The sequence below is a fragment of the Salmo salar genome, chromosome ssa07 (assembly GCF_905237065.1).
Source record: "Salmo salar chromosome ssa07, Ssal_v3.1, whole genome shotgun sequence".
Classification (NCBI taxonomy): domain Eukaryota; kingdom Metazoa; phylum Chordata; class Actinopteri; order Salmoniformes; family Salmonidae; genus Salmo; species Salmo salar.
In genome coordinates this window covers 27,258,828-27,380,723 of record NC_059448.1, presented here as the reverse complement: position 1 = coordinate 27,380,723, position 121,896 = coordinate 27,258,828, and the positions used below count along the sequence as shown (strand labels likewise).

The 121,896-nt window shown below is 42.6% G+C and overlaps 5 protein-coding genes across 10 annotated transcripts; all 5 read left to right on the top strand.

The window, feature by feature from the left end:
- Positions 1-415: 415 nt before the first annotated feature.
- Positions 416-14,227, top strand: plcg (1-acyl-sn-glycerol-3-phosphate acyltransferase eta). The gene is given in 13 exon segments (NM_001141753.1): positions 416-963; positions 1,256-1,619; positions 2,245-2,357; positions 2,847-2,907; positions 3,210-3,268; positions 5,180-5,214; positions 5,339-5,393; positions 5,578-5,660; positions 6,110-6,235; positions 9,528-9,681; positions 11,848-11,940; positions 12,651-12,786; positions 13,477-14,227. Coding segments are annotated over 13 exon segments (1,587 nt in total). The 5' UTR covers positions 416-873; the 3' UTR covers positions 13,695-14,227.
- A 108-nt stretch (positions 14,228-14,335) lies between these two features.
- LOC106608971 (H/ACA ribonucleoprotein complex subunit 3) lies at positions 14,336-28,530 on the top strand. Of its 2 annotated transcripts, none has more exons than XM_014207248.2 (2): positions 14,336-14,714; positions 27,867-28,530. In XM_014207248.2, exons 1-2 carry the CDS (start codon positions 14,610-14,612, stop codon positions 28,005-28,007), a joined length of 246 nt encoding a protein of 81 aa, XP_014062723.2. In that variant the 5' UTR covers positions 14,336-14,609; the 3' UTR covers positions 28,008-28,530. The 2 variants fall into 2 exon arrangements, with proteins under 2 accessions (XP_014062723.2, XP_014062724.1); XM_014207249.2 differs by lacking the exon at positions 14,336-14,714 and adding an exon at positions 26,028-26,270.
- A 2,700-nt stretch (positions 28,531-31,230) lies between these two features.
- On the top strand, positions 31,231-42,782 carry LOC106608972 (TOX high mobility group box family member 4-B). 3 transcript variants are annotated; one of them, XM_014207252.2, is made up of 9 exons: positions 31,231-31,349; positions 36,163-36,231; positions 36,560-36,856; positions 39,436-39,696; positions 39,895-40,215; positions 40,391-40,471; positions 40,636-41,280; positions 41,499-41,653; positions 42,283-42,782. In XM_014207252.2, the coding sequence occupies exons 1-9, from the start codon at positions 31,344-31,346 to the stop codon at positions 42,335-42,337; spliced, it is 1,890 nt and encodes a 629-aa protein (XP_014062727.1). In that variant the 5' UTR covers positions 31,231-31,343; the 3' UTR covers positions 42,338-42,782. The 3 variants fall into 3 exon arrangements, with proteins under 3 accessions (XP_014062727.1, XP_014062726.1, XP_014062725.1); XM_014207251.2 differs by lacking the exon at positions 31,231-31,349 and adding an exon at positions 31,367-32,797 and having other exon boundaries at positions 41,505-41,653; XM_014207250.2 differs by lacking the exon at positions 31,231-31,349 and adding an exon at positions 31,368-32,797.
- Positions 42,783-48,266: 5,484 nt separating this feature from the next.
- Positions 48,267-68,493, top strand: LOC106608973 (FACT complex subunit SPT16). Of its 2 annotated transcripts, none has more exons than XM_014207254.2 (24): positions 48,267-48,731; positions 52,766-52,858; positions 55,822-55,992; positions 56,293-56,445; positions 56,616-56,762; positions 57,098-57,249; positions 57,538-57,710; positions 57,898-57,988; positions 58,151-58,224; positions 58,421-58,533; positions 59,148-59,213; positions 59,418-59,516; positions 59,621-59,736; positions 61,736-61,889; positions 62,062-62,189; positions 62,359-62,621; positions 62,841-62,959; positions 63,154-63,392; positions 64,593-64,668; positions 64,922-65,091; positions 65,439-65,568; positions 66,895-67,018; positions 67,163-67,237; positions 67,549-68,493. In XM_014207254.2, exons 1-24 carry the CDS (start codon positions 48,666-48,668, stop codon positions 67,659-67,661), a joined length of 3,105 nt encoding a protein of 1,034 aa, XP_014062729.1. In that variant the 5' UTR covers positions 48,267-48,665; the 3' UTR covers positions 67,662-68,493. The 2 variants fall into 2 exon arrangements, with proteins under 2 accessions (XP_014062729.1, XP_014062728.1); XM_014207253.2 differs by having other exon boundaries at positions 48,269-48,731; positions 66,895-67,024.
- Positions 68,494-80,084: 11,591 nt separating this feature from the next.
- On the top strand, positions 80,085-119,146 carry LOC106608974 (E3 ubiquitin/ISG15 ligase TRIM25). 2 transcript variants are annotated; one of them, XM_014207255.2, is made up of 9 exons: positions 80,085-80,163; positions 82,664-83,043; positions 89,316-89,510; positions 90,659-90,877; positions 93,717-93,812; positions 95,023-95,256; positions 95,732-95,754; positions 100,591-100,736; positions 115,207-119,146. In XM_014207255.2, exons 2-9 carry the CDS (start codon positions 82,786-82,788, stop codon positions 115,386-115,388), a joined length of 1,353 nt encoding a protein of 450 aa, XP_014062730.2. In that variant the 5' UTR covers positions 80,085-80,163; positions 82,664-82,785; the 3' UTR covers positions 115,389-119,146. The 2 variants fall into 2 exon arrangements, with proteins under 2 accessions (XP_014062730.2, XP_014062732.2); XM_014207257.2 differs by having other exon boundaries at positions 80,152-80,266.
- Positions 119,147-121,896: the final 2,750 nt, after the last annotated feature.

The window sequence follows — 121,896 nt, the reverse complement described above, 5'->3', positions numbered from 1 at the left end:
CGTGACCAGCAGAGATAGTACCATGGTACACCAGTTTTGATTGGTGTACAGTTTAGTACTCGGTGGCGTTTGCCTGTCTATCTAGCGAATATGAAAGTACGTATTTTGAAAACCTTTCGGAGAATTGACATTGCCAACAAATGGAAACGTTTTCAGAATAAATAGCTCCTCCCTCGACAGATCGTTCATCTCGAAAACTAAAGCAGATAGCTTGCTACCGCCCACCACCTAACATGATTAGATTGTGATTGAAGGAGTGGGACGGGTTTCGAGTTATTTATATATTATTTTCTCCTACCCTCCTTTCCCACAATGGAATATTTTATTTTCAAGAGGAAGGAGAAGAAAAAGTGGGCGGGAATATAACTTTTCAGGATGTAGTCCGCCCTAAAACCCCACCGAAGAAGATCACCAATGCGAGTTGTTGTTCTTAGTTTTTACGCCATATGCATTGACACGAGCGCACATTTCGTATAAAGTCCCTTGTATTCGAGTACAATAAATCAACGTATTGGCATTTTTTTATTCAGATTCACATCTTCGATTTCACTTGGATCGGTTTCACTTTTGAACTTGTTTCTTTGTTTCTTTTTATCCAACCAACTGTCGCACTCCTCTTATCCCTCGGACTGGTTTTGGCTCTCTGCATCTTGATAACGTTATATTTTGAGAGGTACTTTAATAACTTTTATATCACAACTTTTTACGCAACGCCAAATAGTTGCAGCGGAATTAAACTGTCGACGCACCGGGATATTCATCGCCATTCAGTGAATACCTCGCGCATCAAACCTCAAAGGGTTAGTTTGAAATCTGGTTGGGTCTGACCTACTTTTCACAGATATTGAGTCTGTCAAGGCTTGCCTAGTCGCCATGGAGAGGCGGGACAGTCGCCAAGCAACATCCGATTACCCTCACCCATTTATACATAAACTGAATCTGACCAGGGCACAGAGAATACGGGTGAGTTGTCTTATTATGCTTGAGGAAATGTGGTAAGAGTTTAAGTTGGTAAGAGGACACATTTGAATGGTTTGTGTGTCTGCATACATGTGCCTATTGTTGATTATCAACTGTGCACGCATCTATATTCTGGATTCATTGTAGCATGTAGCAGCTTGTCTAGGAACTACGTGATACAATATGATACATTGTAGCCTGTGACAGAATGTGTGCGTAATGAATATTATACATTGCAGGCTACTCTATTTAACTTACTATTCTCCATATATTAACATGTCCCTTCAATCCACAGGGCATGGTGTTGGGCACCATCCTCTTCCCCATACGTGTCTTACTGGTCACCCTCTGCTTCCTGATGATGTGGCCTATTGCCCGGCTGCGTTTGGCCGGCTTGTCAGAGGAGGAACGCTCCAGGCCAATAGTGGCGGGGTGGCGTTGGTGGCTGCTACATTCCATCATCCGGTTCCTGAGCCGGGCAGCGTTTTTCTTCCTGGGGTTCTGGGTCCGGGTTAAAGGTCGTAGAGCGGGGTGTAAGGAGGCTCCCGTGCTGGCGGTGGCGCCTCACAGTAGCTTCCTGGACATGTTGGTGCTGCCGGAAACCCAGCTAGCTACAGTGGTGTCCCGTTCGGAAAACCAAAAAATCCCTGTTATAGGGGGTGAGTGTGGGGGTAACTGGGAGTGGGACACATGCGCACACACACACACACACACACACACACACACACACACACACACACACACACACACACAGTTGGCTAAGGTGGTGTCCAGATTGGAGAACCAGAGCCTGCCTGTAATAGGGGGTGAGTGTTATGCGGGATACTTGGAGTGACTGGGTCAAAGTTGCCCATAAAAGACACAGATCTAGTATCTGATTACTGTCCTCAAATGGTAACCTTAATCACTGGGGATAAAATACCACACTGGGGGCAACATCATTCTACTCTGTTGGGGTGAGATGGAGAATGAGGGGGGGGTGGAGGTTGGGAAAGGAGGGAGAGATGGGGGAGGGATTGGAGAATAGGGACTATTGAGAAATGTTGACAAACTCCTAAAACAAACTAATGCCTCATCACTTCTCTTGTTTGTGTTCTCCCGCTATCTTTTCCTGTCCTTTCTGTTTTCTTTCTCTCTTACCTTTTCCATTCGTATTCCCTTTCCTATCTCTTCAGTAGCACAGGCCTTCAGTGGCTTTTGTGTCCTAATTAATATAATAATCATGTTATTATGTTTGTCACATTATAACAGCCTTGTGTATGGTTTCTATTTTTCTCCCTTTAGCCCTCCTGGGGTTTAATCAGTCAGTGATGGTAAATAGGAAGAATCCAGAGTCCAGGAAACAAGCTATTGCGCAAATCATAGAGAGGCTCACCTCCAACGGCTACTGGCCACAGGTAAGCAGTGTTCAAAGGTCATATTAGGCCAATGGAGGTAACAGGTGCAACGGAGTAGTCTTGTCCGAGACATGTAAACCCAATTGTTCAAGGATTTCCTATGGTTGAGACATTGGGTTACCACATAGGCGACGTGGGCTCACATCCAACCAGTTACACACATGTAACCTCACTGCATGAGTCTTGTGTCATGTAGCGCGACGACTCTGAGTTAACAGGCACGTTAGAATGATGTAACTATAGGACAATTAACATTACTGATGAATGGACGACTGTTATAGAACTGGTTTAACGCCTTCTTTCTCTCTATATACATCAATCACTGTCTCAATCTTTATCCCTCCCTCCCATCTTTTTCTCTCCCTCTTTCTCCTCCTAATGAACCTTACTGATGGACTGGTTTTTCTAACTCCCTTGCTTTCTCACTTCACATCTCTGTCATTGTCTCTATTCATCAATCACGGTCGTTCTATCCCCTCCCTCTCTCAGATGCTGATGTTCCCAGAAGGCACCACTACGAACGGCACCATTCTCATCAAGTTTAAACGTGGTGAGAACCAGACCTTGGTTCAAATACTATTTGAAATCTTTCAAATGCTTTTAGCCTTTGCTTTAGCCTGCCTAGTGTGCCAGATTGGCGGTGTTTGCAATTTTGCTTCTATTCTAATAGTTAAAATAATTTCTAATAGTATATGAACCTAGTATTGGTGAGCACACAAAGAATATCTTGGCTTAAATCAACAAACTGTCACTTATGCTGAACCTAAAGAAATGGATGGCATGTTGTGTTACGTAGGGAGGGGAGAAAGAAAGGTATGAGCTGACTGGTTTACTGTTCTCTCTCCCTTCGAGGTGCCTTCCTGGCTGGAGTCCCAGTCCAACCAGTTCTGCTGCACTACCCCAACAAACTGGTGAGTAGAGAGGGGGATTAAATAGAAAGTGAGTGGTGGAAGGAACCGCTGCCTCCGGGAGCATATATGGTCTGGGATGACAGCACTACCACTAGACCAGCTCCAAGACAGCGTAGGTGACTTGCTGACGAATTGGAATTGGGCCTGAGAACACCCTTCCTATTAAGGACTACAGTGTGTTCTGGTTGTGGGAAAATACCATGTTGTTTGCTTTCTAATCATAGATACAGTGCCCTCCACTAATATTGGCACCCTTGGTAAATATGAGGAAAACTGGCTGTGGGGAAGAAGAAAAACATCTTTTATGTTCACAAAAATCAAACCTTTAATTAAAGTAAAAATCTATTATCATAAAACACATATGTTTTTTCTTAAATATATGTGTGCCACAATTATTGGCACCCCTTCATTCAATACTTTGTGCAACCTCCCTTTGCCAAGATAACAGCTCTGAGTCTTCTCCTATAATGCGTAATGATTTTGGGGAACACATGGCAAAGGATCTGAGACAATTCCTCCATATAGAATCTCTCCAGATCCTTCAGATTCTCCAAGGTCCACGCTTGTGGACTCTCCTCTTCAGCTCATCCCACAGGTTTTCCATGGGGTTTAGGTCAGGGGACTGGGATTGCCATGGCAAAACCTTGATTCTGTGGTCATTGAACCATGTTTGTGTTGATTTTGAGGTGTGCTTTGGATCACTGTCCTGCTGGAAGATCCAACCACGGCCCAGTTTAAGCTTCCTAGCAGAGGAAGTCATGTTTTGATTTAATATCTGCTGGTACTTGATGGAGTCTATGATACCATGTATCCTAACAAGTTGTCCAGGGCCTTTGGAAGAAAAACAGCCCCACAACAGCAAAGATCCACCACCATACTTCACAGTGGGGGATGATGTACTTTTCTGCATGGCCATCTTTCTGTCTACACCAAACACACCTCTGGTGTTTGTTTCCAAAAAGCTCTATTTTGGTCTCATCTGACCATAGAACCCAGTCCCAGTGAACGTTCCAGTAACGTTTGGCAAAATGTAGGTGTTTGTTGGCAAAGGCTTTTTTTATGGCAACCCTCCCAAACAACTTGTGGTGATCGTAGTTTTGGAGACTTTCTGACCCAAATCCCAACTAACGTCTGCAATTCTCCAACTGTGATCCTTGGAGATTTTTGGGCCACTCGAACCATCCTCCTCACTGTGCGTGGGGTCCATATAGACACACGTCCTCTTTCAGGCCGATTGTTAACATCTCCAGTTGCTTTAAATTATTGCCCTGATAGTAGAAATGGGCATTTTCAACCGTTGAGCTTTTTTCTTATAGCCATTTCCTGGTGTGTGCAGCTCAACAACTCTTTGTCACACATCATTACTGTATTCTCGGGTCTTTCCCATAGTAATGGATGACTATGGGAACTTGGCCTGTGTGTCACCTCATATTTATACCCCAGTGAAACAGGATGGCTTACCAGTTAAGTGTTCCTAATCACTCAGGTGAACTTAAAAACGTAAAATATGAATGGGTATATACTTCTGTTACATTTTACTCATAAGAATGTCTAGGGGTGCCAATAATTGTCACACATTTTGGAGAAAAATATTTGTAATTTATTTCACATTTAATTTTTTTCAATAATTTTACTTCAATTAAAGTTTTGGTTGTTGTGAATATTTTGAATGAAAGACCAAGAGGATAAATAGCAAAGACATTTTGCTCAAATTTACCAAGGGTGCCAATATTAGTGGAGGGCACTGTTGTTAATCTTTGTGCATGTTGGAACTCCAATGGCGCAACAGCATGTCTGTACAGGGTGTGTTTTGAACTGAGTGACCTGTAGGCTATGCAGTGTTCCGAACAGAATCAGATGACGTACTGTCTGCACATGTGAGTTTAAAAGAAAACGTGCTAATTTTTCTAGGATACTGTGCGCTGGACCCACAAGGGCACAACCTGGTAAGGCATCATCTAAATGACATTTTATCAAAAAAATATAATAATCATTGAACTTCATTATCTATAATATTGGAAATAAGCTTTTTCTAAATGTTATTTCACTGATGGGTGTTGTTCCCTCCAGGATTGAGACACTGTGGCACACCTGCTCTCAGCTCTACACTAACGTTACTGTTGAGGTATGATAGTGTTCTGTTTTCAGATTGGCTGTCAGTGTAAATGTCCTCTTCTCTTATTGGCGATATTACCTGTCAGTATTAATATCCTCTTCTGATTGCCTGTATTACCTGTCACTATAAATGTAATGTTCTCTTATTGGCTACAGTACCTGTGTTAATATCCTCTACTCTGATTTGGTTACAGTTTCTGCCAGTATACACCCCCTCTCAGGAAGAGAAGGATGACCCTAACCTGTATGCAGACAACGTCCAGAAACTCATGGCCAAGTAAGTTTACACAGAATTTCTGCCTGTAATGTATGTGTATCTCATCTTTGGGCTGAGTCTTCTTGAGGTGTGTGTTTGTTGTTGCTGTATGTGTGTTATTCTAACAGTACTGAGTTTACGTCTTTGAGCTTGTCAGGGCTCTGGTAATCCCAGCTATGAACGAATACCTGTACTTGCGTTTTAAATTGTAGGCTTTTTGAGAAGAGAAGAATGAGTATGGTTTAAATGCCAGGATCATTTACGCTTTTCATCTAGTAGAATTGCGCATTAGATGATGCATTCTCAGTAGGATCAGCCTAGTATGCTGATATTTGTTGCTTACTGCGTTCATTTTGACAAAATATGTAGTACGATTAGTAAACAATATGCAGTTTAAGTAGTAGGCACTGCTTATGTGAACGAGAGGTGTGTGTGTGTGGCCTAACAGTATCATCTCCTATGTGTTTCAGGACTCTGGGTATCCCAGCTACAGACCATGTGATGGAGGGGCGTGTTCCTACCAGAATGCTAGGGGGGCTCTCCCTCCCCCTAGAACCCCCAGCCAGAGAAACCCTCTCACTGCTGCACAAAGACGGGTAAGAGAGGTGTGTGTGTGTGTGTCACAGGAGGGTGGTGATGGGAGGACGGCTCATAATAATGGCTGGAATGGAGTAAATTAATTGGTATCAATCTATGTTTGATTTTGTTTTTATACCGTTAAGTACACTCGGTTCCAGCCATTACTATGAGCCAGTCCTCCCCAATTAAAGTGCCACCAGTCACCTATGGTTTGTGTGCCTGTGTGGAGTCATACATATGTGTTCTATCAATTGTTTGTGTGTGTGCTGAGTCGTATAACAATAACCAACTAAAGGCGCATACCTGTCTATAAAAGGTCCCACAGATGACAGTGCATGTCAGAGCAAAAACCAAGCCATGAGGTCAATGCAATTGTCCATAGAGCTCCGAGACAGGATTGTGTCGAAGCACAGATCTGGGGAAGTGTACCAAAACATTTCTGCAGCATTGAAGGTCCCCAAGAACACAGTGGCCTGGAAGAAGTTTGGAGCCACCAAGACTCTTCCTGAGCTGGCTGCCCGGCCAAACTGAGCAATCGGGGGGAGAAGGGCTTTGGTCAGGGAGGTCACTTTGACAGAGCTCCAGAGTTCCTCTGTGGAGATGGGAGAACCTTCCAGAAGTACAACCATCTCTGCAGCACTCCACCAATCAGGCCAGACAGCCAGAGTGGCCAGGGAGAAGCCACTCCTCTGTAAAAGGCACATGACAGTCTGCTTGGAGTTTGCCAAAAGGCACCTAAGACCATGAGAAACAAGATTCTCTGGTCTGATGAAACCAAGATTGAACTCTTTGGCCTAAATGCCAAGTATTACGTCTAGAGGAAACCTGGCACCATTTCTACGGTGAAGCGTGGTGGCAGCATCATGCTGTGGGGATTTTTCTCAGTGGCAGGGACTGGGAGACTAGTCAGGATCGAGGGAAAGATGAACAGAGCAAAGTACAGAGATGGTTCACCTTCTACCAGGACAACAACTCTAAGCACACAGCCAAAACAACGCAGGAGTGGCTTCGGGACAAGTCTCTAAACATCCTTTGGTCGGCCGGACTTGAACCAGATCGAACATATCTGGAGAGACCTGAAAAATAGCTGTGCAGCAACGCACCCCATCCAACCTGACAGAGCTTGAGAAGATCTGCAGAGAAGAATGGGAGAATCTCCCCCAATACAGGTGTGCCAAGCTTGAAGCGTCATACCCAAGAAGACTTGAGGCTGTGATCGCTGACAAAGGTGCTTCAACAAAGTACTGAGTGAAGAGTCTGAATACTTATGTAAATGTGATATTTCAGATTTTTTCTAAAAACCTGTTTTTGCTTTCATTACGGGGTGCTGTGTGTAGATTGATGAGAACAACAATTTAATCAATTTTACAGTAAGACTGTAACATAACAAAAGGTGGGAAAAGTCCAGTTGTCTGAATACTTTTTCAGAAAGCACGGTATACAGTTGAAGTCGGAAGTTTACATACACTTAGGTTGGAGTCATTAAAACTCGTTCTTCAACCACTCCACAAATTTCTTGTTAACAAACTATAATTTTGGCTAGTCGGTTAGGAAATCTACTTTGTGCATGACACGTCATTTTTCCAACAATTGTTTACAGACAGATTATTTCACTTATAATTCACTGTATCACAATTTCAGTGGGTCAGAAGTTTTCATACACTAATTTGACTGTGCCTTTAAACAGCTTGGAAAATTCCAGGAAAATGATGTCATGGCTTTAGAAGCTTCTGATAGGCTAATGGACATCATTGAGTCAATTGAAGGTGTACCTGTGGATGTTTTTCAAGGCCTACCTTCAAACTCAGTGCTTCTTTGCTTCACATCATGGGAAAATCAAAAGGAATCAGCCAAGATCTCAGGAAAAAAAATGGTAGACCTCCACAAGTCTGGTTCATCCTTGAAAGCAGTTTCCAAACGCCTGAAGGTACCACGTTCATCTGTATAAACAATAGGACGCAAGTATAAACACCATGGGACCACGCAGCCGTCATACCACTCAGGAAGGAGACGCGTTCTGTCTCCTAGAGATGAACGTACTTTGGTGCGAAAAGTGCAAGTCAATCCCAGAACAACAGCAAAGGACGTTGTGGAAACGGGTACTAAAGTATCTATATCCACAGTAAAACGAGTTATATATTGACAACCTGAAAGGCCGCTCAGCAAGGAAGAAGCCACTGCTCCAAAACCACCATAAAAGAGCCAGACTACGGTTTGCAACTGCACATGGGGACAAAGATCGCACTTTTTGGAGAAATGTCCTCTGGTCTGATGAAACAAAAATAGAACTGTTTGGCCATAATGACCATCATTCTATTTGGAGGAAAAAGGGGGAGGCTTGCAAGCCGAAGAATACCATCCCAACCGTGAAGCACAGGGTTGGCAGCATCATGTTGTGGGTGTGCTTTGCTGCACTTCACAAAATAGATGGCATCATGAGGAATGAAAATTGTGTGGATATATTGGAGCTACATCTCAAGACGGGAAGTTAAAGCTTGGTCGCAAATGGGTCTTCCAAATGGACAATGACACCAAACATACTTCCAAAGTTGTGGCAAAATGGCTTTGGGACAACAAAGTCAAGCTATTGGAGTGGCCATCATAAAACCCTGACCTCAATCCTGCAGAAAATGTGTGGACAGTATTGAAAAGGCGTGTGGGAGCGAGGAGGCCTACAAACCTGACTCAGTTACACCAGCTCTGTCAGGAGGAATGGGCCAAAATTCACCCAACTTATTGTGGGAAGCTTGTGGAAGGCTACCCGAAATGTTTGACCCAAGTTAAACAATTGAAAGGCAATGCTACCAAATACTAATTGAGTGTATGTAAACTTCAGACCCACTGGGAATGTGATGAAATAAATAAAAACTGAAATAAATCATTCTCTCTACTATTATTCTGACATTTCACATTCTTCAAATAAAGTGGTGATCCTAACTGACCTAAAACAGGGAATTTTTACTAGGATTAAATGTCAGGAATTGTGAAAAACTGAGTTTCAATGTATTTGGCTAAGGTGAATGTAAACTTCCGACTTCAACTGTAGGTTGATGAGAACAACAATTTTATCAATTTTACATTAAGACTGTAACGTAACAAAATGTGGAAAAAGTCCAGTTGTCTGAATACTTTTTCAGAATGCACTATGTGTAGGCTATTTATCTATGGCTTTGTGTTTGATCGTAACTGTGCAGGTGCTCTCATTCTTGTGTGCAGTGCTTCTTAAATTGTCATCTAGAAACCTCCCTTTCTCATTTCTCTCCCCTTCAATCTGTTTCTCTCCTTCCATCTCTCCCTCTCCATCCTCAGTCTCAGAGAGCCAGAGGTTGAGGTGGCACTAACTCAGATGATTGACAGGTGTCAGTCAGAACAGGGTTGGAGGGCTGTTGCGGATGAGCTGGTCCCTCTTATGGGACTGACTGACAGACAGACTGCTGCTAAGATTTGTGGTCTCTACTCAAAGGTAAAGTACTCTGAGGTAAAATTGTCCACCAGCGTCAAGCGTGTGTGTGTGCAGTACACTTTGATTATTTCTTGGTGTTGTGTGTACTTTGTTTCTGTGTTGTTTGTGTAACAGTGACAACGTTTGCATGCGCACAATTTTCCGGCTAGTAACTCATATTCCGCTTAAGGTCTTATTCAGGATAAGCTGTTTACATGTACCTTTTTGATATCCCGTTCACGAGTATCCATGGAATCTGTGAATATACAGAATATTCCTAATTGACTTTCATATTGGTTAAATGTAATAGTACAGTGCATTGGGAAAGTATCAAACTTTATTTGTCACAATACACAATAACAAGGCTATTGTACAGGGGGCACCGATAACGAGTCAGTGTGTGGGGGTACAGGTTAGTTGAGGTAGTCTGTACATGCAGGTGGGGGTGAAGTGACTATGCATAGATAATAAACAGTGAGTAGCAGCAGTGTTAAAAATGAAGTGGGGGTGTCAACGTAAATTGTCCGGTGGCGATTTATTAATTGTTCAACAGTCTTATGGCTTGGGGGTAGAAGCTGTTGAGGAGCCTTTTGGTCCCGCTTGCCGTGCAGTAGCAGAGAAAACAGTCTATAACTTGGGTGACTGGAGTCTCTGACAATTTTATGGGCTTTCCTCTGACACCGCCTATTATATAGGTCCTGGATTGCAGGAAGCTTGGCCCGTTCGCACTACCCTCTAGCGCCTTACGGTCAGATGCCGAGCAGTTGCCGTACCAGGCGGTGATGCAACCGGTCAGGATGCTCTCAATGGTGCAGCTGTAGAACCTTTTGAGGATCACGGGACCCATGCCAAACCTTTTCAGTCTCCTGAGGGGGAAGAGGTTTTGTCGTGCCCTCTTCACGACTGTCTTGGTGTGTTTGGACTATGATAGTTCGTTGGTGATGTGGACTCCAAGGAACTTGAAACTCTCAACCCGCTCCACTACAGCCCCGTCGATGTTAATGGGGGCCTGTTCGGCCCGCCTTTTCCTGTAGTCCACGATCAGATCCTTAGTCTTGCTCACATTGAGGGAGAGGTTGTTGTCCTGCTCCTGGCATCAACACGGGTGCATGCTCAGTCCCCTCCTGTACTCCCTGTTCACTCATGACTGCACGGCCAGAACACCATCATCAAGTTTGCCGATGACACAACAGTGGTAGGCCTGATCACCGACAACGATGAGATGGCCTATAGGGAGGAGGTCAGAGAACATGCAGTGGCATGTTCTCTGACCTCCTCCCTATAGGCCATCTGATCAGGCCTACCACTGTTGTGTCATCGGCAAACTTGATGATGGTGTTCTGGCCGTGCAGTCATGAGTGAACAGGGAGTACAGGAGGGGACTGAGCATGCACCCGTGTTGAGGATCAGCGTGGCGGATGTATTTTTACCTACCCTTACCACATGTGGACGGCCCGTCAGGAAGTCCACGATCCAGTTGCAGAGGAAGGTGTTTAGTCCCAGGGTTCTTAGCTTAGTGATGAGCTTTTAGGGCACTGTGGTTTTGAACGCTGAGCTGTGGTCAATGAATAGCATTCTCACATAGGTGTTCCTTTTGTCCAGGTTTGAAAGGGCAGTGTGGAGTGCAATAGAGATTGCATCATCTGTGGATCTGTTGGAGCAGTATGCAAATTGGAGTGGGTCTAGCGTTTCTGGAATAATGGTGTTGATGTGAGCCTTTCAAAGCACTTCATAGCTACAGATGTGAGTGCTACGGGTTGGTAGCATTTAGGCAGGTTACCTTCGTGTTCTTGAGTACATGGACTATGCTGGTCAGTTTGAAACATGTTGGTGTTACAGACTGTCAGGGACAGGTTGAAAATGTCATTGAAGACAGTTGGTCAGCGCATGCTCGGAGTACACGTCCTGGTAATCCGTCTGGCCCTGCTGCCTTGTGAATGTTGACCTGTTTAAAGGTCTTACTCACATCGACTATGGAGAGCGTGCCACACTATTCCGTCTAAGATCAGCATATTCCAGGCATCTTATCCTGGTTTCACATAACCGGGATATAAGCTTTTTCGGGTTATTGTAAACGGGATTTGATATTTTATATGCGTCAACTCAAAAACAAAGTTCTTGAATATCCCAAGTAATAACGGGATATTGGTGTGCATGTAAACGTGGTCAGTGTGCGTTGCGTTGCAGGATGACAAGGTGGATCTCAGACAGATCTATCTAAGTGTGGCTGCTGTCTCCAGCTTTATGGACTTCAAGTCTCTCCTTCACATCGCCTTCACTGTAAGTACATCTCCCAGTGTTTGTGTGTGTACGTGTAGAATAGATTCATAACCCCTGTGTTAATGTTTAGAGTACATGTTAAATATGGTCTGAAGTTATGCATTTCAACCTATAAAGTGTGTGTACGTAGCCTGGGTCCCGGATCTGTTTGTGCGCGTGTCAACTCCAACATGTTTGGCAAGTGAGCAGGAACAGACTGGCACCCAGGTTAAGAACAGAGAAACAAACCCAGGCGGTATAAAGAGGGCGCTTTAACCTATAAACTGGTCATATACAGTATATTTTACATGTGTTTATGTACTGTATTTGTACAGTGCATTCGGAAAGTATTCAGACCCCTTCACTTTTTCCGCATTTTGTTACGTTACAGCCTTATTCTAAAATGGATTAGATTTACATTTACATTTTAGTCATTTAGCAGACGCTCTTATCCAGAGCGACTTACAGTAGTGAATGCATACATTTCATACATTTTTTTTCTCCGTACTGGTCCCCCGTGGGAAACGAACCCACAACCCTGGCGTTGCAAACGCCATGCTCTACCAACTGAGCCACACGGGACTGAATACTTTTCGAATGCACTGTGTATGCATGTACTGTATTTTCTAAATGGAATATTTTACAAACTGTATATTAACTTCATATACTTACATAAACAGTATATTTTTTTAACCCAATATAAACTATCTGCTGTGTGTGTGTGTCTGCAGCTGTATGACAGAGAGGGTCGTGGCAGTCTGACTGCAGTGGATGTGTCTGACCTGATGGGGGCGATAGTGGGGAGTCCTCAATACCACACAGAGGAGCTGTACTCAGAACTGTCCTGGAGAGGCGCGCCCACTGAACGCAAGACACCAATCTATATTAACATAATTTACATTTAAATGAATGAACAACTTCATTAATCAAATAAACATCTTTATTTTTTGGGGGACCCATCCACCACGACCCTTCTTTCGGAGGACCAAAAAAACTTTTTGTTACATGTATATTCTACACATTATTTACGTGGTACTTTTTTTTTTACACCGTAATTACATAACTATATTTTTGCTATTTGATTACATCTGGATAGATGGTACTTAAACACATCCGGTATACATTATATGAAGTGTTTTCAGTCAGAACTATTATAGATCATGGGTTTTTTAATCCTCCCCTCAGCTACTTTCAGCCCATTCCAACTTACCTTGATTATTCGTGGTGTATTATTAAACTTTTTTTTGCCTTTTGTGGCTGTTGAGCAGAAACCAAGTCTGTGATCATGTGACACAAGCTGTTTCAAAGAAGAGCGATCGTCCGACTGCCCCTAACTACTGGCTCTTTCTCAATTAATCTTTCCTCGATTCCCCCGCATCCTCTCTCCTTGCCTCCTTCTCAAAACCCATTAGAGAAGTTCTGACGGAAGTGACCGTGGACCTTCTCCAATACAGTTGAGGCGCCAAGGAGATGGGTAGCGGGGACTGAAGGAAAGACAAGTTGAGAGAGCCACATCCTTGTCAACAACCCTAACGCTACATTGTTGTATCTCTACAGAGGAGCTGTTCAGAGTGCTGACCACCCATCCCACCTATCAGAAGCTGATCAGCGAGTACCTCACATCTGAGGGGGCAGAGTCTACAACGCCATCGACTCCTCTGATCAATGGGAAGGTTGGAAACAATAATGAAGGATTGCCTAACGACAACAGATCGGCTTTGCTTTATAAAACCGCTGATAACAGCTCGGCTCTACCCCACAAGAAGGATGACTAAGTGAAGGAACTCTGAAGCATAGTAATTGAATTCCTGACTGGGCAATCTAATTGCTGTGGTCTGAAGGGCTATGTCCCTTCTAGAAATTATATTTATGTACTCTGAAGGTTAGTCTGTTGCTGGCTACGTCTCCAATGACACCCAATTGACTTTGATGGTGAATTCCCTTCTAGGAATTATATTTCTATGGGGCTTACACCGTTTTGAGAAATGGAGAAAACCTGTACAAAGCAGCTCTACAGTATCTACAGTAAGCCCCATAGATGTCAAAGGGAATATATGTCATGACTAGTTTGTGTGAGTCTCAGATTAGTTATATATTGTTTACAATGTACATAGCTTGCTATGATTATGTCACGCAGTTCTCTGAGTCTGTTCATAAAGATGCTGTGAAAATAGTTTCACAATAGTTATTTATAAATGTAATGTTTTAATAAAATTAAGAGTTCTTGTATTTTGTACTGCTTGAAAGAGATGTGGTATGTGAATCATTTGTATTGTTTAAAGAACAAAATATATAAACCAAACGTAAATGACTATTCTCAAGATTTTTTATTGTATTATACATACACCTACAACTGTAGAAATCCACTTTTTCGAGCTGAAAGACAATGGCCAGAGTTTACTGGACAGTTTACATATGGTGTTGCACAACAATTTAAGTCTATAAAAGTCGTTGTTTTAGTCAAAAGTATGATATTTCGGCTAGAAGTGACAAATCCGAACTACCCACTTTGTGAAAATGTGTGTGAATGCGGTGTCTTTCTATGATATGACGTAATAATTATTTTAAGCCTACATTTCGTTTCAGGGCTGGATTTTATTTGAATGTCACCACCCACTAGCATGGCATTGTTTATTAATAAGAAACAGATGCAGTCTTCGTGACCAGATACTCAAGTGGCCGCTCTAACAATGGAAGGCTGTCAGCACGTGGCAGGATCAGGTGGGACCATTCCAGCCAAAGAGAGGGCAGATACGCATGTGAACAACAAGCACAACGGTTACCACAGCCACAAAGTCAGTTCTCTCTAATCCGTTACTCTTCTTTCTCTGACTTTTCATAGAACTAGCCTTTTATGTCCTCTGCTTCATCCCCTTTCTCGGCAATTTTTGCTGTTTTCGTCAATTCCTTTCCCCTATTCTCTGCAGCTTTGCTTTTCCTCCTTTCTCTCATCATGGGACTTGGCTTTTCTGTCTTCTTTGCCTCGACTCGTTGTTTCGCCGTCTCTGTTTTCTTTGTCCTTGTTGAGGCTCTTTCAGTATCACCTTCAGTTTATCAGTGTTAATATTAGGAGCAGTAGTCGCCTTGGACTCACACTTTCTCTTCCTCACTGTATGTCTGTTTCTATTCAGCTTGTTTGTTTTCTTATTTTCGTTGCTTGTCTCGCCTCCTTTTGACTTTGTTTCTTTTCTGTTCCGTCTTGTATTTGGTTGCTATCACTTTCTCCACCTCAACTCCTATAACTAGGTACTTCACTTTTTTTCCTTTTATCTTTTTCCTTTACTCGCTATTTTGATTTTTCTATCCCTGCTCTTACGTCACCTCAAACTTCAAGAATCTAGGGTTGAACACACACGGCACATCTCAAATGACGCCCTGTTCCGGCCACATAGTATGCTTGTGACTAAAAACGCAACCATAAACTGAACATCAATAAAGGTAGACCTACGAATTAGTTGTGTTTTTACTGATATCAAGTTTGTTTATGAATTATTAAGTGATTAAAATTCGTAATTCTGTTACCAAATCGAACTACTGCAATTGAATTACCAGTTCGTCCCATTCTCACTTTTCACACAGGATATTCCACATATAGTGCACTATTTTTGACCTGAGCCCTGTGGGCCTTAAATCAAATGTAGTGCAGAATATGGGGATTCGGGAATAGGGTGCCATTTGTGATGTATACATTTCTTTTTTAACCACTAATAACATCACTGTTTTGACAAGCTATGTGTAAAGTGTGTAATCTCATTTTATTCAGAGTTACTGAAGTAATGTAAATGGGCATTTCCATGTAAAAGGACCCATGAGCACAAACGTGATGTTCATAGGAGCGTGTCAAATTGGATTACACTGAAAGCTAAGAGTCTATAATTTGGAGAAATTAAGGCATATGCAAATTTTATTTATAGGCTTTGATTTCTTGTCAAACTGATGGAAATATGGGTCTTTGACAACATTTACCAGGAAAAGTCTTAAAAGGTATTAGAAATACAGCAAAACACAATATTGTTTAAGTAATGACCCCTGCCAACTAATATCTACATTTATATTTAGTTTTGGAGAAATTATTTGCCTTGTAATTCCGTTACCAAAACCCCACATACGTATCTCCTTCATGAGGAGGGAGGATAATGAAAGTTCACAGAAGTAACAAGTAAAGGTAGACCTACCAATTTAGTTGTAAACTCAGCAACAAAAAAAAGAAATGTCCTCTCACTGTCAACTGCGTTTATTTTCAGCAAACTTAGCATGTGTAAATATTTGTATGAACATAAGATTCAACAACTGAGACATAAACTGAACAAGTTCCACAGACATGTGACTAACAGAAATGGAATAATGTGTCCCTGAACAAAGGGTGGTCAAAATCAAAAGGAACAGTCAGTATCTGGTGTGGCCACCAGCTGCATTAAGTAATGCAGTGCATCTCCTCCTCATGGGCTGCACAAGATTTGCCAGTTCTTACTGTGAGATGTTACCCCGCTCTTCCACCAAGGCAATTTCCAAGACATTTCTGGGGGGAATGGCCCTAGCCCTCACCCTCCGATCCAACAGGTCCTGAACGTGTTCAATGGGATTGAGATCTGGGCTCTTCGCTGGCCATGGCAGAACACTGACATTCCTGTCTTGCAGGAAATCATGCACAGAACGAGCAGTATGGCTGGTGTCATTGTCATGCTGGAGGGTCATATCAGGATGAGCCTACAGGAAGGGTACCACATGAGAGAGGATGATGTCTTCCCCGAAACGCACAGCGTTAAGATTACTTGCAATGACAACAAGCTCAGTCCGATGATGCTGTGACACACCGCCCCAGACCATGACGGACCCTCCACCTCCAAATCGATCCCGCTCCAGAGTACAGGCCTCGGTGTAACGCTCATTCCTTTGACGGTAAACGCGAATCCGACCATCACCACTGGTGAGACAAAACCGCGACTCGTCAGTGAAGAGCACTTTTTGCCAGCCCTGTCTGGTCCAGCGACGGTGGGTTTGTGCCCATAGGCGACGTTGTTGCCGGTGATGTCTGGTGAGGACCTGCCTTACAACAGGCCTACAAGCCTTCAGTCCAGCCTCTCACAGCCTATTGCGGACAGTCTGAGCACTGATGGAGGGATTGTGCGTTCCTGGTGTAACTTGGGCAGTTGTTGCCATCCTGTACCTGTCCCGCAGGTGTCAGCTGTCCTTCCTCTCTCCCTGTAGCGCTGTCTTAGGTGCCTCACAGTACGGATATTGCAATTTATTGCCCTGGCCACATCTGTAGTCCTCATGCCTCCTTGCAGCATGCTTAAGGCACGTTCACGCAGATGAGCAGGGACCCTGGGCATCTTTCTTTTTGTGTTTTTCAGAGTCAGTAGAAAGGCCTCTTTAATGTCCTAAGTTTTCATAACTCTGACCTTAATTGCCTACCGTCTGTAAGCTGTTAGTGTCGTAACGACCGTTCCACAGGTGCATGTTCATTAATTGTTTATGGTTCATTGAACAAGCATGGGAAACAGTGTTTAAACCCTTTACAATGAAGATCTGTGAAGTTATTTGGATTTTTATGAATTATCTTTGAAAGACTGGGTCCTGAAAAAGGGACGTTTCTTTTTTTGCTGAGTTTATTTTACTGAGTTTATTAATTATTAAGTGATACAAATTTGTAATTCTGTTACCAAATCAAATTACTGCAATTGAAATGGCTACAATGGGAAATCATAATAGTCACAAACCAGAGTTGAGTCAGACACCTGCTACTGTCTGTCCTCCCTTCTACTAGCATACTGTTATGTTCAGCTCAGAACTGTTTTCTTTCTCTTTCTGTCGTCTGGTGGTCAAAGCAATAGTGTAAAAACAGTCTGGACAACCCTCCCTCTCACTCTCTCTCCAGTTAATGGCACCTCTCACGGCTCTGACAGGCAACTACCATGACACCTAACACTGACCCTCTTTCCATTTACTGTAACAAGCATCCTCACCCACTGAGCACCGACCAACCGACACGGGATGTCCTTAGACATTGAAAAGTAGTTGAAATTTGGTCAGTTCGCCCTGGCCGGACCAAATCTGAACCAATCACAGACGTCTGTGTTTCAGAAGTTTGGACAGCACAGTAAAGTAGAGAACAGTAAAGAAAAGTTGAGCATAGTTCAGTACTGTACAATCGAGTTAAGTACAGTAGCGCACACTACACTAGAGTACAGTATAATGTACTGTATCTACTTTACTGTACTCTACTGAACTACTGTACTGAGCTTTACTGTGCTGTACTGTCCAGACTTGTGAAACATAGATGTCTCTGATTGGTTCAGATTTGGTCTGGTCCAGACCAACCAAATGTTGTCTTGTTTAGGTGCGTAGCTCATTAGAATAATATCCAAATATGTAAAGGAGCATATTTTATTTCTTATTATTGAATATTAAAACATACAATCTACTTGCAGTGAAGCCACTCAACATTTACATTACATTCAGTAATCTAACAGACTCCCATACAGAGTGACCCACAGGAGCAACCAGGGTCAACACCCTGCTCAACGGCAGGTCGACAGATCTCCCACAAGGTCAAAAACAGGTCGCTGGTTAGGGTCCCCATCAGCCACCGGCCCAAGCTCCCCCCCACCTTCCCCAACAACCAACAAAATGAACAAAATACAAAAAAGACAAAGGAAAACAGAAAACAACAATACAAAAAACAAAAGACATCAAGGACAACAAAAATCATAACAGCAAAGCCAACTGAATATGTTTGTGTATGTGTCCGTGTATGTGCACGGTTGTGCATTTGAATGAGTGTGTGTTTGTGTATATGCATGTGTACAAACACCTGTGCGGCATCAGCCTCAGGCAAACAGGCATTAGCTGTAACAACGTTGCCCATCGGTGTCATTCAAATGTACTTTTTGTTTTATTTTGGCCTTATTTATTTTTACTTATCTTTGACTGTCATTATATCTCCCGCCCGGCAACTCCACCCCCACTTGTCTCCAATTCCACATCGCAACCCTCAGCTGCCCTCAGCCAATCCCACCTATCTCTGCTGGCCACCTTCTGCAGATTTCTACGCACCATATATCTTTAAAGTATGCTGTGATGTTTAAAGGAGAATATTGAATAGTTCTACTTTTGGGTACCCATTTAGGATGCTTGAAGAGAATGACATCCATATCCATAATAATGCATTTTTGTATGGTACAGATCAGGGACCCATAATGTAATTCCGTTACCGTAATTCTGTTACCGGATGTAAATCCACCTCACTTACTGTGGTTCAATAACCAGAAGAGATGTTTTCAAAGCCAAGGTGTCATGACAAAGCTAAAACCCAATTCTTAATGCAGACATATTTGAATTTGAATTCAGAGCAAATATTGAAGTGTTTGGAAAACGTGGTCACACAAAAAACAGAGATTTTACAGAAATTCTGTTACCATACTTTGCATCTGAACATGTCTTCCAGTAAATGTGTTTTTGTAAAATGTTCAATGGGAGTTGTTAAAATGTGTCCTTGTGCATAGAGTTGTAAGGTTTGCTAAAGCTGGAATCCTTAATGAAACAATAACAAAGCGGACATCCCGCCTCGGTTTTGGTAAAAAGCTGAGGGATGGGCCTGGAGAAATGTAACCACTCAAATTCATAGACAGAGCTATGGATGCAAGGACTTACCATCCATGATATCAACATTATAGTTTTAACCATGTTTTGAGGCTGTACATTGTTTGTTTACATTTACATTGTTTACAAACATTGGAGTAAAACAATATTTTTAGGTTCTGATCTGGTACGACAGTTGAACTAAGCTCATGAGGCATTTATAAGTTATATTCTTCAAAAGTCAATGGCTACATATTAATTTGCAAGCCCAAAAATGGACCAAGCAACTTAGGATTCTAGCTTTAAACTTTGAAATCAATATATCTTTGTCCTGGGGGAGAGCTATATCCAGAAGTGGGCAGTTTGGGATAAGGGTTGAGTGACAGATTATCTGTGGAGGGCCATTAGATATGGATGGAGGCTGCTGAGGCTGTATGGGTGAGAGGTATGACAGCGTGAGGGTGAGGTTGAAGGTGTCGCAAGTGGGAGCCTTCACGGACTCTGTCCCTGTCCTTTGAGTCAGACTGCAGAGTCACTGCACCTGCTTCTGGTCCAAAGTAAAACACCAGATATGATATAGCCAGAGAAGAGAGATCAGTCTCAGTCTTGAATGTAAGGTCTGTGGCTGGGACTGGCTGTTCTGGCTGTAACAGGACTGGGTCGGATTCCCCTTGTGAATGAGGTGGTACAGACTCAAATCCATGATAATCTGAGGGAGAGGAGCACTAGCCTGTATCTGGACTTGGTTGGACTCTTCGTTTATCTGAATCAGAGGTGGATCTGATACAGACACGGGATTGATCTGACAGTATCTGTGCTAGGTCGGCGTCTGCCTCCCTTGTATCTGAGATCATTCTAATGCAGCCTTTGGGGTTTCATACAGTATATCCAACATACTGTAACTTTTGAGTTTTTATTTAGTTGGATTTGAGTCAGTGAACATCTCAATCTCACCCTGCAATAGGACTATTAAAACGAGCCTAGCTGCATAAAAAAACAACTATGTAAGCTATGTAATATAATATATTATATATATTAATATATATATATGGATAAGAGCGTCTGCTAAATGACTAAAATGTAAATGTAATAAAGCCAACTTTGGTGTATTTTTAGCCAGCATAATATGGAAAAGACATTGTTAGCACTGAACATTTGGACAACTTGAGTAGGCTAATATTAGACTACCATGGGTCTTCCGTCACTGACGATGACCCAACGTTCTGAGGATAAGAGAACATTACATGTGATTTAACGATTGACTGAAATAATATTATCCTATGAAAACTTTCAAGTACGAGAACTGCAAATAAAACTCAATTTAGGAGATTGTGACAGCCGGTTAAACGGCGTCCCTTGACAAGGCAAGAACAAGATGTATGTCAGGAGAAGTGCAGTATTGTTAGTATTTGGTATTTTGGTATTTTATTAGGATCCCCATTAGCTGTTGCAAAATCAGCAGCTACTCTTCCTGGGCTCCACACAAAACATGAAACAATACAGAATGACGTAATACAGAACATCATTAGACAAGAACAGCTCAAGGACAGACCTACATACATTTTTTAAAAGGCACACGTAGCCCACATATCAATGCATACATACAAACTATCTAGGTCAAATAGTGGAGAGGCGTTGTGCCGCGAGGTATTACTTTATCTGTATTTTTGAAACCAGGTTTGCTGTTTATTTGAGCAATATGAGATGGAAGGAAGTTCCATGCAGTAAGAGCTCTATATAATACTGTACGTTTTCTTGAATTTGTTCTGGATTTGGGGACTATGAAAAGACCCCTGGTGGGATAAGTGTGTGTGTCAGAGCTGCGTGTAAGCTGACTATGCAAACAATTTGGGATTTTCAACACATTAATGTTTCTTATGAAAGGAAGCGATGCAGTCAGTCTACCCCTCTGTAAGGAAACGTATACTTGGAATACAGAGGAGGAATGGAGGGAAAAAGAGAGGCAGAGGAGGTCTAAGAGAGAGAGGGAGGAAGAGGGTGAGCTTGAGTTGGTTAAAAATTGTGGGAAAAGGGGAGATGGTTTGTTAAAGAAGAATGGTAGAAAGTGTAAGTAGAGTCAATTGAAGACAGGAAGGGAATTGGAAGTGAATGAGGGCGAAGTATTGGAGATCAAATCAAATTGTATTTGTCACATGCGCCAAACACAACCTTACAGTGAAATGCTTACTTACAAGCCCTTAACCAACAATGCAGTTAAAAAAGTGTTAAGGAAAAAAGTGTTAAAAATAGATGAGGAAAAATAAAAGTAACAAATAATTAAAGAGCAGCAGTAAAATAACAGAATCGAGGCTATATACAGGGGGTACCGGTACAGAGTCAATGTGCGGGGGCACCGGTTAGTCGAGGTAATTGAGGTAATATGTAAATGCAGGTACAGTTAAAGTGACTATGCATAGATAATAAACAGAGAGTAGCAGCAGCGTAAAAGAAGGAGGGGGGCAATGCAAATAGTCGGGGAAGCCATTTGATTAGCTGTTCAGGAGTCTTATGGTTTTGGGGTAGAAGCTGTTAAGAAGCCTTTTGGACCTAGACTTGGCGCTCCGGTACCGCTTGCCATGCGGTAGCAGAGAGAACGGTCTATGACTAGGGTGGCTGGAGTTTTTGACATTTTTTAGGGCCTTTCTCTGACACCGCCTGGTATAGAGGTCCTGGATGGCAGGAAGCTTCGCCCCAGTGATGTACTGGGCCGTACGCACTACAGAAGGTAGTGCCTTGCGGTCAGAGGCCGAGCAGTTGCCATATCAGGTAGTGATGCAACCAGTCAGGACGCTCTCGATGGTGCAGCTGTAGAACTTTTTGAGGATCTGAGGACCCATGCCAAATCTTTTCAGTCTCCTGAGGCTTTCTAGGCTTTGTCGTGCCCTCTTCACGACTGTCTTGGTGTGTTTGGACCATTATAGTTTGTTGGTGATGTGGACACCACGGAACTTAAAGCTTTCAACCTGCTCCACTACAGCCCTGTTGATGAGAATGGGGGTGTGCTCTGTCCTCCTTTTCCTGTAGTCCGCAATCGTCTACTTTGTCTTGATCAAGTTGAGGGAGAGGTTGTTGTCCTGGCACCTCACAGCCAGGTCTCTGACCTCCTCCTGATAGGCTGTCTCATCGTTGTCGGGGAACAGGCCTACCACGGTGGGGTTGGAGTAATGCCTGGCCATGCAGTCATGAGTGAACAGGGAGTACAGGAGGGGACTGAGCACCCATCCCTGAGGGGCCCCCATGTTGAGGATGTTTTGTTACCTACCCTTACCACCTGGGGGCGGCCCGTCAGGAAGTCCAGGATCCAGTTGCAGAAGGAGGTGTTTAGTCCCAGGGTCCTTAGCTTAATGATGAGCTTTGAGGGCACTATGGTGTTGAACGCTGAACTGTAGTCAATGAATAGCATTCTCACGTAGATGTTCCTTTTGTCCAGGTGGGATAGGTCAGTGTGGAGTGCAATAGAGATTGCATCATCTGTGGATCTGTTGGGGCGGTGTGCAAATTGGAGTGGGTCTAGGGTTTCCGGGATAATGGTGTTGATGTGAGCCAAGACCGGCCTTTCAAAGCACTTGACTATACATGGCTACAGACATGAGTCCTACGGGTCGGTAGTCATTTAGGCAGGTTACCTTAGTGTTCTTGGGCATAGGGACTATGGTGGTCTGCTTGAAACATGTTGGTATTACAGACTCAGTCAGGGACAGGTTGAAAATGTCAGTGAAGACACTTGCCAGTTGGTCAGCGCATGCTTGGAGTACACGTCCTGGTAATCCATCTGGCCCTGCGGCCTTGTGAATGTTGACCTGTTTAAAGGTCTTTCTCACATTGGCTACGGAGAGCGTGATCACACAATCATCCAGAACAGCTGATGCTCTCATGCATGTTTCAGTGTTACTTGCCTCGAAGCGAGCATAGAAGTAATTTAGCTCGTCTGGTAGGCTCGTGTCACTTGCGGCTGTGCTTCCCTTTGTAGTCTGTAATAGTTTGCAAGCCCTGCCACATCCGATGAGCGTCATAGCCGGTGTAGTATGATTCAGTATTAGTCCTGTATTGACGCTTTGCCTGTTTGATGGTTCGTTGGAGGGCATAGTGGGATTTCTTATAAGCTTCCTGCTCCTTGAAAGCAGCAGCTCTACCTTTTAGCTCAGTGCGAATGTTGCCTGTAATCCATGGCTTCTGGTAGCGGCATGTAAGTACAGTCACTGTGGGGATGACGTCATCGATGCACTTATTGATGAAGCCAGTGACTGACGTGGTGTACTCCTCAGTGCCCTCGGAAGAATCCCGGAACATATTCCAATCTTTGCTAGCAAAACAGTCCTGTAGCTTAGCATCTGCTTCACCTGACCACTCTTTCATTGACCGAGTCACTGGTGTTTCCTGCTTTAGTTTTTGCTTATAAGCAGGAATCAGGAGGATAGAATTATGGTCAGATTTGCCAAATGGAGGACGAGGGAGAGCTCTGTACGCTTCTCTGTGTGTGGAGTAAAGGTGATCTAGAGGTTTTTTACCCCCTCTGGTTGCACATTTAACGTGCTGATAGATATGAGGTAAAAGGGATTTAAGTTTCCCTGCATTAAAGTCCCCGGGCACTAGGAACGCCGCATCTGGATGAGCATTTTCCTGTTTAGATGAGAATTCTCTTGGTAAATAGTGTGGTCTACAGACCGCCACCCCTTGTCTTACTGGAGGAGGCTGTTCTATCCTCCCGAAAAAGCGTAAAACCCGCCAGCTGTATGTTATTAATTTCGTTGTTCAGCCATGACTCGGTGAAACATAAGATATTACAGTTTTGAATGTCCCGTTGGTAGGATATATGTGCTCGTAGTTCGTCTATTTCATTATACAATTATTGTACGTTGGCTAATAGGACCGATGGTAAAGGCATATTACCCACTTGCTGTCGGATCCTTATAAGGGACCCAGACCTATGTCCCCGATATGTCTCCGTCTCTTTCTCCTGTGAATGATGGGGATGAGGGCCTTGTCGGGCGTCTGAAGTAAATCCTTTGCGTCCGACTCATTAAAGAAAACATTTTATTCCATTACGGGGTGAGTAATCGGTGTCCTGATATCTAGAAGATCTTTTCAGTCATACGAGACGGTGGCAGAAACATTATGTACAAAATAAGTTACAAATAACATGAAAAAACAGACACAATAGCACAATTGATTATGGGACCGTAAACGGCAGCCTTCTCCTCCGGCGCCATTATTTCAGGAGTGTGGTGTTGTTCTCGGATCCTGGGGCTTGCACGGAGGGTCAGGATAAAGATGAGTCTGTGACAGTAGGAGTGAAGTTTTAGGAAAAAGTGGACCCTTGCCTTTTTGCTGATACATTTGTGGTTTCAGGGTGGGTGAAAACAAGAGTTGGGTGCTGTGTAATCGGTGATGGTAACCAGAAGTGGTCTTGTGATAATTGTTTGTGTTTCTGCTGGTCAGAGGGAGCAGGTGCTCTGTGTTAAATGAATGTGGGCAAGATATGTGAATTGTTTTGCTCTCAAGAAAAGGGTGCCATTGAAAGGAGTGATTACTGGGGTAGTGGTAAATGTGAAAGCTGACCAACTGAACGGGAAGAGTCCCGTTGTTTGTGATGCTCGTCGTTTGTTGCGACGATGACAGGGTGGCGTGAGTGGTGAAACAGAGTCATTGTCTGCTCTTTTGAGTTTTGATGTTGAGTCTTTGCCCGACAAAGTGATGTTAGGATATATAAGTTATCCTGTACGAGCTTTTTGTGCCAAATACATTACGTTGTTACAGGTGTCAAACTTAAGGGCATGTGGCAGCAGTGTGTAGGAGGGAGGTTCCTATGTGTGAGAAGTGTGCATAAGGGCATGAAACAAAGTAGTGGTATGTGTTAATTGTAGGGGTGCCCATGGGGCTGGGGATCAGAACTGTCTTGTGCGAGAGAGGCAGGTTGAGGTTTCCCTGGTTAGAGTAGTGCAGAAGTCATATGCTGAGGCAGTGAAGAAAATAGGGGAAGATGGGTCAAGTTGGAGGGACCCTGAGAGGAGTGGTGCGAGTAGTAGATCTGTACTAGTACAGAGGGATAAACCAACAAGTAATATATGTTTCAGTAAGATTTGATTTTTGGCATTTATAGCAATGGTTATCAACTGTACTGCAAGGATCCATAAGTTGCAGAAAATAGAGCTTTTGGTGGTAGCTGCAGAGAGGTATTTGGGTGTGCGAGACTTGACATCAGAAGAGTTACATTATTTGTTATTTTTTACCTATCTATTTTTTACTTGACACCTATTTTCCTTAAAACTGCGTTGTTGGTTAAGGGCTTGTAAGTAAGCGTTTCACTGTAGGGTCTAAACCTGTTGTATTCGGCACATGTGACAAAGTATGGTATTGTTTTTATTATTATAAATAAAGTGGTGTTAAATGGTAGGGTATTTGTTGTATTTTTTTAAATTTAATTTTCACGCAAATGAGTTATACTCCAGTCTAGTAGGTGGCGGTAATGCAATATTAATTGGATGCCAACTAAACCTCATCGAATAAGAAAAAAACAAAATTGCCCTATTAGGTTTTCGCAGAAGGCACTTTTTTTCCTCACGGATATCCGCTTTCAACACTCCGAGAAAAAAAGCACGTGTAGCGCTGAACGCAACAAATACAGCAACATTTTCTGTAAAATATAAGTTAACAAGTCCACTTTGGTGGTGCGGTATTATTGTTTATAACTTACAAAGCACAAGTTATTCGTCACGATGTTTCTGCAGTTCTACTTGAACGAGAATGGGGAGAGAGTTTACACTCTGAAGGTAGGTTTAGCTAGCTAACAACGAATTAACTAGCAAGCAAACCCGTTAGTAATATTTAATTATGTTGTATAAAATCGTGTCCACTCTGCACATAAATATTAAGTGTCTTTTGCATTGTAAGAAAAGTTTCGCGGAATGCGTTAATGCGTTGTGTTTTTTAGGGAGGCAGGTAGCCAAGTTGTGCATCGAAAATAACGCTACAACAATACACAATACATCACAATACATCTTCACCCCAAGAAAAAACGTTCCATTCAACAAAGCCATGTATTTGCTATCTAGAAACTCTGTTTAACATATGTGAAATGTGTCCCTCGCTATCAAATAAACGTCTGAATCTAAAATTTGTCCGAAAAGCACCATATTCATGTCGAGTTAAACAACGGGCTGCCATTAGACCACGCACTTCACGTGAGAAATCCTACCATGAAATCTACCACCGTCTACTGAGCACAGCAGGTATATGGTGCGGTTCGGACAGAAGTTGGATTCAGATGTTTATTTGATAGCGAAGCACACATTTCACTGTAAGTCTGGTAGAGAGTTGCTAGAGATTATACATATGCCCATTTTTGACTGGAAACTTTTTGGGGGTGAAGCTGGCAATATTGTGGTATGGGTTATTTGCAGAGGGAGTCCAACCAATACAAAGACTCCCGATGTTGTGTCCCAAAGCTAAGCCGCAGTCAGTCAAGCAGGGCGATATGGGTTAGAGACCTCTAACACTCAGATTCAACCTCCTATTCACCAGCTCTGCAAGCGTTGTCAAAATACGTTCGTTGATCATATGGAGTTTTGCTGAGAAACTGCTCATTTACTCGCGTTAAGGCCAATATGTACTGCCCAAAATATATACAAGTGACCCAAAAAAAATGCCTATTCAGCATCTCCTTACAGCCACGCACAGGTCGGACGTCGAAAACAGCTCCGGTACATACTGGCCGTAACAGGAGTAAATTTAAGATAGTATTTGGTGACAAGCAAACATATTTTGAAATTAACGTTATAACGCTTTGCAGAGCTGGTGAATGGCAGTTTCAATCTGAGTTTTCTGGGTATTGGAGGTCTCTAATGCACAGATAGCCTAGCGGTAAGACCATTGGGCCCATAGAAATATAATTCATTCTATTTCTCTGGTTGGGCCAGAAACTAAAAGGTTGCTAGTTCAAATCCCAGAGGCGGCAAGGTGAAAAATCTGTTTCTGTGCCCTTGAGCAAGGCACTTAACCCCTAAGTGCTCCAGAGTCGCCATTGATAATGTCAGACGCTGGCTGTGAACTGAACCAGTACCTGGGCTTGAGGAGACTCTGACGCCCAGTATCCTTAAATTGAAAGTCCCATTAACTAGCTCTGCAAATGTTATAATGTCCACATTCGTTCGGCATTCACCAAAATATGGAGTTCCGCAGAGCCGCTATCGTCATTATAACCTTCTCAGAGGTGGTCCACGTATCCAAACTTTACATATAATTTTTTCTGACCCTACAGCTTCTGTAGAAAATGGGCCAGTCCAACCCTGTAACGTTATGTGACAAGTTATACTCAGCTACTTGTTCATGCTATCTCTTTTCTTGTCATACCTCTTGTGACCAAACAGAAGGTGGATCTATTGGGCCAGCCCACCAGCTCTGCCCATCCTGCCCGCTTCTCGCCCGACGACAAGTTCTCCCGGCACCGGGTAACTCTGAAGAAACGCTTCGGCCTCCTCCTCACCCAGCAGCCCAGACCAGTTCTGTGATTGAAGCATGAATGACAACTATTGTGCCTGATTCACCCTCCAGGGCTGACCCGAACCGTAGACCTACTGCGTTGGCTTGGATATTTTCTTTGTACATTGTCCTTTCCAGCACGTTTACAGCTAAACAGTACAGCTCAGCATGGCCCTAAAGTGTGAATCAGGCTTTGATTTATCATCAATTGATTTAAGAGGCTCGTTCCACAATTGTTTGAGATGTATGGGCCCAGAGGATGTATGTCTTGGGGCTAGCCTGAGAAATCTGCTCATGAAAATCTCAGGCCGGCTCCTACATAGGCTATTTGCCCTGCCATAATATAATTTTTAAATTGAGTTTTTATTCTGTGTGTATAGAGAACACATTATCATTTTGGATATGAAGTGCTGTATGTGATTCTCCTAATCCATATAAATGTGGTTTTCAGAGCTGTCAAAATCAACTGTTCAATTAATGTGTGTACTAGTGTCAATATTTTTCTAAAGATATTTGTTTTGGAGATGGAGAATAAATTAAATGTGAGAACTACTCTTGTACGTGTACTGAAATGTAGTTGGATAAATGTATAGGACAGAGAGGTGCCATGGGGCTGTGAGGTTGCTTAGGCAGAGAGCTTTGTAGATATTGAATATATTTGCAGCATATTTTTCAATCAACTTTTTGTTAGCTAATAAAATTGATTGTGTGTATATATTATAATCTCCAGCCGATCCGCTTGCTTACAGCTGCACTAGGGTCGGACAGGCTTCCTGTGTAGATTAAGACACCTCGTAGCTGGTGCGAGACTCAATTGTACCTCAATCCTAGGGTGAGACACATTGTACTCCCAACTGTTACACAGAGAAGATGGACCGACTGCTATTAAACTAGCAGTTCAATCTTCTCGTTGAAAATTTGGGATAATTAGGATTACAATGCATTTCTCAGCCCTGGATTGAGGCATGTTTTCCAAGACATAGCTCACGCCGGCTCCATGGTGTCTTAAAGCTCTGCGTTGTCAATCCGACTGTCAGCATTTGCCGTGTAGCATTTACGGTGATACAGCCTCTGTGGCAGTCGGGGCATTCATACTTCTTGCGTTTCGGAGAGCTGTTGTAAAAGAAGTGAGTTTGTGTTTATACAGCACCTCCCGCCCCCACCTGTAGCCAACCAATCATGTTAATGCGGAGCTCTACAGAGACCTCCACATTGTTACCAAATTTGGGATTACACCCTTCATATAGAGCCACGGACCACTTTTCCAGATCAAGCATGAATTGGCTATATACACAGGAAGCCTATCTGACCCTAGTGCAGCTATAAGCAAGCAGGTCGGATCTGCTAGCTAGTATATACAGTGCATTCGGAAAGTATCAGACCCCTTGACTTTATCCACATCTTGTTACGTCACATTCTTATTCTAAAATTGATTAAATTGTTTCCCCCCCCTAATTACACACAATACTGATGACAAACAGGTTTTTTAGAAATGTATTAAAAATAAAAACAAATCCCTTATTACATAAGTATTCAGACCCTTTGCTATGGAGGCTCGAAATTGAGCTCAGGTGCATCCTGTTTCCATTGATCATCCTTGAGATGTTTCTACAACTTGATTGGAGTCCACCTGTGATAAATTCAATTGATTTAACATGATTTGGATGTGCAAGGCACACATCTGTCTACATAAGGTCCCACAGTTGACAGTGCACGTCAGAGCAAAAACCAAGCCATGAGGTCAAAAGAATTGTCCAAGAAGACAGTGGCTTCAGTCTTAATTGGATGAAGTTGGGAACCACTAAGACTCTTCCTAGAGCTGGCTGCCTATCGGGGGAGAAGGGCCTTGGTCAGGGAGGTGACCGAGAACCCAATGGTCACTGACAGAATTCTTCTGTGGAGATGGGAGAACCTTCCAGTAGGACAACTATCTCTTCAGCATTCCACCAATCAGGCCTTTAGGGTTGAGTGGTCAGATGGAAGCCTTTCCTCAGTAAAAGGCACATTATAGCCTGCTTGGAGTTTGCCAAAAGGAACCTAAGGACACTCGGACCATGAGAAACAAGATTCTCTGGTCTGATGAAACCAAGATTAAACTCTTTGGCGTGAATGCCAAGTGTCACGTCTGGAAGAAACCTGGCACCATCACTACGGTGAGGCATGGTGGTGCAGCATCATGCCGTGGGGATGTTTTTCAGTGGCAGGGACTGGAAAACTAGTCAGGATCGAGGGAAAGATGACCGACCAAGTACAGAGATCCTTGATGATAACCTGCTCCAGAGCACTCCGGACCTCAAACTGGGGTGACGGTTCACCTTCCAACAGGACAACGACCCTAAGCACATAGCCAAGACAACGCAGGAGTGACTTCGGGACAAGTGTCAATGTCCTTGAGTGGCCCAGCCAGCCTGATCAAACATATCTGGAGAGACTTGAAAATAGCTGTGCAGTGACACTTCCCATCCAACCTGAAAAAGTTTGAGAGGATCTGCAGAGAAGAATGGGAGAAACTCCCTAAATACAGGTAGCTGAACTTATAGTGCCATACCCAAGAACACTTGAGGCTGTAATCGCTGCCAAAGGTGCTTCAACAAAGTACTGCTTAAAGTCTGAATAATTATGTAAATGTTATATTTTTGACCTCTGGTCAAAAAGGGTGCACGAAGTAGGTAATCGGGTGCAATTTCTATCACATTGTCTCCTGCTTGTGTCTCTGTCTTGGGCATGTGTGCATGTCACCTGTCTCTTGTAATGCTTGTGAACTCATGAAAATAGGATAGAGGTGAAAGTGGGACCTGGTCAAAAGTAGTACACTAATGAAGGGAATAGGGTGCCATTTGGGACACACCCCTGGAGGTATTTTATTCTGCTAAATGATTGTCTTTGATCTTCTCAATGTTTTATTGTGCAGGGATGGATTCTAGTGTGATAGTTTTTCCTCCAATTTCGCTTGTACATAAAAACAAAGACATCCCAAGTTGTATCATTTTATTACATTACATATAAAAAAAGATGGGGGAGAAAATGTGAGTTTTAAGTCATCACAATTTAAAACATTTGTTTATCGTTTTCTGTGTATTCTGACATAATGGTATAGGAAAGGATATAGTAGCAATTGAGTTATATGTATTCAAGATCATTGAAATGATTGTTAAATTGTAGTTCACCAAAAAAATGCTTTTCCACTTAGCTAACTCATTTGTAACTCGAGCTCGCGGAACTTCAACTTGTTTGTTGCTCTGTGGAAATGATGTCACTTCCTCTTCTCGAGACAATCACGGAAGCCGGTGCAATGTAATTTTTTTAGGAAAAATTATCACGGGCGAAATTCAGAAAAGTGGGACAGAGCAGATTTCGGGGTAATAATGGAGGTAAGAAGTGTAGAACGTTTCGCAGTGGGGGAATCACGTGTGGTCGGCATATTCAAACGTGTACAGATTGGCTCGCCCAAGTCTCCACAATCTTTGGTTTTCCAACACACAATGAACACTCACGCTCAGCCCGACATCAATTCAGATTTAACGTTAGCTAGCTAGCTAGCATAGCTAACAGTTTCCTAGTTTGTCACGAGCTGCAGTTCGCTTCTGATTCTTTAAAAGTCCTTGAAAGCCTTAGATGAAATAGTTAGTGAGCTTCACGTGGCCTTGTTTCAAAAGCTGAGAACGCTTGCTAGTAGAACCAAGATCTAAACACAGGAAAAGGGCGGTCGTGATCCCTTTCGTACCATATTCCGACTGTTCAAATAAAACTGCGACAATGGCTATTTACCAAAATTAATGTTAACAATTGGCTTTACCAAATATTTGAAAGTGGGTTGTAGTGGTGTGGGGTATTCTGTCTCCAGAGAATAAACGGTTAAAATGATTTAATTTGGTTTACTAGGCCATTGGGATGAACCATTTGAGAAAAATGGGGGCCTGGGGGGAGAGAAGTCTGTGCGATTTGTTGTTTACTTATTTCAACTAGAGATTGGTTGTATACTGACTTGAGCCAGCCATATGAGTGTCTACACAAGAACGTTGATTGTTACATGATGACAAATATTTGAACTAAAACAACTGTGAAAGCAAAAGTCCGAAATCCCAGACACCCTCTATTCCCAACCATTCCCCACACTGGAACCCGACCCATGGTGATTGATTCCAATCCAAATCCACAGTTCAGGATCCATTGAGCAGCCTTGTTCGAGCGCAGAGTAGAGCAGCTGTGAGAAAGAACCAGACTAGCTCAATTCTGAAATGCCTCAAGACACATCAAAATACGGCTATTTGCGGGACTCCATATAACTTGTAATATTACCCATCTGTTAACACGAGTTTGTCTTTTTTTTTCGGGTGTAGTAGCTGTAGAATTTTAACCAGAGATACCATTAGCACATGATTCGGTACTACACAGCCTTGCGTCAGCTAGGATAGCCACGCTAATTAGTAAAGAGAGGTTATTTTTGGTCTGAGTGAGAGCGCTGGCGTGCACTACAATAATTATTTGGCCATATGAGCATAGCTAACAACTGCTTCGTTTCATACCATCACGTCGCTAAATCCTGCATATTTCATGACAGAAATCTGAATTCGGTGTGTAGCCTCGAGTCATGATTTATTTTTTTGGTTATACATTTTGTGGTACTAAAACAGTCAGTGGTACAGACGTTTTAGATTAGATTTATTCCGTATATCAACCAATTGCATTGATTTAATGTCATACGAGGCGCCATTAGATAATGGACCTGAATTTTTATTCCGATCTAACGGATGGGACTGGGCCACACGGAGATCCAGAATTCCTGGACCCTGGGTCTTTCAATGGATATGACAATAAGGTGACTGACAGCGAGATTGATTTGACAAGCGACCTGTGTGTCTGTCTGTGTGTTGTGCTCTATGGAAAACTCACTGACTCTCACATGCACTCAGAATCCTGTACAATAACTATTTTACAACAGCATATAAGGGCTTGGTTGAATATGTAGTATATCCAGTACGTGTGTGGGGAAGTGATGTGAGCTCAGCTGTTATTGGGATTTTCCTTTTCAATGTTTTGATGAATGGTAAAGTTTGCGTGAACATTATATCTAGTTGTTGGTTGTTATGGTCTGATGAGGTGCTGCCATCCCTATTTTTATATATATTTTTTATTTAACTAGGCAAGTCAGTATTTGTATTTATTATGGATCTCCATCAGCTGCTGCCAAGGCAGCAGCTACTCTTCCTGGGGTCCTGCAAAATTAAGGCAGTTTATACAATTTAAAAAACATTACAATACATTCAGACTGTGTGCCCTCGGGCCCCTACTCTACCACTACCACATAAATATACAGTACAAAATCCATGTGTGTGTGTGTGTGTGTGTGTGTATGCACCTATGTTTGTGTTGCTTCACAGTCCCTGCTGTTCCATAAGGTGTTTAAAAAAAAAATCTGTTTATTAAATCAAAATGTTCTGCTTGCATGAGTTACTTGATGTGGAATAGAGTTCCATGTAGTCATGGCTCTATTTAGTACTGTGCGCCTTCCATAGTCTGTTCTGGACATGGGGACTGTGAAGAGACCTCTTGTGGGGTATGCATGGCTGTCCGAGCTGTGCGCCAGTAATTCAAATAGACAGCTCGGTGCATTCGACATGTCAATACATCTTAAATACAAGCAGTGATGAAGTCAATTTCTTCTCCACTTTGAGCCAGGAGAGATTGACATGCATATTATTAATATTAGCCCTCTGTGTACATCCAATGGCCAGCCGTGCTGCCCAGTTCTGAACCAATTGCAATTTTCCTAAGTCCTTTTTTGTGGCACCTGACCCCACGACTGAACAGTAGTCCAGGTACGACAAAACTAGGGCCTGTAGGACCTGCCTTGTTGACAGTGCTGTCAAGAAGGTAGAGCAGTGCCTTATCATAGACATACTTCTTCCCATCTTAGCTACTGTATCAATATGTTTTGACCATGACAGTTTACAATCCAGGGTAACTCCAAGCAGTTTAGTCACCTCAACTTGCTCAATTTCCACATTATTTATTACAATATTTAGTTGAGGTTTAGTGAATGATTTGTCCCAAATACAATGCCTTTAGTTCTATATATATTTAGGACTAACTTATTCCTTGCCACCCACTCTGAAACTAACTGCAACTCTTTGTTAAGTGTTGCAGTCATTTCAGTCACTGTAGTAGCTAACATGTATATTGTTGAGTCATCCGCATTCATAGACACTCTGGCTTTCCTCAAGGCCAGTGGCAATTCATTAGTAAAGAATGAAAAAAGTAATGGGCCAAGACAGCTGCCTTGTCAGACCCCGGTGGCTTGTCATTGTTGATAAACAACAATCATTTTTTCACCTCTTCCTCATTAACTTTACGGAATTTGTCTTTCATAATTTGGTCAGTTATACTTACTTGGATGTGTAGTGTCAGCGTTTGTTGCTGGCATGTTATGCCTAAATTTGCTAATCTTGCCAATTAAAAAATCATTAAAGTAGTTGGCAATATCAGTTGGTTTTGTGATGAATGAGCCATCTGTTTCAATGAATGATGGAGCTGAGTTTACCTTTTTTCCCAGAATTTCATTTAAGGTGCTCCAAAGCTTTTTACTATCAATCTTTATTTCATTTATCTTGGTTTCATAGTGTAGTTTCTTCTTCTTTTTATTCAGCTTAGTCACATGATTTCTTAATTCGCAATAAGTTTGCCAATTGGTTGTGCAGCCAGACTTATTTACCATTCCTTTTGCCTCATCCCTCTCAACCATACAATTTTTCAATTCCTCATCAATCCACGGGGATTTAGCACTTTTTAGCCTTTTTCTTAATGGGTGCATGCTTATTAGCAACTGGAGTAAGCAATTTCATAAATGTTTCAAGTGCAGTGTCTGTTTGCTCCTCATTACACACCACGGACCAACAGATATTCTTTACATCAATAACATAGGAATCACTACAAAACTTCTTGTATGACCTTTTATACACTATGTTAGGCCCAGCCGTTGGAACTTTGGTTTTCCTAGATATGGCTACTATATTGTGATCACTACATCTGATGGATCTGGATACTGCTTTCAAGCTAATTTCTGCTGCATTAGTAAAGATGTGATCAATACATGTTGATGATTTCATTCCTGTGCCGTTTGTAACTACCCTGGTAGGTTGACTGATAACCTGAACCAGGTTGCAGGCACTGGTTACAGTTTGAAGCTTTTTCTTGAGTGGGCAGCTTGATGAAAGCCAGTCAATATTTAAATCACCTAGAAAATATACCTCTCAGTTGATATCACATGCATTTCACACATATTATCCAGATACTGACTTAGCACTTGGTGGTCTATAGCAGCTTCCCACCAGAATGGGTTTTAGGTGAGGCAGATTAACCTGTAGCCATATTATTTCAACAGTATTTGACATGAGATCCTCTAATCTTTACAGGAATGTGGTTCTGAGTGTATGTAACAGTGTAGGTTCCGTCCCTCTCTTCGCCCCAACCTGGGCTCGAACCAGGGACCCTTGCACACATCAACAACTGACACCCACCGAAGCATCGTTACCCATCGCGCCACAAAAGCCGTGGCCCTTGCAACGCAAGGGGAAACCCTACTTCAAGTCTCAGAGCGAGTGACGTCACTGATTGAAACGCTATTAGCGCGCACCACCGCTAACTAACTAGCCATTTCACATCGGTTACATGAGTATAAACAGCAAAACCTCCACCATTGGCAATTCTATCTTTTCTATAAATGTTATAACCTTGTTTTGCTACCACTGTATCAAAGGTATTATCTAAGTGAGTTTCAGAGAGAGTCAGAATATGGATGTCATCTGTTACTAGCAAATTATTGATTTCATGAACCTTGTTTCTTAAGCTGCATATATTAACATGGGCTATTTTGAGCACTTTTCTTCTGGAATGCTTAATTACTTTCGTTTGCTTTACTGGGAAGCTTAGCAGCAGTAGATGTGCTCAGTTAAGAACAAATTCTTATTTACAATGATGGCCTACCCCGGCCAAACCCGGACAACGCTGGGCCAATTGTGCGCCGCCCTATGGGACTCCCAATCACGGCCGGATGTGATACAGCAGCCTTGTTCGAGCCTTGTATGATGCCACAGATGTTTTAAAGGGATGCTGACTGTTAGGATGATGATAATGAGACTTATTCTCCTATGTGATGATGATTTGACCCGTGTGTGTGTGTTTCAGTTCCCTGAAGGCAGTGACAACTACCTGACCATCAGCGGGGCGGGCAATCCATTCCTCTCATCCTCTGAGGTAGCTACTCATTCCTTCCTTCCACTTCTCTTGCTTCTAAACTCTCATTCACTCTCTTTTTCTCTCCACTATATTGTCTCTCTCTCTCTCTCTCTCTCTCTCTCTCTCTTTACAACACACACAATCAGCAGTTACTCACACAACACTCACACCCAATATAGCAGGTGAGGAAGTCTCAATCTATAATAATTATAACCTTTGCTCTTGCCACCCTCTTTCCCCTCTTCTCTCTCTTCTCTTCCTCTTTACTCCATACCCCCTTTCCTTCTTACCGTCTCCGCTCCCCCATCCCCTACCATCTCTTCTCCCTCTCGCTCTTCCCCAATAGACGTTCCACACCCCCAGTCTGGGAGATGAGGAGTTCGAGATCCCCCCCATCTCCCTGGATCCAGACCAGGCGCTCACCGTGTCCGATGTGGTGGCCCACTTCGGAGAGCTATCGGATGGAGAGCGCGGTGGCTTGTCCACCCCCGGGAACGTTGTGGTCGGGGGAGACGACCCGTCCTTCGCCTCCACCTTTGTGAATCCCCACCCGGGGTCTCAGGGACTGGACCACCACCTGAGTCTGGGGGTCATCAGTCAGTCCGGTGGAGGAGGAGCTATTCTGGGGTCTGCTCTGGGCATGGTGAGGACTGCAAGGGTTGAGGATGCTTTCGAAATGGCACCCTATTCTTTATGTAGTGAACTGCTGTTGAAAAGGGCCTGCATATGAATCTGGTCAAATGTAGTACACTATATACAGTACCTGTCAAATGTTTGGACACACCTACTCATTCCAGGGTTTTTCTTTATTTTTTACTATTTTCTACATTGTAGAATAATAGTGAAGACATCTTCACCTGGAATGCTTTTCCAACAGTCTTGAAGGAGTTCCCACATATGCTAAGCACTTGTTGGCTGCTTTTCCTTCACTCAATTGGGTTGAGGTCAGGTGATATTAGAGGCCAGGTCATCTGATGCAGCCCTCCATCACTCCTTCTTGGTCAAATAGCCCTTACACAACTCTAATGAACTTAACCTCTGCAGCAGAGGTAACTCTGGGTCTTCCTTTCCTGTGGCAGTCCTCATGAGAGCCAGTTTCATCATAGCGCTTGATGGTTTTTGCGACTGCGCTTAAACTTTCAAAGTTCTTGAAATGTTCCGCATTGACTGACCTTCATGTCTTAAAGTAATGATGGACTGTCACTTCTCTTTGCTTATTTTAGCTGTTCTTGCCATAATATGGACTTGGTCCTTTACCAAATAGGGCTATCTTCTGTATACCACCCCTGCTTTGTCACAACACAGCTGATTGGCTCAAAGAAAATAAATTCCACAAATTAACTTTTAACAAGGCACACCTGTTAATTGAAATGCATTCTAGGTGACTACCTCATGAAGCTGGTTGAGAGAATGCCAAGAGTGTGCAAAGCTGTCATCAAGACAAAGGGTGGCTACTTTGAAGAACATCAAATATAAAATATATATATATATTTGTTTAAAACGTTTTTGGTTAATACATGATTCCATATGTGTTATTTCATAGTTTTGATGTCTTCACTATTATTCTACAATGTAGAACATAGTAAAAATAAACAAAAACCCTGGAATGATTTGGTGTGTCAATGTTTGACTGGTACTGTAGGTAATATAGTACCAGCCTATTAGGGTGCCATTTCCGACACAATTAGTTATTGACAGAAATGTGAAATTATATGAATTGGGCCCTTTTCACAGGTCAATTCTTTGATAACAAGATGGTTGCTGCCTGTAATCAGGCCCGGTCCTGGCCCTTCTGCCGCCCTAGGCGAGACAATTTTTTTGGGGTTCATTTTCGGTTCTGAATGAAAGTTGAAAAGATGTCTTGAGTAGGACCGGACCGGACCAAATCTGAACCAAACATAGATGTCTATGATTGGTTCAGATTAGATCCGGTCCATGGATGTTGAAATCAAGTCCGGAACGTACCAAATCAATACAAAAAAAGACGTTCAGGCAGGACCCCCAGAAATATGTCCAAAAGACGTCCGCATTGGTCCGTGCTTACTGGGGTGCAGTGGAGGCTGGTGGGACGAGCTATAAGAGGACGGGCTCATTGTAATGGCTGGACTGGAATAAATGGAACAGTATCAAACACATCAAACATATGGAAACCTTTTATTCCATTCCAGCTATTACAATGGGCCTGATCCTCCTATACCTCCTCCCACCAGTCTCCAATGCTGGGGTGTAGCCTACAGTGTCAGCCCACAATGACATTTTATGAATGCTCATCCATGTGGTAGACTTACCATTTCTAAAATAGGCAGTTGCATTGGCTTTATTAGTCCTGCTTCCTGTTACTAATCATTTTGTCTGTTTAAGCTCTGAATATCAGCTACCTAACTTTATCAGGAGTTATCCTGAGCCTATTTGCAATGAGAATCAATGTGTTTACATAGCGGGAAATGCAGAAGCATTTTATTTTTCACTATGATCATCTTGTAAAAACAATTATGGATACAAACTTGAAAACCACTGATTATCATGACAATTTAGCTCCAAGTATGAAACTCCTGGACAGCGGTTGTGAGTAGCCTGATTTTTCCATTCCATATTATCCATTTTACTTTGAGCTGTCCTGTTTTAAGGATATGATGTTTGTTAACATGCCATATTCACATCGAAGCACATTTTTTTATTTGATTGGGTGCCATTTAGGTTAGACTATTTGATCGGAGAAGCGTGCATGATGTTAAGTGTCTGTCTCATGACATTGACATACATTTTACCTGTAGGCTACAGCAACGGCCATATACTCTTTCTACCATAGGCTAAATGATTTATGTTAGATGATTTTTTTTGAAGTAATGTTGGTGGAGGGCCGCAGCGGTGTGTCTCGCCAACAGCACACTGGAGAGGCGCATTCGGCATGGACGAGCAAAATATTTTGCGCCACAGCTTTTGACAAAGTGGGCTCTGCTTATCACAGGAGGGCATCAGCGCTCACTTAAATAATCCATATGCCACTAGGTGAGAGGAATTGTAGTTATTTTTGGGAACAATTATGTGAGGCTTTATGTGTTGTTGACGGTGTGTCTTGGTCAGTTTAGCTCGGAAAATCCCGCCCTTCGTCAATCTGGTGGTGACAGCGGCCGCCTAATCCTGCCTAATGGGCCGGCCGGTCCTGCCTGTAATACATTGTCTTTGGCTTTTTCTGAGTATGAACCCTGCCTCATTTTCCAGGATCTGGGCCACTCCGTTGGCTCCCAGTTCAGCAGCTCCTCCCCCATGACCATAGATGTCCCACTGAGTGACATGGGCCACGGCCTGTTGGGCCACAACCAGCTGACCACCATCGACCAATCGGAGCTCAGCGCCCAGCTGGGGCTCAGCCTAGGGGGCGGGGCCATCCTGGCGAGGTCGCAGTCACCTGACCAACCGCCGTCGGCCGCTGCTTCGCCGGCCGGCTCGCTACAGGACGACGACATGGACGACTTCAGACAGGTCAGTCCTATTGGTCGGTCTGTCTACTAGTCAGTCTGTCTGTTGATTGGTTCGTCTGTCTGCCTCAGTCTCTTCATTGATTACAGTCACACACAAATTTGTATACAAACGTCACTTTATATGAAACTGATGTCCTTGTTTTTGCTATTCCTCCCTTTCTCCCATTCCACCCCTCTTTCTTCCATTCTAACTCAGCAGAGTGTGTTGGTGGAGTCCCCTATCTCTCTCGGCGTCATCTCCCTCGAGCCCCCTCTCTCCGACTCCCCCATTCCTTCCTTCGCTCCGTCCTCCAGCACCCCTCCTACCCTTGTCCGGAGAGGGGGAGCGGCCGGAGGAGGAGGGAAGAAAGGGAAGAAAAAGAAAGACCCTGACGAGCCCCAGAAGCCTGTGTCGGCCTACGCTCTGTTCTTCAGGGACACACAGGCAGCCATTAAGGGCCAGAACCCCAGCGCCACCTTCGGAGAGGTGTCCAAGATAGTGGCCTCCATGTGGGATAGCCTGGGGGAGGAGCAGAAGCAGGTACACACACACACACACACACACACACACACGTTCACATGTGCAAATGCGCATGTTCACAATCACATTCACTACACAAGGACGTGTAAAGCACACTCACTACACAAGCACACGCAGATATGAATAATGTAATGGTATCGGGTTCATGATATCCCTGAATGTGTATTCCTCTCAGGTGTACAAGAGGAAGACGGAAGCAGCTAAGAAGGAGTATTTCGAGGCTCTGGCAGCCTACAGAGATAATCAGCTTTCTCAGGTGAGGCAAGATAAGTATTCCTAGAGAACACTTCAGTTATGTGTGTGAGTAGGTTTATTATGATGGCCACCCTTTGTCAGTGTGTAAACTAAATCTCCTCTTTTCCCTCTCAACTCCTCTCTCTTGCAACCCCTCTACCTTTCTCCTCCTCTTCTCTCTTCCAGCCGACCATTGAGGTTTTGGACACTTCCCCATCGCCTCCCTCTCCTCCTCCCGTTGCCCCACTCCCCGCCCCTACTCCCCGTTCCACCCGTTCCTCCGTCCCCCACCTCGCCCTTGAAGAGAACACCATCACCAACATCTGCACCTCCAACATCATCCTAGCAGGTGGAGACCTCCCTCAGGTCACCACCCGCTCCCGTACAGGGGCGCACAAACCCCCCACTCCTACGCCCGCCCTGGCTCCAAGCCCCCCCACCGTTACTAAAATCATCATCAAGCAACAGACGTCGCCATCAGGGGTAATGGTGGTGTCAAGTAGTACGGTATTGTCTACTCGGCAGCCGCCACCACTCCAACAGATGCAGAACACCCCTCCTCCGCCCCGTCTCCAGCAGATGGTACATGCCCAGGCCCCACCGCCACTGCAGGCCAAACCAAGAGGCGGGGGTGCCATGGCACCACCCCCTCTGCAGATCAAGATCGTCCCTCCCGCCTCAGATTTGGACTCTCCCATTATCGACACGGCGGCAGGGGGGTTAGCCGCGTTGGGGGGGGGCACTCCGACCTCGGGGGAGTTGGTACAGTCCGCTGCCTTAGTAACGGCCTGTTCGACGGAAGCCGAGGACGGGGCTGAAGGAGAGGAAGGGGTAAGAGAAGTATAGAATAGAAAAACTTTAGCATATGTTTTCATCATTTTCTCTGAAAACTCAGGGCCCTGGTCATCTAATGGTTGGTATCCTTCACACTACTGTATATCAACCACTGTCTTTCTCTCTCCCCTACCTCTCTCTCCCCCCGGTCTTTCACCTCTCCCCCTCTCCCTCCCTCCCTCCCTCCCTCCCTCCCTCCCTCCCTCCCTTCCCAGATGCAGGTGGAGTTGAATGTGTCTCCAGGGCCAGATGTGACCCAGACCTGCAGCCCTAACCTGTGTGTCCGAGCCGGCTGCACCAACCCAGCTGTAGAGAACAAGGACTGGGACAGGGAATACTGCAGCAACGAGTGTGTGGCCACACACTGCAGGTACAGACAGATAGATGGTTGGACACACAGGCTGCGTTTAGACAGGCAGCCCAATTCTGAGCTTTTCTTTTCACTTTTTTTCATTTTGATCAATCATATCAGTGCTGAAAAAAATCTGATGTGAAAAGATCTGATGATTGGTCAAAATACCAATTAGTGGAAAAAAATATCAGAATTGGGCTGCCTGTCTAAATGCAACCATACAGACACATATACAGTACACACTGACATTACCACCTGAAACACTTAGGAGTCAAGATAGATCATGTTCTTCCCAAAGAATGGCCTCGAGGCGAAAGAACCGCACACCTGTTTAGGCGAGGTGCTGGCTAGCGGAGTAGAACACTTGGAAAAGAAAAAGAGAGCCGCACACTCTAGGAGCTCCAATGCAATAATTTTATAACCTAATAACCAAACGTTTCGACAGCTCAGATCCAGACTCATTGTGGAGAGGAAACGATTGTCTGTGGGCGTGGCGTAGCATAGCGTTTGGGTAGCCAGGAAAGGAAAATGCCGATAAAGCAACATTTCTGCTCTAATTGTGATTCATTTTTTTTTATTATTGATTAGTTGATTGATTTTATTTTATTTTTTATATTTTTTTCTTCTCCAATTTATTGTCTTTATAGGGATGTGTTCATGGCCTGGTGTGCGATTCGAGGGCAGAACTCCACTGTCACGTAAGGAATGGACAGAAGAGAGGAGTGATAGATGGACAGACTTCAAAGAGGAGTGAGAGGAGAGAAGAGTGATATATGGACATGATAGGGATTAGCCAAGACTAAAGAGAAAGGAGAGGGGAGTGAAGAATGGAGAAGAGAAGAGAGGGACTTGGCTTTTTTCCACAACCAGACTTTGTCCTCATAGAATAATCAAGCAGAAGACCAATACTCCTGTGATGATACATTATGAATTTTAAATAATAATTAAATCATTTTATATTAAATGTTTTTAAGGTAATATGTAATATAACGCTAGATGCACCACTGGTATGTCGCTTGCATTTCATAGCTCGTGCCATAGAGTTGGACAAAGGGCATATATTTTCAAATGGTGCTGTCCATGTAAAAATACTGTTTTAATCTATCCAACTCTACGGCTAATGAAGGTTTTTCTCCTGACCATTGTATCAGTGTTGTCGTATCCAAGTGATTTCAAGGTATGTACAGTGCATTCGGAAAGTATTCAGACCCCTTGACTTTTCCCACATTTTGTTACGTTACAGCCTTATTCTAAAATGGATTAAATGAAGAAAATAAATCTTCATCAATTTACACACAATACCCCATAATGACGAAGCAAAAACATTTTTTTTTTTAATACATTTTTGCAAATGTATAAAAAATAAACAACAGAAATACCTTATTTACATAAGTATTCAGACCCTTTGCTATGAGACTCGAAATTGTTTCCACTGATCATCCTTAAGATCTTTCTACTGATTAGACATGATTTGAAAAGGCACACACCTGTCTATATAAGGTCCCACAGTTGACAGTGCATGTCAGAGCAAAAACCAAGCCATGAATGAGTAGGGCTGTTGCGGTGACCATATTACTGCCACACCGGCAGTCACGAGTCATGAAAGCAGTCAAATTCCACATGACTGTTTAGTCACGGTAATTAAGCTTCTCCAAGCTCTGATGCTGGTCATTGGTAGTCTACCAAACTTGCTAACTGCCTGGTACTCAGCAATCTATTGTCCCTCTAATCACTCTGACATCAAAGCAAATGTGTTCTAAAATCGAATCAAACACTTCATGAGAGCCCATCAGCTCATGTTGTGCAACATTTCTATAGGCTATGCATTTGTGGGAGAAAACAGTGATGGTCACTAATAAAAAGAGGAGGATCCCATCAGCTTTCTAAAGGCTAGGCCTACTATCTTTATTCATTTCTCAACTTTCCTAATGTTAAGCACATTACTTATATTTACAACAGGAGTATAGCCTACCTGGCTGGCATGAAAATAAACCACTGGGAAAAGCGTCCTCCATTAGCTATATAGGTGCATAGATTACTTATTTTTTCACACTGCCCTGTTTTGATACAGGTGCATGATAATGGTCCATTCGAAATCAAAACTAATGTCACACATATATTATTAAGTATATGTAAAGAAAAAATTAAATCAAGACTAGTCTGATGGGTGACAATATTAGCCTGTCTCTTGTGAATTATATATTATCACTTGTTCGTATCATAGTCACACACCTCATGTAGTCTAGCCCATAGGCTTCTATGTTTTAATAAGATTTGTATCACTAAAGTGGCCAAATAACTTCTTAAAATTAAGCACATTAATCCACTTTACAAGGGGTGTAGAACCTAACTGGCATATATAAGTAGTGTGTGAGTTTCAAGTTTGGGGAAGATCATTTTCACCTTTATAATATAAGCGTTACATGCATAATTGCCTTTGCGGTCACTTTTGATAATGGTGTTTTCCTCTAATTGAACATTTGCGCTTATAGCCTACTATACCATGTGCGCATTGCTGCACTTATAATGTGAAGAAATAGCCTAATAGTTTATCAACATTTTAAGCTAAACGTTCTGATCTGTTGCGTCAGTCATATTGCATAAAAACGTTTTTTTTTATGCTAGTGACTGTATTAATTTGGGATCTATAGCATCCCACAACTGTCCCAGACTGTTTGGAATATTAATTTCTCGCACAGAATAGAATAGGTCAACCTTTGTACTACGGGGGATAGCAGCTTGACATAGACTAGTTCTTTTCCTGTTCGTTAGGCCTACTCACCTTGTCGGCTGATGAAAAGTAAATGTGGACAGTTCATCCAATATCTTCAATATGTACCTCGGAATTGGATAAGGACTCGCGCAGTTGCGTGCCCGATATGTCTGTCTTAACTTGTAGCCTGTGAGGAAAAACCTGATCACGTGACAGATTGCGCAGCACACTCAGGGAGAAGAGCACAACGCAGCACTCAGGGCCGCAAAAGGCATGGATTTTTTTTAGGGTGCATTACAGCCACAAAGGGAATGCCACCGTGAAATTCGAGGAATTATCAGGTGCTTGTTAAATTGTGAATGAGACTATTGGAGTGTGTACAGCCTGCACAAAAAATAAAGCGGGGCTCATGCCATTCAAGCAACTTTTTTCAAATCATCATTAGTCTCATCATGCAGCCTTACAACGTTTGTAGAACAACTAAAGTTACATTGATAACTCTAAATTAAGCATATAGGAATACCTATTTCTTTGTTAACCGCTCAACACAGAATAGCCGCATGTGCTCACTCCCTCAAATCGAGAGACTATTTATATTTTATTCTGCTTTGTTAAATACTATAAAATAATGCCACGGAATTATAAGCAAATCTTGTCTGCTAAATGAAGTAGTGTAGCCCACAGCCATTTGACATAGCCACATCAGGACCTAACACAAGGACAACTCAGAGTATGCTATTCTGTTCTTCTGAAATAGACTACATTTTCTTCTTATCATACTTCTTTAGACCTGTCTAAAACAATGGATTTATTGTGAAGGTGTAGGCTATATTACATGGATTTATTCAACATTTTAAAATGGCTTGTGGGCTGTGTGTGGAAACCAGTTGATGCCAAATGTGCTTATGTTAATTAACGGTCAATTACCGTGAGACTGACAGTTATTTGCTTTACAATCACTGGCTGACAAAATTTCATGACCACTACAGCCCTAGCCATGAGGTCGAAGGAATTATTCGTAGAGCTCTGAGATAGGATTGTGTCGAGGCACAGATCTGGGGAATGGTACCAAAAAATGTCTGCAGCATTGAAGGTCCCCAAGAACACAGTGGCCTCCATCATTCTTAAATGGAAGAAGTTTGGAACCACGGAAACTCTTCCTAGAGACGGCCGCCCGGCCAAACTGAGCAATTGGGGGAGAAGGGCCTTGGTCAGGGAGGTGACCAAGAACCCGATGGTCAGTGACAGAGATCCAGAATTCCTCTGTGGAGATGGGAGAACCTTCCAGAAGGACAACCATCTCTGCAGCACTCCATCAATCAGGCCGTTATGGTAGAGTGGCCAGACGGAAGCCACTCCTCAGTAAAAGGCACATGACAGCCTGCTTGGAGTTTGCCTAAAGGCACCTAAGGACTTTCAGACCATGAGAAACAAGATTCTCTGGTCTGATGAAACCAAGACTGAACTCTTTGGCCTGAATGCCAAGTGTCACGTCTGGAGGAAACCTGGCACCATCCCTACGGTGAAGCATGGTGGTGGCAGCATCATGCTGTGGGGATGTTTTTCAGTGGTAGGGACTGGGAGACTAGTCAGGATCGAGGGAAAGATGAACGGAGCAAAGTACAGAGAGATCCGCAATAAAAACCTGCTCGCTCAGAGCCTCAGACTGGGGGGCGAAGGTTCACCGTTGAACAGGACAATGACCCTAAGCACACAGCCAAGACAACGCAGGAGTGGCTTCGGGACAAGTCTCTGAATGTCCTTGAGTGGCCCAGCCAGAGCCCGGACTTGAACCCGATTGAACATCTCTGGACAGAGCTGAAAATAGCTGTGCAGCGACGCTCCCCATCCAACCTGACAGAGCTTGAGAGGCTCTGCAGAGAAGAATGGGAGAAATTCCTCAAATACAGGTGTGCCAAGCTTGTAGCATCACACCCAAGAATAATCAAGGCTGTAATCGCTGCCAAAGGTGCTTCAACAAAGTACTGAGTAAAGGGTCTGAATACTTGTGCAAATGTGATATTTCCGTTTTTAATTTTTTTATACATTTTCAAAAATGTCGAAACCTAATTTTGCTTTGACGTAATCAGGTATTGTGTGTAGATTGATGGGGGGGGGGCAATTGAATACATTTTAGAAGAAGGCTGTAACGTAAAGGGGTCTGAATACTTTTCGAATGCACTGTAAATCATGCATTGTGATTTGGTAGCCCTGCCTGCAACTTAAAATCAGTGTCACCCTCAGCCCTAGTGGGAATTTCCTCTCGGTCTAATGGTTAAGACAGTTGGTTTCCGGAGCAAGGGACCGGGTTTGACATAAAATAAACCTCTGGGCTGTGTTCAGGAGTGTGCAACATTCCGAACGTTGCAGATAGAAATGCTATGTATAGAACTGACATGATTCCTTTCTCCAGTACCTGACAAAAGCATGTCTGTACTACATATAGAAATATATTATATGAAATATCTGTACAGTTGTTCTATACTGAAAATGATTCCCGTTGAATGGGAAGGCTCCTTTAAAGTATGCATATTAGGAACATTCAGGTTTACAGTTTGTTTTTGAAAAACCATTATGTGGTGTAATAAGAGTTGGAAAAATGTATTTGAAAGAAAATACATAATCATTTAAACACTGCACACAATAACACTAAACCCGTTTGTACTTTTATTTCAGTAGGAGAAAGGAAAAATAACTTGATTTCTTAACCTCATTATTTTTTTCCTGTTTAATCTCAATCTGGGCCCATATTCATAAAGCGTCTCTAAGTAGGGGTGCTGATCTAGGATCATGTCCCCTGCTGTCATATGTAATCTTATTAATTTTGATCTAAAAGACAACTGTTCCTAGGTCAGCACTTCGTCTCTGAGATGCTTTATGAAAACGGCAGTGAAGTGTAAATAAGCAATATCAGTGTTTTACCCATAGAGATAATATAATTATTTTGTTACATCGTAATTCTGTACAATAGTAATTATTTTTCATATGGTTTCACCACGTGCATCAATAGATTTGCTTGGCATTGGATTAGTGAAAGAGAAATTATGGGTTCTGAATTCGAATCTCTTACCAGTTGTCATCGTCAGTATATTATGGGTGCAGAACATAAATTGCACAAACATGTTCATAAATAGTAAAAAAGCAAAAACAAATGAATGAAAAGGTTGTTCTCCTAATGGTGATTAAAATGTTTTATGGAAAAATTAAATGTTTTATGTATCAGAACGTAATATTTTTGGTTTGAATTTTGGTTTATATCCCTAAAAGGTAAAAGAAAATAAAAAAAATAGCAAAAAATCCAATTAACTAATCTATTAAAGATTATGATTTTATCAGCATGATAAATAACTATTTGCAAGAGCCTACCATGCACATCTCAATCCAGCAGTAAGAAGAAGATGTTTTAAATGTTTGTGCAATAAAACGTTTGTTTCCAGCGTGACGTGTTCAGGAATTTCGAATTCTGGAGGTGGCGGGAAAATATACAGTAGTGGGGGTGGAGGGAAAATATACAGTAGTGGGGGGCGCATGGTCGCTTGCACAATCCGACTGGAGGTGGGTATTCAGATGTAGTTCTGGAGGCGCTGTCGAGTAATGTAAAACAATAAAATGATACACTGTAACAATCTAACAATATACATGAAATGCCCCAAATTGAAAACCCCATCAAACGATTTAATACACTGATATTATTTTTTTTATACATCGAATAAAGATAGAAATCCAGGCGGTCCAGAGGAAAACAGAAGCAAACCAAGATTGCGTGTGTGTCATATAAACTAGTGCACCGTTATATAATAAACATGTCGCATTATTTTTATCCAAATAATGTGCTTGCCAGATATAGGCTGAGTATTGGAATTGACCTATCTGACACGTAAAGTGCTCGACAGACTGCAAGAAGAGGGAGGGAGAGAGAAGGAGGAGAAAACGGAGAAGGTGGGGGGTATCAATTATAATCGAGTCGTTTATGCGTGGCACCAGTGTGGATAACAAACAGCTAGATGTTATGCAATTATTCATCTCAAGAAAAATTATGAATTTCACATTTTTACTCGAAATATCTTTTTTGTAACAAAACGCGTATTTAATGTAAACATTTGTTGGCGATTTTTTTTAATTGAGCAACATAGCCATAGAGGCACATCTTGGGAAGAATTGAACGTAACAATCGTCCATACATCGAGGAGGAAGGAAGAGTGTCTTTTGATAGAGAGGTTTTGAGGCGTGGAAAGTGCGTGAAACAGCAAACACTCATCCGGCCTGTGCTACTCTGAGAAGCCAGGAGCTGAAGTTTGAAGGTGCAGAAGACTCGCTATGGCGGTAAACTTGGACAAGGAAGCGTACTACCGCCGAATCAAGCGCTTATATGGCAATTGGAAGGTAAACGGCACGTTTGAAACGATCATTTTTTTTGTATAGGTGTGGGTAAAACTCGTAAAATCATGCTCTAGCTTAGATACTGATACTCGCCGATAGCCGCGTTTTTGAAGTGCGTGGTTGACTTTGTTTTCGGCATGAGTGAGTGCCATGGTGGTGTTGCACAGAAGCGCAAAAAGCACCCAACAATGAGCGGAAGGCCTCACTTTGATTATATAGGTAGACTTACATGCATGAAACACTATTGTGGATTTAATACATTCAGGAGATCTTACACATCCTAAAAATTATAACTACAACATTGCCACTTATTCTGCATTGTTATATTATTCACCATGTCAGGCAGTTATCTATTCATTAGCGTAGCTAGCTAAGCCAGCCAGTCAGTTACCAGTATCTGGCACTGTGTGTGGAACAACCACTTTAGCTCGTTGCCAGCGTTAGCTAGCTAGCAAATTATGGATTACTATTCTGCGTTGCACATCTAAAATTGGCACCAAAAGACAATGTCAAAGTACCATGGGATTTTTTGACAATGGTTATCTTCACTAACTAGTTGCTTCTTGTTCACATGGCTAACTAGCATCAGTAAACATGCTAGCTAGCCAGCCAGCAACTATCCAGGGCGGGCCTTAGGGGGCATGGCCCGCCCTACCGTAGCTCCTTGCCCATCCAAATAAAATATTCCAATATTGATAATTTCTTTGACTGAGACACTCCCTGAAAGAAAGACACATCAATCCCAGATAAAGCATCTGAGAAGGCAGGGCAAACCCGTGTTGGAGATGTCTGGTATATAAAAAAATTATACATCTCATTCAGCAGCTGTTACCTGATTTTAATTTATTTTAATTTTATTACAATACCCCATTGGAAATTTATGTTGAAAGCCCCATTTATATTCCTAATACCAAATATGCAGAAACAGTTTGATATATTAAAAACTTGAATAAAAACTTTGTTTGGGGTCACTTAATAATGTCCTTGTTTTTGAAAGAAAAACTTTTTTTTTTGTCCGTCAAAATAACATAAAATTGATCAGAAATACAGTGTAGACATTGTTAATGTGGTAAATGACTATTGAAGCTGGAAATGGCTGATTTTTAATGGAATATCTACATAGGCGTACAGATGCCCATTATCAGCAACCATCACCCCTGTGTTCCAATGGTACGTTGTGTTATCTAATCCAAGTTTATTATTTTAAAAGGCTAATTGATCATTAGAAAGACCTTTTGCAATTGTTAGCACAGCTGAAAACTGTTCTGATTAAAGAAGCAATAAACCTTGCCTTCAAATAGACTAGTTCAGTATCTGGAGCATCAGCATTTGTGGGTTCGATTACAGGCTCAAAATGGCCAGAAACAAATAACTTTTCTTCTGAAATTCATCAGTCTATTCTTGTTCTGAGAAATTAAGGCTATTCCATTCCATGTGAGAAATTGCCAAGAAACTGAAGATCTCGTACAACGCCGTATACTACGCCCTTCACAGAACAGCGCAAACTGGCTCTAACCAGAATAGAAAGAGTGGGAGGCCCCGGTGCACCACTGAGCAAGAGGACGAGTACAGTAGAGTGTCTAGTTTGAGAAACAGACGCCTCACAAGTCCTCGACTGGCAGCTTCATTAAATAGTACCCGCAAAACACCAGTCTCAACGTCAACAGTGAAGAGGCGACTCTGGGATGCTGGCCTTCTAGGCAAAGTTGCAAAGAAAAAGCCATATCTCAGATTGGCCAATTAAAAATAAAATATTAAAATGGGCAAAAGAACAGACACTGGACAGAGGAACTCTCGATATCACGCTGAAATAGAACAAGGTGTTGGCTTATATCTATATTTTGTAATGGCGGATGTTGATTTTAGGAGGCTGGCATCACAGAAAAGGGAACAAACCACTTTTTCTGTTAACTTCAACAAATCACGACCCGCCATAGGATATCAACAGTGACAACAGTTGGCTTCTATTTAAGTGATAGTTTGACTGGTGTGTGGCCAGCAGTGGAGGCTGCTGAGAGGAGAATGGCTCATAATAATGGCATCAGAGCCATGTGTTTTGATGTATTTGATACCATTCCACCTATTCCGCTTGAGCCAATACCATGAGCCCGTCCTCCCCAATTAAGGTGCCGCCAACCTCCTGTGGTGGCCAGCGACTTTTTAGAGAGACCGCCCCGACTGATCAGTGCCATTTGAGAAATAAAATTATAGTTAAGTTCTGTGTCCTGCGACCCCCCCCCCCCAGCGAGTATGACAAAACCAACAATATTTATTTGTTTTAAGCAATTGATCTTGTATAATTGTGTTGACTTAACATTTTATACTAACATCACCAATCTGAGGTAATCAATAATGTGTAATTACCCCCCCAAACGTCATATTGTGTAATGTAGTAACACGTGCTGTCGACATGGAAAGTAGCATAATATTGTAATGAAACTGCAGGCAGGGAGCAGGTCTCGAACCCTCGACCTTCTAGCCCGAAGTCCAGCGCGCTATCGACTGTGCCGCAAAAGCATGCTCGAGCGGCAGAGTCGATTTCCGCGCTTATAAACCCAGGGTCGTTACAATATACATGCATTACACATGGCAAAAAACTATTATTTTCTTTTTATTTATTAATAATAAATGTACCCCTTTTTCTCCCCAATTTCGTGATAGCCAATTGGTAGTTAGTCTTGTCCGGTACGGACTCAGGAGAGGCGAAGGTCAAGAGCCGTGCGTCCTCCGAAATGACCCCGCCAAGCTGCACTGCTTCTTGACACAATGCTCGCTTAACCCGGAAGCCAGCCGCACCAATGTGTCGGAAGAAACACCGTACACCTGGCGACTGTGTCAGCGTGCATTGTGCCTGGCCCGCCACAGGATTCGCTAGAGCGCGATGGGACAAGGACAACCCGGACGACGCTGGGCCAATTGTGCGCCACCTCATGGTTCTCCCGGTCGGCTGCAACACGGTCTGTAGTGATGCAGTTCCTTAGACCACTGCGCTACTAGGGAGGCCCACGGCAAAATGATTATCTTAATTTTGGATGATAGTAAATAAAGCAAACTCTCAGATTTATTTCAATAATCACATTTCTCACTAGGTTAACCATTTTAGAGATGCTCTTATGCACAATTTTAACCAGGGGCTCTAGAAAGAGCTCCCATAGTGACTGTGCAGCAGCCCATTCATTCGATTTCCCTAATCTGAGCGAGCGAAACAGCGGCCCTCTGTTTCAATGTGTAGCCTGATGCTGTGTGGACAAAAAGAGTGGCATGTCGTACTCTTTTTGACCAGACAGCATCAGATACATGGGCTATTTATAGTAAAACAGAGGGGCGTGTTTCGCTCCCTTGGATGCTTTCTCTGGTGAGATAGTTTCAGCCACTCTTCGGAAGCTGTAATTATTTTTTACGAACGTGCAAAGGTAACCTGCTTTTTAAAGTGTTAGTTTGACAACCAGGTGAAAACATCACGACTAGTTGTGTTCATGCCACATTAAAACGTAATACATTTTTACAGTTAAATTATGTCTTTACTATAAAACCCATTTAAAAAAAGGTCAATGCCCATCCAACTGATTCGTTCTGGTGCCGGTCCTGCAACTATCGAACATCAGAAAGCTGGACATGTTCAAGCTAGCGCGATAGCTAGCTTTTTTTTAAAATCGCGCCAAGGCATTGATTTGTTACGTGCACAGTGCACTTTTATTATTTTTGGTTATTTATGATTAAGCTCATCCCCCTGCATTTGAATGCCAACCAAGCTAGCTAACTAGCAACCTTCTCTCTAGCTACATTGAGATACTACTGTCTATAGCAATAGATGGCTATCAACTTCAGTTTGTTCTTAACTGGTTAGCTAGCTAGGTTGTAGCTTACTAGCAATTTTTCCATACTAAACTGCACTCAAAAAGAACAACCAGCAACTTGTCAACTAAAACTCACAACTGTGGCTAGCTGTACCTTTTTGCTCATTGGTTGAGTAGTTAGAACTATGTAAAACATTCCTGTATTATTAATCAAGTATCTATTTTATTTTTCTCTATCAGAAAGGAGAAGATGAGTTTGGCAAAGTGGATGCCATGGTGGTCTCTGTTGGTGTGGACGAGGAGATTGTATATGCCAAATCCACTGCCCTGCAGGTAAAACTCATGAACCTTACCCCTATCTTGGAGTTATTCCTAACTGTGAGCTGATCAGGGAAAACTCTGGACCCCAATTGTAGGCTGTAGCTGGGGCCTAAGGTCATTTGGGTCCGGTCAGGAAAATATGGCTCCTTGACAACTTGTTGCACAGTCTGACTTCAAATCGTGTGTGTGTGTGTGAGCTCACGCACATTTACATGTGTGTTATGACTTGTCTAATGAAGAAACATAGCTAGTTTACACTCAAGCATAAGGCTGGGTGATTGATTGTGATTGAGATATATATATATATATATATATCTCAATCATTTGATTAATTCTACTTGAACTTTTTCTGCAATATTGTTGTTTTAATGAGCGTTTGACCTCGTCATCTTTTTGGTCTCGTCTCCTTCGCTCCTTGTGTGCTCTTTGCACATTCCCATTTACACCAGATATCTGTATATAACGATGAGATGCTCATGTCTCTGCCCTAACAATTGGAGTCGTCCCGACGGTGGCAAGGCAGGCAACAAGCTTAGATCCAGAATAAACCCATTAATGCATAGGGCTTATTTTTGACAGATTTTGGCAAGCGTGAAACCTCTCGCTTCGGCTCTTCCTTTCTGTTTACACACACACACACACACACACACACACACACACACACCAAGCCCCTCCGCCTGCCACTTACAACAACAAAGATGGCGAGATCACTTCTTCCTCTCTGACAAGCGGTTTCAACTCACTATTTACATTTGAGATTTAGTCCAACAGAAGGGGTCATATGGACACCGAAAGACATTGAGACATTATTTCACTGTAATAGAGAAGTTAACCTTTCTAATGATACCCTTTGTCTCAACTCCTCAAATTGAGCGCAGAGCCCGACACCACTAAAATGGGAGTATCAATGAACATTGATTCTGGAAAATGTATGCTCAGTTTGTGGCATTGCGGTACCACATACGGCTAGCAGCATTTTAGCCAAAGACTGTTATACTAGCTGTCGAGTCAGTGTTTTTATATATGTGCAATAAGTATTAAAAACAACTTATATAAGGAAAAAATAAGGCAGGCCATTTGATATCAACATCTGAATGAGGCTTGGGCGGAATCCAGATTCTCATACCGACTTTGTGCCATACAGGGATGTACTGTAATAACGGCACTGAACACAATGGGCATTTTTTTTACATTTTTTTTTTCTCTCTCCAACCCCTGCTGAGCCTTTATAATCCAAAGGGTAGCAATGCTTACATGTAAAATCCCATAGAGAATGCTAACTAAATGCTAACAATTTGAACATGCGCCGAATACAACAAGTGTAGACTACCGTGAAATGCTTACTTACAAGTAATTAACCAACAGTGCAGTTCAAGAAGAAGAACATATTTACCAAGTAGACTAAAATAAAAAGCAATAATAAAAGTAACACAATAACATTAACAAGGCTATATACAGGGGTCACCAGTACCGAGTCAGTGTACAGGCTAGTTGAGGTAATCTGTACATGTAGGTGGGGGCGAAGTGACAATGCATAGGTAACAAACAAACGCGAGTGTACAAAAGGGGGTGGTGGTCAATGTAAATTGTCCGGTGGCGATTTTATGAATTATTGAGCAGTCTTATGGCTTGGGGGTAGAAGCTGTTGAGGAGCCTTTTTGTCCCAGACTTGGCACTCCAGTACCACTTGCTGTGCGGTAGCAGAGAAAACAGTCTATAACTTGGGTGACTGGAGTCTCTGACAATTTTATGGGCTTTCCTCTGACACCACCTATTATATAGGTCCTGGATGGCAGGAAGCTTGGCCCAAGTGATGTATTGGGCCGTTCGCACTACCCTCTGTAGCGCCTTACGGTCAGATGCCGAGCAGTTCCCATACCAGGCGATGATGCAACCAATCAGGATGCTCTCAATGGTGCAGCTGTAGAACCTTTTGAGGATCTGGGGACCCATGCCAAATCTTTTCAGTCTCCTGAGGAGAAATAGGTTTTGTCGTGCCCTCTTCATGACTGTCTTGGTGTGTTTGGACCATGATAGTTCGTTGATGTGGACACCAAGGAACTTGAAACTCTCGACCCGCTCCACTACAGCCCCGTCGATGTTAATGGGGGCCTGTTCGGCCCGCCTTTTCCTGTAGTCCACGATCAGCTCCTTTGTCTTGCTCACGTTGAGGGAGAGGTTGTTGCATTTCACCTGTCTCTGACCTAAAGTATTTGCAGGACAGACATCCCAGCTCAAAGTTATACAAGTAAATAAAAAAGCACAGTTTGCTGCACACACAAAACAAATATTAGACAGCAAGACTCTTGATCCAGTAGGGGATTCTCTGCTGTTACCAAACAAAGCTTGATTTTGGAAGAAGCTAAGCACTTAGTTAGATAATTCAAGTTGGCCATCAATCCAAATGCACAAATGCGGAGCATTTCGCACATTTTAGACATTTAACTTAATAGTTCTAGGGTATCTAGCTGGCAAACATTTATTTGTGAATTTCATACTGTAACTAGATCATCTGGCGTGTGCTACACAATATCGGGGATTCGAACCAGCAACCTTTCGGTTACTGGCCCAACGGTCTTAACCACTAGGCTACCTGTTTGAGAGCTGTGTTCATTGTCTAAAATGCCTGCTACAAGAACTTAAGTCATTATTAGTGAATGTCCATTATGCATGGTTCTGGTAAATGTTTACAAAAAGTGGGTCTTATGGTTGTGGAAGGCTTATATTTAGCCTAGGTAGAATTTTCGCAAGCCCTGAATTCATTAGGTTGTTCCTGACTGTTTGAAATGCAGTGTATTTGACCTTTAATTGTACGACAAAGCTTATTTCGAGAGAACATTAAACGACAAGTTTGAAAAAAGAAATCTATATGATTTTTAGGCCGTATCGCCCAGCCCTACTCTAGCATCAGCAACCGTTTCAGAGAATAACATGTATGCTCTCCTCCTCCTCTCTTCCCTTCCTCTTTTCTGAAGACATGGCTGTTTGGCTATGAGCTAACCGACACCATCATGGTGTTCTGTGAGTCTAAGATCATCTTCCTGGCCAGCAAGAAGAAGGTGGAGTTCCTTAAACAGGTTGCTGTCACCAAGGGCAACGAGAACGCCAATGGGGTTCCACCAATCACGCTGCTCGTCAGGGAAAAGGTAAGCACTGCTTGGTAGACTCGGGATGGTCTATCACTGATTGTCAGTGTTGACGCGTCTTTTCCCCGACATGCCTGTCCTTTGTAATGTGTGACACATCGGGTCCGCGCGGTTGTTCAAGTCTCATAGCCATTTGTAGTTGCAAAGTTGTGTGAGAGCGAGGCCTTGCCAGCTCATGTTTGTGAGCGCTTGTGTTTTTGTGTGAGGGGAAAGCCTGTGTGAGTATGCTCACTCGCTCACATGAATGTGTTCAAGCTTGTCGGTATAACACTCAAAACCTCTCTCTCTCCCGCCCCTCAGAACGAAAGCAACAAGGCTAACTTTGAGAAGATGATGGAGGCGATCAGGGCCAGTAAGGAGGGCAAGACTGTAGGTGTGTTCAGCAAGGACAAGTTCCCCGGAGAGTACATGAAGAGCTGGAATGACATGATCACTGCTGAGGGCCTGGAGAAGGTGAGAGAAAGGAGGGATGGCGGGATGATGGGGTGTGTGTTAGCAGGCCGAAAATCCGACCCAGGGATATGTCTGTGACGTGCTTGTACGCATGTAATGTACAAGTAGCTACTCATTGGTTTGTGGATCCTCATATAGTTTAACCCCTTCCGCCCCGTCTTTTTTCCCAGGTGGACATCAGTGCGGTAGTGGCCTACACCATGGCTGTGAAGGAGGATGGGGAGCTGGCTTTGATGAAGAAAGCTGCAGCCGTCACCAGCGAGGTCTACTCTAAGTTCTTCAAGGAGAGGGTCATGGAGATCGTAGACGCAGATGAGGTAAGGAAGGACACGAGAGAAGATCTAGGTCCTGTTTGAGTACTTTTAAAATCCTTCCTTTCTTTTTTCCTTTCTCCCTACCTTCCTTTCTCCCATGGAGTAATCACTGAGCCAACACCAGCTTTCACCAATCGAGTCATGTCAGATCAGTGCTATCTTTCAAATTAGGAAGAAAGGATGCATTTTCAAAGTATTGGAACCGGGCTAGACTGGCCTGAAAGAACATCATACAGCAAACATAGATGTAAGCTTCACAGTTTACGTCCAAATTGTTTTGAATCCATTCCATTCCTTTCCTTTCTTAACAGTCTGTCCCCATCTGTCTGCCCTAACAGAAGGTGCGCCACAGTAAGCTGGCTGAGTCTGTGGAGAAGGCCATCGAGGAGAAGAAGTACCTCGGGGGAGTGGACCCCTCGACAGTGGAGATGTGTTACCCCCCTATTATACAGAGCGGGGGCAACTACAGCCTCAAGTTCAGCGTCGTCAGGTAATGGCCGTTTCCATGGCGATGTCTAGAGTGAATGACCGTTTCCATGGGGTTGCCTTTTTTTACTACGATCAATCGTCAGTTTACCGCTTAACTGACCTGTGACTGCAAAGTCGTCAATCTTTCATTTCATCCCCTTTTTCTTGACCAGAAAGACCCAAGAAACTGTATCAAATTGTACATAACCTGTCATAGCAGACTCCTTTTTCTAAAACATTATAACCTCTATTAACCCATTATACCCCAATTATAATTATTGTATACATCTGTTATAACTCCCTATGACAGTGACAAGAATCACATGCACTTCGGGGCCATCACGTGTGCCATGGGCATCCGCTACAAGTCCTACTGCTCCAACCTGGTCCGGACCCTAATGGTGGACCCCCCACAGGAGATGCAGGACAACTACAGCTTCCTGCTACAGGTGGAGGAGGAGCTGCTCAAAGAGCTCAAACATGGTGGGTGAAGGATGGAGGGAGTGTGTGTGTGTGTGTGTGTGTGTGTGATGGGGGAGATGCAGGACATAAGCTTGGCGCTGCTCAAACACCTCGAGGGGAGAGAGGGCTGTAGATGAGAGGGAGTGTGTTTGCGGGATAGGGTACACGTGGTTGCCGTAAACCTAACCTTTTCTTTATTCTTTTATAGGTGTGAAAATCTGCGACGCGTACAATGCCGTGCTGAACTACGTTAAGAAGGAGAAACCAGACCTGGCGGCCAAACTCACCAAGAACCTAGGGTAGGCCGCGACACGTACCCGTTTGCTCTCGCGCGCGCACACACACTCTCTCACTCTTTTTCTCTTTCTCTCTCACACACGTGCACACAACCACACATTCTTAACTTCTGACACAGGCTCCCCATTTGTTTATTGTGCGGCCCCTCTCTCTCCCTGTTGTAGGTTTGCCATGGGGATAGAGTTCAGAGAGGGCTCCCTGGTCCTGAACAGCAAGAACCAGTACAAACTGAAGAAAGGTGAGAAAAGTCAAGTCACTGTACTGTCTTACTGAGTAGGAGTAGGTTACTTTGTAGGCATGGTATTGTGTCAGTGTGTCTCAGACGGGGGCAATTTTACATGGTGTGTGTGTGTGTGTGTGTGTGTGTGTGTGTGTGTGTGTGTGTGGGAGCGGACGCTTTCATAACTGTGTGCTTTACGTATGTATGTTTTTAGGTATGGTACTGAGCATCAGCCTGGGTTTCGCTGACCTGGTGAATAAGGAGGGGAAGAAGGAGGAGCAGAAGAAATACGCCCTGTTCATAGGAGACTCTGTACAGATCAATGAGGTAGGAGAGAGAGAGGGAGGGATGGATGGGGGGGTAGAAGAAATACGCCCTGTTCATAGGAGACTCTGTACAGATCAATGAGGTAGGAGAGAGAGAGGGAGGGATGGATGGGGGGGGTAGAAGAAATACGCCCTGTTCATAGGAGACTGTGAAGATCAACAAGGTAGGAGAGAGGGATAAGGGAGATGAAAGGAGCAGAAATATGCCCTGTTCATAGGACTCTGTACAACTCAACAAAGTAGCGGTCACACGCGTTTGTAAGACTATTTGTGGACCAACAATTGATTCCCATTCAAAATCCTATTTTCCTTAACTCCTAACCCCAATTCTAACCCGAACCTCTAATCTTAAAATGGCCGTTGTTTTTGTGAGGACCCTCAACATATCCTCACTTGTTATAATTTTCCTTGCTTTACTGTTCTTGTGAGGACCTCTGGTACTCAGAAGTATAGTAAAACCGGTACACACACACACACTTTTGTTTAATTTTTACAGAGTCAAACATATAGTTCTGTTAATATAATTTTTTATATCTGATATAAGCACATTGACAGTAGTAAAAAAACACCTAACATTCAGTGTGTGTGCATTTTAAATGTCTGCGTATCTTGTAGGATGATCCCGCCACAGTTCTCACACCGGTCAAGAAGAAGTTAAAGAACGTTGGAATTTTCCTAAAGGTATGAAAGATGACCACCGTCTCTCTTGGATTCTTGTTTCACTCTGTCCCTCTCCAATCCTGAAAGATACACATCTATTTCATATATTAAAATGTTTATTTTAGGGCTCTATGCCCTCTTAAACTTTTGCGATGTTATGTTACTCATTGTTTGATAAAGGAAAATAAAAATGTATCTAAAAAAAAAACTGTTTGTTCTCTTCAGAATGATGAGGAAGAGGATGAGGAGGAAGATGCAGATGATGCAGAGGAGCTACTGGGGAAGGGAGCACGTGGACAAGCTTTACTTCAGGACAGGACTAGGGTATGTGTTTGTCTGTGTTGAGAGAAATTCACTGTACTCTGTGTGTATGAGAAAGGCTGCTGTTGATTGGGCAGACTGAGGAACACTGTTATTTGATTGGTCAGAACGAAATGACGGCAGAGGAGAAGAGGCGGGCTCACCAGAAGGAGCTGGCAAATCAGGTGAACGAGGAGGCCAAGCGACGTCTGACGGAACAGAAAGGAGAGCAACAGGTCCAGAAGTGAGTGAACAAGGGAAAAGAGGAGTGGCGGTGATGGAATGATGTTTGGAAGGAGGGAGATGGGAGGATACTGGTTAGAGTTAATAAAGGAGTGGAATGGAGGGGTGAGGAGAGATGGTATATTGTGTATAATTGGGGAGAGATGGAAAAATGAGGATGGGAATTACAGTGGGGGGGAAAAAGTATTTGATCCCCTGCTGATTTTGTACGTTTGCCCACTTACAAAGAAATGATCAGTCTATAATTTTAATAGTAGGTTTATTTGAACAGTGAGAGACAGAATAACAACAAAAAAATCCAGAAAAACGCATGTCAAAAATGTTATAAAATGATTTGCATTTTAATGAGGGAAATAAGTATTTGACCCCTCTGCAAAACATGACTTAGTACTTGGTGGCAAAACCCGTGATGGCAATCACAGAGGTCAGACGTTTCTTGTAGTTGGCCACTAGGTTTGCACACATCTCAGGAGGGATTTTGTCCCACTCCTCTTTGCAGATCTTCTCCAAGTCATTAAGGTTTCGAGGCTGACATTTGGCAACTCGAACCTTCAGCTCCCTCCACAGATTTTCTATGGGATTAAGGTCTGGAGACTGGCTAGGCCACTCCAGGACCTTAATGTGCTTCTTCTTGAGCCACTCCTTTGTTGCCTTGGCCGTGTGTTTTGGGTCATTGTCATGCTGGAATACCCATCCACGACCCATTTTCAATGCCCTGGCTGAGGGAAGGAGGTTCTCACCCAAGATTTGACGGTACAATGCCCCGTCCTTTGATGCGGTGAAGTTGTCCTGTCCCCTTAGCAGAAAAACACCCCCAAAGCATAATGTTTCCACCTCCATGTTTGACGGTGGAGATGGTGTTCTTGGGGTCATAGGCAGCATTCCTCGTCCTCCAAACACGGCAAGTTGAGTTGATGTCAAAGAGCTCCATTTTGGTCTCATCTGACCACAACACTTTCACCAGTTGTCCTCTGAATCATTCAGATGTTCATTGGCAAACTTCAGACGGGCATGTATATGTATTCTTGAGCAGGGGGACCTTGCGGGCGCTGCAGGATTTCAGTCCTTCACGGCGTAAAGTGTTACCAATTGTTTTCTTGGTGACTATGGTCCCAGCTGCCTTGAGATCATTGACAAGATCCTCCCGTGTAGTACTGGGCTGATTCCTCACCGTTCTCATGATCATTGCAACTCCACGAGGTGAGATCTTGCATGGAGCCCCAGGCCGAGGGAGATTGACAGTTCTTTTGTGTTTCTTCCATTTGCGAATAATCGCACCAACTGTTGTCACCTTCTCACCAAGCTGCTTGGCGATGGTCTTGTAGCTCATTCCAGCCTTGTGTAGGTCTACAATCTTGTCCCTGACATCCTTGGAGAGCTCTTTGGTTTTGGCCATGGTGGAGAGTTTGGAATCTGATTGATTGCTTCTGTGGACAGGTGTCTTTTTTACAGGTAACAAGCTGTGGTTAGGAGCACTCCCTTTAAGAGTGTGCTCCTAATCTCAGCTCATTACCTGTATAAAAGACACCTGGGAGCCAGAAATCTTTCTGATTGAGAGGGGTCAAATACTTATTTCCCTCATTAAAATGCAAATCAATTTATAACATTTTTGACATGCGTTTTTCTGGATTTTTTTGTTATTCTGTCTCACTGTTCAAATAAACCTAACATTAAAATTATAGACTGATCATTTCTTTGTCAGTGGGCAAACGTACAAAATCAGCAGGGGATCAAATACTTTTTTCCCCCACTGTATGTTATGGGGATTTATATGGTGTTATGTTTGTCTAAATGGCCTATGGTAGAACATTTTGTATTTGAGTTTTCTGAACATAGTCTGAAGCACACACTGTCTAAAAGCATTTTTAATGAATGGTTTATATTATTAATGATTTCACTTTCTCCCTGTTTTTATGTAAATGCACTTTCCAAAAATGTGTGGTGGTACCAAATGAATTGAATGATTAAATTAAGCATTTCCCTGTGTCTTTATCCTCTAGGTCCAGAAAGTCCAATGTCTCCTACAAGAACGGCTCTCAGATGCCTCGAGAGAAAGACATTCGAGATATGAAGATCTTCATCGATAAGAAATACGAGACTGTCGTCATGCCGGTCTTCGGCATCGCCACCCCTTTCCATATCGCTACCATCAAGGTACCTGACACACACTCTAATATCGTGCACTCACTCACAAAATGCATATTTGGATTTCTGTGACCTCTTTTCACACACAATACACCTATCTGAGGAAAAACTTGCCATTTGTGTCCATCTCTCCACGTTTGTGTCTCTGTCTGTCCGTGTGTGTGTGTGTGTGTGTGTGTAGAACATCAGTTCGTCGGTGGAAGGAGACTGGACCTACCTGAGGATAAACTTCTACGTTCCTGGCAGCTCTCTGGGACGCAACGAGGGCAACATTTTCCCCAACCCTGACGCCACCTTCGTCAAAGAAATGTAAGAAGACATTAAACATATGTGCGCACCCATTTACTGCAGTAGGTTTCACTGCTATCAAATATAATGCAGGTGGTTTGGTAGACCCTGTGTGTACGCACGTGTGTTTGATGTATTCATCTTTGTGTCCAACTGCTGCTATGTCTAACCATTGTCCCCCCCCCCGCAGTACGTACCGGGCGTCGAACCTCAAGGCGCCAGGCGACCCAACGGTCCCGTCCACCAACCTCCAGAACGCCTTCCGCATCATCAAGGAGGTGCAGAAGCGCTACAAGACCCGGGAGGCTGAGGAGAAGGAGAAAGAGGGCATCGTCAAGCAGGACTCGCTGGTCATCAACCTGAACCGCTCCAACCCCAAACTCAAAGACCTCTACATCAGGCCCAACATCGCCCAGAAGAGGATGCAGGGGTCGCTGGAGGCCCATACCAATGGTGAGGAAAGGGGCGGATGGAGCAGAGTTCAAATTACAATGTAATTGTGAGTCCCTTCAAGAGTTCATGTATAATTGGAACTCTAGGCTCGAGGGAGTGGACGAGACTAGTAGGGGAAAGTTTTTTTCTTTGTCTCCAGATCAGATTGTTGCTGTAAAGATTACAAGAATGTATTATCAATCAACGAACCTGGTTAATAACGTGTGTATGTCTGGCCAGGTTTCCGCTTCACGTCCGTCCGCGGGGACAAAGTGGACATCCTCTACAACAACATCAAACACTCCCTCTTCCAGCCCTGTGACGGAGAGATGATCATCGTGTTGCACTTCCACCTCAAGGTACTTACCTGTGTTTGTGTGTTGCGATAAACTTAGGCTTAGTTCATGTCTGATCTCGTATGCGTTTGTAGTCAAGCTGTGGGTATTTGGGTCTATGCTTTTGCCGGTGGCACTTGGAGGGGTCTTGATTTTGGTGTGTGTGTGTGTGTATATTTGTGTGTCCGTTTTGACTTATCCTCCTCGTCCACCTTCAGAACGCCATCATGTTTGGTAAGAAGCGTCACACGGATGTACAGTTCTACACAGAGGTGGGTGAGATCACCACAGACCTGGGCAAGCACCAGCACATGCACGACCGCGACGACCTGTACGCCGAGCAGATGGAGAGGGAGATGAGACACAAGCTCAAGTCTGCCTTCAAGAACTTCATCGAGAAGGTGGAGACCCTCACCAAGGAGGAGCTGGAGTTCGAAGTGCCCTTCCGAGACCTCGGGTAAGAGCATAGAGAGAGATGACATCGCTACTTGGAAATAACTTTTTGCATGGACTAATTGCCATTTGAGGACTTCCACCATTTTTAAAGTCGTGAACTGGGTGCGACTTCCTATTGGGGTCAGCCACTTAATTATATTTGTGAGCAAACATTCCATAAACTGCAGGAGGCAGTAAATCACCAACCTTGGCTTTATACCTTTAAAAAACACTCCAGGTGGCAGTATGCACCCTTTCAGTTTGTTTACCAGCGCATATAGGAGTAGAAGAAGAAAATGACTACTTCAAAATGGATATAGCCTCGATGGCACTGCCCATGTCCTCAGACGCCATAATGGGACAGATACAAAGATCTGCCGTCTAAGTGTATGGGTAAGAGAGGGATGGAGTAAAATGTACTTCAAATGTATGCAAGCATGACTATAAGTCACTTTGGATAAAAGTGACTGCTACATGGCATTTATTATTATCATTATGGAGGGGGGATGGGAGGGAGAGTTGAGGGATATTGGCAGGGTGGGGCACTTTGAATAGGGGTGTGTGTGTGTGCTACATCCATATAACTTGTATATGTCCCATCAGAACCTAAAATATAAGCTTGTTTTACTCCAGTGTTTGTAAACGTGCTGTATAGCCTCAAAACATGTTTAAAACTATCATTTTGATATCTTGGATGGTCAGTCCTTGCATCTTTAGCTCTGTTTATGAATTTGAGAGTGGTTACTCTACATGTCTGCTTGCCTGGGCAAGAACCAATGAAAACAGGCAGCTGTAGGCGCAATGGATTCTGGTCATTGTCGTTAATTACCACGTTTTCTGCACTTAACTATGTTTAGTAGTAGTATTCACATGTGCTGTAGTAGTATATATTCATATGTCCTGTAGAGAAATGGCGCGTTGAGCTCAGAAAACAACCAAACTAAATGGAAGTAAGTACTTGTACTTGAAGTACTTGAACTAGTTATTTCAAATGTTGGTTGGCTCAGCTCTGGTGTTTACATTTCTCCAGGCCCATCCCTCAGCTTTTTACTAAAACAGAGGAGGATGCCCGCTTTGTAATTGTTTAAATTGAGGATTCTAGCTTTAGGGGTGGGAAGCACGGAGTTGGGTGTTCAAGTAATAAACTGTATAAAACAGTGTTAAAGTTTTGAAGAATATCAGACTTGTTGAGGACATTTGCTGAATGGTTTTGTGTGTTCAGGTTCCAGGGTGCCCCCTACAGGAGTACCTGCCTGCTGCAGCCCACATCCAGCTCCCTGTGTAACACCACTGAGTGGGTGAGTGCCTTCTACTACAGCACACATGAATACTACTACTAATACTACAGCACATATGAATACTAATACTTCACCTTCACTGATATTGTTAGCAGTACTGCTTGCATTCTCCACCATGCGTTTTAAACAGAGCTGGGCCTTAAGGCAGATATTTTACTACAGATCGAATCAAATCCTCAGTAGGTTAAAAGGGACATTCAGCAGTATACATATTCTTCTCTTTTCCTCCCGTTTTCTTCCTTTCCATCTCCAGCCTCCGTTCGTGGTGACTCTGGATGAGGTGGAGCTGGTTCATTTTGAGCGTGTTCAGTTCCACCTGAAGAACTTTGACGTGGTCATCGTCTACAAGGACTACAGCAAGAAGGTCACCATGATCAACGCCGTGCCCGTCAACTCACTGGACCCCATCAAGGAGTGGCTCAAGTAAGTCAACTGGTTCTGTGTGGCTGTCGGTAGTGTGCCACTCGCAATGCTCAAGCCGTGGGTTTGATTCCCACTTGGGTTACCAATACGAAAATGTAAGCGCGTCGGTAAAACGCTCTGGATTAAAGTGTCCGCTAAATGTCATATACCAATACGTCTCTTTATGAACATATTTTAATGGTTTAGTCTTGTCCCTTTTAACTGTGAATGAATTTTTCTGAGTTTCTCGGGAAAGGAATTCGATTTTCAATTGATGTGTTTTACCAAGTGTTACGCCTAAAAAGAATAACTACTTTAAAAACCTGTCTCTCTCTGCCCCCCCCCCCTTCGTGCTGTCTTCCCTCCAGTTCCTGTGATATCAAGTACACAGAGGGGGTCCAGTCTCTGAACTGGACTAAGATCATGAAGACTATAGTGGATGATCCAGAGGGCTTCTTTGAACAGGGGGGCTGGTCCTTTTTAGACCCGGAGAGTGAGGTGAGGGGGGAATGTGTGTGAGCGAGCCAGCCAATGTTAATTTTGGCAGCTATTTTAGATTTAGTCTCAAAATAGTCACTTCAGCCCTACCTACATTTACAAATTACCTCAACTAACCTGAACCTCCGCACACTGACTCGGTAACGTTACCCCCTGTATATAGCCTCGTTTTTGTTACTTTTTATACTTTTTACTTTATTTGATTGGGTAAATATTTTCTTAGCTCTTCTTGAACTGCGCTGTTGGTTAAGGGCTTGTAAGTAAGCATTTCACGGTAAGATCTACACTTGTATTCGGCGCATGTGACAGAATTTGATTTGGGGGAAGAAAAAAAAAAAGATATATATATTGGTCTTAATAGTCACATTTTAGTAATTTCTTCCTTCATTAGTTTTAGTGATCAGGTGACACACTGGACAATTGTGGTCTAGTTTTGGTCACATTTTATTCAGTGCATCTTTTCCATTAAATAATTAATATTGACCTCTTACTTGCATCATGTGTACTTTCAAATAGCCTTGTCCAACTAGGACTACCATTGCCTCATATACCTTAGCTGGAAAAATTGTAACCAATGCCAGCCATAATTAACCATATAGGACATAAAGCCTACAGATTAAACAATTTAGCTCTGATTTTCTCCCCATCATAACTGTCGGAGGGGGGAGAATATGAGCTTTCCAACACTGCCAGAAGTAATACTGTACTTTATTCAGCAAAAAAGCATTTTTTTCCAATCGGGGGAAAAAAGCAACCACAACACACATTAATAACAACAGAGCACATGGTAGAGTGATGTTATCAGAGCAAAAATGGCTTATATGAAAGCAATGATTTTTAAAGACATGTTTTCTAATTGAGCACCAGTTCAAAAGAGTCCGAGAGTGATTTGAAGTGACCGGGAGCTGTAAGTGTGGGAGAGCCAGGTCAACTCTCAATCAGCCCGCTCAGAAAGACGTTATCAGCCAATGAGAGGATTGCATTATATATTCTGCAAAGGGATGCATGCTTATGATTGGACAAAACGGATGAAAAGGAGCTTCATGTCAAATTGAATGTCCATTAGTCTCACATTGAACTCTCGTGACATTTGTCAACTAAAATGAAAAGTAATTTGTTTTTTAAATTTTTGTCTAGGGCATCTCATCTTGTTATCGTCATTAGTTTTCATCAGGAAAAATAGGTTGTTGACAAGTATTTTCGTTAATGTTGAAGAAATGAACACTGGTGTGAGTGGAGCGTGTGTGTGATTTGAGCTATTATTACAAGACAGAAAACATGAAGTGTTGTGTTAAAATGAAGATGTTTGACATCTGTCTCTTTCAGGGGGAGGGAGCGGAGGATGACTCGGAGTCAGGGGAAGATGAGACATTCAACCCCTCGGCAGACGAGAGCGAGGCAGAGGAGGAAGACAGTGATGAAGACTATGACTCAGAGAGCGAGGACTCTGGTAATGGTAACGCATCATGTTGAGTTACGCACACATTTACTGACACATGCGCACACACACATCACTTGCGTTGACTCACTGTCTGACACGCATACAAACACATACAGAGACTTAGTACTGTGTGTGTGTGTGTGTATATTTCAGACTACAGTGCATCGCTGGGCAGTGAAGAGGAGAGCGGTAAAGACTGGGACGAGTTGGAAGAGGAGGCCAGGAAAGGTGAGTCTACTTTACTACATGCCCATTTTAATGTAAGGGGTCCCCCCCAAGGAGAGAATCATAGCTTACCGTTCCTGATGCAAGAGGTACTATTGCTTGCTGGTCCCTGGTATAGAAAAGCCTGAGAAATACTGGAAAATAATACTTTGTTATCCGATGTGAATTGGAAATTCTTCATTCAACGACCCATGACACTTTCGACTTAAAAAAAAAAATGTTTGTTGACACACTTCACATAATGAAAAGGGGCTATGAAATCGGTTGCAAATTGTTTGGTATTGACACGTCTCCCTCTACCCCCCCTCCCTCAGCGGACAAAGAGTCTCACTATGAGGACGCGGAGGAGACCTCGTCGGCCAATAGGAAGAGAAAGGGCCGCTCGTCAGGCCCGCCCCCCAGCAGCAAGAAGAAACGGCGCCACTGAATGATAACACCACCAGACACGTACACACACACACACTGCCAAAACATTGTCAATTCGATCACCCTCTCCTCCCATTCATCTTCGCTCTGTCACTCCTCTTCATCTTTCTTTCAAACAAAAATACACTCACACACACACTATACAATACAATGTGTATATAGAGGTAGCACCCCCATGCGTTTGTATTAGGCATTGAGTGTCTTGATTAAAATGGGCATATCGTACCTGGCAACCGACAAACTCCATCCATCTTTTTTTTATTTTGTTCTATTCCTTCCTTCCTCCATTCCTTCCTTCCTTTCCTTTGGCAACTCTTAACTCCCCTGTTTTCAGGGGCCAGGTATATATGTGTGTGTGTGTTGAAAGGGGTTTTTATTGCAAACTATTGGTTTTCTGGTAAATTGTTTCTAAACTAATAGATCTAGTAAGCAGTGACGATGATTAACATGGTATACAGTATCTTCTGCCAAGCGTTTTTATAAGACTTTGTGAAAACTAAGAATACTCCCTTTCCTCCTTCCCCATCGCTCTGTCACAATCCATCTATTCCCTTGCTCTTTATCTTCTTGGATGTAGTTGATTTGTTGAAAGATTTATGTTCATTTTTGGAGGGCAGATATCAATATTCAGTTTTCCAATTCCTTTTTTTAATGGGGGTTTGTACAGACAGACACACACAGACACACTCACAAACCCCACACTGTCGCTTTCCCTCCCTCTCTCCTTTCCTACCCCCTATCTCTCTTTTTGTTCATCCTGGATAGGTAGACAGTTGTATTGTTAATTAAAAAATCCAGATTTTCTTTGTTTGGGTAATAAAATTAAAAAGGAACTATTTTTGTCCATTTCGTTAATTAAAATGGCACTATCAATGCTACCTATTAATTACTATGAAATTGATAAACCATTTCTTATGCTACATGGTTCACTTCCAAGTTGGCTGGCTGTATTCTCTGCCACCCAACCAAACAAGTTAGTACTACAACAATTACAACTGACAGGTGACATGAGGAAAACAAATAATGTGACCAAAAAAGTGTAATCTAAAGTGTGTAAAAGAAAGGCAACTTCCTTCATCTTTAGTTAACCTGTCCTTAGTAAACCTGCAGTTAGTTAATTGTCGTCGTACCCTTTGGGACATCAGGCCACAATCAGCTTCTCAGGCAAGGGAGAGGGGTAGATAACCAGTTAGGTGTAACTGGGGTACTTATTTGCGGATTTTCACCTGTCCTTGACCTCACTGGGGATGAGCATTTACAGTTACGTCATTTAGCTGATGCTCTTATCCAGCGCGACTTAGTTAGTGCATTCATCTTAAGATGGTTAGGGGAGACGACCACATTTCTTTGTCCTAGTAAGTACATTTGTCAAAGTAGTTATCGGCAAAGTCTGCTAGTAGAAAAAGTTAAGTGCGAGTGTTGGTGGGATAAATTTTTTTTAGCACTCATTGTAACACACTATATATACAAAAGTATGTGGAAACACCTTCAAATTATGGAATTTGGCTATTTCAGTCACACCGGTTGCTGACAGGTGTATAAAATCGAGCACACAGGCATGCAATCTCCATAGACAAACATTGGCAGTAGAATGGCCTTAGTGAACTGCTCAGTGACTTTCAACGTGGCACCGTCATAGGATGCCTACCTTTCCAACAAGTCAGTAGACCAAATTTCTGCCCTGCTAGAGCTGCCCCGGGAAACTAAGTGCTGTTATTGTGAAGTGGAAACGTCTAGGAGCGACAACTGCTCAGCCACGAAGTGGTAGGCCACACAAGCTCACAGAACGGGACTGCTGAAGCATGTAGCAATGTCCTGTCCTCTGTTGCAACACTCACTACAGAGTTCCAAACCACCTCTGGAAGCAACAAGAACAGTTCGTTGGGAGCTTCATGAAATGGGTTTCTATGGTTGAGCAGCCGCGCACACAAGCCTAAGATCATCATTCGCAATGCCAAGCATCGGTGTAAAGCTCACAGCCATTGGACTTTGGAGCAGTGGAAACGTGTTCTCTGGAGTGATGAATCGTGCTTCACCATCTGGCAGTCCGACGGACAAATCCGAATTTGGCGGATGCCAGGAGAACTCCACCTGCCCCAATGCATAGTGCCAACTGTAAAGTTTGGTGGAGGAGGAATAATGTCCTGGGGCTGTTTTTCTTGGTTCGGGCTAGGCCCCTTAGTTCCAGTGAAGGGAAATCTTAATGCTACAGGATACAATGACATTGTAGACGATTCTGCTTTTTCAACTTTGTGGCAACAATTTGGGGAAGGCCCTTTCCTGTTTCAGCATGACAATTCCCCGTGCACAAAGCGAGGTCCATACAGAAATGGTTTGTCAAGATTGGTGTGGAAGAACCTGCACAGAGCCCTGACCTCAACCCTATCGAACACCTTTGGGATGAATTGGAACGCAGACTGCGAGCCAGGCCTAATCACCCAACATCAGTGCCCGACCTAACTAATGCTCTTGTGGCTGAATGGAGGCAAGTCCCCGCAGCAATGTTCCAACATCTAGTGGAAAGCCTTCCCAGAAGAGTGGAGGCTGTTATAGCAGCAAAGGGAGGACCAACTCCATATTAATGCCCATGATTTTGGAACGAGATGTTCGACAAGCATGTGTGCACATACATTTGGTCATGTAGTGTAGTAAAGAGAGCGAAGGGAGACAACCTTCAAGGTACAGTGCATTCGGAAAGTATTCAGACCCCTTGACTATAAAAAAAAAAAGATCACATTTACATAAGTATTCAGGCCCTTTGTTGAAGCACCTTTGGCAGCGATTACAGCCTTGAGTCTACTTGGGTGTGATGCTACAAGCTTGGCACACCTGTATTTGTGAAGTTTCTCCCATTCACCTCTGCAGATCCTCTCAAGCGCTGTCAGGTTGGATGGGGAGTGTCGCTGCACAGCTATTTTCAGGTCTCTCCAGAGATGTTCGATCAGGTTCAAGTCTGGGCTCTGGTTGGGTCACTGAAGAACATTGAGACTTGTCCTGAAACCACTCCTGCGTTGTCTTGGCTGTGTGCTTATGGTCGTTGTCCTGTTGGAAGTTGAACGTTCGCTCCAGTCAGGTCCTGAGTGCTCCGAAGCAGGTTTTCATCAAGGACCTCTCTGTACCGGATCGCTCATCTTTCCTTCGATCCTGACTAGTTTCCCAGTCCCTGCTGCTGAAAAACATCCCCACAGGATGATGCTACCACCACCATGCTTCACCGTAGGGATCGTGCCAGGTTTCCTCCAGAGGTGACGCATGGCATTCAGGCCAAAGAGTTCAATCTTGGTTTCATCAGACCCAGAGAATCTTGTTTTTCATGGTGTGAGTCCTTTTAAGTGCCTTTTCTGGAAAACTCCAAGCAGGCTGTCATGTGGCTTCTGTCTGGCCACTCTACCATAAAGGCCTGATTGAGTGCTGCAGAGATGTTTGTCCTTCTGGTTCTCCCATCTCCACAGAGGAATTCTGGAGCTCTGCCAGAGTGACCATTGGGTTCTTGGTCACCTCCCTGACCAAGGCCCTTCTCCCCAGATTGCTCAGTTTGACAAAGGCCAGCTCTAGGAAGAGTTTCTGTGGTTCCATACTTTTTACATTTAGGAATGATGGTCACTGTGTTCTTGGGGACCTTCAATGCTGCAGAAACGTTTTGGTACCCTTTCCCAGATCTGTATCTCGACACAATCCTGTCTCGAAGCTCTACGGACAATTCCTTGGTTTTTGCTCTGTCAACTGTGGGACCTTTTTATATAGACAGGTGTGTGCATTTCCAAATCATGTCTAATCAATTGAATTTACCACAGGTGGACTCCAATCAAGTTCTAGAAACATCTCAAGGATGGTCAATGGAAACAGGATGCATTTGAAGAATCTCAAATATAAATTATATTTTTTGCTTACTACATGATTCCAAATGTTATTTCATAGTTTTGATGTCTCCACTATTATTATACAATGTAAAAAATAGTAAACATAAAGAAAAACCCTGGAATGAGTAGGTGTCCAAACTTTTGACTCATACAGTAATTCATTGTTTTTATTTTAGTTCGTTTTGGAGTCAAAGACAAAAGTGTTACCCTTGCTATTCAGTGCATATAAGTATGCACCCAATGCAATCCGTTTTGGTTTTTTTTGTTTGGGGGGGGGTCGTCAAATTAACAAGCCTACTTATTGTCTTTAGTTTATTTTATATAACATTTCAACCTTGCTTGAATTGTCTATTCCAAATATGGCATTATTCCACTATTTGTATCCGTTTGCAGCAGTTTTAATGGGGTACTTTTATTTTGAAGGTGAACCGCTAATCGCTATTTTGGCTAGCTTCACATAGATGAAGTTTGGACAACTACAGTTTGGGGGTCACTGGGTGTGCTCGAGCACAATCGAAGCCTACTGTCGATGGAAGTAGGGGGAGGTGCATCTGCGACAGCCATAAAGTCGGAGCCTTGTAGCCTAGTGGTTGTTTAAAGTTAAGCGATATCGTTCACACAAAGTAATGACACTAGGGGAATAAGTACGCCTCCATTTTATAATGGCCTTCATTCTAGCACAGCATCCAGCCTAGCTGACGCAATGCTGTTCAATTAAATTTTTTCTCTCCTTTTTTTTTTGTTGCCATCCTACAAAGGTAAAAACTCCAATAATTTTTGAACGGATTATGACAGAGACATGAGGCTTGAACACTGGTCAAAATACTATTCTCATCCCGTTTCTGCTGGCTTTCGCAGATTCTGCGATTACTCTCCTGAAGTTGCCGGTAATTGGCTACACGAGGAGTCGGCAATCTTTCATGTTGAATGCCAATTTATCTTACAATTTCTACCGACCTGTGTGCCAGTTATGGTTTTCATATGCACATTTTCGTGAAACAGTTTCATTTAATTTATAACGTCTTCATATCTCAAAATCATTGTCGTGTGGTTAATCAAAATTATATCCAAATATAAATGAAAATGATACTTTTAAGTTTAACTTATATTGCCATTGCAAACTAGGTAAAAAATAGCCTACATAAAGACAACAAATCAAAAAATTCAGCCTGCAGATAGAAAATATTCTGATAAAAATAAATATTCAATAAATCACATTGGCTACACATGGCTTGTCCGCAACGAACTTGAAACATTGTATCAACTATTAAATTGCGTCCATTGTGGGAAAGGGAGGGCGATTTTTCAGGTAGCCTGTAGGCCTACTTCTATGCGTGCGCGGCTTAAATAAACCAAAACGTGTTTCTCACAAGTGTAGCACAGGTTGTACACTCTGCAAACAATGTGTCCACTCAGACAATGAGAATGGGAAGACTGGAATAATAATATTGAATGCATTAAAAATAATTACCGTAACCAGAGTAACAAACATTGTATATTTAGAAATTATAGGTATTAACAGTAAATGTACTATTAGTGATACATGTAATGGAGAATTGATATACACTGACAAACGCAAACAATTCACACAATGACGTTTTTGAAACAATGAATGTGCACAAATTGGCGGGAGAGCGCATTCTGGAGCGATAAATTCATTGTGCATCTGGGCGCATGGTCAATCCGACGTCTGCATTGGCCATGCAGCATTTACGGTGATATGGCCTCAGCAGAAGTCAGGGCATTCATACTTCCTGCACTTCATTGAGCAGTGCAAAGCTGTTGTCAAGGCAGTGAGTTTGTGTTTATACAGGATGTACCGCCCCCAACTACCGTCAACCAATCATGTCATTGCGGAGCTATACAGAGCCCTCCGCATTGATACAACATTTGGGAGGCGCATGGCGATGCAGTTACAGAGCTCGATTATGGCATCTGCATGCCTCTGGAGGCGCCGCAATTGCTGTTTGGATGTTCAATGACGAGACCGTCATTGATGCGAGTATTCAGTCTTGTTCAGCACATTACAATCCATCCGGGTATATCAAGCACACCAGTAAAAATACTGTTGTTCCAGTAATTAACATTTACCAACAGATGGCATCAACGCGTCATCTTCCAACCATAAAAATTGCGTCACACCATCCATATTGAGCCTCCGACCACATTTTCGGATCAAGCATAAATTGGCTTTTAGACTCGGCCTCCACAATGAATTACTTCACTGGGATGGGCGCAAATATATATATTTTTTTGTTACTGCTCAACTAAAACAGCCTAACGACCAAACAATCGACCAGTCGACTAATTGGGGTCAGCCCTAATATAAACCCACCATAGTTGAATTTATTAATGAGGTCCTGGCGGAGGATTCTCGGTTGAACATGGATACACATCAGAAACTCCTCGTTGCACTTTGAAAACCACGCCCACGTGACATTAGCATGAAAAGAGTGGTAAGGCTAAAGCAGCCGACTTGGGATAGCCACCGGGCTTCTCCATGCATCACGTGGACAGAGATTAACACCTCTCTGGGAGAGGAAAGGCGGGGGTGTACAGTCATGGCCAAAAGTTTTGAGAATGACACAAATATCAATTTTCACAGTCTGCTGCCTCAGTTTGTATGACGGCAATTTGCATATACTCCAGAATGTTATGAAGAGTGATCAGATGAATTGTAATTAATTGCAAAGTCCCTCTTTGCCGTGCAAATGAACTGAATCCCCCCAAAACATTTCCACTGCATTTCAGCCCTGCCACAAAAGGACCAGCTGACATCATGTCAGTGATTCTCTCGTTAACACAGGTGTGAGTGTTGACGAGGACAAGGCTGGAGATCACTCTGTCATGCTGATTGAGTTCAAATAACAGACTGGAAGCTTCAAAAGGAGGGTGGTGCTTGGAATCATTGTTCTTCCTCTGTCAACCATGGTTACCTGCAAGGAAACACGTGCCGTCATCATTGCTTTGCACAAAAAGGGCTTCACAGGCATGGATATTGCTGCCAGTAAGATTGCACCTAAATCAACCATTTATCGGATCATCAAGAACTTCAAGGAGAGCGGTACTATTGTTGTGAAGAAGGCTTCAGGGTGCCCAAGAAAGTCCAGCAAGCGCCAGGACCGTCTCCTGAAGTTGATTCAGCTGCGGGATCAGGGCACCACCAGTACAGAGCTTGCTCAGGAATGGCAGCAGGCAGGTGTGAGTGCATCTGCACGCACATTGAGGCGAAGACTTTTGGAGGATGGCCTGGTGTCAAGAAGGGCAGCAAAGAAGCCATTTCTCTCCAGGAAAAACATCAGGGACAGACTGATATTCTGCAAAAGGTACAGGGATTGGACTGCTGAGGACTGAGGTAAAGTCATTTTCTCTGATGAATCCCCTTTCTGATTGTTTGGGGCATCCGGAAAAAAGCTTGTCTGGAGAAGACAACATGAGCGCTACCATCAGTCCTGTGTCATGCCAACAGTAAAGCATCCTGAGACCATTCATGTGTGGGGTTGCTTCTCAGCCAAGGGAGTGGGCTCACTCACAATTTTGTCTTAGAACACAGCCATGAATAAAGAATGGTACCAACACATCCTCCGAGAACAACTTCTCCCAACCATCCAGGAACAGTTTGGTGATGAACAATGCCTTTTCCAGCATGATGGAGCACCTTGCCATAAGGCAAAAGTGATAACTAAGTGGCTCGGGGAACAAAACATCGATATTTTGGGTCCATGGCCAGGAAACTCCCCAGACCTTAATCCCATTGAGAACTTGTGGTCAATCCTCAAGAGGTGGGTGGACAAACAAAAACCCACAAATTCTGACAAACTCCAAGCATTGATTATGCAAGAATGGGCTGCCATCATCAGGATGTGGCTCAGAAGTTAATTGACAGCATGCCAGGGCGGATTGCAGAGGTCTTGAAAAAGAAGGGTCAACACTGCAAATATTGACTCTTTGCATCAACTTCATGTAATTGTCAATAAAAGCCTTTGGCACTTATGAAATGCTTGTAATTATACTTCAGTATTCCATAGTAACACCTGACAAGAATATCTAAAGACACTGAAGCAGCAGACTTTGGAAATTAATATTTGTGTCATTCTCAAAACTTTTGGCCACGACTGTATACTTCATGATTAACAATGGTGTAATCATAACAACATACAGGAACTCAAGTCCTTCTGCTCACCTGACCTAGAATTCCTTACAATCAAATGCCGGTCATATTATCTCCCAAGAGAATTCTCGTCAGTTATTGTCACTGCTGTGTACATTCCCCCTCAAGCAGACATCACAATGGCCCTCAAGGAACTTCACTGGACTCCATGTAAACTGAAAACCAGATATCCTGAGGCTGCATTTATTGTAGCTGGGGATTTTAACAAAGCAAATTTGAGAACAAGGCTACCTAAATTCTATCAGCATATCGATTGTAGTACTCGCGGTGGTAATACACTCGATCACTGCTACTCTAACTTCCGCGATACATACAAAGTCCTCCCATGTGCTCCCTTCGGCAAATCCGACCACGACGCCATCTTGGTCCTACCGTCTTATAGGCAGAAACTCAAACAGGATGTACCAGTGACTAGAACCATTCAACACTGGTCTAATCAATCGGAATCCACGCGTCAAGATTGTTTTGATCACGCAGACTGGAATATGGTCCGGTCAGCCTCAGAGAACAACATCGATCTATACGCTGACTCGGTGAGTGAGTTTATAAGAGTGCATTGGAGATGTTGTACCCACTGTGACAATTAAAACCTACCTTAACCAGAAACCGTGGATGGATGGCGGCATTCGCGCAAAACTGAAAGTGCGAACCAACGCATTTAACCATGGAAAGAGGTTTGGGAATATGGCTGAATATAAACAGTCTAGTTATTCCCTCCGCAAGGCAATCAAACAAGCAAAATTCTGGTACAGGGACAAAGTGGAGTCGGCAATTCAATGGCTCAGACACGAGACGTATGTGGCAGGGTCTACAGGAAATAACTGACTACAAAAAGAAAAGTAGCCACGTCACGCTTCCAGACAAACAACACCTTTGCCTGCTTTGAGGATAATAGTGTCACCGTCGCGGCCCGCTAACAAGGACTGCACCCCTCTCCATCTCCGTGGCCGACGTGAGTAAAACATTTTAAACGTGTTAACCCTCGCAAGGCTGCTGGCTCAGACGGCATCCCTAGCTGTGTCCTCAGAGCATGCTCAGACCAGCTGGCTGGTGTGTTTACGGACATATTCAATCGCTCCCTATCCCAGTCTGCTCTCCCCACATGCTTCAAGATGGCCACCATTGTTCCTGTACCCAAGAAGGCAAAGATAATTGAACTAAATGACGGCCGCCACGCAGCACTCACTTCTGTCATCATGAAGTGCTTTGAGAGACTAGTCAAGGATCATATCACCTCCACCTTACCGGCCACCCTAGACTCACTTCAGTTTGCATACCAACAGGTCCACAGACGATGCAATCGCCATCACACTGCACACTGCCCTATCCCATCTGGACAAGAGGAATACCTATGTAAGAATGCTGTTCATTGACTACAACCCAGCATTCAACACCATAGCACCCAACAAGCTCATCATCAAGCTGGAGGCCCTGGGTCTCAACCTCGCCCTGTGCAATTGGGTCCTGTCCTGGACTTTCTGACGGGCTGCCCCCTAGTGGTGAAGGTAGGTAACATCTCCACTTCACTGATCCTCAACACTGGGGCCCAACGAGGGTGCGTGCTCAGCCCCCTCCTGTACTCCCTGTTCACCCATGACTGTGGGGCAATGCACGCCTACCAACTCAATCATCAAGTTTTCTACGACACAACAGTAGTGGGCTTGATTACCAACAACGACGAGACAGCGTACAGGGAGGAAGTAAGGGCACTCGGAGTGTGGTGTCAGGAAAACAACCTCACTCAACATCAACAAAACAAAGGAGATGATCGTGGACTTCAGGAAACAGCATCCCCCCATCCACATCGATGGGAAGGCCAAAAAGATCATCAAGGACAACAACCACCTGAGCCACTGCCTGTTCACACCACTACCATCCAGAAGGCGAGGTAAGTACAGGTGCATCAAAGCTGGGACCGAGAGACTGAAAAACAGCTATCTCAAGGCCATCTGACTGCTAAACAGCAATCACTAACTCAGAGAGGCTGCTGCCTACATTGAGACCCAATCACTGGCCACTTTAATAAATGGATCACCAGTCACTTTAATCAATGCCACTTTAACACTTTTGCATATCTTACATTACTCATATCATATATATATACTGTATATTATACCATCTATTGCACCTTGCCTATGCCGCTCGGCCATTGCTCGTCCATATATTTATATGTAGATAGTCTCATTCACCGCTTTTAGATTTGTGTGTATTAGGTAGTTGTTGGGAAATTGATAGATTACTTGTTAGATATTACTGTACTGTCGGAACTAGAAGCACAAGCATTTCGCTACACTCCCATTAACATCTGCTAAACATGTGTATGTGACCAATACAATTAGATTCAATTTTTTTTGTAATTATCCATAATTGAAAAAAAATGTGGTTTTTTTGGGTGCCAGCACACATCTTTCTCATTTGTCAGCTATGTGCAAGGTTCTACGTGGTCTAAATAACTCAACTGGATAGTTTGCCTGTCTAAAGAGAACGGCGGGCTGTACGCTGATCTAGCTGCTCTGATTAGATGGAGTGAAGCTGTATTTCTCCGTCCACTTGCTTCATAATTTCACATGATCACTTTTCCTGCATGTTTTTGGTCTGATCATTTAGATTACTGCTGCCTGTTACTATGATAAAACACATGGCAAGGTTTTTACTATCAATGTGCATAATATAACATTTGTCTGCCTGCTACAAATTGAGGATAAACGCATACATACACACCACAGGAGGTTGGTGGCACCTTAATTGGGGAGGACTGGCACGTTGTAATGGCTGGAGTAGAATAGTTGGAAAGGTATCAACAACATCAAACTACATGGTTTCCATGTGTTTGATGCAATTCAATTTGCTCCATTCCAGCCATTATTATGAGCCGTCCTCCCCTCAGCAGCCACCACACACGCCCCTCTGCGCGCTGCTCCTAATCTGCATTTTTTTTCAGCGCAAACATGCAAGGAGGTATTTTGCCTAAATATATTTATGCATATTAAAAAACATTTTTTTTCTGATCACGAGTATCATCCGATCTGACTATCAACTGTCAATTTACGGATACGATTACGAATACGGCCATGTCAGCACACCCCTAGTATCTATCTCTGAGTCAACTGCAGTCAAAACTTCAGGACCGACATGATTTTTGTAAAATTCATGCAGTTGACATGTTGGCGCAAATTGTACAATGTTAATCTCCATAAAGTTTATTTGTCACGTGCACCGAATACAACAGGTGTGTTGTAGTGAAATGCTTACTTACAGGCTCTAACCAATAGTGCAAAAAAGGTATTAGGTGAACAATAGGTAAGTAAAGAAATAAAACAACAGTAAAAAGACAGGCTATATACAGTAGCGAGGCTATAAAAGTAGCGAGGCTACATACAGACACCGGTTAGTCAGGCTGATTGAGGTAGTATGTACATGTAGATATGGTTAAAGTGACTATGCATATATGATGAACAGAGTAGCAGTAGCGTAAAAGAGGGGTTGGCGGGTGGCGGAACACAATGCAGATTGCCCGGTTGGCCAATGTGCGGGAGCACTGGTTGGTCGGCCCAATTGAGGTAGTATGTACATGAATGTATAGTTAAAGTGACTATGCATATATGATGAACAGAGTAGCAGCAGCGTAAAAGAGGGGTGGGGGGGCACACAATGCAAATAGTCCGGGTAGCCATTTGATTACCTGTTCAGGAGTCTTATGGCTTGGGGGTAAAAACTGTTGAGAAGCCTTTTTGTCCTAGACTTGGCACTCAGGTACCGCTTGCCACGCGGTAGTAGAGAGAACAGTCTATGACTGGGATCTTTGACAGTTTTTAGGGCCTTCCTCGGACACCGCCTAGTGTAGAGGTCCTGGATGGCAGGTAGCTTAGCCCAAGTGCTGTACTGGGCCGTACGCACTACCCTCTATAGTGCCTTGCGGTCAGAAGGCCGAGCAATTGCCGTACCAGGCAGTGATGCAATTTATTTTCATACAATCTGATTTTAAACTTAACCACAATGCTAACCTTAGGAGTAACCCTAACCTGAAATGAAGACTAAAATGTTAACGATATAGCAAATTTATACTTTGTGGCTGGAAAAAGTTCCACGAGAGCTTTTTGGACTCCATCGTTTGACGTGTACTGACGCCTTGTTCGGCTCACTCCACACACATTTATGGTGACAAACAAAGTAAAGGTCTCCGTTAAGATTATCCATAGATTCTACCCGTGTAATAGCTTGATTTCTAAATTTATACCTGATGTTAACTAGTGAACTTGAAACGGAATCCATTGACCACGTATTTTGTAGTTTGCATAATGAGGTGTTCTGGACTGATTTGAAGCTATATCTTGGCAACAAAATGCATACAACCATTTAAATATGCAAGTTTGACATTCTATTCACGTGACACTGTCAGCTTGCCCGCAGCGTCACGAGGTCACGAGAGAGTTCACTTTCGGTTCCATGGAAAGAATGGTCGAAGAACAATTGTAAGTGCCTGAATCGTGTTCATTGGAGATTCCGGTATGGCAAGGAATGAGAGAGGCTAATTAAGAATTTGTGAAATACGGTGTTTTCTGTTATAGACGTAAGGTATGTGCGGCAATGTTTGTATTGTCAACGCCTAGCGCCACAAGGTGCGCTTGCGCTGCTATTATGCCACCTATAATAGCTAGCTAATTAATTAACTTTAGCTAGATAGCTAACGTTAGCGCTCTAAACTACAACATTCCATGTAGGTCAGCGTATTCTATTTATAATATAAATAGATTTGAACTCAACTGCTTTTGTTTTGAGCCATTGCACTTGCATACAATACGTAGCTAGATGTCTCCAGTATCGTTGACGTTGAAAGAGTTAGCTAGCTACGGTGCATCTAAAGAAAGGGAGATGTCATGTACAGTGTATTCAGAAAGTATTCATACCCCTTGACTTTCTCCACATTTTGTTACGTTACAGCCTTATTCTAAAATGCATTACATCGCCCCCCCCCCCTCAATCTACAGACAATACCCAATAATGACAAAGCAAAAAAAGGTTGAGACATTTTAGCAAATGTATGAAAAATAAAACACTGAAATATTATTTACATAAGTATTCAGACCCTTTACTACTGAGTACTTTGTTGAAGCACCTTTGGCAGCGATTACAGCCTTGAGTCTTCTTGGGTGTGACACTACAAGCTTGGTACACCAGTATTTGGGGAGTTTCACCCATTCTTTTCAGATTCTCTTAAGCGCTGTCAGGTTGGATGGGGAGCTTCGCTACACAGCTATTTTCAGGTCTCTCCAGAGATGTTAGATCAGGGTCAAGTCCGGGCTCTGGCTGGGCCACTCAAGGACATTCAGAGACTTGTCCCAAATCCACTCCTGCGTTGTCTTGGCTGTGTGCTTAGGGTCATTGTCCTGTTGGAAGGTGAACCTGTCTGAGGTCCTGAGTGCTCTGGAGCAGGATTTAATCAAGGATCCCTCTGTACTTTGCTCCGTTCATCTTTTCCTCGATCCTGACTAGTCTCCCAGTCCATGCCAATGGATAAACATCCCCACAGCATGATGGTGCCACCACCATGCTTCACTGTTGGGAGGGTGCCAGGTTTCATCCAGACGTGACGCTTGACATTAAGGCCAAAGAGTTCAATCTTGGTTTCATCAGACCAGATAATCTTGTTTCTCATGGTCTGCAAGTCCTTTAGCTGCCTTTTGTCAAACTCCAAGCGGGTTGTTATGTGCCTTTTACTGAGGAGTGGTGTCCATCTGGCCACTCTACCATAAAGGCCTGATTGGTGGAGTGCTGCAGAGATGGTTGACCTTCTGAAAGGTTCTCCCGTCTCCACAAAGGAACTCTGGAGCTCTGTCAGAGTGACTATCAGGTTCTTGGTCACCTCCCTAACTAAGGCCCTTCTTCCCCGGATTGCTCAGTTTGGCCGCGATGCCAGCTCTAGGAAGAGTCTTGGTGTTTACAAACTTCTTCCATTTAAGAATGATGGAGGCAACTGTGTTCTTGGGGACCTTCAATTCAGTTTACCACAGGTGGACTCCAATCAAGTTGTAGAAACATCTCTAGGATGATCAATGGAAACAGGATGCACCTGAGCTCAATTTCAAGTCTCATAGCAAAGGGTCTAAATACTTATGTAAATAAGGTATTTACATTTTTTATAAATCAGCAAACATTTCAAAAAAACTGTTTTTGGCTTGGTCATTATGGGATATTGTGTGTCGATGGAGATGGGAGAAAACGATTTAATACATTTTAGAATAAGGCTGTAATGTAACATTGTGTGAAAGTCAAGGGTCTGAATACTTAACGAATGCACTGTATGTAGTGGTGAGTTATGAGGCTACTATCAGAATTGAAATTAGCCAATTTCTTTTGTCATGCAATATTTGAAAATACACATTTTCACTAGCCGGTGGGCTAGTTGTGCACAGTTTCTACTGTTCTAGTCCTGTCTGAAAAGTAGCCATGGCTAGGGGGCTAGCTTAATTTCTATCCCTGTTCGTTACGTCTTGCAACGAAACCGTTTACTTTTCATGACAAACAGACGCAAACTGAACGAAACCTGGAGGGACCAACATTCATTTGTCTAATAGTAACTGGTTTTCCAAGGGAAAATGTTTTCCCTTTGGAGTAAACGGTTTCAGTTGCAAAACGTTTTGCAACATTATCAACCTAATGAATACACCCCAGCAGATATTCAACTACGACCACAAATTACTTTTTGAACTTTAGGTTTTGTCAGCAAGTTCAGAGCTGGGTGACTCATCTCTTACACTTTTCTTACAACATCAACAGCGTTTATTGGAAATTAACATTTAAAAGTTTAAATCTAGTTCTGCTTTAAATTGCCAAATGTGTTACTAATTATCTGATCACCTCGGAATACTCCAATAACCATGTTTTATATTAGAGGGATATGAACTATCAACGTTTAATTTTATGATATCTCTTAACATCTTACTAAATTATTTTGTTTCTACTACCCTACAGCTACTGTGACCAAACCACACATACCTCGGCTCTTCTCCCTCTCACATCAGCTCAGCTCCCATTCTTTCCCCCTTTTTCTTCCCATCTATCAGCTTCCCCCCCTCCCCTTTTCCCTTCCCATCATGGCTACCTCCATGGATCAGTCCACTGTTCTAGCAGACGAGCTCACCTGTCCCGTGTGCTTGGACCTGTTCCAGGACCCCCACCTGCTGCCTTGCGGCCACAACTTCTGCCTCCTCTGCGTCCGCCGCCTCAAACGCCAGGCAGAGAGAGGTCGCTTCCGTTGCCCAGAGTGTCGCGAGAGCCACCGCTGCTCCGCGGCCTTGCAGAAGAACTTCAAGCTGGCCAACATCGCCGACGACTACCGCCTCCGGGGACAGGTATGTGTAGTCTGGGGCCATATTCACAAAGCGTCTGGGTAGTAGTGCTGATCTAGGATCAGTTTTACCTTTTCAAGCCTGGATGAGCACACATACTCTGAGACGCTTGATACATATGGCGCTTGGTCACAGAAGTTGTGCTAAAAGCAGAAAAGTAAAGTAGATCAGTTTTATAGTAGGACTGTCAAAGTTAATGCGTGATGTTTATCGACGTAATTCTTTTTGACGTCGTTAATTGCGTCTCCATTTGTTCACCGCACGAAACCTTTTAAACGCACGTGTTTCCGCATTGGCCCTTTTAACCCATAAGAGTCTAAGCCGGGGGGGTTCTACTAAGCTATATGGAATTGTTTTAAGCTTGTCTTACCAAGGATCATTTTGCTTTTTGAATTTTAAGACCCCTTGAAATAAAATCGAATTACATCTAATTATTTGATGAAAAAATATTTTTGGCCTTACTGCTATTAGCTCATACAAACCTATTGAATAACAGCTTCACCACATGGAACCAGGGGCGCAACTTTTGTTTTAGAAGAGGGGGGGACATAACCTGGCAGGGTGTCTGAATTACTTTTGTTCCCCTAAAATGAGGGGACGATGTACAAAAAGTGCTGTAATTTTTAAACAGTTCACCCGATATGGATGAAAATACCCTCAAATTAAACCTCAAATTAAACCTGACAGTACGTACCTTGACTTCATAGTCATTGTTTGTTTTCAAATCCAAACTTGGTGTATTGAGCTGAAAAATAAATGACTTACCAATAATTACGGAGGGCACTGTAATTCAGATCACAGGCCTAATAGTACTGTAGTGCTCTTTTTACTTGCACACAATATAGCTGGATCACCCCGTCTTGCCCCTAGGGGTCCACCACCCTGCAGCACCCCAACACACCCACTCAGCTTTAGGATCTTAGTGAAACATTTATTATTGGTTTCAGGTGTGTTACTTCAAGGCCAGAGTGACAACCAACAGTATGGCAGACCCCCAGGGCCAGGACTGAGCCTCCCAGCAGCTAGGGATTGCCTAAATAGGTATCTCTCCTGACGTGGGCATGTTTTCAATAGACTCCTTTTGTCGTACAGTATTCCATATAAGGCATCCAGAACTTACGAAAGTTGCACAGTATACGCTTAATCTTGTAATAAATCAAATCTAGTGATGCATCACATTTCTTCCATCTATTGTGACATTGCGTGAGGATAACCAACCTTCCAATTACTGCAATTCTTAGCCGCTATAAATGCTAGTGTTGTGTCGTTGACAATCATTAAATGTGAAGACTGTATATTATCAAATCAATTCTCTGTGTAATTTAATTATGCGATTTAAACTAATCATGTAACTTTAACTAGGAAGTCGGGGCACCACGGGAAAATGTTTGGTCTTTTATTTCCCAAATTAACTCTTCCGATATCTTCATATCTTATCGACTACAGTCAATTTTCTCGTTTAGAAGGCTAACATCACATTACATCTTTTCACAAATAGTTTCGTATTTACTCATTCATTTTATACAACATTGAGGTAGACAACTAATAACTGAGGAATGTACACTTCCAGAGATACCGTTATCTTGTCCTACTGCCTTTCCTGATGTCACAAAATACAACAACTTCGACAGGATTGTTCTTTAAATACCCACTGACCATTCCCACATTATCAAAAATATAAATATTGTTTAGTCTCAACGTCAACAGTGAAGAGGCGACTCCGAACTGCTGGCCTTTTAGGCAGAGTTGCAAAGAAAAAGCCATATCTCCGTCCAGTGTCTGTGTTTTTTTGCCCATCTTAATCTTTTATTTTTATTGGCCAGTCTGAGATATGGCTTTTTCTTTGCAACTCTGCCTAGAAGGTGTTACGGGAATTAAGTTATCAATGTTCTTAAATCGAACTTCAATTTAACTACTCCTTTTGTATACCAGAAGGTGTAAGGTTCCAGTTGAAAGAAACAGACTGAGACCCAGCCTACAATGATCAGAACATGTATTTACGAGAGCTCTAAAATCCATACAATGCACACAGCCTTTTTTATTACACATTGTCATACAAATGCCCCTCCTCTTCTCTAACACTGACGATGCAGTTTACAAACTTTTCTACAACACATACATTTTTTTATCATATCTTGCACCTGGGACCTAATCTACTGTAGCCTCAAAGTTTCTCCCCTCCCCGGGACACGGAGACCTTCTTCCTGTTATCAGTTCCTCCGTGGTCACAAGTTGTCTGCTGTCTGTTAATAGTTCCCCTTCTCCTTGAACGTCTCACTTACATTGCTACATATTAATGTCTCAGCTTGTCCCATGCACACACATTAGTACATTAACCTTATAATCACTCGGTTATACATTTTCAGGGTGAAATCATTTAGTTAAACCTTTAATCATATAATTTCCATTACAGAAGGCCAGCATCCCGGAGTCGCCTATTCACTGTTGACGTTGAGACTGGTGTTTTGCGGGTACTATTTAATGAAGCTGCCAGTTGAGGACTTGTGAGGCGTCTGTTTCTCAAACTAGACACACTAATGTACTTGTTCTCTTGCTCAGTGGTGCACCGGGGCCTCCCACTCCTCTTTCTAGAGCCAGTTTGTGCTGTCCTGTGAAGGGAGTAGTACACATCGTTGTACAGTCTTCAGTTTCTTGGAAATTTCTCGCATGGAATAGCCTTCATTTCTCAGAACAAGAATAGACTGACGAGTTTCAGAAGAAAGTTCTTTGTTTCTGGCCATTTTGAGCATGTAATCGAACCCAGAAATGCTGATGCTCCAGACACTCAACTAGTCTAAAGAAGGCCAGGTATATTGCTTCTTTAATCAGAACAACAGTTTTTAGCTGTTTTAACATCATTTCAAAAGAGTTTTCTAATGATCAATTAGCCTTTTAAAATTATTAACTTGGATTAGCTAACACAACGTGCCTGCTGTTTCCAGCTACAAAAGTAATTTTCAACATTTAACCTCTATGGGCTAGGTGGGACGCTAGCGTGCCACCCGTGGTGCACTCCATCAACAGCAGGTGCATTTCAAGAGCGGCAAATTTGAATCCAAATAAATGTCAAAATTCTAATTTTTCAAAAATACAACTATTTTACACCATTTGAAAGATAAACATCTCCTTAATCTAACCACGTTTTACGATTTCAAAAAGGTTTTACGGCGAAAGCATAAATTTAGAGTATGTTAGGACAGTACATTTACAAGAGTTGTGTGTAATGTTTTGTCAAGTCAAAGACAGGGTCACCAAAACCATAAAACCAGCTAAAATGATGCACTAACCTTTTACAATCTCCATCAGATGACACTCCTAGGACATTATGTTAGACAATGCATGCATTTTTAGTTCTATCAAGTTCATATTTATATCCAAAAACAGCGTTTTACTATGGCATTGATGTTGAGGAAATCGTTTCCCTCCAATAACCGGCAGTCAAGTCAGCGTCACAAATTAAATAATTAAAATTAGAAAACATTGGTAAAATATTATATTGTCATTTAAAGAATTATAGATTTACATCTCTTGAACGCAATCAACTTGCCAGATTTAAAAATAACCTTACTGGGAAATCACACTTTGCAATAATCTGAGCACTGCGCCCAGAAAAATACGCGTTGCGATACAGACTAGACGTCATGTTGGGGAGATCTAAAATCGAAAATACTATGTAAATAATCCATTACCTTTGATTCTCTTCATCAGATGTCACTTCCAGGTATCACAGGTCCATAACGAATGTAGTTTTGTTCAAAAAAGCTCATCATTTATGTCCAAAAATCTCCGTCTTGTTAGCACATGATCTAAGCCAGCCGGACTTCTCGTCATGAACGAGGGGAAAAAATATATTTCCGTTCGTTCAAACATGTCAAACGTTGTATAGCATAAATCATTAGGGCCTTTTTAACCAGAACATGAATAATATTCAAGGTGGACGAATGCATACTCTTTTATAACGTATTGGAACGAGGGTACCCAACATGAACTCGCGCGCCAGGTGTCTAATGGGACATCATCGTTCCATGGCTCTTGTTCGGTCAGATCTCCCTCCAGAAGACTCAAAACACTTTGTAAAGGCTGGTGACATCTAGTGGAAGCAATAGGAAGTGCCAAAATATTCCTCAGCCCCTGTGTTTTTCAATGGGATAGGTTTAAAGTCAATACAACACATCAGGTATCCACTTCCTGTCAGAAAATGTCTCAGGGTTTTGCCTGCCAAATGAGTTCTGTTATACTCACAGACACCATTCAAACAGTTTTAGAAACTTTAGAGTGTTTTCTATCCATATATAATAAGTATATGCATATTCTAGTTACTGGGTAGGATTAGTAACCAGATTAAATCGGGTACATTTTTTTTATCCAGACGTGCAAATGCTGCCCCCTAGCCCTAACAGGTTAATGTCTACACTGTATTTCTGATCAATTTGAAATTTTAATAGACCAAAAACGTGCTTTTCTTTCAAAAACAAAGACATTTCTAAGTGACCCCATACTTTTTAATATAGCTGCCTCTGTTCGCACACTCTGTGATGTCCGCGCAGTCCTAAATCCAGCCGGCTGAAACTGCCAAAGAGTCTACCCGACCGCTCTGATGTGTCCGCATGGTCCTAAAGCATACCAATGCCACTTTTTGCATCACAGTGCAATGATAAAACTGGGGGGGACAAATGCAATTTGAGAATGTGGGGTGGTCATGCCCCCGTCCCCCGTCCCCAGTGAAAGTTGCACCCCTGCGTGGAACAATTGATTGTCTCCCCCCCCCCAAAAATAACAAATAAAAATCTAAAGGAAGTTTGTTCTGAAGTGTCTGTCCTATATATGTCATTTTTTTCTACATGTATTTAACCCCTTCTTTTTGTCACAGTCTCCATATATACTTCCATGTATTTCTTTCAACTGGTCCTGGGGAACTTCCGACTAGTCTTGTGAGGCCTGTGGGTGTCCTAGAGCAAAACAACCGACATATAAACGTGTTTGTGAAAGACTCGCCTTTCCACAGAGGGTTAGTGTGTAGCCCAAACTGTTCAGACGCTAAAGACAAAAGTTGGCAGATCGTCTGTACTTACTTCAGACAAGTCCCAAGATGCTTGTGGGGGTCGTAAAGCAAAACGGAGAACACAAACGTGTCCGTGAGAGTCTCATCTTTCCACAGAGGGGTCATAAACTGTTCGGATGCTACAGACGATCGGGATGACAAACACTGCTCTAGCTCCGTCACCTTTCACTGCATTGAACCTAGGGGGTTAAGCGTAGAACAAAACGCAGCTACAGTCAATGCTTGCGCCTTCAGCTACATCGCTGAAGACTGTGCCTCTAGGCAAAATCGTAAAAGTTTTGGCTAATATTACTGGAGCTATGTTTTCCTTCTGCTGCGGATTCGTGCTCATGTCGCGGGCCGTTTTAAATGACCTTGAAGTTGCTAAACAAGCAACATTGTTTAGCTAGTAATGTTACTTTGCTAGCCAACCAGATAACTTGACCTTCCTGTGCACATTTGGATGGCACAGGAAGGACTGAAATGGAATAGGCTACTCAAAGAGATGCTTCAAAGGTAGGCTGCATATGCAACAGTGTATGATTGTGTGTGTGTGTGTGTGTGTGTGTGTGTGTGTGTGTGTGTATCTGATAGGATGTGTGTGAGTGGATTATTTGAACAGTGCAGATAGTTAGTGTTTTCATAACATTGTTGGACAAGTTTAAAAGCTCTTTGTATCCATAGAGCCAGTTCTTTTTTCCAATAGTCACACTCATTTAGAAGGCCTGAAGCTTTAACAGTACTTGAAGGTGTGGGTGTGTGAGAGAGAAAGTGTGTGTATGTGCTGTGCGCGAATTAAACTTCAATGACATTAATGAGAGGGAGTAGGCCTACTTAAACACTGGGACCATTAATAAGCTGTATGTTAGTGACTTTGTCTGTGGTGAAAAATGCTATTAAAACATTCTGATGTAGATCATTTAGTGTTTCCGTCCCTTACAATCAAAGCATAATATGCCTGTAATTCAATGCACTGTGTTTGAAATGGAAAAATATTTATTTAGGGCCAAATATGAGCAAATTCAAAAATGTTGATTAATCGTGATTACCTAATGCCATTAATTTGATATATTTTTGCTATTTTATAGGCCTGTCACTGTGATGAGGACCTTAGTTTTAGGAGAATTAATCTCTACAATAGCCTACTCTACTGATTCATAGCCTATAGGTCTCCCACAAAACACAGCGTACTCTATTCCTTGTCCTTTCTCTGTGCTGTCACTATGATGTCCAGGCAGCGTTGTCAAGATCACAACAACCAGATGGTGGCCGCCCGGCAACAGCCAAGACCCCTGTGTCCGTGCCCTGTGACTACTGCCGTCCAGTGGACATTAGCGAGGCGGGGAAAGGGGAACCTGGAGCTCCCGGGGCTGGAGGAGCGGTGGTTGCGGTGAAGACGTGTCTGAAATGCGAGGTGTCCATGTGTCAGGTAAAGATATAGGAGGCCCATACATGGAATATTGCTATTCAGCACCCATAATTCCAAATATGTTAATGTATGGCACCCTTGGCAAAGCACTGTGGAGCAGAAATATTCCAACATTATTCCGCTATCTAAGTCTACGTTTAGTATTCTCAACACATTGGGTGTGTTCGAGCACTAAGGCTAACTAAGCTGAATGTAGACGAAAGTCGGCGAGTGAAGTCTGTGGAGGTGCATCTGTGACAACCGAAAGTCGGACTAGTGGTTTTTCATCAGCAAGGCTCATATCAACAGAGCTGTGATTCATTGGTGATAAAGTATCCAATTGTCATACTTGAGTAAAAGAATAGATACCTTAATAGAAAGTTACTCAAGTAAAAGTGAGTCACCTAGTAAAATACTACTTGAGTAAAAGTCTAAAAGTATTTGTTTCTAAATATACTTAAGTATCAAAAGTAAAAGTATTAATAATTTCAAATTCCTTTATATAAAGCAAATCAGACAGCACCGTTGACTTGTTTTTATTTACCGATAGCCAGGGGCACACTCTAAAACTCTGACATAATTTACAAAATATGTATTTGTGTTTAGTGAATCCCCCAGATCAGAGGCAGTAGGGATGACCAGGGATGTTCTCTTGATAGGTGTGTGAATTTGACCATTTTCCTCTCCTGCTAAGCATGCAAAATGTAACGAGCACTTTTAGGCCTCAGGGAAAATATATGGAGTAAAATGTACATTATTTTCTTTAGAAATGTAGTGAAGTAAAAGTTGTCAAATATAAATAGTAAAGTACAGATACCAAAATATTACTTAAGTAGTACTTTAAAGTATTTTTTCTTAAGTACTTTACACTGCTGCGATTGTTAATACAAGTTTTTCTTTATAAATGTCAAAAACTTTTCTATACCCCCATATCACACACACAAACATTAAACATAGCCTGTGTACAATTTAATTGGTTAGAGGTCTCAAGTATCACTTTCATTTGTGACCTCTGTAAGCTTTAGAATTATGGACAAGTTGGTTCCTGTTTCAGTCATGTCTTTGGCCACGTTTGCGTTGGTCATACAAAACTCCCCTAATGATTGATTGACATAGTGCCTCACAAATATATATTTATTTTCAAACATTACTTTTTTTTCTTGTGTCAGGAGCATGTGAAGCCCCACCTGGAGCTACCTGCATTTAGGGAGCACCCCCTGACTGAGCCCCTGGGAGACCTGAGGAAGAGGAAGTGTCCCGAACATGATGAGATGTACCGCTACTACTGCATGGACGACAGGGTGTGTGTCTGTAATGCCTGTACCATAGAGGGGGGCCACGCCGGACACACCATCAAGACCCTGAAGAACACCATGAAGGGTCTGAAGGTAAAGGCTCTAGAGTTGGAACCTAAATTACAATGATTGTAGGAAGAGGGGTAGCGTTAAGAGGTCTCTGTTGGTTGGTCTACTAGTCAGGAGGGTGATGTACATGCCTAAATGTAGCACTCCAAAAACCAAAGAACATCATGAAAGATCTGAAGGTAAAAGCAGACCTGCCAAAATGCACTCATTTTGCGTACCAACTATGCAATTCTCTGTCCATGTATGCAGGTACGAGATCCGAGTTAAAAGTACGCAGAAATGAATAAGGCCTGATTTAAAAAAAAAAATATATATATATATATATATATATATATTTTTTTTAAATCAGGCCTTATTCATTTCTGCGTACTTTTAACTCGGATCTCGTACCTGCATATAAAGTCCACTGAGTAAATCTAACATCCCGATTCTCGAGAGTACGGAGTTTGTGTCAACGGACATGGAGATTAATACATCATTATTCGACGTGTCTGCCCCTCCTCCTGTTTGTTGGGATGCTGAGTTTGCCGACTGTCAGCTGTACGTAAACACGTGGACAAATCCCTTTTTGACTCCGTGTGTTGTGGAAAGGTAAACACTAATTGTTTCAAGCTAACGTTAGCGAACATGAGATGGTCATTCAGTGGGCTCTAAAGTGCCAGCAGTTCACTCGCATTTGCTAGTGAAAGAAAGTGTGATATACATTTAATTCTGCGTCCCATTAGTTGTATTTTCCACGTAACGTTACGAGGATCATGCAACCTGATAGACTAACTGTAATTATGATCCACGTCACAAAAAGCATTACAAAAGTATAATCAAAAGTAAATATAAACATCTTGGCATTAAATGGAGTCGGGAGTTTAGAAGACTGAGCAATGAAGAATACATGAGTGTCCGGTATTAGCTATAGAGGCAAGGCTTCTAAAATGTCTTTGCACTAGATTTGAGATTTTCTCAATTTCGAAAATCTGAAATGATGTTAGTGCAGCAAAGAAATCCAATAGGCACCTTTTACATAGGCTGAAATACTGGACTATTCTAGCGACAGCATACAGATTCCCTTTGCGGTAACCTACTTAAACTCTGTGTAGCCAATTTGCGGTCTGTCGATGCATTCATTTATTTTTGTTTATGTTTTCAAAATGATTTTGCTTTTAGTGTTAATTAGGAACCGTGTCTAAAAAGCTAATACTTGTGAGCTGGCCCTAGTGATTGGACCTGTTTGAGAGGTGACAAGCGTTCCTCTACTATAGAGACTAAACCTGGGGGCCAAGGCAAGCTGGATCTGAAGACCTATGCAGATGTCAGAAACTTATTTTATTCTGCAGTAGACTACATGTTGCTGAAATTTGCATTTGGAGATGTGCTCCACTAGCATGCAGTGGTCGCTGATATTGCCAACAGGCAGTTCTCATCCCTAAACTTTTTCATGGCACGCTTTCCATGCATTATTCCTGAGGGAGCCTCTATTGATCAGGCGACAACCTTTTTAGCAGAGTCTGGTTAACATGCGCACGGATCAGGCCTGGAGAGAAATCGGCACAATGAAAAGGGGGGGGCCAGCCTTGTCTACTCCCACCTTTCGGATGTGATGCTGGGGATATTGGTTATATTCCACTGCGATGCAGACTGCGAACGAATATTCAGTCTCGTTTCCAAGAACAAAACCCGGTACAGAGCCTCCCTCAGTACAGACATGCTGAGTGCTCTCGTTACCAAGAAGGTTTCAATGATTGCCAGAGGAACTGTTTGCCACAGAGAAGTCTACCCTGATGCCCTGCTGTGTAAAGCTAAATCTGCTAGCTACCAGGCAAATCTGTTAAGGAAATTATTTCCTGAACATTTGAAGGTCTCCAGAAGATTTCTCACCCACTGTTTCCTATCATAGCTTTTTCGTTTTTATGTTTATTTGATACTGATGCTCTGCTTCAAACATTTGTTGTTCTTATCATTTCAGAGTTGAAAAAAAATTATTGTGGATAAAACGTTTGTACATTTGTACCTAAACAAATAACTTATTTGTTTAATAAAATAACTCCAAGAATAAAGACCCTTTGTGTTCTTTCTAATTATCTTGCTAGTGACTTTTACCATATGTGTAAATGGAATGCTGTCAAGAAAGTATTCTAACCTTTTATAGACTTGATTTGGTACAATTCTGTAATTGCGATCATACACAAACAGCATAAGCGTGCGGGGGAAAGAGAACCCCAATTCGGCGCTTCTGGTACTCTAAAAAGTTGGACAGGGTTGGCAAGTCTGTAAAAGCTCTGCTAGAACACACTCACAAGCAAGAAGAATATACCCCCTATTACTTTCAATCAAACAAAAGGTAAACAAACACACTCAACAGTGAAACACAGAGATACAAAGACCACACCTCTGTGGCCTAGACTAGGCTGCAACAGAATGACTATTGAGTCTAGAACGCAGGTGAATATCATTGTATTGTTGTCACTAGTCTGACATGATTGAGCTAATGAGACAATTTGTGAGTCCCAAATGGCACTCTATTCCCTATAGTGGCAAGAAAGCTATCCCATAGGGCTCTGGTCAAAAGTAGTAAACTATAAAGTAGCGTGTAATTTAGGACTCATCAAAACTTGTGATCTCACTGTTTGAATGACTTGTTCAACCCATTTCCAGAAGTGACTTGTCTTAACCAATGAGAGAGAGGGAGACATTTCCAGTTCAGTTCACCATTTACCCTCACTATAGTCTTGTTGTCATAGTGAATGTAGGTAACACTGGTTCTCCCCCTAACTCTCTCTCGCTCCCCCCTAACACCCAATCTCCTCCTCTCTCTTCTCCCCCCAAACTCCTCCTCGGTTTCTCCCCCTCTCTCTCTCTGGTCCCTAAGGGCATTCTGGAGACCCAGCTACAGAAGGTTGGCAGGAAGTTGAGCAAAGCAGAAAAATCTCTCCAGGAGCAGAAAGAGGAGGAACAAATTAACAAGGTGAGAGTGCTGATCCAGGATATGTTTTGTCTTGTAGACTGAATGAATATGATTATATGGACGGGGAGGGGGGCCTAATCCTAGATCGGCACTCCTATTCTGAGACACTTTCTGAGTACCGACCCGGACTCTTATCATAATGTAAGATGTCATGTATTTGTTTGTTCAGAGTTGTACATTTTCATGCGTTTTACTTTAGTGGCAGATGAAGAGAAACTTTGGGCACTGATTAATTGGTTTTCTCTGGTTAAACACACTGTAACGGTTTTGACTTGAGGTTATCGTTTATAGGGGTGCCAGGTAGGTTGTGCCTACCAGACAAAATATTGGTTTCTCCTTTTGGTTTGGGAGGGAATGAGTCCCATATGGTCCGTCAAGTCTACACCAATACAAAGGACTCATGTAAAAGTCAGGATGGAAATACACTTTTCATAAACCCTTTAAACATTGGAAAGAACTTACAAAACAACTGTATTCTTTTGCGTGGTTGTATTACTAACATAAATGATCACACACACAACAATATAACAAATAATGAGCTCTAAACAGCTCTGTTTCCTCCAGAAATGTCCTGTACCTCGGGCCTAAAAAGAGTCCAGCCCGGTAAACAAGTTTAGGGAACTCAAGTGACCTTAGTCACGCAATGTTTGTCCGTTCATCCCAGTGTAGCGTAAACCCAGTGTCAATCATACAATCAAAATAACAAATATTTTCCCACACACACTTATAAAGCGTATCACATCTTAATAAGTCCTCAACTACAACTAACTACATAAATCATCACGGTATACATCACACCAAAACAAATGAAATACCGTATACAAAAAAGGTTGTAGTCAGTCGGTCAGTCAGACAAGCCAATCTGCCGACAGATCTCCAGCGGAGAAAGGCCACGAAGAACAATGGAGAGGTGTAGTCCACAGACGCAAAGAGTGGATCCAGTCCTGGTTAAAACTTGCTATTAGGCTACACAAAGCACACTTTTAAAGCAACACAACAAACGGAAGAGAGACGCTTCAGAACTGAGGGTTGACCACATCCTTATTCACGTTTCCATCACAACCCCACTTTTGCACAGCTGATGCTGGCTATTTAATTGAGAATTAAAGGAAAAGCGCTCTATTGGAAGGAGAAGCACTGAGACGGTTCAGAAAAATTCAGGGTCGTCACAACACGCACACCCATATCTCTCAACCCTCTCCCTGTGCAGAAGTTCCTGGAGGACTCGGACCAGCGGATCATGGCGGTGGGGGAGGAGTTACAGGTCCACCTAGAGGGCTTCCTCACAGCCTTAAGGGACTGTACCCGCTCCCAAGAGAGCGAGTGTGGCCCCAACATCCAGCGGAACATAGCCAAGGTGGCAAAGGACCACGCTCGTCTGCAGGATGTCCATAGCAGAATCCAGAACCTCGCCCAGGAGAACGACCCATTCCACTTCCTAGAGGTCAGTGTGTGGTTTTTCATTTGATCGTTTTAATTTAACAAAATGTTTTTAAATAATAATATATTCAGCCATACAATGGATATACAGTTGCGGCCAAATATATTGGCACCTTTACACTTTTCCTAAATAATTTTCTATTTCTTCTAAAATAAGTTGGAAATTCAAACAGTTTTGGTCGCCACACATTGTTGGATTTTCAACATTGCAGAACCAATTTTATTTTTGTAAACTTAAGTTTACAATTTTAATTTAGAAAATAAAGACAAAATTGTCACCCCGGAGCTAGTACTTTGGCCAAGATAACTGCAGATACATGCTTCTTGTAGCCATCAATAAGCTTACTGTACCTTCCTACTGGCAATTTACTGTACCATCCTACTGTACCATCCTACCATGAAAATCTCCTGCTGTCCCTAAATAGTTCTGTTTTCTGGAACTAATAAATGTTAATTTTTTTCTCTGATTTGCTGTTTAGGCATACAAATCATCAAGCAAAAAGTAAGTTATTGTTGTAGTTTACAGTGCCTTCAGAAAGTATTCCACCCCTTGACCTTTTCCATATTTTGTTGTTAAAGCCTGAATTTAAAATGTATTAACTTGAGATTTTGTCACTGGCCTACACACAATACCCCATAATGTTAAAGTGGAATTATGTTTAGACATTTTTACAAATTAATGAAAATCTTGAATGTCTTGTGTCCAATAGGAATTCAACCTCTGTTATGGCAAGCCTAAATAAGTTCAGGAGTAAACATTTGCTTAACAAATCACATAATAAAGTGCATACGGAAAGTATTCAGACCCCTTGACTTTTTCCACATTTTGTTACGTTACAGCCTTATTCTAAAATTGATTAAATAAATAAAAGAATCCTCATTAATCGACACACAATACCCCATAATAAAAAAACGGAAATATTACATTTACATAAGTATTCAGACCCTTTGCTATGAGACTCGAAATTGAGCTCAGGTGCATCCTGTTTCCACGGATCAACCTTGAGATGCTTATACAACTTGATTGGAGTCCACCTGTGGTTAATTCAATTGATTGGACATGATAAGGAAAGGCACACACCTGTCTATATAAGGTCCCACAGTTGACGATGCATGTCAGAGCAGAAACCAAGCCATGAGATCAATGCATTTGTCCGTAGAGCCCCGAGACAGGATTGTGTCGAGGGCACAGATCTGGGGAAGGGTACCAAAACATTTCTGCAGCATTGAAGGTACCCAAGAACACAGTGGCCTCCATCATTCTTAAATGGAAGAAGTTTGGAACAGCCAAGACTCTTCCTACAGCCCGACCAAACTGAGCAATCAGGGGAGAAGGGCCTTGGTGAGGGAGGTGACCTAGAACCCGATGGTCACTCTGACAGAGCACCAGAGTTCCTCTGTGGAGTTAGGAGAATCTTCCAGAAGGGCAACCATCTCTGCAGCACTCCACCAATCAGGCCTTTATGGTAGAGTGGCCAGACAGAAGCCACTCCTCAGTAAAAGGCACATGACAGCCTGCTTGGAGTTTGCCAAAAGTACAGAGAGCTCCTTGATGAAAACCTGCTCCAGAGCGCTCAGGACCTCAGACTGGGGCGAAGGTTTACCTTCCAACAGGACAACAACCCTAAACACACAGCCAAGACAACGCAGGGGTGGCTTCGGGACAAGTCTCTGAATGTAATTGAGTGGCCCAGCCAGAGCCCAGACTTGAACCCGATCAAACATCTCTGAAGAGACCTGAAAATAGCTGTGTAGTGACGCTCCCCATACAACCTGATGGAGCTCGAGTGGATCCGCAGAGAAGAATGGGAGAAACTCCCCAAATACAGGCGTGCCAAGTGTTACGCACGCCTCTAGGAAGAGGGAATGCAACACCCTGCTATAACTCAACTCTCCATGGTGTGAAAGCGGTATGGACTGTAGGAGTGAGTAAGGATGACAAAAGGCAGGGAATTTATTCCGTCGCACGGTAAGTTTGGGGAAAAGGGACTGGACGGAACCAAAGCAAAGAAAGTAAATATCAAAGCCCCCTCTCCTACCTTACCTGCCTACCCACTACTTACCTAACTAGCACCACCTGGTGCACTAACCAAAATACAGGTGATGGTCCGCCCAGATCTTTCCTAGTGTACATAGACAGTAAACTACTACGTGTTATGTATGCCCGCGGGCCTCTTGCCTAAGCACTCCCTAGGTGCCTTCCCCTTCCCCCTCGGGAACAAATGAAACAGAATAACTCAAACAATTTCAATAATCAAAACACTGCATCCTATTGACATACAACAGGCTTAACCAATCAGCTACTACACAATACTTAACACAACTCTGAACACCGAATTTACCAAATCTCTTAGCAAAAACCAACATGCTATAACCCTCAGCCATCAGCCTCCTCTCTCAGCAATCATCTGGTCCCTTCTGAGCAACTGAACACTGGCTTAGAAAGCTTCAGAAGGAGTTGGTAATTGGAGACAGCTGCGTCCTGACGAGGGGGCGGGGTCAGCTCTCCAATCATCAATGGGGCTGACCAATCAGCTGCTTGTAGAGAATTTCAGGAATCCATTTCCTGAAATACATACATGAAAATACACAAACCACCACACAGAAACTGGGGAACATAACACCAAGCTTGTAGCGTCATACCCAAGAAGATTAGAGGCTGAGATTTAGAATTGTACAGCTACATCGTCTGTTTTTATTTTACTGTGATAGGAGAACTGAGGATGGATCAAGGACATTGTACTTACTCTACAATACTAACCTAATTGACAGAGGGGAAAAAAGGAAGCTTGTACAGAATAAATATATTTCAAAACATGCATCCTGTTTGCAACAAGGCACTAAAGTAATACTGCAAAAAATGGGGCAAAGCAATTAACGTTTTAATTGCTTTGCCCCAATACCTGCTGCCAAAGGTGCTTCAACAAAGTACTGAGTAAAGGGTCTGAATACTTATGTAAATGTGAAATTTCAGTTTAGTTTTAAAGCATTTGCAAAAATACTAATAACCTGTTTTTGCTTAGTCATTATGGGCTATTGTGTGTCGATTGTGGGGGGGGGAAAAACAATTGAATCAATTTTAGAATAAGGCTGTAACATAACAAAGTGGAAAAAGTCAAGGCGTCTGAATACTTTCCAAATGCACTGTAAGTTGTATGAACTACTCTGTGCAATACTATTGTTTAACATTATTTTTGAATGACTACCTCATCTCTGTACCCCACACATACAATTACAGTGCCCTCCTTAATTTTTGGAACAGTGACACATTTTATGTTGTTTTGGCTCTGTTCTCCAGCACTTTGTATTTTAAATGATACAATGACTGAGGTTAAAGTGCAGACTGTCAGCTTTAATTTAAGGGTATTTTCATCCATATTGGGTGAACCGTTTAGAAATTACAGGTGGTAATATACAGTCCTGAATGTGAGAGTTACGGATGCACAAATGTCATACCCAATAAAAATGCTAACCTTCCCTGTTATTGTAATGGTGAGAGGTTAGCATGTCTTGGGGGTATGATATTTCTGCATCTTTTTATTTTCTAACTCATTATCCACGATTCATTCAGGACTGTCTATAATCATGGTAGCATCCCTATTAATGTAGAAGTGTTTAGAAACATATTCTATTCTTATTCACAATAAAATGGACTCCAAAATGACAACACATTTACTGCTAATTTCTATTGGGCACAAATAATCTGAAACACAGAGTCACAAGCTTTATGTTATCATTGGGTCCTAGAAATATGGGACCAAATACTAAACTTTTGACTACTTTAATTCACAAGTGAAGTTGTACATATACTTTTGGTCCCCCAAAATAGGGACTATGTACACGAAGTGCTGTAATTTCTAAACAGTTCACCTGAGATGGATTCTGCACTTTAACCTGAAAGTCATGTGCTGCAGTACAGAGCCAAAACAACAAGAATGTTGTCTCTGTCCCAATAATTACGGAGGGCACTGTATTCTTAAGGTCCCTCAGTCGATCAGTGAATTTCAAACACAGATTCAACCACAAAGACCAGGAAGGTTTTCCAATGCCTCACAAAGGGCACTTGTTGGTAGATGGTTAAAAAACAGACATTGAATATCCCTTTGAGCATGGTGAAGTTATTAATTAGACTTTGGTTGGTGTATCAATCCACACAGTCACTACAAAGATACAGGCGTCCTTCCTACATCAGTTGCCGGAGAAAAAGGAAACCGCTCAGGAATTTCACAATGAGGCCAATGGTGACTTTGAAACAGTTAGAATTTAATACTGTGATAGGAGAACTGAGGATGGATCAAGGACATTGTACTTACTCTACAATACTAACCTAATTGACAGAGGGAAAAAAGGAAGCTTGTACAGAATAAACATATTTCAAAACATGCTTCCTGTTTGCAACAAGGCACTAAAGTAATACTGCAAAAAATGGGGCAAAGCAATTAACATTTTGTCCAGAATACAAAGTGTTATGTTTGGGGCAAATCCAATACAACTCATTACTGAGTACCACTCTCAAGCATAGTGGTGGCTGCATCATGTTATGGGTATGGTTGTAATCGTTAAGGACAGGGGAGATTTTCAGGATTAAAAAGAAACGGAGTGAAGCTAAGCACAGGCAAAATCCTAGTGGAAAACCTGGTTCAGTCTGCTTTCCACCAGACACTGGGAGATTAATTCACCTTTCAGCAGGACAATAACCTAAAACTCAAAGCCAAATATACACTGGAGTTGCTTACCAAGAAGACAGTGAATGTTCTCGATAGGCCAAGTTAGCTTTGACTTAAATTTAATTGAAAATCTATGGCAAGACCTGAAAATGGTTGTCTAGCAATGATCAACAACCAATATGGCAGAGCTTGAAGAATTTTGAAAAGACTAATGGGAAAATGTTACACAATCCAGGTGTGGAAAGCTCTTAGACTTACCCATAAAGACTCACATCTGTAATCGCTGCCTAAGGTGCTTTACAAAGTATTGACTCAGGGGTGTTAATACTTATGTAAATTACATATTTCTGTATTTCATTTTCAATAAATGTGTACAATTTTCTAGAAACAGGGTTTCACTTTGACATTATTGGGTTTTGTGTATAGATGGGTGAGAAATGTGTTTAATCAACTTTATATTCAGGCTGTAACACAACTAAATATGGAATAAGTCGAGGGGTATAAATACTTTCTGAAGGCACTGTATACCTGAAATGTGTCTGTCTGTGTGAGGTGTAATATTTTATGTATTGTGTGTCTCCTGTCTATGGGTGAAATGCCATTTGCAGTGCTTCTCTCATCCTCTCTCCACCTGTCTATGGGTGACATGCAATTTGTAATGCGTGTCCCAGTTTCTGCAGGCAGTTGAAGAAGCCCCTTTTCTACCCAGAGTATGTTGGCGTGGACACTGAAGGCCTGGCCGAGGCCCTGGAGGTTAAGCAGGATGACTTCCTCACTAATGTACGCTCCTGCGTCTCACAATTCATCGACGATATCTGTGAGTATCAGACGTGTTTGCGTACGTGTGTGAGTGAGGGGAAAGAAAGAGGTGTGTGTGCGCACGCGTGAGATATAGGAACCAGGGTGTTGGAAGTTTGGAATAATTAGAATTTGTGGTCATGCACTAGTGTTGTCACGATACCAACATTTTACTAACGATATGATACCAGGCCAAGTATCATGATAGAGTAGTATCTCGATACCACAGGGGAACAATTCAGTGTCCTAGCATACTGTTCGCCCCGTCCCCCGGACACTTGTTCTTGTTTTCTGAACGTTATGTGCATGTGCTACACAAAAAACCTGTCACTGATATTCACACTTTCACTCAATGCAACACATATGGATTTGTTGTTATACTTTTTCCCCAATTTTGTTATGTCCAATTGGTAGTTAGACTTGTCCCATCGCTGCAACTCCTGTACGGACTCGGAAGAGGCAAAGGTCGAGAGCCATGCGTCCTCCAAAACATGACCTGCCGAACCGCACTGCTTCTTGACACACTGCTCGTTGCACCAATGTGTCGGAGGAAACACCGTACACCTGGCGACCATGTCAGTGTGCATGCGCCCGGCCCGCCACAGGAGTCGCTAGAGCGCGATGGGACTAGGATATCCCGCCGGCCAAACCCTCCCCTAACTCGGACGACGCTGAGCCAATTGTGCGCCGCCTCATTGGTCTCCCGATCACGGCCGGCTGCGACACAGCCAGGTATCGAACCCGGATCTGTAGTGAAGCCGCTAGCACAGCGATGCAATGCCTAAGACTGCTGCACCACTCGGGAGGCCTACACATTAATTCACACTGTTCACTGTATATAATAGAATACTGCATTGAATGGCTAATTTGCTCATATTTGCAAAGGCCTACCTGTGATTTGGCTGGAGGAATGGACACAGACGCACCTTCCCTCCCTCTCTCCCTCACACACTGTCTCCCTCTCTCATTAACACACACACACACCCACTCTCTCTCCCACAAACATACACACACTGCTCCCAATTTTAAAAATGTTAGGCACCAAACAGAATGTAAGGAACACCAGAAAGTGATAGATTTTTTTTATATAGTTAGGCCTATATGAATTCTACCTTTTTTGAAGACCCTTTTCCTTCCTGAGCCAATCAAATTTGCTTAGAACTGCTGTCAAGTTAACCTCTTAAATGTAATGGCAAAATGTGATTTCTGCCTAAATAGACATACCCAAAAGTAACTGCTATTCATGTGTAATTACATCATTCTGACATGTAAAAACTTGGTATATTTGGAAAGAAGACTTCTGGGAGATTGAGGAAATAGTTACATTTTGTGTGTGCTTGATCAGAATACACAAGATCAAGCACACAAAAAATAACCGATGAGCTGGAAACACATCAGATGGCTTCCACAACATGTGAACAATATCATAAAAAAGGATTGATAGACCTAACAACTAGGAATGGGCAGATGTTTTAGTAAGTGGTGTCAGGTGTGGTCACGGGACAATTCCAAGTTACCTAAACCTCTCCAAAGTGGCATATATCTAAATTAGATCACTCCAGTGCTGTTACATATTTCCAATCCTTAAATGCTATTTGTTCAGTATAAAAACACAATTTCTACCATATCAACCTCACTCAAACATTGTGGCGGTGTTATGGGGTATCCAGTGTACATTCAAGTGTCCTTTCAACCTCTCCACAGTTATTGTTCATTATAAAAACAACATTTCTACAACATCAACCTCTCTCAAACATTGTGGTGTTGTTGGGGGACATACAGGGGATATCCAAGTGTTTTTTCATCCTCTCCAAAGTGCCTGAATGTTTAGACTAGGCATATCCAATGTATTGATCCCACATACAAATGAACTGTTTATAAAAGCAACAGATATATAGTACAAGTCAAAAGTTTGGACACACCTACTCATTCAAGGGTGTTTCTTTATTTTCACTATTATTCTACAATGTAGAAAATAGTAAAGACATTAAAACTGAAATAACACATATGGAATTTTTAGTAACCAAAAAAGTGTTAAACAAATCAAAATATATTTTATATTCTTCAAAGTAGCAACCTTTTGCCTTGTTGACAGCTTTGCACACACTTGGCATTATCTCAACCAGCTTCACCTGGAATGCTTTTCCAACAGTCTTGAAGGAGTTCCCACACATATGCTGAGCACTTGTTGGCTGCTTTTCCTTCACTCTGCGGGCCAACTCATCTCGATTGGGGAGGCCAGGTCATCTAAACCTAAAATATATTTAGAATTGTTTAACACTTTTTTGCTTACATGATTCCATATATGTTATTTCATAGTTTTGATGTCTTCAATATTATTCAACAATGTAGAAAATAGTAAAAAATTAAGAAAACGTTGAATGACTAGGTGTCAACTTTTGACTGGTACTTTAGACATTTTTATATATATTTTTTTTTAATGTAATCAAACATACTTGGTTACACACGTGTCCTTCAAACAAATTTGCAATAATGGAAATAAGCTGAACAATTTACAAATGGCATTCGTGTTCGTTTTACATCCCAGGTGTAGATGATTAGATTTCACTTTCACCATAGCTTGTGCATGTCGTGATAGTCTTTGAAGCTGTCCCTCTGCCAGGAAACAAAGTGAACTGGCATTTCGGACAGAAGATCTGGCATTTCACCCCCCATGTTTTTTGTAATGTTTGCACTTTTGGCTTTTGGCGTGTGTTGAATAGTGGCACTCACCTTGCGTGGGGGGTCTTGTGATGGTTGAGGTTGCTTTGGGCCCCCAATTCAGCCATTTCCAACACCAGTTTCTCTCGGAAGGCCAACAGGGAGAGAGGGCTTTGACCTTTTACTTTGGCAATCTGCTTGTGGAGAATGAAGGAATTTGTCGCGATGTCCACAAAGTGGTTAAAAAAAAGTATTGTACCACTTCCCGGTCTTGTGGAGGACCTGGTAGTAGCCATCAGCTAGGTCGCCACCCCCCATGCTGGCATTATAGTCCTTCACAGAAACAGCAATGGGGACATTCTTCCTCACCCATGCCCCATTGGCATGTTTCACCCTCCTTGAGACATGGTCGTTATTGAATGCCTTATGCTGTGTGGTGAGCATGGTTACTTCCCTAGTGTCCCTCCATTTCACAAAAAGCAGCTTGTTAGTCCTGATCCAATGTATGGACCCCCTCTCCGCTTTGTTTATCATGTCGTTTACCTTAGAATCTGTTTCCCCGAGACCGTTAGGACGAATGCTACAAGCCCCTACTTGTTTTTTCAAGAGGTCTAGTATAAAAATTGTCCACAAAGAGCTTGTTACCCACTGCCAAGTAAGGAGAAGTCCATCAGCTGCATGACAGTCATAACTAAGGCCCTTTCTAGTGGGTGTGATTGCCTTGCCTTCATAGATTAAAAAGTTCCACGTGTAGGCAGAGGCTGAATCGGCTAGCACAAAGAGCTTGCTGGGGAGGGGTGGCTCTCAAACGTCATCATCCAAATCCTCTGCATCCATATCCTGATGAAAAAAATCTAGGGATATATTGTTGTAAGACACACAGAATTACAGTTGACTAAATTTACAAAATTACATTACTATCAAGTAAAAACACCAAGCCTAAACTATCTGTACAGTGACTTACATAGGTGTGAAGCACACACACAATGCAAACAGTAACACTTTGGAGGCAGAGGTGAGAACCACAAACATGCACCCCCTTTTTCTTTAACCTGTCTGGGCTAGGGGGCAGTATTTTCACGGCCGGATAAAAAACGTACCCGATTTAAACTGGTTACTACTAGATTTGGATAGAAAACACTCTAAAGTTTCTAAAACTGTTTGAATGGTGTCTGTGAGTATAACAGAACTCATATGGCAGGCAAAAACCTGAGAAGATTCCATGCAGGAAGTGGCCTGTCTGACAATTTGTAGTCCTTCTGTTGCATCTCTATCGAAATTACAGCATCTGTGCTGTTACGTGACACTTTAAGGCTTCCATTGGCTCTCTAAAGCGTTCAGAAAGCAGAATGACGCGTCTCCTCTCTCTGGGCAAAGTACAGCAGCAGAGTTTGTAAGTGGTCTGCCTGGGGACAGTGAGACTGGAGATGCACATTCATGAGACCTCACCATTTTTTTCTTTCACTCTTTGAATGAATACAACGTTGTCCGGTTGGAATATTATCGCTATTTTATGAGAAAAATAGCATAAAAATTGATTTTAAACAGCGTTTGACATGCTTCTAAGTACGGTAAAGAATATTTTGACATTTTTGGTCACGAAATGCGCTCGCACGTTACCCTTCGGATAGTGATCTGAACGCACGAACAAAACGGAGGTATTTGGATATAACTATGGATTATTTGGAACCAAAACAACATTTGTTGTTGAAGTAGAAGTCCTGGGAGTGCATTCTGACGAAGAACGGCAAAGGTAAACCAATTTTTCTAATAGTAATTCTGAGTTTAGGTTGCCCCAAACTTGGTGGGTGTCAAATTAGCTAGCCGTGATGGCTGAGCTATGTACTCAGAATATTGCAAAATGTGCTTTCGCCGAAAAGCTATTTTAAAATCTGACATAGCATTTGCATAAAGGAGTTCTGTATCTTGTCAACATTTATCATGAGTAATTTAGTAAATTCACCGGACGTTTTCGGTGGGTATGCTAGTTCTGAACATCACATGCTAATGTAAAAAGCTGTTTTTTGATATAAATATGAACTTGATTGAACAAAACATGCATGTATTGTATAACAATGTCCTAGGAGTGTCATCTGATGAAGATCATCAAAGGTTAGTGCTGCATTTAGCTGTGGTTTGGGTTTTTCTGACATATATGCTTGCTTTGAAAATGGCTGTGTGATTATTTTTGGCTGGGTACTCTTCTGACATAATCTAATGTTTTGCTTTCGCTGTAAAGCCTTTTTGAAATCGGACAACGTGGTTGGATTAACGAGAGTCTTATCTTTCAAATGGTGTAAAATAGTCATATGTTTGAGAAATTGAAGTTATAGCATTTTTAGGTATTTGTATTTCGCGCCACGCGATTCCACTGGCTGTTGAATAGAGTGGGACGCTAACGTCCCACCTAGCCCAGAGAGGTTAACGAGTCCGACGGGAAGGATATACTGCTTTCTCGGGAATGGGCACAAATCCCTGTCATTTGCGTGAAGAAAAGACTGAGAAAAAGAGGGCAGAGGTTGGGCTGCCTTCTGAGAATTCGTAGGCAAGTGAGTAAACTCCCACTGCCATCTGTTCTATTGGCCAACGTGCAATCATTGGAAAATAAAATGGATGACCTACGATCAAGATTATACTACCAACGGGACAGTAACTGTCATATCTTATGTTTCACCGAGTCATGGCTGAACGACGACACGGATAATATACAGCTGGCGGGATTTTACATGCACCAGCAGGACAGAGAAGCTACCTCTGGTAAGACGAGGGGCGGGGGTGTGTGTCTATTTGTCAATAACAGCTGGTGCGTGATGTCTAATATTGAAGAAGTCTAAAGGTATTTTTCGCCTGAGGTAGAGTACCTTATGATAAGCTGTAGACCACACTATCTACCGAGAGTTTATCTATTTTATTTGTAGCTGTCTATTTACCACCACAAACCGATGCTGGCACTAAGAGTGCACTCAACCATCTGTATAAGGCCAGAAGCAAATAAGAAAATGCTCACCCAGAAGCGGCGCTCCTAGTGGCGGGGGACTTTAACCTTTTTAGGTATAGGGGGCAGTATTTTCACTTTCGGATGAAAAGCGTGCCCAGAGTAAACTGCCTAATACTCGGGCCCAGAGTCAAATATTTGCGTATTATTAGTAGATTTGGATAGAAAACACTCTGAAGTTTCTAGAACTGTTTGAATGATGTCTGTGAGTATAACAGAACTCACATGGCAGGCAAAAACCTGAGAAAAATCCAACCAGGAAGTGGGAAATCTGATGCTTGTCTTCAAGTCATTGCCTATCTAACACAGTGACTTAGGGTTCATTTTGCACTTCCTAAGGCTTCCACTAGATGTCAACAGTCTTTAGAACCTTGTTTCAGGCTTTTGCAGTGAACAGAGAGCGAACAAGAAGGCCGGGAAGTTGGTGACTCAGAAAATGACATGAGTTCAGTGGCGCGCATTCACGTGATGAGGTAGCTGTGTTCCATAACATTTTAAGACATTGGCATCGTCCGGTTGGAATATTATTGAAGTTATGTTAAAAAGGCCCTAAAGATGATGCTATACATCGTTTGACATGTTTCTACGAACGTAAATATAACTTTTTTGGACTTTTCGTCATGAAATTTTCAGTGCGCTTCCTACATTTGGAGTAGCTTACTGAACTCGCAAACAACAAGGAGGTATTTGGACATAAATTATGGACTTTATCGAACAAAACAACATTTATTGTGGACCTGGGATTCCTGAGAGTGCATTCTGATGAAGATCATCAAAGGTAAGTGAATTTTTATAATGCTATTTATGATTTTAGATGACTCCAAAATGGAGGGTATCTGTATTGCCTAATGTTTTTTTCTGAGCGCCGTACTCAGATTATTGCAAAGTGTGCTTTCCCCGTGAAGCTTTTTTGAAATCTGTCACAGCGGTTGCATTAAGGAGATGTTTATCTATAATTCTTTGAATAACAGTTTAATATTTTATCAACGTTTATGATGAGTATTTTTGTAAATTGTTGTGCTCATTCACCGGAAGTTTTGGAGGCAAAATATTTTCTTAACATCACGCGCCAATGTAAAATGGGTTTTTTGGATATAAATATGAACTTTATCGAACAAAACATACATGTATTGTGTAACATTGAGTCCTAGGAGTGTCATCTGATGAAGATCGTCAAAGGTTAGAGCTTAATTTTAGCTGCATTTCTGTTTTTTGTGACGCCTCTCCTGCTTGGAAAATGGCTTCATGGTTTTTCTTGTTTAGGCTCTGTCCTAACAATCTAACTTTATGCTTTCGCCGTAAAGCCTTTTTGAAATAGGACAATGTGGTTGGATTAAGGAGAAGTGTATCTTTAAAATGGTGTAAAATAGTTCTATGTTTGAGAAATTTGAATTATGAGATTTTGTTGTTTTGAATTTGCCGCCCTGATATTTCACTGGCTGTTGATAGTGTGTACCGCGGGCGTCCCACGTAGCCCAGAGAAGTTAATGCAGAGAAACTTAAATCCGTTTTACCTAATTCCTACCTGCGTTTCGCATGCAACCAGAGGATAAAAAAAAAACTCTAGACCACCTTTACTCCACACACAGAGATGCATGCAAGGCTTTACCGCCCTCCATTTGGAAAATCTGACCATAATTCTATCCTCCTGATTCCTGCTTACAAGCAAAAACTAAAGCAGGAAGTACCAGTGACTCGCTCAATACGGAAGTGGTCAGATGACGCGGATGCTACGCTACAGGACTGTTTTGCTAGCTCAGACTGGAATATGTTCCGGGATTCATCAAATGGCATTGAGGAGTATACCACCTCAGTCATTGGCTTCATCAATAAGTGCATCGACGACATCCCCACAGTGACCGTACATACATATCCCAACCAGAAGCCATGGATTACAGGCAAACATCTGCATCGAGCTAAAGGCTAGAGCTGCCGCTTTCAAGGAGAGGGACACTAATCCGGACGCTTAGAAGAGATCCCGCTATGCCCTCAGACAAACCATCAAACAAGCAAAGCATCAATACAGGATTAAGATTGAATCCTACTACATCGGCTCTGATGCTCGTTGGATGTCGCAGGGCTTGAAAACTATTACGGACTACAAAGGGAAACCTCAGCCGCGAACTGCCCAGTGACGCGGGCCTACCAGACAAGCAAAATGCCTTTTATGCTCGCTTCGAGGCAAGCAACACTGAAGCATGCATGAGAGCACCAGCTGTTCTGGACGACTTTGTGATAACGCTCTCGGTAGCCAATGTGAGCAAGACCTTTAAACAGGTCAACATTCACAAAGCTGCGGGGCCAGACGGATTACCAGGACGTATACTCAAGGCATGCGCCGACCAACAGGCAAGTTCATTGACATTTTCAACCTCTCCCTGACCGAGTCTGTAAAACCTACATGTTTCAAGCAGACCACCATAGTCCCTGTGCCCACGGAAGTGAAGGTAACCTGCCTAAATGATTACCGCCCTGTAGCACTCCCGTCGGTAGCTATGAAGTGCTTTGAAAGGCTGGTCATGGCTCACATCAACAGCATTCTCCCACATACCCTAGACCCACTCCAATTTGCATACCGGCCCAACAGATCCACAGATGACGCAATTGCACTTCATACTGCCCTTTCCCACCTGGACAAAAGGAACACCTATGTGAGATTTCTGTTCATTGACCACAGCTCTCCGTTCAACACTATAGTGCCCACAAAGCTCATCACTAAGGACCCTGGGACTAAACACCTCCCTCTGCAACTGGATCCTGGACTTCCTGATGGGCCGCCCCCAGGTGGTAAGGGTAGGCAACACATCTGCAACGCTGATCCTCAACATTGGGGCCCATCGGGTTTGTGCCTAGTCCCCTCCTGTACTCCCTATTCACCCACGACTGCGTGGCCAAACACGACTCCAACACCATCATTAAGTTTGCTGACGACACAACAGTGGTAGGCCTGATTACCGACAACGATGAGACAGCATATAGGGAGGAGGTCAGAGACAACAACCTCTCCCTCAATGTGAGCAAGACAAAGGAGCTGATCATGGACTACAAGAAAAGGCGGGCCGAACAGGCCCCCATTAACATCGACGGGGCTGTAGTGGAGCGGGTCGAGAGTTTCAAGTTCCTTGGTGTCCACATCACCAACGAACTATCATGGTCCAAACATACCAAGACAGTCGTGAAGAGGGCACGACAAAACCTTTTCCCCGTCAGGAGACTGAAAAGATTTGGCATGGGTCCCCAGATCCTCAAAAGGTTCTACAGCTGCACCATCGAGAGCATCCTGACCGGTTGCATCACTGTCTGGTAGTAACTGCTCACTGGGGCCAAGCTTTCTGCCATCCAGGATCTTTATACTAGGCGGTGTCAGAGGAAAGCCACTTAAAATTGTCAGTCTCCAGTCACCCAAGTTATAGACTGTTTTCTCTACTCCCGCACGGCATGCAGTACCGGAGTGCCAAGTCTAGGACAAAAAGGCTCCTTAACCTGTTGGGGGTAGGGGGCAGTATTGACACGGCCGGATAAAAAACGTACCCGATTTAATCTGGTTACTACTCCTGCCTAGTAACTAGAATATGCATATAATTATTGGTTTTGGATAGAAAACACCCTAAAGTTTCTAAAACTGTTTGAATGGTGACTGTGAGTATAACAGAACTCATATGGCAGGCAAAAACCTGAGAAGATTCCTTACAGGAAGTGCCCTCTCTGACAAGATCTTGTTCTTCTTGTCTCTGTTTATTGAAGACTGAGGATCTTTGCTGTAACGTGACACTTCCTACGGCTCCCATAGGCTCTCAGAGCCCGGGAAAAAGCTGAATGATATCGAGGCAGCCCCAGGCTGAAACACATTATCGCTTTTGGCAAGTGGCCGATCAGAGGACAATGGGCTTAGGCGCGTGCACGAGTCGACCCCATGCTTTATTTTCTTTCATCTTTTTACCTAAACGCAGATTCCCGGTCGGAATATTATCGCTTTTTTTACGAGAAAAATGCCATAAAAATGGATTTTAAACAGCGGTTGACATGCTTCAAAGTACGGTAATGGAATGTTTAGACATTTTTTGTCACGAAATGCGTCGTGCTCGTCACCCTTCTTTACCCTTTCGGATAGTGTCTTGAACGCACCAACAAAACGCCGCTGTTTGGATATAACTACGGATTATTTGGGACCAAACCAACATTTGTTATTGAAGTAGAAGTCCTGGGAGTGCATTCTGACGAAGAACACCAAAGGTAATAACATTTTTCTTATAGTAAATCTGACTTTGGTGAGTGCTAAACTTGCTGGGTGTCTAAATAGCTAGCCCTGTGATGCCGGGCTATCTACTTAGAATATTGCAAAATGTGCTTTCACCGAAAAGCTATTTTAAAATCGGACATATCGAGTGCATAGAGGAGTTCTGTATCTATAATTCTTAAAATAATTGTTATGCTTTATTTAGTAAATTTTTTGGAAATTCACCGGAAGTTTGCGGGGGGTATGCTAGTTCTGAACGTCACATGCTAATGTAAAAAGCTGGTTTTTGATATAAATATGAACTTGATTGAACAAAACATGCATGTATTGTATAACATAATGTCCTAGGTGTGTCATCTGATGAAGATCATCAAAGGTTAGTGCTGCATTTAGCTGTCTTCTGGGTTTTTGTGACATTATATGCTAGCTTGAAAAATGGGTGTCTGATTATTTCTGGCTGGGTACTCTGCTGACATAATCTAATGTTTTTCTTTCGTTGTAAAGCCTTTTTGAAATCGGACAGTGTGGTTAGATTAACGAGAGTCTTGTCTTTAAAATGGTGTAAAATAGTCATATGTTTGAGAAATTGAAGTAATAGCATTTCTAAGGTATTTGAATAACGCGCCACAGGATTCCACTGGCTGTTACGTAGGTGGGACGATTTCGTCCCGCCGACCCTAGAGAGGTTAACAGCTTCTACCCCCAAGCCATAAGACTGCTGAACAATTAATCAAATGGCCACCGGATTATTTACATTGACCCCCCTCCCCCATTTGTTTTTTACACTGCTTCTATTCGCTGTTTATTATCAGTGCATCATCACTTCACCCCTACCTACAAATGTACAAATTGCCTCGACTAACCTGTACATTGAGTCAGTACCGGTACCCCCTGTATATAGCCTCGTTATTGTTATTATTTTTTACTGTAGTTTTATTGGTTAATATTTTTTTTAACCAACAGTGCCGTTCAGGAAAGAGTTAAGGGCTTGTAAGTAAGCATTTCACGGTAAGGTCTACACATGATGTATTCGGCACATGTGACAAATAGTTTGTTTAGTGGACTCTCCAAAGTTACAAGGATGTAACTTAGAAAAGCAAACAGTGAACTAATATTAAACACAGACTAACTATTTTGGAATTATATAACTTTGAAATTTCTTGTTACATAGGCCTATATAAACTAAATCCAAAGCACAAAAAGCAGACAACTTATAAAAAACGAAATGCATATAGTACATTAGCTAAACTCAGCAAAAAAAGAAACGTCCCTTTTTCAGGACCTTGTCTTTCAAAGATAATTCGTAAAAATCCAAATAACTTCACAGATCTTCATTGTAAAGGGTTTAAACACTGTTTCCCATGCTTGTACAATGAGCCATAAACAATTAATGAACATGCACGTGTGGAACGGTCGTTAAGACACTAACAGCTTACAGACGGTAACCAATTAAGGTCACATTATGAAAACGTAACTTAGGACACTAAAGAGGTCTTTCTACTGACTCTGAAAAACACCAAAAGAAAGATGCCCAGGGTCCCTGCTCATCTGCATGAATGTGCCTTGGGCATGCTGCAAGGAGGCATAAGGACTGCAGATGTGGCCAGGGCAATAAATTGCAATGTCCGTACTATGAGACGCCTAAGACAGCGCTACAGGGAAACAGGACGGACAGCTGATCATCCTCCCAGTGGCAGACCATGTGTAACAACACCTGCACAGGATCGGTACATCTGAACATCACACCTGCAGGACAAGCACAGGATGGCAACAACAACTGCCCGAGTTACACCAGGAACGCACAATCCCTCCATCAGTGCTCAGACTGTCCACAATAGGCTGAGAGAGGCCTACAAGCCCTCATTCCAGCCTGTTCTAAGGCAGGTCCTCACCAGACATCACCGGCAACAACGTCGCCTATGGGCACAAACCCACCGTCGCTGGACCAGACAGGACTGGCAAAAAGTGCTCTTCACTGACGAGTCGCGGTTTTGTCTCACCAGGGGTGATGGTCGGATTTGTGTTTATTGTGGATCCGCGTTGATCGTCGAAGGAATGAGCGTTACACCGAGACCTGTAGTCTGGAGCGAGATCGATTTAGAGGTGGAGGGTCCGTCGTGGTCTGGGGCGGTGTGTCACAGCATCATTGGACTGAGCTTGTTGTCATTGCTTGCAATCTCAACACTGTGCGTTACAGGGAAGACATCCTCCTCCCTCATGTGGTACACTTCCTGCAGGCTCATCCTGACATCACCCTTCAGCATGACAATGCCACCAGCCATACTGCTCGTTCTATGTGTGATTTCCTGCAAGACAGGAATGTCAGTGTTCTGCCATGGCCAACGAAGAGCCCGGATCTCAATCCCATTGAGCACGTCTGGGACCTGTTGGATCGGTGGGTGAGGGCTAGGGCCATTCCCCCCCAGAAATGTTCGGGAACAGGCAGGTGCCTTGGTGGAAGAGTAGGGAAACATCTCACAGCAAGAACAGGCAAATCTGGTGCAGTCCATGAGGAAGAGATGCACTGCAGTAATTAATGCAGCTGGTGGCCACACCAGATACTGACTTACTTTTGATTTTGACCCCCCCCTTGTTCAGGGACACATTATTCCATTTCTGTTAGTCACATGTCTGTGGAACTTGTTCAGTTTGTCTCAGTTGTTGAATATTGTTATGTTCATGCAAATATTTACAAATGTTAAGTTTGCTTTAAATAAACGCAGTTGACAGTGAGAGGACATTTCTTTTTTTGCTGAGTTTATATAAAGTCATAAATAATTTACTTACAGATCTAAAAGTGGATCCAATCCTTCTAGAAAGCAATCATCGGCCGAGTCGAAATCCTCGATGTCCAAATCGCTCCCGTTTTATTCAGCTTCTATGTCGGTATACTTATTCATAGCTGCTGCCTTTTTAGGTTCGTGTTCGATATTCTTAGTTTCCCTTTTCTTTCTCCTTGAGAAGCCATCTTTTATGCTAAAGCGATGAAATCTGTTTACAATGTAATTTAGCGTGCTCAGTGCGTCTCGTCTTTGAACCAGGTAGCAATAGTTCGCATTACGCATAAAAGGTTCTAGGTCTTGCTTTGTCCCACCCAGGTAAACTGCATATCATTAGCTACAAGACTGTCAAGGTGCCATTGTAGCCAATCCCTTGTCTAATGGATGCCTACAGCGCGTAAGCAGGCAACATCATATTTTTGATGCGCAAAGATATCGTCACTCAGTGACATTCAATGTTGCTATTAAGTCATACATCAGATAACATTGGCAATAGGCTAGATACCCCCCATGTAGTTATAGCTCAAACACAAACCTTATTGAAGCTTACATTGTAAGATGTTTGGGGAAAACATTGTGTAAAATATATACATTTTGACTCTCGGGGCTGGTGATCAAAAACAGTAGGTCACAGGCAGACAAATAAGATATCCTCATGATCTGTGGAGTCCCGGCTTTCGGTGTGTATCAACGTATTCTGTGTTTATTTCGTTTATGCTTCACTAAGCTACCCGGAATGTAGATAGCAGCCATCTTGAAATGAGGTCATCAGCTGGGCCTGACCTTATAAATTAGTATGCCCATATATTGTAGTAAGTCGCATGAAAGATTTGAAGGCACCGATCAATAGCCAAGATACACAGCTTTCCGCAGACACCCGGCTTTTGCAGATAGGGCTACCGTTCTAATACCAGACTGCATTGAATAAAAAAATTGAATAGGTTCCCCAAATATGTTTTTAGTTAGCAAGGTAACATGACTGAACAACATTGTTTGTTATCAAACCAATAATTAACAGTCTGGGATTAGTATAAAATGGCCCATGACATGGTTTGGGAAATAATATAAAAATTGTGCAGGAAGAAGAAAAAGGCTCATTATTTTGCCGTTTGAGCTAGAGCAAGCAGTTTCCTTTGCTGTAAGCTGAAAGCCTGTCGCGAAGCTGTTTTTCCTCTGGCACTGCTGCATGACAGCGAACTTGCAAAGCCTATACTCAGACTGGCCTGTGCTCTTGGTTATACCAGGGATGAAATTATATACAATATCAACTTTGCATTGCTTTGCTCCAATATATCAAATGTACAAATGTAAGAACAGATCATGGTCTCCATCCCCGCCCGTCAAATATTTAACTAAACAGCGGACTTTATAAACATTTTTATAAAAGGCGCCAGCGGGTTCTTTAGATTGGTAGGGCTGAAAAAGTTGGTATTATCATATGAAACGGTACTACGGTATTTAAAAATGTTGGTATCATGACATTTTGGTACTGTGATACCGGTATACTGTGCAACACACACATTTGTTTCCCAGTGACGACAAATCGGCAAAGTATTGTTCTTCTCTTAAAGCTAGAATCTGTATTTGGTGAAACTGCCAAAGCCGTTTGGGATATTACAACAAAGAAGTTACTTGAAACAACAACAAAAAATGTTGCGATTGAACAGCAGAATATGTATTGCGAAATGTATTTAACGCTGCCGGACGCTGCTCTTCCGTTTCATCAACAAAATATAAACAAAAGGCATTGGGGGTGAACAGTGGCTCTGCTTCACCAAATGCAGATTCTAGTTTTAAAGGTTTTGTCTTCTACCAGGTCCTTCAGTCAGGGAAGAGCCGGACACTGGAGGAGAGGAGGAAGATGACGACGAGGAGGATGGCAGTGATGGAGATGAACAAGAGGACATGAGCGAGGAAGAGGAGGGTATACACGACCAGAACGAGTCAGCAGACGAACTCTACGGTGAGGAAGATGAAGAGGAGATTTATTCGGACTGATGAAATGACTATGGGGTGAATCGTCAAATCCATTCTTCCATTTAAGTCAAACTTTCTCTCATAGTCAAATATTGATGTCAGTGGCAGGCTATGTAAAAATTTTACTTTGAATTTAGGATTTTCCCAACCATTTTGGGAAACCTTTCAAATATTCTACATCTATACATCAATGTTTCGAAGGGGAGATGTTTATGGGTGCCTGGCACCATATATAGTGCACTACTTTTGACCAGGCTTTGGTCAAAAGTTGTACACTATTTAGGCCAGGGCTATTCAGCTATATTCTTACAGATGTAAAAAAGGTTAATTGCAGGGGGGGCGGACATTTTCCACGTGTGTTTATTCTAAGGAAGAACTGTTTAAAAAAACGAAAAGCACACACCAATAAAGTACTTGTTGCTAAAATGGATGTCGCTCAACCAATGTGATTAGAGGTGCAACCCAAAAATGTAATCATTGAAAAGGCACAATGTTCGCTCACCATTAAAAGCTTCTTAAAAGTAATTAGGTAATTTTTAAATCTGAAAACGAAGTATCTCAAAAAAGAACACAAAGATATGTCAAGTCAGGTAATGGCAAATTCCAGTCTGAAGGAAGTATGCTTTGAATTTATTTCCCTCAGTCATTTGGTGCATATTTTTGGTCACAATTCCTTCTAGCATGTACTCGTGGGCATCAGAGAGGGAAACAGAAGGCACGTACGTGTGCTTTGCTTTCAGAAATGGGGTCAAAAAGTATTTGTTCCCTTAAACCGTTCAAATGCTAGAGCCAAATTCATATAAAGAAAGAAGAATCCAAATGTCACATAGGTGCTAGAAACCATAGTGCTTGTCATTTTGGCACAGAATGTCGGATTTTCACAATTGATCAAAGGGGCCAGTCTAAATAAATAAACGGGCTGGATCTGGCTCGCAGGCCACCAGTTGAATAGCCCTGATTTAGGCAGTAGGGTGCCATTTGGGATGAAGACTATATTTTTGTAGTTCAAGATTATACTGTTATAGCTAAACACTGGGTTTCTAATTCTAACCTTAAACTGTTTTGTTTTTTGACCAAAGCACTTGTTCCTAACCTGACTGGTGTGCCAGATGGGTGGGGTTTGCAGTTTCAGATATACTCTATTGGTTCCATTAAATTAGGCAAACTCAATCAAGTACAGTATTTGAAATTATTTTAAAATGTTTTTTAGACCAAGGTCTGGATCCATAGTCATAAAACACCTCAGTGTAGGAGTTTTGCCTTTTTAGATCATAATTAATAAGTTAATATTGACAGGCGGAACCTGTTCTTAGATCTGAAATCCTACTCTGAGACGCTTTATGAATACAGGACCTGGTCTAGTATATAGTGCATTCGAGTAAGTATTCAGAGACCCCTCGACCTTTTCCATATTTTTGTTACGTTACAACCTTATTCTAAAATGTATTAAATTCGTTTTTTTCCCCCCTCATCAATTTACACAAAATACCCCATAATTATAAAGCAAAAACAAGTTTCTAGACATTTTAGGAAATGGATAAAAAAAACTGAAATCACATTTACTTAACTGAAATCACAGACCCTTAACTCGGTACTTTGTTGAAGCACCTATGGCAGCGATTACAGCCTCGAGTCTGCTTGGGTATTACGTTACAAGCTTGGCACACCTGTATTTGGGGAGTTTTTCCTAATTGTCTCTGCAAGGCCTCAAGCTCTGGCGTGTTGGATGGGGAGCGTCTCTATAGATGTTTGATCGGGTTCAAGTCAAGGCTCTGGCTGGGCCACTCAAGTACATTGAGACTTGTCCCGAAGCCACTCCTGCGTTGTCTTGGCTGTGTGCTTAGGGTCGTTGTCCTGTTGGAAGGTGAACTTTCGCCCCAGTCTGAGGTCCTGAGCGCTCTGGAGCAGGTTTTCATCAGGGATCTCTCTATACTTTGCTCTGTTCAGCTTTCCTTCGATCCTGACTAATCTCCCAGTCCCTGCCGATGGAAAAACATCCCCACAGCATGCCGCCACCACCACCATGCTTCACCGTAGGGAGGGTGCCAGGTTTCCTCCAGACGTGATGCTTGGCATTCAGGCCAAAGAATTCAATCTTTGGTTTCATAAGACCAGATAATATTTTTTCTCAGGGTCTGGGTGTCTTTTGGCAAACTCCAAGCGGACTGTCATGTGCGTTTTACTGAGGAGTGGCATCCGTCTGGCCACTCTACCATAAAGGCCAGATTGGTGGAGTGCTGCAGAGATTGTTGTCCTTCTGGAAGGTTCTCCCATCTCCACAGAGGAACGCTGGAGCTCTGTCAGAGTGACCATCGGGTTCTTGGTCACCTCCCTGACCAAGGCCCTTCTCCCCCGATTGCTCAGTTTGGCCGGTCAGCCAGCTCTTGGAAGGGTCTTGGTGGTTACAAACGTCTTCCATTTAAGAATGATGAAGGCCACTGTGTTCCAATTCCTTCGACCTAATGGTTTGGTTTTTGCTGACATGCACTTTTAACTGTGGCACCTTTATATTGACAGGTGTGTGGCTTTCCAAATCATGTCCAATCAATTGAATTTAGGTGGACTCCAATGAAGTTGTAGAAACATCAAGGATGATCAATGGAAACAGGATACACCTGAGCTCAATTTCGAGTCTAATAGCAAAGGGTCTGAATACTTATGTAAATAAGGTCGTCCTGTTTTTTATGTTTAATACAGTTGTATTAAAAATACATAATTTAACATTTTAGAATAAGGCTGTATAATGTAACAAAATGTGGAAAAAGTCAAGGGGTCTGAATACTTTCCAAATACTTTGAAAGCTACATTTTATTTTGTATTCTCTGGTTGAACGCATGATGCATTGTTATACTATGTTTATTATTTGAGTGCACTGGATAATTAATATTACATAATATAAATAATTAAAAGGTATTGCACTGACCTGCAGATATGAATTTCAAACCACAATGGTTTACAACTAATTTAGTGCATCTAGGTATCCTTGAGTCCAATATTTATAACCATAGGGGTTAGCAAGATGGCAAAAACAGATCTGGGACCAGGCTAGCATTTAGGTGTTGGTGTAACCAGACACGTGAGTGCATGTCTTGACTGAATTCTGACTTATGTGAATTTATACCAAAGATGGATTATAGAAAGAATCCAAAGGAGACTTGACAGACGGGTGGATGTGTAAAGCGTGGGTGTGTTCTTCAAAAGCTGTTCGCAATTTGTCAAATAAGTTGAGATAATATTTATCAATCTGTTTAATAATGCACAGTATAATGCAGTATATGTTTGTAATCATTTGCACACCCACGGTCCTATTCATTAGGCACCAAACAGAAGAAAACTGGGAAGCATGGACCAGAACTTGTCCAATAAGAAGCCCTCGTTCTCCTTTCCCGTTGCAAAAAGTTTTGAAATGGTGCGTACTAATGAATACGACCCATGTTTCATGACTTGCAGTTTGGAGAAACATTTGCAGGTCTACTTCTAATGACTGTAGCAATCGATAACTTGTGCTATTTCAGACATGTTTTGTATGGCTATCTATTTGCACAGTTCTGCAAATAACATGGTGGTACATCATGGCTTTTGTGTCTTGCATGGGATCTGTTTTTTCTTCACATTGTTACAAAAGTTGACAGTGAATGTTTGTAAATATCATTTGACAAAAATAGTATATTTTTCATGGATTTTCATACGGGTGATTTTGAGCAAATTAATTGTCGTTCTATCCAGCCAATCAATTCCGCATGAATGTTATAAAGATAAATAAATGCATTGTGCTGTTATTACATTTCATTGGCTTCTTTCAGACCACCAATGGTGACAATCCCGCAGGTGAAAAAGCCAGATGTGGAGGTCCTGTGCTGGCGAGGTTACACATGGTCTGTGGTTATGGGGGCCATTTGTACATTGGAATTCCAAATTCTCTAAAATGATGTTGGAGAAGGCATATGGTAGAGAAATTAACATTCAATTCTCTGCCAACAGCTCTGGTGGACATTCCTGCAGTCAGCATGCCAATTGCACGCTCCCTCAAAACATCTGTTGCATTGTGTTGTGTGAGAAAACTGCACATTTTAGGTTCCTTTTATTGTCCCTAGCACAAGGTGCACCTGTGTAATGATCATGCTGTTTAATCAGCTTCTTTGTATGCCACAGCTGTCAGGTGGATGGGTTATCTTGGCAAAGGATAAATGCTCACTAACAAGGATGTAAACTTTAAAATAAGTTTTTTGTGCTTATGGAAAACTTTTATTTCAGCTCATGAAACATGGGACCAGCACTACATGTTTATTTTTGTACAGTATGACTATAGCCTATAGGTAAAACATTTTATGAGTTTGACTAATATATGCAGCTAGGTTACTTGCTACATGAAATTGTTTATCATGTAGCAGTTACAGTAACTTATACTTGGACGTTTGGGGAACGTCAACTGTAAAGCGCTTCTTGGTGAGAGTGTGCGCATAGACCTGACCAAAAGTATGTGGACACCTGCTCATCAAACATCTCATTCCAAAATCATGGGCATTAATATGGAGTTGGTCCATGATGTTGGAACATTGAATGGAAGCAAGTCCCAGCAACAGCCACAAGCATTAGTGAGGTCGGGCACTGATGTTGGGCGATTAGGCGTGGCTCTCAGTCGGCGTTCCAATTCATCCCAAAGGTATTTGATGGGGTTGAGGTCAGCCACAGACCATTATTCCTCCACCAAACTTTACAGTTGGCACTATGCATTGGGGCGGGTAGCGTTCTCCTGGCATCCGCCAAAGCCAGATTCAGTGGGGCGTTCTACAAGTCTCCAAATCCGGAGGTGAATATCACGTAGCGTGAAATTTCAGTCGCTGATTAACCTGTTAGGGCTAGGGGGCAGTATTGACACAGCCGGATAAAAAAACGTACCCGATTTAATCTGGTTACTACTCCTGCCCAGTAACTAGAATATGCATATAATTATTGGCTTTGGATAGAAAATACCCTAAAGTTTCTAAAACTGTTTGAATGGTGTCTGTGAGTATAACAGCACTCATATGGCAGGCCAAAACCTGAGAAGATTTCATGCAGGAAGTGGCCTGTCTGAGAAGTAGTGTTTCATCTTGGCTCTTTTTATTGAAGACTGAGGATCTGTGCAATAACGTGACACTTCCTACGGCTCCCATAGGCTCTCAGAGCCCGGGAAAAAGCTGAACGATATCGAGGCAGGCTCTGGCTGAAACACTTTATCGCTTTTGGCAAGTGGCCGCTCAGAGTACTATGGGCTTAGGCGCGTGCCCGAGTCGACCGAATGCTTTCTTTTCTTTTGTCTGTTTACCTGAACGCAGATTCCCAGTCGGAATATTATCGCTTTTTTATGAGAAAAATGGCATAAAAATTGATTTTAAACAGCGGTTGACATGCTTCGAAGTACGGTAATTGAATATTTAGAATTTTTTTGTCACGAATTGCGCCATGCTCGCCACCCTTATTTACCCTTTCGGATAGTGTCTTGAACGCACGAACAAAACGCCGCTGTTTGGATATAACGATGGATTATTTTGGACCAAACCAACATTTGTTATTGAAGTAGAAGTCCTGGGAGTGCATTCTGACGAAGACAGCAAAGGTAATAACATTTTTCTTATAGTAAATCTGACTTTGATGAGTGCTAAACTTGCTGGGTGTCTAAATAGCTAGCCCTGTGATGCCGGGCTATCTACTGAGAATATTGCAAAATGTGCTTTCACCGAAAAGCTATTTTAAAATCGGACATATCGAGTGCATAGAGGAGTTCTGTATCTATAATTCTTAAAATAATTGTTATGCTTTTTGTGAACGTTTATCGTGAGTAATTTAGTAAATTCACCGGCAGTGTTCGGTGGGAATGCTAGTCACATGCTAATGTAAAAAGCTGGTTTTTGATATAAATATGAACTTGATTGAACAAAACATGCATGTATTGTATAACATAATGTCCTAGGGTTGTCATCTGATGAAGATCAAAGGTTAGTGCTACATTTAGCTGTGGTTTGGGTTTATGTGACATTATATGCTGCTTGAAAAATGGGTGTCTGATTATTTCTGGCTGGGTACTCTGCTGACATAATCTAATGTTTTGCTTTCGTTGTAAAGCCTTTTTGAAATCGGACAGTGTGGTTAGATTAACGAGAGTCTTATCTTTAAAATGGTGTAAAATAGTCATATTTTTGAAAAATTGAAGGTTTTGCATTTCAAAGGTATTTGAATAACGCGCCACGGGATTACACTGGCTGTTGAGTAGGTGGGACGCAAGCGTCCCACCTAGCTCATAGAGGTTAATAACATTTGCCCTTGTACTTCAAGATTGAAAAATATAAAAACGTAATGTCATGGACCGAGCTAGCCATTAACGTCCCTTAACGCTCAAAGACATATTCAATAGCATAGCGTATTCGACTGAATGATTAACTAATAAATATTTGAAAAATTATGAATAATAAGCATGTGCTTTTACCTGAGACTACTAATGATAATATAACTTCAAATACCGAGCTAGTAACGTTAAGTAGTCTAGGTT

What these genes read in the sequence shown, in the direction of transcription:
- LOC106608972 (XM_014207250.2), top strand. Translation starts at nt 32,699, where the DNA reads ATGGACCTGAATTTTTATTCCGATCTAACGGATGGGACTGGGCCACAC. An exon ending in TCAATGGATATGACAATAAG is followed by an intron (nt 32,798 to 36,162) that starts GTGACTGACAGC and finishes TGTGTGTTTCAG; the next exon opens with TTCCCTGAAGGCAGTGACAA. An exon ending in ACATGGACGACTTCAGACAG is followed by an intron (nt 39,697 to 39,894) that starts GTCAGTCCTATT and finishes CTAACTCAGCAG; the next exon opens with AGTGTGTTGGTGGAGTCCCC.
- LOC106608974 (XM_014207255.2), top strand. Translation starts at nt 82,786, where the DNA reads ATGGCTACCTCCATGGATCAGTCCACTGTTCTAGCAGACGAGCTCACC. An exon ending in ACACCATGAAGGGTCTGAAG is followed by an intron (nt 90,878 to 93,716) that starts GTAAAGGCTCTA and finishes CTGGTCCCTAAG; the next exon opens with GGCATTCTGGAGACCCAGCT. An exon ending in AGGAGGAACAAATTAACAAG is followed by an intron (nt 93,813 to 95,022) that starts GTGAGAGTGCTG and finishes CTCCCTGTGCAG; the next exon opens with AAGTTCCTGGAGGACTCGGA.
- LOC106608973 (XM_014207253.2), top strand. Translation starts at nt 48,666, where the DNA reads ATGGCGGTAAACTTGGACAAGGAAGCGTACTACCGCCGAATCAAGCGC. An exon ending in CCAAATCCACTGCCCTGCAG is followed by an intron (nt 52,859 to 55,821) that starts GTAAAACTCATG and finishes TCTTTTCTGAAG; the next exon opens with ACATGGCTGTTTGGCTATGA. An exon ending in ACTCTGTACAGATCAATGAG is followed by an intron (nt 58,534 to 59,147) that starts GTAGGAGAGAGA and finishes CGTATCTTGTAG; the next exon opens with GATGATCCCGCCACAGTTCT.
- LOC106608971 (XM_014207248.2), top strand. Translation starts at nt 14,610, where the DNA reads ATGGAAGGCTGTCAGCACGTGGCAGGATCAGGTGGGACCATTCCAGCC. An exon ending in ACGGTTACCACAGCCACAAA is followed by an intron (nt 14,715 to 27,866) that starts GTCAGTTCTCTC and finishes GTGACCAAACAG; the next exon opens with AAGGTGGATCTATTGGGCCA.